General features: G+C 39.3%; 2 protein-coding genes and 1 pseudogene across 8 annotated transcripts; 1 reads left to right on the top strand and 2 right to left on the bottom strand.

The window, feature by feature from the left end:
* The first annotated feature begins 6,429 nt into the window (after positions 1-6,429).
* On the top strand, positions 6,430-80,664 carry LOC127679377 (solute carrier organic anion transporter family member 1A5). 7 transcript variants are annotated; one of them, XM_052175201.1, is made up of 17 exons: positions 6,430-6,562; positions 38,088-38,138; positions 44,131-44,233; positions 49,455-49,596; positions 50,969-51,101; positions 55,240-55,346; positions 56,877-57,023; positions 61,241-61,339; positions 62,420-62,641; positions 64,102-64,266; positions 65,593-65,788; positions 68,961-69,126; positions 69,834-69,926; positions 70,941-71,113; positions 76,372-76,436; positions 77,587-77,704; positions 78,996-80,663. In XM_052175201.1, exons 3-17 carry the CDS (start codon positions 44,174-44,176, stop codon positions 79,213-79,215), a joined length of 2,106 nt encoding a protein of 701 aa, XP_052031161.1. In that variant the 5' UTR covers positions 6,430-6,562; positions 38,088-38,138; positions 44,131-44,173; the 3' UTR covers positions 79,216-80,663. The 7 variants fall into 7 exon arrangements, with proteins under 7 accessions (XP_052031161.1, XP_052031162.1, XP_052031160.1 ...); XM_052175202.1 differs by lacking the exon at positions 38,088-38,138 and adding an exon at positions 29,162-29,251; XM_052175200.1 differs by lacking the exon at positions 38,088-38,138.
* On the bottom strand, positions 8,317-8,869 carry LOC127679380 (60S ribosomal protein L18-like; annotated as a pseudogene).
* Positions 20,765-26,732, bottom strand: Iapp (islet amyloid polypeptide). The gene is made up of 3 exons (XM_052175210.1): positions 26,647-26,732; positions 26,237-26,331; positions 20,765-21,410 (listed from the first exon to the last, which is right to left on the bottom strand). The coding sequence occupies exons 2-3, from the start codon at positions 26,314-26,316 to the stop codon at positions 21,212-21,214; spliced, it is 279 nt and encodes a 92-aa protein (XP_052031170.1). The 5' UTR covers positions 26,317-26,331; positions 26,647-26,732; the 3' UTR covers positions 20,765-21,211.
* Positions 80,665-127,619: the final 46,955 nt, after the last annotated feature.

Genomic DNA, 127,619 nt, shown 5'->3' with positions numbered 1-127,619 from the left:
TTTGGTCTCAGATGTCACCAGCTTCACACATCCGCTGCTGCAGGTGACAATTCTCATTATTTCAGTTCTTCTATTATTTCCAGAAAAACAGACTCCCCAGTGCCAGCTCAGCCTCAAGCTTCCTGGGTAAAACTAGCCTCTGCTTCCAGAGTGAGAGGCTGAGTGATCTCTCACTCACCTCACCCAGAGGGTGGCTTTTCTGAGTGCTTCTGTGCATGGGCCAGCCTGGGAACCTATGTGCACTAACTGCATATTTTAATCCTCTCACTAGCTCAGAAAATGGCTTCTGTCATGATAACATCTTTGCAGAGGAAGAAACTGAGTAGTAGAGACAGACTCTGATGATCCCAAGATCCTGCCTGTGGTAAGCACGCGGTGACAGAGAGGTGGGGAAATCAGGGATTCAGTGCGGCCTCAGCTACACAGTGGCCTCAAGGCCAGAACTTGTCTCAAAAATAAAAATAGGGGCTGGATAAATGGCTCAGTAGTCGAGAAAGCTTGCTGCACAGTTTTGAGGATCGGACTCCTCAGCTCCCACTAGCAAGCCACTGTCCCACAGACTCCTGTAATTCTAGCGCTGACACAGGCAGAGACAGAACACTGGGGTGGCAGGTTTCCAGCTTGGCCTAGAGATGTAAACTTGAGGTTCAGAGAAAGGCACTGCTTCAAAGGGATGGTGGAGAGTGGCAGAGGACACCGGCGCCCTCTTCTGGCCATTGTGCACATGTGTAAGCACGCATCCCACCTCACCAGTGTATGCATTCACACACACACACACACACACACACACACACACACACACACACACACGCACACGCACACGCACACACACACACAGACACACACACACACAGACACACACGCACACACGCATGGACGCGCGCACACACACAGACACACACACACACACATACACACACACGTGCCACGCATATGCACACCCAACACACAAATCTTAAAAAAGATTAAAAATACAGACTCCTAATTAGCTTGCTCAAAATGGCCCGTAGTTGCTGTTGGAGCTGTTGGAGCTGTTGGAGCTGCTCTAAGGCTATCTAAGTAACCGACTATAAAATGAGACCGGAGCTTAGATTATCCTTCCCATCTGTCTCACTCTCTTCCTCCAAACCTGCTTTTACACTGGAGGGAAAGGAACGGATCCACGGGAAGGAACTCTGATTTGACTACTGTCCATCAATCTTCCTAGAAGAGTAAGACGAGGGCTCCTTACCTGACTAAAGGAAGCCTGGGGAAGCTTGGGACTGAATGTCAGGGCCAAGTGATTAGTAAGTCAGAGAGGAGCATAATAACTTGCTCTACCCAGCAAGTGCAGGCTAAGCTAGAGTAAGGAAATTCAAGACCAGACAGACCTGGGAGACCAGTCAAGCAGTCCAGAGGCAAGGACAACTGGCAGTCAGCATGAAACACACACATCTTTCTGGGAGGACCGAGGCATTGTGGGTGTGGCAAGGTAGTGGTTGGGTTGCTCCAGGGCTAGCAGAAAGAGCCTGTACCCCAAGGCCGGTGTATCTCAACGGTATAAAGAGACAGTGAGAATAATTATGGCAGGCAGGGTTAAAGAGACAGTGGCAGGCAGGGCTAGGGACACCAGCAATGTACCCCTGGAAGATTACCAAGCTAGGCAAAGAGTCCAAGTTCTGGGGAAAGCATTTTATTTGTTAATACAACAATAGAAATTCTGCAATAAATATCATAATAATAAATAATAAACATCTCCAAATTAATAAATATTATACAAAACCAAGACAATCCATCATATTATTTTCATTTCATCCTAGATTCCCTAGGGTGTGACTGGGTCATGGCTCGGCACGGCTCTAGACCAATCCTCCTAGAAAAATCACTGATCTGCTCATCTGAGCACTCCAGTTCTCTCACAGCAATCTGGTGTTTACAAGCGGCAGCAGCATCCTGGGAAACGAGTGTCTGCCTGTATCCACCGACCCCCTTCCGTTTATTCCTGTCAAGTTTTCCGCAGCCACTCCAGCTACACTGAAGCATGAGCATTTGTTTAATTTATATCCTTTTCATCGTATTAGAAATATGTTTTTTTATTTATGCCAATGTATGCCATGAGTGTAGGCTTCCAAGGAAGAGGACATCAGCTCCCCAGAGCTGTGAAGAGCTGTAGTCCCAGGAGGCTGTGAGCTGCCCATGTGGACGCTGAGAACCAAACTTCGTTCCTCTGAAAGAGCAACAAATACACTTAACTACTAAGTGAATGAAAATGAGGACACGATCGTTTCTAGGTGTGGCCGGGGAGAAGGTTTGATTGTATATATAAGGGAGAGAATAGTCAGAAGCATCTAGAAGGGTCCAGACTGAACGGGGCCATGAGGGTGGGCGGGTGGGCAAGAGGAAAAGGAAGTGTGTGTGTGTTGGTGGGGGGAACTAAGAGAAACTAAAAGAGGAGCTGTGGATCAAAGGCCAATAGAGTGCATGGCCAAAATGGTGGAATTTTATATGAATCAGAGAAGCTGGGGTGGGGTGGGGGGGCGGCGGAGAGGAAAGCAGAGCCCAGCCCTGGGTTGGAGGAATTTAAGATAGGGGGCGGGGTAAGAAGAGCTGGGAGGAGCCACAGATACTCAGCGCGACTGTCCTGGGTTTCTCTGACTTGCCTGGCACTAAGCGTCAGCATCTCTCTGGTCTTTGCATTACTTCTTTTTATGTGCTCGTTGCACTTTTGGCTGTGCATAGCCCTGTCCATGTGAGTGTGGGTGTGTGTTCTTACGGAGGTCAGAGGTCAGTTTTAAGTGTCACACAGGCACCATCCACCTGGGGGTTTTGAGACAGGGTCACTTACTGGCCTGTAGATCATCAAGTAGGCGAGGATGACTAGACCGGAAGTACCTGGGATCTGCCTGACTCCACCTCTCAAGTGTTCAGCCTTTAAACGTGGGTTCTGGAGATTAAAGCCAGATCTCAGGCTGTGGGCATTGAGGATGGGAGAAAGGGGAGCGAGGTAACTCTATTTTAAGCTAGACAGTAAGTGTTCTCTCTGTCTCTCTGTCTCTCTATCTCTGTCCCTCTCCTGCTCTTCCTTTCCTCCTTCTTTCCTTCCTTAATTCTTGAATGTGTGAGTATATGTGTGTGTGTGTGATTGTGTGTGTGTGTGTGTGTGTGTGTATGTATGTGAATGTTTGTGCATGTGCATTTTTTTCTACAGCAGTAAATTTCTATTTCTCTAGTTAGTGAGTCTGTCTTTACTGGCTACACCACAAAGAGCAGAGAAGATTGGGAGACCCACTCTCACCCCAAATGGCCGATAATTCCAGAGACAGAAACTTTATCTATAGTAGAAAAGGGGTACATGGACGACACTTTTAGAGCAATGGACAAGAGAGAGAAGGTTACACACAAGTAGTACATCCTAACCCTCTCCCCCACAAACCCCAAACACCTCAAAGCTCACATCCCCCAGGGCACACACACTCTGAGGCCTCCCTTTATGGGAAGTTTGCAAGGCTTGCCTATAATCACAGTGACTGTCTGTTAATTCTTTACCTGATGGAAACACAGAAGGCGCCCAACAGGGGTGTCACACCTGCCTAGGCTTCTTTGATGGATCAATCTCCCCAGGCCCATCTAAATTCATGAGCTGGGCAATTATAAATGTACACCAGGCTTGTTAAAGGCTTAAACAATGAGAAGAGAAAAAAATATCTGAGGGCCAGTAACAGGAAGCAATGCTTGAGGGAGCTTTCTGTGGTCTTTTGACAAGATGTTTCAATTGGAGCCAAGGCCACTGAGGAGTTAACTGCTTGAAACCAAATAAAAGGGGAGGGAGGGGCCTCAGGCTCCAAGTGGCTAATCTCAGAATCTGTTTTCAAGATTATAACCTGTTTTATGCAACTCTCAGAACCAAAGAAACTTTAACAGAAGATTAGAAGTTATGTAAACAAAGATCTCTTTATTCACCCCACTGCTCTCCCAAGGGAGGCTCCTGCCTAAGCTCCGCAGTGTGTCTCTCCTGCCAGTCTCTCTGTACATCACTTATGACAGCGCCAATGAGTTTATAGACCAGAAGCACCTGTCAGTGGAATTGGCGAGGAATGCTCAGGTAAAAGTTGCTCGTTTCCTCTGGTGGTTGTGGCTGCAATCCAGCAACTTTGGCTTGGGAGAACAAGAGGCAGATTTAATTATAAATTATAAATTTAAGATTCTTTTGAGTTTTCTAATACTGGCCTTTTAAATTCTTGATAGCAACAGCAACCAGATTTAATACCGGATTTGGTCTGCAATGGTGAAAGCGATTGTTTATTCCTACATAAAGTTTGGTGTGCCTGGAGTTTTTAAGTGTGTAGCTACAAGTGGTTGGGTGGATTAGAAAACAGTCTAACTGGGTCTCAGGGGTGCTGCTTACTTTTTGCTTGGTCAATGGCCTGGAAGGCCTCGCTTTCTTTGTTTAGTTACTCTGTATCAGCCTTTCAAATTCCCATAAGCCTTGTGTTCTCCAGAGGTTCTTTTTCTTTTTTAAGATTTATTTATTTTATGTATGTGAATACACTGTAGCTGTCTTCAGACACACCAGAAGAGGGCATCAGATCCCATTACAGATGGTTGTGAGCCACCATGTGGCTGGTTGCTGGGAATTGAACTCAGGACCTCTGGAAGAGCAGTCAGTGTTCTTAACTGCTGAGCCTTCTCTCCAACCCTTTCCATAGGTTCTTATCTTCCCCGTCCCCTTCAAGTCCCAATGGAGAACCATCATCATGCATACTGTCCACACACTGCTGAGAGTCACACACACACACACACACACACACACACACACACACATTCTTCATGGGCATTCAACAGTAACGCACAGTCAGTTGTTGTTTATCTTCATATTTTTTTCTGTATTCACAAAGAACATACAAAAATGTATGTCATTGCATGTAACCATTGACATGGTCCCCCCTTTCATTAATGACTTTAAGAGACCATCTGATATTCAGGATTTGTTACTGTCTTCATTTAATGCTGCATTATGGAAAGCTTTCTGTGTCAGCATAGATATATAAATCAAGCTTGCTCTGTAGGTGACAGCAGGTAAGTCCAGCAACGTGAAATCACACAGGCCTGGTGTCCTGCTGTTCACAGACTCGCCCCTCCACACCCTGACACTGGGTATTGGGCAAGTCTTCATTTCCTTCATTTACTGCCTAAAGCCAGGGTGTATATTGTTTGGGGTGTATTTTCTCAGTGCCTAATGGCCCCGGAAAAACCCACTTTGGTTATTTCTCTTTTATAGGAGTTATATTTTCCCTCACATTAGAATCACAAACTGCTTTTCCTCCATGTTTCAGACATTTCCCTGTGCTATCACTGTGCTCTACGTGTGGTATTTTTAATCCTGGGTGTTACTGGATAATTATGAAGTTGATCCACACTTTCCCACTGTGCATTTTGTCTGTCTGCTTTTTGCTGCTGCTGTGCCCCTCTCCTTCTTTAAAAATATCTTTTAAAAGACGGTTTCCCTCAGGTTAATATTTCCTTAATGTTTTTGCAACTTTAAAATTTCTTTTTTTAAAAAAAACCTCCAGACTCTTGCCTTTTGAATTTTTGAGCCTGACATTGGCCAGGGTCATCTCTCTTCTGTTTTTGCCAGAGGGGCTCTAGACATATCAAAACCATCTATTTAGTAGCTTCAGTTTTCTTGTCAAGCTATTCTTTACATTATACCACTATTGTCCTGGATGTCCTTGGATTCAGCTCTGTGGCAGCAGCCTGCCCATTGCTGCTCAAAGCATACTGTTTTAACTGGATCAGTGTCAAGATTATGAATCTCACGTGGCCCTGCCTATAATCTCTTTAGAATATTGTTTTTATATTCATAGGCAAATCTGACATGTTTATTCTTTGGCTTAACTTTTAAAGTTATTTCAGCTTTTTTTTTTAAATTGTATCTGTGCATCCCTTTATTTACCTGTGTGGGTCTGTGTGAGTGAGTATGTGAAGCACATGTTCCACGTGTATGTACGCCAAGAGACTTAGTTCTCTTTTCCCTGTGTGGGTTCCCAGAAATGGCACTTAGGTTGCCTGTAAGTGCATTTACCCGCTGAGCTATCTCGTCAGACCTAAACTGTGTGCTTTACAAGTATTTACAATTTTGCTTTTTACTAAAATGCACTTGTGTGTGCACATGTGTGCACACACACACAGATACACACACACACACACACACACACACACACACATACACACACACACTTCCTGTTTGTTACTTAATCCTTTTGCTGTTGTGGGACTGCCTTGCTTCTCTCATGCAGGTTCCAGAGCTCAGTTCGGTTTCTGCTGTTGTTTTATCTTCTTCCATTCCCTTTGCAAGAGCAGCCAGTGCTCTTAACCAACAAGCCTTATCTCTTTACTTTGTTCCTTTTTATCCTTTGGGGCTCAACAGAAAACAGTAATGCTAGTCATGCTCTGCTCCCCGCCCTCATTCCCCACCCCATCCAAAGATCCTGAAGGGGAGAAAGCAGGAGGTAGGGGTTGTTGTTGTTGGTGGTGATGATGATGGAGACCTCAGACAAAGAGTGAGGACCAGACTTCTCAGGAGGTGGGCTTCATTTAACAGCTCATTTAATTGGGGGTGGGGGGGGGCAAAGGCTATTTAAACCTTTGTGGGGGCAGGTAGAGGCTTTCAGAGTGAGTCTATGTCCTTGGCCAGGGCTAAGGTCCTGGGTATGCCTTATTTGCATGAAGAGGAATTCCAGGCTGGGCATGGCTTATAAGAAGAGGGAAAGTTTAACCTGGCTACTGCTATATGATCTTCTTTGGTAGGAAGAAAGGTGTGCGCACAGGATTACATGCTCTCAGATATGCAGGCCCAAGGCAGGGAGGGAGTGATCCTCCTAATGCTCTTGGCGAGATTTCCAGGATTGGACACGACTCCACCAGACCCCTACTTCAGACAAGCTCCTCTAGTTTCCACAGTTCCCCAGCCCTGCACAGTAAGGCTGGTATGAGATTAGACTTAGAATGGGGACTAGAAATGGCCCTATAACATTTGTTGGAGAGAGAAGGCTAGAACTACTTTTTGGTATCACTACAGGAATCGCATTTGTTCACGGTAGCTCTACTTGCTATCCATTTCTGTAAATGTTGCTTAAGACAAGTGTGGACGTGACCCCTGTAGCAGTCTGTGTGGGAAAACATGTATTTGATGTGAATGCCCATACATCAGAAAAGAATGATGGTAGACAGCAGAGGTTGGGCAGGGCACAGAAATTTGGAGTCAAGAAATGTCTTCGTTCTCCCACATTCTTCCTGTACATTCTTCCTGTACTTTTACCATTTTATAAATGATTTTAACTGTAGATATATTGTAAATGATTTAAGGACAGGCATGGCAATGTGTTCCTGCAAACCCAGCACTTGGGAGGCTGAGGTAAGAGCACTACTATGAGTTTAAAGTCAGTGTAGGCTACAGGCGTGAGATCATGTCTTGATAAATGTCTTTTATACAAATATGCTTTCTTCCTCCACTTTTAAAGATAGTATAGAGTGACTTTAAAGTTTGCATATTTCTATGTATAAAATTTAAAAAGTGACAATAGCTTGGAAACTGGACACACATATATATGATTTATTTTATTATACATAATATATATGAAGAATGTGTGTATATCTGTGTGTTGTGTGATCATTGTACATTCCTTGATCTGGAAGGTTTCTCTATGTGATTGAAAACTTCTATAAAACTCTTAAACAACATTGGGGTAATGCTATGAAAAGCTCAGAGGAAGTCTTTGATCTCTGTGTGGGTGTCTTATTTGAATGTTGTAGTGACATAGCATTTCTGTTTGTGTGATTCTGGTATCTAGTCTATAAATCTTGGTGCTAAAGGAAGTCAGTTGGTGTGGCTATGTAATATTTGAGTTCAGTGCGCACTGTAGCATCAGAAATATACACTTTCATGAATATAGCTTTGACTCTGTTATAATAACCTTTTATTCTAAGGCCATTTTTTATTTCCATATGACCATAACATATATGTATATAAAGAAGGGCTCAGACATTAGACCATTTTCTAGTCAGAACACTGACTGTTCACTGAGGTCACTAATACCTCTCTGAGTCTGTGAAGGCAGCTCAGGTGGCAGTGTACTTCTCTGGCAAACAGGAGGACCTGAGTTTGTTCCTTAGAGTCCATGTAAAAAGAGCCAAGTATGTTGGCATGACTTTGTCATATCAGTGGTGGGACACTGGGCTGTGTGGATCCTTGACTACTTGTGAGTTCAGATCAATGAGATACCCTGTCTCTTAGGTATTTGTTCTTTTTTTTTCATCCAAAGCTTTGTTTTTGTAGCTTTAGCTGGCCCGTTGGCTGTTGGCATGTTCACCCTCTTGGCCCTTGGAACAGACATAGGGTGTAGTGTGGCTGTGTGGGGTTCCTGGGGCCTTGCCAAAATGTCCGTATACCTCTTGGCCCTTCCTAGAACCAGACAGGACACAAGAGCATAGTGCCTTGGCCCTTGGGAGACTCCAGGGCCAGCTGGTCAAAGGTGAGGATCTTATCCCCAGCCTTGAGGCCTGGCTGCTCACCACAGTGCATACAGCTTCAGTTTGGGCCTTTCCAGAATCTGTACAACATCTATGACTGTCCCCACAACAATAGAGGTTTTATTCTCTTGCCCAGGAAGCTTCATCTTTCAGATTATTTGGGACAGGGACAAAGGTGGCCAGTTACTTCGTCTTATAAATAACCTTTTTATCACAACCTGATTGAAGGTGGAGTTGGTCAATCTGGTCAGAAACCCGTATACTTGACTAGTGGCCCCAAGTACTCCTCTCAGATGTCCTGGCTCTTGGGCTCCTTGCACCAAACTTTTTGGTTTGTGTTGTGGTGAATGTCAACACCCATGAGGGCACTTCCTGTTTGGCCAGACAGACCTGTTTGTTTGTTTTTAATGATGGGTGATTACTAATACATTCCTAGAAGCCACTAGAAAGAAAAAGTGTATGGGTGGTTATAAAAAGAGAAAAAAGCTCTAAAGCTTTTCTGAGGCTAGCCTGCATCCATATAAGGAAAGTACAGGGTAACAAGAATGATGAGGACAAATTTTTAAATAAATCAACTTTATATCACGTTACCTTCATGTCTTGCAGATAGAAAAATGATTTACTTCAGGTTACTGGTCACAGTGAGCAAGCTCTTTGTTGGAGGTAACAGTGTATTAACCATCTTGGATGATCCGGCCCCTGTAGCTAAAAATACCCAAAGGGTAACCTGTACTAGAGATCAGGGCCATCTCAGACTTTAAGGAAGCACCACACACTGCGTCTCAAAACAACCACCCTGAGCAGTTGTTGGACTGCAGGGTGTGCTTATAGTGGTGAGGTACATATATTCCAGAATCCTAGGCCTGCAGCATTTGACAGATGTACCTACTAGAATCTCCCAAACACCTTGACCCATGAGTTTTCTTCCTTTCTTACTGTCTGCTCAAGAGGCTTTGGATTAAGGTGGGATCAAATGTGAAATCTGTTGATTGATTTATTTCAACATTCCTTGCATTGGACCATGCCATATTATTCTAGGATGCAAAAGTTTGTTATTATTCCTTTCAAGTGTTGTTAAATACTGAAGGCCTCTGCTGTGTTCTCTCCTGTCTTCTCATTATTTATGTGTACATGTGCACATCTCTATTTCATGTACAGAGGAGGCAATTGAAACTAAAATTGTTAGGAATATACACAAAGGTTTGAAGATACATTTGCGAAGCTCAGAAAGCCCTGCCTAGTTCCCAAAGCCTGCTCTCTGGTAGAATTTTTGGGGTTGATTATAATACTATATACTATATACTATCAGATCATCTGCAAACAGTGATATCTTGTCTTTCTCCTTCCCAATTTGTATTCCTTTGATCTCTTTTTGTTGTCTAATTGTTCTGGCTAGAACACTGAGTATTATATTGAATCAGTAGGGAGAGAGTGGGCAGCCTTGTCTAGTCCCTGATTTTAATGGGATTGCTTTGAATTTCTCCCCATTTAGTTTGTTTTTGACTATCGGTTTGCTTTATATTGCTTTTATTAGATTTAGGTATGCACCTTGAATTCCTGATCTCTCCAATATTTTTAATATGAATGGGTGTTGCATTTTGTCAAAGGCTTTTTCCGCATCTAATGAGATGATCATGTGTTCTTTTTTTCTTTGAGTTTGTTTATATATTGGGTTACATTAATGGATTTCCATATATTGAACCATCCCTGGGATGAAGCCTACACTATCATGCTGGATGACTATTTTGATGTGTTCTTGGATTTGGTTTGCGAGAATTTTATTGAGTATTTTTGCATCAATATTCATAAGGGAAAATGGTCTGTAGTTCTCTTTGTTGGGTCTTTTTGTGGTTTAGGTATCAGTGTAATGACTTCATAGAAAGAATTGGGTAGTGTTCCTTCTGTTTCTATTTTATGGAATAGTTTGAGGAGTATTGGTATTAGATTTTCTTTGAAGGTCTGATAGAATTCTGCACTAAAACCATCTGGTCCTGTGCTTTATTTTGGTTGGGAGACTTTTAATGACTGAATCTATTTTCTTGGAGGTTATGGGGCTGCTTAGATGGTTTATCTGATCCTGCTTTAATCTCTGTGCCCTCTGGTTAGTCTGGCTAAAGGTTTGTCATCTATCTTATTGATTTTCTCAAAGAACCAGCTTCTAGTTTTGTTGATTCTTTGTATAGTTCTTTTTGTTTCTACTTGGTTGATTTCAGTTCTGAGTTTGATTATTTCCTGCCATCTATTCCTCTTGGGTGTATTTGCTTCTTTTTGTTCTAGAGCTTTCAGATGAGCTGTGGGATCTCTCCAATTTCTTTATGGAGGCACTCAGAGATGTGAGTTTTCCTCATAGTACTGTTTTCATTGTGTCCCAGAAGTTTGAATATGTTGTATGTTCATTTTAATTGAATTCTAAAATGTCTTTAATTTCTTTCTTTATGTCTTCTCTGAACAAGTTATTATTGAGTAGATAGTTGTTCATCTTCCACGTGTATGTGTGCTTTCTGTTATTTCTGTTGCTATTGAAGACCAGCCTTAGTCCGTGGTGGTCTAATAGAATACTTGGGATTAACTCAATGTTCTTGTATCTGTTGAGGTTTGTTTTGTGTCCAAATACATGGTTAATTTTTGAGAAGGTACTATGAGGTTATGAGAAGAAGTTATATTCTTTTGTTTTAGGGTGAAATAGTTTTAATGTGTCTCTGTTTAATTTCTGTTTCCATGATTTGTCCATTGGTGAGAGTGAGGTGTTAAAATCTCCTACTATTATTGTGTGAGGTTCAATGTGTGTTTTGAGCTTTTGTAGCAGTTTCTTTTACAAATATGGGTGTCCTTACATTTGGGGCAGAGAGGTTCAGAATTAAGAGTTCATCCTGGTGGATTTTTCTTTTGATAAGTATGTAGTGACTTTCCCCATCTTTTTTGCTAACTTTTGGTTGAAAGTCTATTTTGCTGGATATTAGGATGACTACTCCTGCTTGTTTCTTGGGACCATTTGCCTGGAATTTTTTTTTACTATCCTTTTACTTTGAGGGAATGTCTGTCTTTGACTCTGAGGTGAGTTTCTTGTATGCAGTAAAATGATGGATCCTGTTTAAGTGTCCAGTCTTTTAGCCTATGTTTTTTTAATGGAGGATTGAGTCCATTGATGTTGAGAGATACTAGGGAAAATTATTGTTGCTTCATGTTATTTGTTGTTGTTGTTGTTAGAGTTGGAATTATGCTTGTGTGTTTCTCTTCTTTTGGGTTTCTTGTGAAAAGATTAATTTCTTGATTTTTCTTGGATGGAGTTTCCCTCATTGTGTTGGACTTTTCCTTCTATTATCCTCTGTAGGGCTGGATTAGTAGAAAGATACTGTTTAAATTTGGTTTTGTCTTGGAATACTTTGTTTTCTCCATCTATGTAATTGTGAGATTTCCTGGGTATAGTAGCCTGAGCTGGCATTTTTGTTATCTTATGGTCTGTATGACATCTGCCCAGGATCTTCTGGCTTTTATAGTCTCTGGTGAGAAGTCTGGTATAATTTTGATAGGTCTGTCTTTATATGTTACTTGATATTTTTCATTTACTGCTTTCAATATTCTTTCTTTGTTCTGTGCATTTGATGTTTTAATTATTATATAAGGAGAGGAATTTCTTTTCTGGTCCCATCTGTTTGGTGTTTTGTAGGCTTCTTGTATGTTTATGGGCACTTTCTTTAGGTTAGGAAAGTTTTCTTCAATAATTTTGTTGAAGATGTTTGCTAGCCCTTTGAGTTGGGAACTTCATTCTTTTCTATACCTATTATTCTCAGGTTGGGTCTTTTCATTGTGTCCTGGATTTCTTGAATGTTTTGAGATAGGAGCTTTTGGATTTTTGTATTTTCCTCGACTGTTGTGTCTGTCTTGTATTTTATCTTCTGCTGCTGAGATTCTCTCTTCTATCTCTTATAGTCTATTGGTGATGTTTGCATCTGTGACTCCTGTTGTCTCTCCTAGGTTTTCCATCTCCAGGGATATCTTCCTTTGAGATTTCTTTAATGATTCTACTTCCATTTTTAGATTTTGGATGGTTTTGTTCAATGCCTTCACCTGTTTGATTGCATTCTCCTGTATTTCTTTAAGGGACTTATGTTTCCTCTTTAAGGGCTTCTACTTGTTTACCTGTGTTCCTGTGTATTTCTTTAAGGGAGTTATTTATGTCCTTCACAAAGTCCTCTATCATCTTCATGAAATGAGAGTTTAGGTCTATGTGTTTTTTAAAGGTATTTTTGGGCATCCAGGGCTTGCTGTGGTGAGAACTTGGTTCTGATGTTGCCAAATCAAATTGCTTTCTGTTGCTTATGTTCTTATGCTTGCCTCTCGACATCTGGTTATTTCTGGTGTTATCTGACTTCCTTGTCTCTGACTGCAGCCTATCTTTCCTGTGATCTTGTGATTCTGGGGAGTTGAGCTGCAACTGGGGTGTGGGCTCTGTGGAATCAGGTGCTAAACCTGAGCTCTACTCCTAGCTTGCACAGGTGGGTACCGGAAGGTACCCCAGTCTCTGGCTGGGTGGGAAATCTGCTTCCCCGTGTTGCAGGGGTCCTGGTATGTTGGGTGTCGGGTCAGGGCTGGATGAAGCTCGATTGCCTGAACACCTGATGGTTGAGCTGTAACTGGGTGTATTCTGTGTTCCGGGATCATGTCCAGCACCAGGTCTCTGCTCTGGGCCAGCACCTACTATTATTATTTTGAAAGTCTTATTAATATTTGAATCTTTAGCATCTTTTTTTAAAGGGAAGTAAAAACACTTTATGTAAAAAAGTGTAAAAAAGTAAAAACACTTTATAAAATTAAAGATTTACATGGGAAATATTTCAGATAAACACATTAAAATTGATAATTTTCATGGAAAATTAAAGAGTAAAGTGGTAGACATGTAAAACATTGCTAAATTAATTGAAATATGGTATAAAAACATTTTATGATAAAATTGAAGATTTATGTGGAAAATATTTCTGATAAAATTGTAGAAAAATGTAGAAAAACATGTTAGAATTGAAGATTATCATGGAAAATTTTGTATAGATATAATAATTGTAGGTATAAAAGTATTTATAAGTTGCTTGAAAGTGGAATTATAAACATTTTCTAATAAACTTGAAGATTTACATGGAAAATATTTCTGATAAAATTGAAGAAATATATAGAAAATCTTGTTAAAATTAAAGGTTACCATGGAAATTATATAGATAAAATGATAGGCATAAAGATAATTCTAAGTTGATTGAAGGTGGAATTATAAACACTTTCAGATAACCTTGAAGATTTACATGAAAAATATTTTTGGTAAAATTCAAGAAATAGATAGATGTTAAAATTGACTATTTCATTGAAAATTTTACATGTAAAATGGTAGATATAAAAACTTTTTAAAAATTAATTGAAGGTGGAATTAGAAACATTTGTGATAAAATCAAAGATTTACATTGAAAACATTTTTGATAAAATAGAGGACGTATAAAGAAAGACATTAAAATTGAAGATTATCATAAAAATTATGCAGATAAAGTGGTAGACATAAAAAACATTACAAAATTAATTAAAAGGGGAATTACAAACATTTTTTGATAAAATTGAAGATTTATGTGAGAAATATTTTGTTAGTCTATGTCTTTTTATTGGGGAATTGAGTCCATTGTTGTTAAGAGATATTAGGGAATAGTGATTGTTGCTTCCTGTTATTTTTGTTGTTATTTTTATGTTTGTGTGGGTATCTTCTTTTGGGATTGTTGGAAGAAGATTACTTTCTTGCTTTTTCTAAGGTGTAGTTTCCATCCTTGTGTTGGCATTTTCAATCAGTTATCCTTTATAGGGCTGGATTTGTGGACAGATATTGTGTAAATTTGTTTTTATCTTGGAATTATCTTGGTTTATCCATCTATGATAAATGAGAGTTTTTCTGGGTATAGTATCTTGGGCTGGCATTTGTATTCTCTTAGGGTCTGTATGAGGTCTGCCCAGGATCTTCTAGCTTTCATCGTCTCCGGTGAGAAGTCTGGTATAATTCTGATATGTCTGCCTTTATAAGTTACTCACCCTTTTTACCTAACTGCTTTTAATATTCTTTCTTTGTTTAGTGAATTTGGTGTTTTGATTATTATGTGTCAGGAGGACTTTCTGTTCTGGTCCAGTCTGTTTGGAGTTCTGAAGGCTTCTTGTATGGTCATGGGCACCTCTTTCTCTAGGTTAGGGAAGTTTTCTTCTACAATTTTGTTGAAGATATTTACTGGCCCTTTAGGATGTAAATTCTCACTCTTGTCTATACTTATAATCCTTTGGTTTGGTCTTCTTATTGTGTCCTAAAGTTCCTGGGTGTTTTGTGTTACCAGCTTTATGCATTTTGCATTTTCTTTGACTGTTGAGTCAATGTTTTCTATGGTATCTTGAGCACCTGAGGTTCTTTCTTCTATCTCTTGTATTCTGTTGTTGATTCTTGCATCTATGACTCTGAATTCTTTTCAAGGTTTTCTATCTCCAGAGATGTCTTACTTTGTGATTTCTTTATTGTTTCTACTTCCACTTTTAGATCCTGGATGGTTTTGTTCAGTTTCTTCACTTGATTGTTTGTGTTTTCCTGTAATTCTTTAAGGGATTTTTGTGTTTCTTCTTTAAGGGCTTCTGCCTGTTGACCCATGATCTCCTGTATTTCTTTAAGGGATTTTTGTGTTTCCTCTTTAAGGGTATTTACCTGTTGACTGATGTTCTCCTGTATTTCTTTAAGGGAGTTATTTAAGTCTTTCTTGAAGCCCTCTATCAGCATCATGAGGTATGATTTTAAATCCAACTCTTGCTTTTCCAGTGTGTTGGGGCATCCGGGACTTGCTGTGGTGGAAGAACTGGGTTCTGATGTTGCCATGTAGCCTTGGCTTCTGTTGGTAGGGTTCTTGTGCTTGCCTTTCGCCATCTGGTGCTAGTTGGTATTGTCTTTGACTGGAGTTTGTTTCTCCTGTGGGCCTGTAAGCCTGTGTCCTTACTCCTCTGAACTCAGAAGTAAAAGTACTGCTGGGAGATATCTCTCTCCTGGCAGGCTATGCACAGAAGGCTGTGGAGTTTCCGGGCTCCCTGGTGCAAATGGTGGAGGGAAGACTTCTATCCCAGCTGCTTCACTGATCTTATGCCCTTTGTGCTCCTAGCAGGTCCCCTCCAGAGAGAAGGTGGAGATCTCACCTCTGTGCTCAGAAATGAAAGAGCTGCTGGGTGATCATTCTCTCCTGGCGGGCTATGCACAGAGGGCTGTGGAGTCTCCCGGCTCCCTGGTGCAAATTGAATCTTTAGCATCTTAATACAAAATCTGATTTTCACTTTAACAGTCAGGAACCTGAATATACTTAGGTAGAATCTTGTTTGTAAATGATAAACTCAATATCAAATAAAACTGTAGGTCCAGACTGTTTCTTTAGGAATTATTTCGAAAGGAACAGGGGACTCTAGGCACAGCTGAAGACTCCAACCCTGCCTGAGGCAGCCTCCAAGAAATGAATTTGCTTTGATTGTCTTTTCCTCTCCAGTCCTAACAGTTCTTCTGCACCCAACCCCCAAGGTTAGCATTTTAGATCTTCAAATTCAAATTGGAAGAGAAAATTTGAATCTGAGTCATCCCTCTTTATGTGACAGAAAATGGTTGTGAATGTGTGCAGAGTCCAGTCCTGTTCACAGGCACTGGGAAGTGGCCAGGACTCCTTGATGCCTGTCTCCGGTACTTCCTTCTTGGTCTTTCAGCTCCCCTGTACCCTTCCTCCATCATTTATCCTCTACATTATTCATTCCCTTAGGGCTTTGCTCTTAGCTAATTGCTAACCAACCAACTTCAATTACTACTTGGTAAGAATTTCCCATGTAAGAGATTTTTTTTTTTAGTTAGGGACTCCTGAATTTTAAATCCCTTCTATGTACAGAAATTAAGGTGAGGACCCCTTCAAGCAAATCCCTTAGTTTCATTTTGTGTTGAGAGAGCTCTTTCTGGAGAACTTAGGCTGGATTTGAACAATGTCCCTGCCTCAGCCTCCCAAGCACTGTGGTAACAGGTGTGAATCATCATGTCCAGCACAGAATGAATTTCAAAAACTGCCCAGTTATGGGTGTTATCATATGTTTCCTGCCCTATGTAGAATCCAGCTCTGTCTGTCTGTCTGTCTGTCTGTCTACCTACCTACCAATCCATCCATCTATCTATCTATCTATCTATCTATCTATCTATCTATCTATCTATCTATCTATCTATCTATCTATCTAATCTACCTACCTACCTATGTATCTATCTACATTATCTATCTACAGAAATGTATATATAGTATATATGTATAGATATTCATATCTATGTACAGATATGTATAGATATGCATATAAATACATATCTATCTATCTGTCTGTTTATCTATCTATCTATCATCTATTTATCATCTACGTACTTGCCTACCTACCTATCGCTTTATAGAAATACTTGTACACAAACACATACACTAGACTTAGTTTCCCTTTTTATAATTTATGCTTATGGAGTTAACTTAAGATAAGTTTAATTTGTTAACAGTTTGTTATGTATGTGGTGTGATAGTCTCAATTGTCAACTTAATGAGATTTAGAATGACCTGTGCAATAAACTTCTGTATGCTGTGGGAGATTATATTAATTATGTTAATTGAAGTGGGAAGACCCACCCAAATTCCTTGGATGGTGTACTGGTTAGGTTTTTATATCAACTTGACACAAACTGAAGTCATCTGAAAAGATGAAACCGTCATTGAGAAAATGCCTTCATAAGATGCAGCTATAGGACTTTTTTAAATTTAATAATGGATGGGGGAGGACCCAGCCCATTGTGTGTGGTGCTATTCCTGGGCAGGGCAGGTGGTCCTAGGTTCTATAAGAAAGCAGGCTGAGCAAACCATGATAAACAAGTCAATATACAGCGGCCTCCATGGACTCTGCATCAGCTCCTGTCCACAGGTTCTTGCCCTGATTTCCTTCAGTGATGTGGAAGAGTAACTGAAACAAACAACTTCTTCTTCAAGTTAATTTTGGTCATGGTTTCACCACAGCAATAGAAACCTGACTAAGATGGGACCTTAGACTACAGAGACAGGAGAAAGGGAGCTGAACGTTAGTGTCATCACTCTCTGCATCCTCCTGAGGACGCCTCTGCCCAGCTGCTTTTCTTCAGCAGCTTGATGTCCTCACCATGATGGACTGACTGTACTCTGGAAGGGTAAACCAAAATAAGGACATTCTCCCTCAAGTATCTTATGTCAGTGTTTTCTCCCTCAAGTGTCTTATGTCAGGGTACTTTACCACAGTAAGAAGTAACCAAGGCATGGGGTAAAATTTCCACCAACTGAAGTTCTATCCATTGAGGACTTTGGATTGTCCTTCTTTTAATCTGCTTCTAAGAGGATTTTCATGGCAGTCCTTAGGGATCCTAGCCTTTGTTCTAGAGAACAGCAGGACATTCTCACAGGGAAGACGTGGACTTGCAGAGACTGAGAATCTTATATGACTGTGTCAAAGTTTTGTAATTCTAGATGTGGTTGTGCAGTACAGGTATTTTTTTTGTGTGTGTGTTCCTTGGCTCTTGGAGCAGGAAGAGATCTGGTAACATATCCTATCAGCATGTGGGTGGATGATTGTTGAGCTATTTCTCTTTGTTTACCTCTGAGGCTTTCTCTAACTTTTTTTTTATGTCCAATTAGACTGCTGACCTTTATTATATTTCTCTTTCCCACTTTTCAAGTTCTGCCTTTTAACAACAGAAGCATGCTCTGTAATATCAAGTCACATTACTCCTGGCTTAGCTACAGTCATCATGGCTAAATTAGTCATGGCTAATTAGACACAAAAGGCATGTCAGGTACTTTATGTTAGTCCTTATCTTTAATAAAACTATGCAAGAAAGGCATCACTATCTTTATTTGATTAATAGAATGTAAAAAGCTACATTCTTTTAAAACATCATTGTAGTATAAAAACTTATTGTTATCCCAAAGTCTGTTGCATTGGCTCATTCACAGATGACGGAGATCTCATCTGTATGCACCGGACACCTGTTTTGTTAAAATGAACAACTTAAATAGTGTGAGGGGGATAGAGAGCACCCATACAACTCTGACCTCAGGAAGTTTACAGGAGAGACAGGCAGACAACAACTGAGTATAGTGACCAAAACATAAGTTATCAACTGTGAGCTTCTCCAAGGTGGTTTTGAGGCCATTATCACCATGATAGTATCAAATACAAAAGTAAGTTACATACACAGTTGTGAGTGACTGAGGGAAGTTTGAGCAAACTGGTGTCAGAAGAGTAATGTGGATATCTCAGAATTCAGAGGAAGATGAGTGGACCAGGAGAGGCTCCACACACAGAGTATGTACCATGTACAGAGAACCGAGTGTATCCCAGAGGTGTAAAAAAGCTGTTGTGAGTGACCAGAATACATAGCCAGGGGTGGAGGTATGCTGTGTGAGGTATGAAATGGACAGATGTCAGATGCCCAATGCCCATGCGTAGCTGTGATGAACGTGTGACCTAAGGAAAGTCCTTGAAGAACTGACCACACTGGGCTTACTCACTCATCAAAGTTCCCAAACACAGAAACAACAGTCTCAGCGGGAAGATGAATACAAGTGCCACAGACATGGCTCAGTGTGTAAAGCCCTGGGCACACAAACATGAAGGCCTGAGTGTGAATCCTCAAGTAGTCACAGAACTCCAATAGTGAGATGGGCGGCGGCGGAGGAGGTGAATCCCTGGAAGCCGGGCATCCCCAGCTAGGGGAACAGCAAAGAAGAGAAGCAGCCTCACACAGGCAGATGGTGGAGTGATGCCCGGTGTAGTACTGTGACACCCAGACATATACCTCAGCACATATGCGCGTGCTTACACACACACACACACACACACACACACACACACACACACACATCCACCAAACACATCATACATGTGCTCACACGCACACTGAATAATAATATTACAGCATTCAAATCATTGAAAGTTTGGAAGAAAATAAATATACACTATGAACAATCTTTCAATGTTAAACGTATTTAAGTTAGATTTACTGTTTTTTCAAACATTTTTCCTCATTTGAGTTCTTAAAAGAACCTCTTTTGTAGTATTTGGGGCAAAGACCATTTATTCTCAATGCCAAGTTTGTTGTTTGTCAACTTAGGAGTCAATTCAAAAAGAGACTTTTCAGGCACTTCTCCATATAGGAGAAGCTATGATGCACACTAGAAGGGGGAGACAAGTGTTTCTGCTTGTATGTAAAATAGATGAGTTGCCTGGGTCATAGGGTCTGGGTGGTAGGCTCTGGACCTACTGTTTTGAGTTACATGATCTTGCATGAGTCAGCCCATTGACAGTGTTCTGGAAGAGAACCAGCGTCAAAGGGTTAATAGGAGTAAAAATGACACAGACAATGAAAGTATAAATGTACCTGGATATTATTCTCATTGCTTTCTTTAAAAAAATAATACATTTTAGTATTTTTGATATGTAAATGTGTAGGAGTGCAGGTGCCCATAGAGGCCATTAGGGCCTGTCCTAAACTCTTGGAGTTGAGTTGCAGGTGGTTGTGAATTACCCTATATCGTGCTGGGAACTAAACTTGAGTCCTCTGCATGAGTAGAAACTGAGAACTGCTGAGCCATCTCTCCAGCCCTGGTTCTCTCTTTCTTTCTATCCTCTTCTTATTTATTTATTTATTTATTTATTTATTGAAATGTTCATAATTTAGCTTATAGACCTATGCATTTGTGATGTGCAGGCAGGCAGGCAGATTTCTGACTTGGAGACCAGCCCGGTCTACATAATGAGTTCAAAGACTATCGGGGTTCCATAGTGAGACCCCAGCTTGAAAGATGGTGTGTTAGTATTACAGACATATGTGTGCATTAATGTTACTTCCAAAGGTTCCCATGTAGAGTCATGGAAAAGCATGTAGATTATAACACTGATTTACACAGTCACACCGTTCTTCCATTCTTCCGTGACTGACCCAAGAGAATAAGTTGACATACAGGTTTGGTTCCCACAAATCTGTGGCCTCTTAGTTGACAGCACTCAGAATAGAACACAGGATCCTTTTGAAATATGCTGGATACAAATATGTTTGAGTTTTGCTGAAAGCTTCGTCAGCAGAGTAAACAGGTCATTAAATCTCTCTGCAGAAAAATAACCAATAAACCCCTTGTGGACACAAACAAGTTCTATCCTTTACTACCATTAAGAACAACAAAAATAGAATTAAAATATTTTAATTAAATAAGAAGATTTTGCTGATTCATTTTGAAATACCATCTGAGCAGGCATGTAGAATGCTTCTTTTTCCAATGTCTAGAATCAGAAATTTAATATTAGCTGTTAATGACTTGTCAAGTTTTATGATCCCATGGTCTTCTTTATTGTTGAACTTGAGTCATAGAGTTACAACAGAAATTCTAAGTGTTTCTAAAATATAAACATAGAGCACAAACAAGTTGTGATTAGAGACATTGTGTTCACTCTGACCTTGATCAACACTCAGTTTAAAGCAATTCTTAGCAGGAGAATTTACACTCGCAGTCAGCAAGCACAGGCACATGGTGCATTCCCAGTGTGGGGAATGGCAAGGGCATTGCTACATTATTCAGAAAATCACCAGAGCAATTACACATAAAATAATAAGAGATATAGAAGCATGTTAACTTTAAAGGAGTAAGAAATCCAAGGACTCCCTGTTTGGATCCTCTGCCGCATTCCTCTTGCCATACGTATTTGATCCCACGTTGGTTGGTGGGAGGACTGGACCAAGGTTGTTGCTGGAACGAACCAGAAAGTTTGCCAGGCGTTGTGTAGCACACGTGGCTGTGTTGCACTTCCGTTTGTCCATCTGAGGGTTGGCACTACTGAACAGAAAAGAAAGAAGAGCTAGGTTGAAAGGCAGCCATGTCACCCTTGTACATAGTCAAAGACGGGGAGAATTTTTATCGCAGTCACTCAGTGCTTTGGTTTGCAAACATCCGTGTTACAGGCACTTCTGACAGCTAGAACATGCAGAAGGATCAACTTTTGACCACAAAATCACACAACACTCTTCGCTGGGATCAGCCTTGCAGTTCACAGTACAAGGAGTAGCTCTTTGGATACTTGGCATTCATTCATTTTTTTTTAAGGTTTATTAGTTATTATATTAAGCATACTGTAGCTGTCTTCAGACACCCCGGAAGAGAGCATCAGATCCCATTACAGATGGTTTTGAGCCACCATGTGGTTGCTGGGAATTGAACTCAGAACCTTCAGAAGAGCAGTCAGTGCTCTTACCACTGAGCCATCTCTCCAGCCCCCTTGACATTCATTCTTATGATAATAAACTCTTTGTCTTATCGCCTTCTAAGTCGTGTCGGTGGACTTATTTTTTGTAATTTAAAAGTGATTGGAATGTATGATTTATATCTAGCTTGGATCTGTGGAGATTCAAAAGGTGCTCTCCTTTCCTCTTTTTGACAAAAAAAAAGTAAACAGTGTTTTTGGTACGTTTCTTGAGCTTACTCAACTCAAATATTGGTGCAAAGATGCCATAGGGAGCTCTGCAGTGTGCAACACTGAAGACATTGTGCAAAGTGAGACAGCTCAGGTCCACATCCAGAGTGGACACAGGAGGCATCTCACACAGTCACATTTGTGAATAAACAGGAAGTGGGGTTCTCCATGGATTGCGCATGGGCAGACAGCTGGTTACTAACCAATAGGCAGCAAGGTGAAGATATTCTTAAGATGGCTGGTCAGCAATTGGCCAGCAGAAAAAAAGATTTGCATGCTTAAACATTTGTTGTGAGAGCAGATCTCACATTGAGTGTTCTTACTATAACAAACAGTACAGAAACATTACAAAAGGCAGGCAATGCTAGGTTGTCTAAAAGGTTGTCTAAAAGTTACTATAGAGTCTATGGTATAGAGTCACCAGAAGAATGAATTGATCACTGTTCCAGCACTCTGCTCCGTGGGAGTCCATGGCATGAATATGTAGACTTCTGCTTTCCAAACACTTCACTGTAGGGCTAGGCTACCTGTGACAAGAGTCTTTCTATGTCAAGTGTTTTGAAGGTCATCACAATTTTCAGCCCCTAAACGACTGAATAAGAATAGTAGTATAACTCAGAAATTATAGCCACGATTTAAAGCTCATTTGAATTTTAGCTTATTTATTTATGCATGTACTTATGTTTGAGTCTAGCTACGTAGCCCAGGCTGGCCTTGACCTTTCCATGTAACTCAGGATAGCTTCCAACTTGTGGTTATCCCACTTCTAAGTGCTGGACTTACAGATATGTACCATTCCACCCAGATTTGGACCTCTGTTTGAGGCATTTGTTTATTTCCACTCTACATTCTTGGAATAGATCATGTCTCTGTTGGTCAGCTTTCTGTTAGTATAAGAATACCTGAAATACATCAAATTAAAGACAGGAAAGTCATTTGGGCTCAGAATTCTGGAAGGTTCAGCAGAGGATCATTTGGCCCTTATTGTGGAGAGTATGGATGCACATCACAGTAGGCAGTTGTGAGATGAAGCAAGCTGGTAATTACAAAGTAACCAGTAAGCAAACAAAATAGAGGAAATGGAAGAACCTGTGTTCCCCAAACCTCCCTGGAAGGCACAAGACCAGTGACTCAAAACCCACACTCTGCTCTCTCTGTCTCCAAGTTTCTACTGCCTTCCAAAAGTACCATGGGCTAAGGACCAAACTTTTAAGACTTGGAGCTTTGAAAGATATTTCAGAAATACAAACTTTGTCAGTGTATTTTCAAAATGGATTTGTAAGTAGATATAAAACAGTAACATTCATTTGGAATGTAAACAAAGAATATAGAAAATAAAAATATTAAAAAAAACAAAAAACAAAAACAAAAAAACAGTAACATTCTCTACTGTGTTGATTAGGAAGTATTTTCACTTCCAAATCTGTAAAGATTTAAATACTGTTGAGGTTTGGATACATGTACAGTGGAAAGTAATAGTTAAGAGTTTAACTATTACTTGCCCAGGACCAAGTAGTTATCACACCACTGGAGAGGAAGCGCAATAGGTATCTCCTGTGAGGACTTTATGGAGGAAGTTTTGACTCTATGTAGAGGTGTCCTAAGTCTATATGTTTTATATGGAAGATTTAAATTATTTTTCCTTCTCACTCTGATTACAGAAAGCTCTTCAGCAGCATCAAGTGTCTTGGTTCTTTGTTTAGCATAAATACAGAATAAAGAGGTAGACAGTAGCCAGAAGACGACCACTGTGGGATGCAAAGGTTTGTTTTTATTTGTTCACTCTTGAAGCAAGTTTCCACTTCTAAACCTTAGGCCAACATCGCCTTCCTGCTTCCCCTCCGTAGTTCAGGGATTCAAAGTGTGTGCCACCACACGCGGGAGGATCTACCTTTTCAGTCTCTTAGCCATCTCAATAATATTGTCTAGTGTTTGAAACCATAGTATACAGGAACACTATATTAAAGGAAATTACCCAATGCTTTAAAGAGTTCTGGCAATATTTCCAAACACCAGATACTAAATTTTAAAAAAAATGAAATTTTCTAAAATGCAGCTTGGATTAGAAGTTGCCCTGTGAACTGGAAAACTGATAGATAGATAGATAGATAGATAGATAGATAGATAGATAGATAAATGGATAGATAGATATGTAGATAGATAGTAGACATCATGAACTATTATTACTGCAGTGTAATCTGTTTGAAGATACTCTTGGCAGTGATGGGGGCATAGTATAGAATTCTTTACAGGCAAGTTGTGGGATTGGACTTTGACAACTGACTAGAGGGAAATAACAGCATCTTAAGTGATTCTAAATGAAACATTGAGTTAATGAAAGGACCACTACTCCTTATGAAAGACTCATCAAGAACTCCCAAGCTTCTTTCAGAGATGCAAAATGGCTCTCCCTTGGGGGAGCTTCCCCCTAAAGATGATGAGAGCATGCCCAAGACTATTCAAAGTAACCATGAGGATGCTGCTGAGAAAGGGGGAACTGGCCAGTGCAAGAAGTGATAACTCCACTTTACGCAATTTTTCTTAGTGACTTACTTACATTAGCACTCATATGTAGAGGTGCGCAGACATTTCTGGGAGTTCCCAGTGACCCAAGTATATAAGTGTGTGTGTGTGTGTGTGTGTGTGTGTGTGTGTGTGTGTGTATGTGTGTGTGTATCCCCCATCACTAAAAAAAAACCACTGATGTAAAGACTTTCATTGAGACATATTAAGGATATCTTGTTAGTATGTACAAGATAAATGATTATAAGAAAATACAAAAAAATCTAACAGACAGTAATTCTGTGAATTATTCTATTTTGGAGTATAAGAGCATCCGCAGACACACTTGCTAGAGGTGCCGAGCAAATCTCTGTATGTGCTAGAAGAGGGATAGAAATTACTAGCAGACACATTAGTTATACTGTTGAATGTCCCTTCAATTGTTCTGCCTCTCAGTAATTTCATATTGCTTTTACAGTTATTTTTAATCATAAAAGAGCCAATTGAAAATTACAGTCAGTTCTGAGAATACCCAGTGAAACCATGTTAGTCTTGAGAAGACAAAAACCATTTTCTGATAATTCCTGGTATTAGTCATAAAAATACTGTGGAGATGTCTGCACATTGACACAGACATTCACCCAAGAACAAATAAACTAGAGGAAATAAAGAGATGATGATGATAATTCTAATGAGAGACTTTAATTACATTATTTTTCAAAAGTAAATTTAATTCTTTGAGTATCAGTGAGTGGCTAGTTTGGTCTTTTAAGAATATATGGAGCAAAATTGATTTAGGCTCAAATTCTCATTACATTATTTAAATGAGATTCACAGAGTTGGTCTCAGGAATCTTTTAAATAGATGGAAAATTACAGGTTTAAGTGGCTTCCATCTGAAGGCTGTAATTACTATTATTCTGCCAGTTGTCTTAAACTACCTTAGATTTCTTCAAACTACCATTTAGTTTTCTTTGTTTACCTTTGATATTTTAAACACACCTTCCTCAGAAATTATGTACGTACAGTCTACAGATTAAAAACATTTCAGGTATCACTAATTTACATTCACAGAGGCTCAGAAGTCATCTTCCGATGTGGAATAACTTCTTATAACTCTGTAACGTCACAATATGGAATGACTTCCGCATGACTTTAAAGCTAATCCTGAAATTTAACTTCTTAAAATCACCCATTTGCTTCCTGTTTTTACAATGTCAGTTTTTGGAAGAAGATGTAGAAATTTGCATACTTGCAGACCACCCTCTTGCCCCCCCCCCCCCAGAAGAGGGAAAAGAACCTGTAAATATCTAATTTCAACTGATACAAAAACAGGTTTTTTTTGTTGGAATTCCTTCAGTTTCTTTCAGGACTATATTCAATCAGTGTGAACGTCTGTGCCTCAGTTGCCCCGTTATCACACACTGGCTTTGCCCCTGTATGTTCTAAAGCATTTTCAGGCAAACTTCTCTAACCATGCCTGTCTACTAAATGTTCTGTGCGTCAGTCCTTCGTCCGCTGACCTTGTCCTTAAACAACACAGGGTTAGGAACCCACTCAGCTTTTAGGGCTTCTCACTGCCAGGATCTGCTTAGGAATCAAACGGCACAGAGGGTATTTGTTACATAGTAGTGCGGAGTTGTGATTCCCCCACACTTCTCAAAAGAAGTAGGAATTTTCAGGTGACCGACCTTCCGACAGGCGTAGCTCTCAAGTGGCTTAGTGCCAGGGAGAGGAAGAGGAGGACAGCTGGCAGCCTGGAGATGCACATCACTTCTCAAGATCCCTGAAAGGAAAAAAAAAAACCACTGAAATCAAGTTACCTCCTTCTTTTCCGATTGATGGAAGTGTAAACTGGAACCGTGAAAGAAGATTTAAAATGTATTTTACTAAGATCTCTCTCTCTCTCTCTCTCTCTCTCTCACTGATGCTTATCACCTTTGAAATAGTTGCAAATGTTCAATTTTCTTTCTAACAACATGAGAATTTCTAATGTAATACACTATTCTTTTATGCTTTCCCCTGAAATGCGTCTTGCAGGTAACACAAAGATTGTTTTCTTTTACTCAGAATATCTTCCCCAGCACAGAGTATCTTTTACCTTTCAGTGGTCAGAGGCAGCGATATCAGAAAATGCAGCGACAGCCCGAAGCTTCAGGAACTATAGCCCACGCCTGCATGCACGGCTTGGTAATTAGCAAGCTGGCTCTTATATATCCCTCAGCTAGCTTGGCTCTGTCACCAGAGAGACTCTGTCATTAGTGTCCATCCTGTAGACGGAAAGTGTTTTATTGGCAGCTGGAGCAGGTGGGCAATCAACACATTAACACTTTGGTAAATATTAGCAGACCACACACTGAGTGCCTTTGTGCTCAGGGTGCATCAGGAGCCATAGGCGTTTGGAGTTTCTATTTTTGTGAAATACAAGTGAATTTTTGAACAATTAATTCTGACAGTAAGGAAGCAACTTCTTAAAAAGGATAGTAATAAGGAGTAATGATAAAGTGTGCTTCTATGGAAAAAGAATGGTAGGAAAATGGGGAAGTTATAGCCAAGGGCAAATGATCCACTTTCTCAATATCATGGACATTTAGAAATATTTTATAACAGCTCAGTAAGAACTACTTTTAAAAAGGACATAAAAGGGAAAAACTAACTGGACTCAGATTTTAAAAAAGACTACAGGGAATTCAGAGGGATTGTATGAAGCATGCAGCATTCTGGGAGCAGCTGGAGGGAAGAATGGAGCTGAATTTGTTCAAAGCACATTTGTGTGCATGTATGAAAATCTCAAGGGGAAAAGAAACAATGTATAATTTAAAAGGAAAACAAGTCATTCATAATGAAGTGCAGAACACCAAATCTTTATGTCTAAAGATTTATTTATCAGACATTAGATAGACACATATACATAGGCACAAATGATTTGCTTATTATTGATTGAGTGTGTGTGTGTGTGTGCGTGCATGTTTAAGTGTGTTTTTGAGTGCCTACATGTAGAGACCTGAAGACAAGCTCAGAATCATCCCTAGAAGGGCTGAGTTGTCCCGCTTGAGACATACGCTATCATTGACCTGGAACTCTGCCTTTAGATTAGAGTGGTTACAGTGGAACCCCAGAAACCCCTTGTTTTAGCTTGTCCATTTCTAGGGCTAGATGCGCATACAATCATGAGGCACAGTTCTACATGGGTCCCAAAGGCAGGTCGTCAGGTAAGGCAAGCACTTCACTGACTGAGTGGTCTCCTCTGCCCCTGATCCCTTATTCAAATGGAGTTTGTCCTACAACAGCTTTCCAAGAGAAAGGACACAGGACAATTCATGCTCCTCTGTCTCTGATTGTATCTTTGTTCCATTTAAAACATTCTATACTGTTCTGACATGCAGCCCCATGCTGCCCAGACTGGTACTGAACTCCATATGTAGTTGAGGACAGCCTTGAACTCCTAATCTTGCCTCATCTTCAAAGTGCTTGTATTGTAGATGCCACTCCTGGTTTTCAGTCTAAGTTCACTCTCCTAAAAGTGTATCCTTATGTGTGATAGGTAGCATATACTTTATATTTTTACTTTTGAAGGCATTATATGTCAGCTATAACCACTTAACTATCCATACCAGCATAACCACGGGTATGTCTAAAAAGAGAAGTGGTGTCCTTATAGAGAAAAGTAGTTCCTAATTATACTGTGTGAATTTTATAAAACTGGAGGAAACCTTCTGATCTATATGTTTGGCCTGTGGAATTTCATCTGATGTGTTTTGGGCTATTTTTTTTTATCAGAATTGGAAAGCCCACATTTTAAATATATAAACTTGTGCCTTCCCGGTCTGGGATTGAACCCCGGCTCCCTGCACACTAGGCTCACTCTACTACTGAGTGATAAACCCAGCCCTCAGCATCTCTTTTGTTCCAGACATTGAACTGAATAAGGGTTGGGGAGGTGACTCAGAGGTGAGGTGGATTAAGTTCCTGCTGGATGAACCTTCAGGTGTAGCTGGTGTAGAGGCTGCAGCAGGCAGCAATGGAGAGAGAGAGAGAGAGAGAGAGAGAGAGAGAGAGAGAGAGAGAGAGACAATGAAATCATCCTAAAGGCGGTTCAGCCTAGGATAGCATGCAGACAGCGATGCTCAAGTGACCCTTCCAGCTGGAGTCAGCCAACCTGGGAAGCCAGTGCAGCCCAGCAGCCCAAGGGAAAGCTCTCTACTGGCTAGAGTTTGGGGAACTGTGGAGAGTATTCTCCTCCATGAACATTCCAGAAATAAACAGTATCTTTAGATTTATATGAATATGGAGTAGGGAGATTGTCCTGTATACAGGGACTAAATCTTAAGAGTCTTACATGGAGCAAGTCTGTGATTAACTTGTTCATTTTATTTCTCTTAAATTGTTTTCTGTGGTATATGCATTTGAGTAAGAAGTTATAATATTTCATGAAATATCCCAAAAAGTTCTTTAGACTTAATATACTTACCTCTTTGGCATTTCTTTTAAAAAAGAATAAACACCAAAAAAACCTCTAGTAAGATGTATCTGCTTGGAAGAAACAAAAACCTAAAAACTACTGGTGGTAGCAAAGCATTAGTAAGAATTTACCAATGAGGAGATTTTGCTTGCAGGTAAAGATTGCCATGGAAGGCTTTGGACAATGGCTCAAGTGGAGGGGAGCTTTGTCTCAGGCCCCTGAGATCCATAGGGGATCTATGGAGGTGGGTGAGTAAAGCCGTGTATACTTCTTTCAGTTTGACTGATATTCCTCAAAGTCAGTGCATATAATATTTTAGTCTATCAGTCATTTGGTGAGTGAAACTTACTTAAACTTTGAAAATACATGGATTCATTTATGGAGGTACCAATTCTATGTGTTGAGCAATAATCTTATCAAAATCAAAGGATTATTACTCCTCTGCAAAGGAATACATTTGATCCATCTCTTCTCTTCTCTTCTCTTCTCTTCTCTTCTCTTCTCTTCTCTTCTCTTCTCTCCTCTCCTCTCCTCTCCTCTCCTCTCCTCTCCTCTCCTCTCCTCTCCCCTCCCCTCCCCTCCCCTCCCCTCCCCTCCCCTCCCCTCCCCTCCCCTCCCCTCCCCTCCCCTCCCCTCCCCTCCCCTTCCCTTCCCTTCCCTTCTTTCTTTCTTTCTTTGATTTTGTATAGGGAAGAAGAGTCAGGAAAACTTGAGCCACCCAAAATTAGTGTTTTGGAGTTGTTTTACTTAAAATTACATCAGGTAGATAGACACTGTCATCCAGAAGAAAGGAAAGCAGTTTGCTAGTGAGTCGAACCAGTTTTTAAAAAAGGAATCTGAATAAAGTTCATTTATTTGCTATGATGTCTGACACTTTCAGCTACTGTGTAGATGAAATTGAAAGCAGGTGAATTTCCATGAATTCATAATTAGAGCTTGGTTAGTAATGAATGTAAACCATCATTTACTTGTATTAACCCATACTTATGAGTCATAACTAAGTCTTTTGCAAAAACTTGGGAAAATGAAGCCTTTGGCTAAAGCCAATTAGCATGAAAATAAATGGTTATTTATTTGGACACTCTGCCAGAGACACAGCCCATGTGATGACAACCCAAAGATTGGATGAATTCAGAATTGAGGGAGGGCAGGTGGGAGTGGGTTGGGTGGAGGAACATCCTCATAGAAGCAGAGGGAGGGAGGATGGGTTAAGGGTTTTCTGGGAGTGGGGGAACCAGGAAAGGGAATAACATATGAAATGTAAATAAAGAATATATTCAATAAAAAAGAAAAAAAGAAAGGTTGTGGTTTATATTGCAACACATGTCTATGTTTGTGACACAACAGTAGCACAGGGCAGCTTGAGAGAATGCTTCAATGATTAAGAGCACTTAATCTCCCAGAGGATCCCAGGTCAGTACACAGCACCCATATGAAGAAGTCCACAGTTTCCTGTGACCCCAGCTCCAGCTGATCTGACATGTCTGGCATCTGTGGGCACTTGTACTAACATGCACGTACCCTCATGCAAATACACACATATACACTAATTAAAAACAATAAAGTCTTAAAAATAATGTCCTTTAAGGAGCTGCTTTACAATTTCTTGATGAACTGGAAATGACACTTTGACTCTTCAGTGTCCTGACATTAATTCTATGTAGTCTCATAGTTACAGAATGTCGATAGCTCCCTATAAACTCTTGCCAGAGTCAGCTGTCTTTAATGTTTCAGAGGAATTTTGTTGTTGTTATTTCAGTTTGCATATATCCTCTTCATGCCATCTGTGCTTGATCCATTGGCCTTCCTTTCTGGTATTTGCTCATCTTTGTTGACCCATTTCTTCACATATAACAGTGTTATCCTCAAAGGGTTGCAGAAGGGAAGTATTTGTCAACTCTAACAAATGCCCCTCACAAGAGTCTACAAGGCTACTTCCTTGTGGGCTTCCATAAACCATTGACTCATGAAACATAGCTTAGAATCGATGAAACCGGAGAACTGCCTCATGGTGCTTGGATTATAGTCAATGTTTGTTTACCTGTGCTCATGTAGAAATTCAAGTGTGGCTGTTCAGAGGTGAGCCTCTGCATCTGACTGTGGGCAGCTTCCTCCTCTTGACTGTAGTGCAGAACAGAATAAAACAGGAGGAAGTGAGCTGAGGGCCAATCTTATTCTCTTCCTGTTCCTAACTAAGGTGTAATGTAAGTGCACAAGCTTGTCAAATGCTAGCTATAAAAATGTTTCCCAAATTTCCAGAAAGTCTGTTTGGAAAACTTTGTTTTACCCCACACCCTGTGAAAGCACGGTTGAGTCACCAGCCTCACTGAGGAGGTTTTCCACTTCAGCGAGTTCTCTCTGACACTTTAATTAAGAATCCCACTATGTTTGGATTTCCACTGGCCTTGTCATTTTAAACAATTATGACCTGTGGGCTGAGGACAGGACTCAGTAGATAAAGTGCTTGCCAAGCACCCATGCAGACTGGAGTGTGAATTTTCAGAACTGTGTAAAAGTAGGGTAGGTGTGGTGGCAGATAAAACCTGAGGCAGAGGATTCTCTTAGCAAACTGGCTGGCTAGACTAGTGGTGGGGTTCACGAGTGGGAATCTGCCTTGATTAACAAGGTAGCGAATAATCAAGGAAGATTTTCAACATGAATACACACACAGGCCACACAGGCACACACTCCCATGTATCTGAAAATTAAGAGGAGAATTATTAGTACAAGGGGCAAGGAGTGGAATATAAATAGCATATCATGTATTTGGTATTGATCAGTGTTAAATGTAAAACTTTAATGATAAGTGTTTTGGTTATATCAAAATAAGAATTTATGAACCAACACTGATGCCCCAAGAAACAGCTTAAATAGATGTCTTTATTAAAACTCTGAATTGACAAAGCCATCTGTGGCAGAATAACCTATGTGAATCGTCAGAGAGGAGAGCAAGAAGTTAGTGAACATATGCACCCGCTTAAAACAATGGGAACTTTAGTTTTCAATGTTTATGTTGAGGTGCTGTAGCAGGTCTCTGTGAGCCTGACTACAGTAGCATTGTGTTTCCATAGTTACTAAAGGAGGATGTGACTGGGCCAATGCTGTTAATCTCTTTCGACCTATGAACTCATCAGAAAGTTTGCTAGTCCAAAAGAGTTGCACTTAGGCTTCTGTTTAACTTTTTACTTTCAACTTTGTGCCTCTGATGTCATACAAGGTAAGAGCATATGGCTTCTTGTTTTGGGGTAGCTTCTGGACTTCAAATATGTGGCAGTTATGCATTGGGATGAGACTATTGCTTGAGATGGTTGAATGTCTTGTAATCAAACACGAGGAAAGGCTTAAAATCACCAAAGCAATCAACAGTACTCACAATCACATCATGTGCTCATGATATGAAATACATAAAAGAGATGAACTCGGATTAGAATCTACCAAATACCTATTCATTATGTTAACAGTAGAGAAAATCATCACTAGGGTCACCTGAGTAGAAATGCCCCAAAGTTACAAATGTATTAAAGAATCTTAAAACTGTGATAGTTGCAAACTGGAGGGTGTCAGAGGCGTTTGTTCCCTCTGAGATCCACGGTGGAGCTCTGCAGGCTGGCTACCCTGTGGAAATGGTCTTCTAGCAACAGAGATATTATTTTCCAGAGGAAAGGCAGCTCCGATGATGTGTTTTCAATACAGTACACGAACCCTTTCTGTAGGAAACTCTAAGATGGGAGGCTGGGGCATTAGCTTAGTGGGTAGATTGCACCCATGGCATGTATACATGCACTCAGTCACATACACACACACACACACACACACACACACACACACACACACACCACACATGCACACACATATGCACACAGGTACAGAACTTCAAAAATGAAGAAAAGACAGTGTAAATGCCACATGAACATGCTGAGTTCAGAGGATGTAGTCACAGCCAAGTACTTGGTCTTCACACAGAGTGAAACAATACATGGGAGCTACATTTGACCCCAGTATTTGGAAATCACATTCCTGGTGCCATGCTGTAAATATAACAGGGCAAGAAGCTTCCTGAATGCTAATCAGCTTCATTAAAGATGCAGATAAAACAGGTGCATCTAATAATAAGGTTCATGACTTTATATTATGATAATGAAAATTTATTATCCAATGGAATTGTGGAGGTCCAGCAAAGAGAATTCAGCTGTCCTTATAGAACCTGAGGGAATTATCTTCTGTACCTTCTGTGTCTGCAAGTGTGCTTATCTTTGACATACTCCATACCCTACAATGGTGATTATGCCAGAGATACCCCAGAACTTCAATGATATTAAAAAGAATATCCTTCAGTCCTTCCGAGCACAATTGAACACAAATCCTTCTTGCCTTGTGGTTCGTTTGACAAAATCGTCAAGATAACCAACAGTAAGAGTCTAGTTGGCTTTTATTCTTAGTCGCTCTCTTAGACATATTTTTAAAAGTAATCTGAGGTATGAAATTCAACTCCCAACACTAACTGGAGTCAGTCTCGTCATGCCGGATTACTGTCACCCTAATTCTCTGTAGAATCTCACCTTCATGAACCTCTTGCTTTCCCCTGAAATAAGAAGTAAATAGGTGCTTCTGTTTTCTGCGCTGAGTGGGAGGCAGCGGTATGCACTGGTGTGTCCAATGAGAGGCAGTCCCTGATCAAGGGCTGCTCGTTTTTATTCCAATGTTGATCCTGAAATACTGTGACGTTTGTAAGATGTCAAAATCGAGAAGCATAAGTTTCTTAACAATTGAATGGAGTATATTTGTACAGTTGTTAATATGACTACAGGTAACACAAACGAACATTTATTAATCACCTGCTGTATTCAGGACCTTGCCATGACTGCTGTGGAAATCCTAAGTGCTGTGTGTGGTTAGTTCTCAGAGCAGGAAGAAATCACCACAGGACTGTGAATAATTCGTTTGGCAGACATTTTAAGAACACGTGTTCTTAAAATGGAGCCAAGAAAATAAGGATGTGCTGGAATGAAAAGGTTTGTACTTAGTAAGATGATTCAGTTGGTAAAGATGCTACTTGCCACTCAGCTGGAGGACCTTAATCCTGTTTCTAAACCTCACATAATGGAAAGAGATTAGACTTGTAAATTTATCCTGTGAACCCCACAAGTGTGCCACAGCACACCCATGACTGTACTCATGCACAGAAACCATATATATGCCCACACCAACAATAATCAAATGTCTCATAATTAAAGAAATTGTGGTTACAGAATTGAGAGGCAGCCAGGCAACTAAGTCTCTCCTGATCCAGTGGCCTGACTTCTTGCATTGGAGTGCTAAGGTCACCTACTATGTTGACTGTTAACTGTGATATGTCCCACCACACCCTGGATACATAACTGTGGAATGTTCCTAATATCAAAGTCTGAACTCCCTCCTTTCTCCCCTCTCATTACTTTATAATATATGGCACTTATTAGAGCTACTAAGGCAGCAGCCTCTGGGGGCTTTTATTTTTTTTTTTCTTTTTTTCGAAACAGGTCTTTTCTGTATAGCCCTGGCTGTCCTGGAACTCAGAAATCTGCCTGCCTCTGCCTCCCATGTGCTGGGATTAAAGCCATGAACCTCTGCTGCCTGGCTTTTTTTTTTAAATTTTATTTTTTTTACCTTTGCTCTTTCTTCCTTATATAATTTGACCCCCAAAGTTTGCTGTTACTGATACCTTTTGACTAATGTCTAAAATGAATGTTTTAAAATAGATGACCCCACCTAATGTGTTTTGTTTAGGATAATGTAGAGATAATGATATCTGGAAATAATTACTACAAACAAATATCTTCTTTCTTAAATATGATATTACTTAATGAGTGATAAGTACTTTTGTAGTCAGTTAACATTGTGTGTGAAATGACTTGTTAAATTCAAAGATAGGAAGTTGTAGCTTGGCATTCATTATATATGCTAAGTTGTTAAAATCAGAAGAAGTTGATGTCATAATGTTTCAAATTTCACACCTAAAGATGTTTATTAAACAATCCATAAACTTTTATATTGTTCATTTTCTTTAAAATTGAGGAGGTAAGAGAATAGTTTTTTATATTTTTATTTGCAGATATTTCTCCATGTCTGAAATGTGCATGTATATACAATTTCCTTTGTAATTTCTTTCCAAATACTGATTTCTGAACCATTGAGGTAATAAATTAAAATATTTAATCAAAAAATGAAATTTTACTTTTTTCAATTTTCATTATTTTCTTTATTTACATTCCTGTTCTTGCTCTCCCTCTTGGTCTCTCCACTGCAGTTTCTCATCCCATTCCTCCTCCCCCTTGCTTCTAAGAGGGTGCTCCCCCTACCTGATCTCCCTCTTCCCTGGGGCCTCAAGTCTCTTGAGAACTAAGAGCATCCTCTCCCACTAAGACCTGACCAGGTAGACCTCTGCTGTATTTGTGCCAGGGGCATTGGACTGGCCTGTGTATGCTCCTGGTTGGTGGTCTAAGAACTCCCTGGGGAGTGGGTAAATTGAGACTGTTTGTCTTCCTAGGGGGTCGCTCTCCCCTTCATCTTTTTCAATCCTTCCCCTAATTCAACCACTGGGGTCTCAGACTTCAGTTCAATGGTTGGGTGTAAATATCTGCTTTTGTATCAGTCAACTGCTGGTATGGCCTCTCAGGGGACAGCTGTGCCAGGCTCCCATCTGTAAGCCCACCAAAGTATCATTTATAGTGTCAGGCCTTGGTGTCCTTCCATGATATGGATCCCAAGTTGGACTGCTCATTAGACCTCCTTTCCTTCAGTCTCTTCTCTGTTTTTGTCCCTGTAGTTCTTTTAGACGGGAATAGTTCTGGGTCAGAAATTTTGACTGTGAGTTAGTAACCCAATCCCTCAGCTTGAGGCCCTGTCTATCTCCTGGAGGGGGGCTCTTCAAGTTCTCTCTCCCCAATGCTGGGCATTTGGGCTAAGGTCACCCCCATTGAGTCCTTACACTCTCTCACCTCCCAGGTCTCTGGTACTTTCTAGAGAGTCCCCCATGCTGCTTATTTCCATTCATTCTCTTGGCCCTCTGGGTTTCATTTTTGTCCCCTCTTCCCTGATCCTGTTCCCCTTTTTCCCTCCCCGTCCCTTCTCCCACCCAGGTCCCTCCCTTCCTCTGCCTTGTGAGCATCAGGAGAAAGTAATTTATCAAACTATTTTTCTAAACCTCCAGATGTTCTGTCTAACACCAGTGTTCCTCCTGTATCTCCTCTTTATCCAATAGTCCATGAGACATGCAAACACAGGGCACATGGCCACAAATGAACACGGAAAGTTGTCTAATGACCCAAAGCATGATGCTGATGAATGACAAGTTATATATACACACCTCTGATGAAACCTGTCTCTGATTATCCCCAGAGCCCTATGCTGTTCCCTTTGTGAAATTTGTTATTTTTCATCAGCCACATAGAAACCTGAACCATACTACTCTAATATCGAATGTACACAGCCAGCAGGGCATCTGTCCAGTGCCTCAGGGAACAAGAGTAGATGGCCCTGGGTAGAGACTTACTATGGTCTTGGACTGACTTGTTAAACTCAAATCTATGTAAAGCAAAAGAACAGAGCAAATGAGACTTGACACATGCCCTGAATGAAATCAAAGACAAAAATTAGCAAAAAGAGTTAACACATACATTAGTCTTGCTCAGAAGTACATAGTATTCCTGCTAATAATAAAGAGTAGAGTCAATTCTAGTAACACTAATTTTCCAACTGTCTTTAGTTTTTCTTTTTTTTCCTTTGAAGCAAACTCATCTTCTGTATCTTAGCATGGAGTCCACTGTGAAGACTAGGCTTACTCTGAACTTACAATTATCCTCCTGCCTCTTCCCCTATAGTGCTAAAGCTGGGATTATAGGCTTGTGTACCCTTCATCCTTTATTTAAAAGGATTTATCCTATTTATTTGTCTGTGAACATGTGTGTCAGTGCCCTTGGAAGCCAGAAGCAGAACTTCAGGATCTCTTGCTGGAGTTGAAGGGTTCGAGTGCTACCTGATGTCTGTGCTAGAGTCCCATGCACAGTCCTCTGACCAAGGAGAGGGGCTTTAAGCAGTAATTCTCTAGCTTATCCACCATTCTTAACCAGAAAAAAATTACCAATGATATTTAGAGAATGCAACATAGAAATTTCCAAAGGAGAATTAAAATTAAGTTGACTCTAAACCCATTTAGAAGATTCTGGCTTAGGACTTAGACATAGACACACATACCTGAGAAGAGTCAGATTGCTGCCATTGGTAAGAGTCTCCAGGTCTAAATATTGGCTTTGCCATTGTGGCCTATGTGACATCTGGCGGCTGTTGAACCCCTTCATCCTTTAAATCCTGTATTTTTAAAGCTGAATGACAGTATTCATGTCACAGGACTTTAGGAGAATTTAATGCACCAGTATGACAAAAGTTTCCAGAATAATGCATGAAATTTGTGAAGCACATGCCAGGTTGATACTTATATGTTATCTATGATCTCCCAGGCTGTCCAACATTATCAAAACAATGTGTTTTTAAATGAGATCAGAGCTGTCTTTCCAACGTAGCAACAGTTCTTCAGGAACAAAGACTCTTTTACACATTTCTTGTGCGTTAGTCACTCAACTGGAGTTTCAGAATGTGGCAGCTAGTCTCTTTTGGCAAGTAGATGTCTTGGCAGTGAGCCTCCAAACACGTGGCCTTTTCCTTGTGTGCAGACTGTGCTCTGTGAAGATCTGATGACTGTGGCCCTTTTACAGTGATATTGAAGGGATGGGTTCATGAATCCCATTCAATAAAAAAACCAGTTGGTATGATGGCAAACCCTTGTGTTTAGTGTCATTCAGAGACATGAGTGTAGGAACTGAGAGCTGCAGAAATATACAAGGACGTGTCTTCTGATCTGAGTCAGAACAACACTGAGGACTTAAGTCTATTATGTAGGAGTACATAGCTACCATTGGCTCAATGTTGGCTGTGTACCCACTTTATAAGGTGCCTTATACATATTTAATGCTGCAGTGGGGATTATGGTTGTCTTGGTTGGTGTTCATCTGGTCTCACATCCATTCTCACCCATGTTCTCTCAGCTCTTTATTTCAGAGACAGACATCTGAAGACTAAGGTTCCATGTTCATCAGGTAACTCTCTAAAGTTGTGTTACTGGGAAATATTTGTATGACACCAGGATTGTGGAGAACGGGAGAAATACCAGAGTCTTCCTAGCCTCCAGTGGTGGCTTTATGCCCTTTAGGTCTTAAGCCTCTACATCTCAGTGCTTTCCCTTTCTGAGATAGCCTGCTCTCCAATTTGACCTCCTAACTCTTATTTTGCCTTTGTGACTATTTTCTCACATTAAATTCATCTGGTATCTAGCATGAACTCTATTTTATTTCCAGTATTTTGAAAAAGAAAGATGCTGTCCGTCGATAGAGAATCCGAGTGGCCTTCCATACACTTGTAGATAGCTTGCAACAGATCTTCAAACTTGGGCTTATTTCAAAGCATGAGTGGTTAAACTATTATACTGCTCTCAAGTGACACTATTTATTACAGGCATAAGAATAATTTTCATTAATAATTTTCCCCTGAAACTGACTGCATCATGGCAATACCTACCCATTACCACTTAATGATCTGTCTCTCCAAATAGCTTTTTTGTGACCTCTTGAGAGAAAGCACAAGGCAGCCATGAGGGTATAAAGACTGGCTTGGCCTGATTTTGTCTTTAGCAAGAAATTGCAGGATTTCAGCAGGACTATGCATTAGAGAGCTTAAAGCTGCCTGGTAAGGTTTTGGTCAAAGCATGTGTCTCACCTGTAGAAAATCTCCTGCAACTTTGCCTTACTCTCTCTCTGTATTTGGTGTAGGAAGTCAGATTAATATCATTCACTGCTGGCTCTGTTAAAGGAAGAACTGGCGTATTAGTCTGGGTTCTCTAGAGTCACAGAATGTATGGGCAGTCTCTATATAGTTAGGGAATTTATCTATGACTTACAGTCTGTAGTCCAACTCCCCAACAATGGTCAGCAGCAGCTGTGGATGGAAGTCCAAGGATCTAGCAGTTGCTCAGTCCCATGAAGCAAGCAGGCAAGGAAGAGTAAGTAAGTCTTCCTACTTCCAATGTCCTTATATAGATCTCCAGCAGAGGGTGTAGCCCAGATTAAAGGCTGTAGGTCTCCAGCAGGGGGTGTGGCCCAGATTAAAGGCTGTAGGTCTCCAGCAGAGGGTGTGACCCAGATTAAAGGTGTGTGCGCCACCGACTTTAATCCCAGATGATCTTGAATTTGGAGATCTTCTGTCTTAATCTTCTGGAATTCATAGTCACTATGCTTAAAGATCTCCATGCCAAGATCCAGGTCAGAAACTTATATCTCTGAGTCTCCAGATTAGGATCATAGGTGAGCCTTCCAATTCTTGATTGTAGTTCATTCCAGATATAGTCAAGTTGACAACCACGAATAGCCACTACAACTGGTTTTCAAATTTCTTGTTCTGCTTCTTAATCTAGACTTAGAAAGCATCCACGGTCACAAACTGGCTAGATAGCAGATGGTTTGTCTGTGTGCTAGTCTTGTTTTGCATGGTAAAAGCACAAGAATGAGTAATGCCCTTGTGTCTGGTTAAGTTTTCCTAGACAGGCACATTTCATGTACCTTGAATGTAGGAAATAAAAGTGTTCCTGTATATGTCAGGCTTAACAGGTGGATTTCAGTGCTGTCTCCTTTGATTTCTTATTGGAAGGAGCTGACAAATGTGAAATAATTTGTTAAGAATCAAACAAGTCATTGTAAGTTCTCCATGTCCTTCCTGGGTTTGCTATTGGTTGAAAGTGTTTCATCTGGAAGGCACCCAATAGGCTGTCTCTCATAGAGGTTATTTGAGGATTTTGGAAACAGGTGCCTTTCATAAGACGTTTGCTGCTGTGAATTTCACCAGCGAGAGCACCGTTTTCTAAGACTTCTTCGTGTATATACTTCTCACTTGGCCAAGGTAAAGCAAAGCCTTTGTTTCCTTAATCCAGTAGTAGAAACTAGATGGAATGAGCAGCATGAATTTTCTGATGAGACAAACTGTGTGGATACTGAGTGTGAGTGAGCATGTTTATTCACTTTGTATAGAGTTATATTCCCCCGTGTTTGAGATGTTATAAAGGATCACCAAAGCAAAGGGTGTCCCTCCCTCGTGTTTCTGCTCAGTGAGTATAGTGTCAATATTGCAAGGAAGTTCCCATTCTAGAGATCTGCTTCATAGTAAATTCACCCACCTACTTAGCAATTCTATGCTGTATTCTTAAAAAGTTTGAGAGCAGACATTCCATTATACATCTTTAGAACCAACAATAAAAATGGTTCACAGTTGTGGCCACTTTTGCCGGAGACTGTATGTGGTATGTTCCCACTGCCCAGGTTGATGCTAAAGAGGGTGAGGCATCACATTTTTTTCTCTGCTTAATTAAAAGTACAATATGCTGTTTTCATGAGCACTGAAGATTGATATTGAATTATCTGTATGCTCTGTGATCCTGGGAGCATGAGTCATTGTTTAAACAATGCCTTGCCAGCCAATGACACTGTTTTTATGTGGCTGACACTTATTCTCATAAGTTTTTTATTTAGGTTCAAAGTGTTCAGTAGCAGAATGCTTTATGATTCAGTGTTGGGTTACATGAGTTTTTCTGAATCTGTGAACAGATGTTCCTCTGCCTTTGTTTCTCTATAGGCATGTTTAAAATGCATCTGAAAAGTAATAATATTTTTCACAGAGAATGTTGGCACATTAGAAGAAAGCAGAGGTTTATTTATTAACATTGAATCTTTTTCAAGTGCCCGGCTTCATATGGTTTATGTACGGTTAAGGTACTTGTTTATAAATTTCTGAAACAGTAAAAAATGTTTTCAAAGGCATCTTCAGGGTGGTAATAAAAACTACCCAGATGATTACTTAGTGCTCACAGAAAGAATATCCAGTGATCTTCTAGGAACTAGACCCAGTTTTTCTTGGCTGAAAAAAATTAAAAAAATAGATATTAAAATTGTTATATTTTAAGCCACTTAAAGAAAGCAAGGACAGCTTTGACATGGAAGAGGAGTAAGTTCTTTCTCACTGATGGGCAGGGTGACCAAGCTGAGCTTAGGCATGGACAAGGAGGAACAGAAGAAAGAAAGGCTGATGAGAGAGTGTACCATGGATGAGAAAAAGAGGCAGGAGAGGAGAGTTTAGAGTTTGATGTTTAGTCTATATTTGGTATAGATTTAAATCATGAGATTCCTCTTTACAAATATCCTCTTTCTACTGTTCTCTCCAAAATCAATACCCAGCCCTCTCAGAAAGTTAAATGGACTTGAAGTTTTATGTGGGAGCCTTGAGTCTGGGGGTTTCATTTGTATGTCTGTTCAGAACTGCCAAGATAGTCCTTATAATTTTAATCCATATACTGTGAAATTTCTCCCCCATGTCCACAATAAATAAGTTGTACCTTAGTGTATGTATCACTGTACATCTCTCTCTCTCTCTCTCTCTCTCTCTCTCTCTCTCTCTCTGCCTCTCTCTCTCTCTGTGTATGTGTGTGTATATATATGCATATATATATATATATATATATTTCACAGTACATGCAAATATATGTATATAATCTTTCCCAAGAGAGGCATAGGTTCCTAGGGATCTGGGATGACCTCAGTTTTCTATAGAACAACAAAGTTGTCTTGTTCTCTGCTGAACTTGGTGCTTCATGCAGTGATTGGCACATAGTAGGTGTTCAAAAAGTGTTGTAACTGCAAGGCAATAAAGAGTACTAGAGTCATACGGAATTGCTCAGTGGTGACTGGGATTTGAAACTCTGGTAAACGTTTTATATTTTTTTAAAACCTTAGAGCCATTCTGTATTAATTGTAGAATAGATGTTCTTCAGGGCATTTTCATATATTAGTGCTGTGGACACTGCCTAGAAATCATATGGATATGCTGAAATAAATTTTGTAGCATAAATATGAAATTAAAATGCTTTGATGGTGATGAAAATATCCTACTTTCAAGACATAAGACAAGCTTGATGAGGCTGGAACAGTTGAATAGAGCTCAATCATTTAATTTCTGCATTGCATATAAATACTTGCACCAACATATTGCCTATGCAGGGATAGACATGTTCACCCATACATAGCAGGTAGGTCCTAAAGAACCACATCTAGTTCTCTGTTTAAGGGTCTGATCTCTTCCTAAATTCTACAGTTTTAAACACAGAATTGTTGGAGTCATCCACAGGTGGTAGACACATTTGCTGTTTTTACTTAGTTGTTTTCACAATTAAAATTTGGTGTCTCCCCAGGTTTCTTTGAATCAACAGTGTCTCAGTGTGTTTCTCTTTTTAGACACCAGGGAAATCTTGGAACGCAAGGAATTCAGGAAAGAAGCCTGGTCACACAGACTTTGTTAGCTCAGTGAGGCAGGGATTTTGATTAAACACAATGGATATCTTTGCATTCATTTTTATTGCTTTTATACCACATTTAATCACATTACTGGCTCAATTTGGAATGAGTTTGTCTTTGGGTTTCCATGAATCAGAAGCTGAGCATATTTTCTGTGAACTTTTGCTTATGATGCCACAAAGTTTCAGTGTGTGCACTGGACTTCATCCTTTTGTGACTTGGTGGAGCCAGTGACAAATGGAAAGTGTGAGGGGATGATATTCTATTGTTAGGCTGCATTTTACTGCACAGTGGTGGGACAGGTATTCTCATCATTCCCAGTCCTTAACAGGAGCGCTTCCTATGGGATTGGAGGAAATAAACTGCTTTAACTGTAGAGAAATTTGTGAGAGGGTCACATGGCCAGGTCTGAGTCTAAACACTATGACCAGGTGGCAGTCACTATGAAAGCCACAGTTCTAGTGCTACACGTATAAAGAAAGCATCAATATCTTTGCATTATTAAAGGCAGAAGCCTTCCTGTGAGTTAAAAAAAAATTACTTTTTTTATGGTTTCATTTGCTTTGGCTAAAGCTTTATTATAACCACGTTGTCATTAGCTTATGGTCAGAGCTTAACAACTTCAAGTTCCAAGGCTATTTTTAATATAACCAAGGAATGAACGTAGTTATTTGCATTGGCTTTTTCAGTAGAAATCCAACAAACCCATTCTTCTCCCATGCATGTGTTTACAATGATGGTCAGAATAAAACAGAGCTTCCTAAATAATTTTTTAATATTGAAGATACTGGTTAAATTGATTCTATTCAAGAGATTTTGTGTGTGTGTATGTGTGTGTGTTTATGTTATAAATGTATTTTTGGGTTTGTGTGTATGGATTTGTGTGTGTACATAAGTGTGTGTGTAGTACACATGTACACATATGCATATTATGGAGACCTGTAAGCAATGCTGAATGTCTTCCTCTAGAATGATTCTGTAAGTGTGCCTGGTTAGTACACTGCTTTCTGGGTCCTCCTAATGTTTGCCATTGCAAATGTTGCCTATAATCAGGCAGATGCAGAGAAGCCCAGCTTTTGCTTGCTTGACTGTTAAGAATTCAAACTGAGGTCCTCAATCTTAGGGATCAACCTTTTTATCCTCTGAACCTTCTGTGCTGGACAGTTTTATGCCAAATTCATACAGGGTGGAGTCATTTGGGAAGAGGTTACGTCAATTGAGAGCAATGTCCCAATGACACTGACCAATGATCTAGTCTGTGGTACTTTTTCTGGATTGATGATTGATGTGGGAAGGCTCAGATCATTGTGGGTAGGGTAATCTCAGGGTAGGCAGTTTTGGGTTGCATAAGAAAGCAGGCCTAGCACTCCCTGAGGATCCAAGTAGGAAGTTGTGTTTCTCCATGGTCTCTGCATTGGCTTCTGCATCCAGGTTGCTGCCTTGAGTTACTGCCCTGACTTCCCTCAATGATTAACTGTAATATAGAATTGTAAAGTAAACTAAACCTTCTCTCCTTTAATTTGCTTTTAGTCCTGGTATTTTATCATAGGAATAGAAACCCTGATTAAGATACCCTAACCTTAAGAGAGCATTTTCTCTTTTTTGTTGTTTTATTTTTTACATTTTTCTTTTATTTAATGACTGACATATTAGTATTCAGTAAATAATTTAATTGATAACTCTCTGCTTTCTTGGAAAGATTGTTTAAAGAATAGATATCTGGAGACAATCAGAAGAACAACATGGGAGAAACAGAGAAAAGCGTTACAACCCCTGGGGTCAGATGCTTTTCCAAGATCAAGGTATGGAATTTCTCTATGTATGCATGATTATACTTGTGGAAGTCTTTTTAAATAGTCATTGAAAGTGCTTATAGTATTACTCAGTTTGTATGAAGTTTTCCAACATAAAAGCCAGTTTACTCAATGTGTTGTTAGTTCCCCGCTTTAAAGAAGTTGGTTTTACCGAACAACCCTATTAAAAAATGGGGTACAGAGTTAAACAAAGAATTCTCACCTGAAGAACTTTGGATGGTGGAGAAGCATCTTAAAAAATGCTCCACTTCATTAGTCATTAGGGAAATGCAAATCAAAACAACCCTAAGATTTCATCTTACACCAGTCAGAATGGCTAAGATTAAAAATTCAGGAGACAGCAGGTGTTGGAGAGGGTGCGGAGAAAGAGGAACACTCCTCCACTGCTGGTGGGGTTGCAAATTGGTACAACCACTCTGGAAATCAGTCTGGCGGTTCCTCCGAAAACTGGGCACCTCACTTCCAGAAGATCCTGCTATACCACTCCTGGGCATATACCCAGAGGATTCCCCACCATGTAATAAGGATACATGCTCTACTATGTTCATAGCAGCCCTATTTATAATTGCCAGATGCTGGAAAGAACCCAGGTATCCCTCAACAGAAGAGTGGATACAAAAAATGTGGTATATCTACACAATGGAGTACTATTCAGCCATTAGAAACAATGAATTCATGAAATTCTTAGGCAAATGGATGGAGCTAGAGAACATCATACTAAGTGAGGTAACCCAGACTCAAAAGGTGAATCATGGTATGCACTCACTAATAAGTGGTTATTAACCTAGAAAACTGGAATACCCAAAACATAATCCACACATCAAATGAGATACAAGAAGAAAGCAGGAGTGGTCCCTGGTTCTGGAAAGACTCAGTGAAACAGTATTTGGCAAAACCAGAACGGGGAACTGGGAAGGGGTGGGAGGGAGGACAGGGGAAGAGAAGGGGGCTTACGGGACTTTCGGGGAGTGGGGGGGGGCTAGAAAAGGGGAAATCATTTGAAATGTAAATAAATTATATCAAATAAAAAAAAAGACAAAAAAAAAAAAAGAAAAGAATTTGATAAATAAAAAATGCTGGGAAGAAAAAAAAAAAAGAAGTTGGTTTTATGTTTATAGATGATTTACTATGATTATTCAACCAAGAAAATTATCAAAATGATTTACATCAGGGGTTCTCACCTGTGGGTTGATACCTTTTAGGGGTGTCAAATGACCTTTTCAAAGGGGTCATGCAGATGTTTACATTACAATTATGACAGTAGCAAGATTAGTTATAAAGTAGCAACAAAAATAATTTTATAATTGGGGGTCAATGCAACATTGAGGAACCATATTTAAGGGTCACAAGAATCAGGAAGGTTGAGGACCATCAATTTAGAGTGATTTAAAGGTGGGTTTAAAATGTTTTAAATGTGTATTATTTTCTGGTGGAACTTAGCCTGAGATCAGAGATCAATCTTCAAGGGGTCCTGACATAAGGGGTAAGAGGTCACAGATAGGAAATGGTTTCCTGATAGAAGTACTCTGTTGATTAATAAAGATGGCTTTATGATCTGTCAGACAAATATTTTCTTCAGGCATTGGCAACATAATGATCATTGCTTTTAAGAAAACAGACCATTTTGTTGACTGCTTTGGTGTTTTTCAGTATTTTGGAGACAACTCTTGTTCTCATGAGCTACAAGGGCATCTTTACATCACTAAAACGTGAATTTAGGTAAAGTTTACATCAATTACATTAACCCAGAAAATTTGAGCACTGGCCCAGTTTCTGTAGAGTCCCTCAGACATTCTTTGCTAAGTTGCAGCCTCCTACCAAAAACTAGTTTTATCTTTCTTCACATCCATATATGGATGTAAAAGAGGCTTCAGACTCAGCTCCTGCAAAGTACTTTTACCTGCAACGATGTACAAATTATTAGAAGCCAGCTCCCCTTAGGTTATCCTTCAGTGCTCACATGCTTCTGAGGAGCCCAGATCCCCTGGCTGCTAACCTGCCCCAGATGCTTATTATGTGTGTCATTTTGTGCAGTCTATGCAACCCATTTATTCTTCAGTGTTTTCATCAGAAAAAGTATTGGCAGTCCTATGTCTTAAAATAGAAACATTCTAAAATCTCTCATCTTTCATTTCTCTCTGTCTATCTCATAGTCTCTCTCTCTCTCTCTCTCTCTCTCTCTCTCTCTCTCTCTCTCTCTCTCTCTCTCTGTGTGTGTGTGTGTTTTCATATGTGTGTGTGTTGGGGGAGATTGTGCTTGCTACTGTGTGTGCTCACACTTCTGGGATATCCAATATTACTGGTATGAGAGATTAACTTCAGGTGCTTACACATGACAGACCACTCCTCTGTCTCTAGGTTGATGTACCAGTTGTGTGTCTGCTATCTTTGGGAACCAGAAGAAGGTGTTGGATCCCCTGGAACTAGAGATGATTTTGAACCATGACATGGATGCTGGGAACTAAACCCAGGTCCTCAAAAAGAGCAGCCAGTACTTTTAACTACTGAACTGTAACTCCAGCTTCAAAGTTAGGATAATGATTTGTATAGCAACTATTATGTACTAGTATTTATAGCATTTGTAGAGAAACATCATAATGCATCATTACAAACACTACTTCTCAATTTTGCCTTTGGCTATTGTCTTAGTTAGGGTTTTCATTGCTGCAAAGAGACCCCTTGATCACTGCAACTTTTATAAAGAAAAATGTTTAATAGAGAATGGCTTACAGTTCAGAGGTTTAGTTTATTAATGTCATGGCAGGAAGCAGTGGCCTGTAGGCTGACATGATGGTAGAGATGGAGCCCAGCCTTCTACATGCAGATCAATAGGTATCAGGAAGACTAGGGCACTGGGTCTGGCTGGTGCCTCTGAAACCTCAAAACCCTTCCCTAGTGACATACTCAACCAAAAAGGCCACAACACCTAATAGTTCCATTCCTTGGTGGCCAAACATTCAAATCTATAGGCTAATGGGGAGGCATTTCTATCCAAACTACTACAGTTCCTTTATTTGGGAGTTTAACAACTGTGGGTATTTATGTGAATGTTATAGGAAAATGTTAAATTACAAGTTTTCAAGAAAAACTTATATGTAATTGTTTACAAATAGATTTCTGTCTTCTGAATTTAGAACTATCTAGAATGTTAAGGTGGTCAAAAGGTCTACAGTAGCATACTGAAGCTTTTGCCTATTAAGCTTAGACATAAAATCATTAAGAAAAGTCTCCTAGGACAGGAGAAATCATGGCTTTCATGGTCTTCAGCCATGCACACACTGGTGACCTCACCATGTACCAATGCTTAGTTCTAAACCAATGGCTACACAGATGACCCTGGTTAAGCTACCTGGATCAAAACAAAACAACACACACACACACACACACACACACACACACACATGCACAAAACCCAACCAAAAAAAAAAAAAACAACCAAAAAAAAAAAAAACCAACAAAAGACAAAAAACCAAATTCATGATCCTGCAAAAGGATTATCATTGGTGTGGGTGTTGATGGGGGAAGACAGGAGAGGACGAGAAGAAAATAATAACCCAAACATACCATGTACGTATGAAATCACCAATCAGAAAATGTAATCAATAAAAACCATTAAAGAAAAGAAGGAATAATTTCTTAAGGAGCCTAGGGAGAGAGATGCCTCAATCAGTAAAGTACTTGCTTTGGAAGTAGGAGGTCCTGAGTTAAGTCCCCAAAACCTACATTAAAAACTAGGCATGAGCAATATATGACTATAATTTCATCATAAACAGATGGAGTCAGGTAGGCACGTGGAGCTCAACAATGAGCCAGCCTTGCCTTCTGGGTGAATTCCAGGCAGTTGGGAGTCCCTGTTTAAAATAATGCATATGACTCTTGCATTACATCTGCAGTTGTCTTCTGGTCTCTCCATGCACATATGCACACATGAACCCATCTCAAACATACACAAACATACACATAAAGAAAGGTTGAAGAAAAGGAGAAAAAAGAAAACTCCCCTAGGAAGCATGAAAACATTGCTCTTTGAAGGAGTTTGCTTTAGACTCCAGAGAGATAATGTAAAAATTCAGTAGGATTAGCTTCAGGAATACGGATGTCATGTAGCAGGAGACCAAGATGAGTATAGCCACTGGTTTCTTTTAAAGTACTTCGGCACAGAACCAAGTACTTTAAAGGGAGAATAGTGGGCTCACTACTTATTTAGCTTTTTCCCTCAAAAACATAAACAGAATAAATGATCTTCCCAATTCTGATATTTTTAAATGTAGTAGAACTTTCTTTTAAATATAGAATCTAAAATATGAAACTCATGTGAATATTATCCATATCATTTGAAAGATTTATAGAAAACATCTCTGCAAATGGCATTTGGAGTTAGAAGTCAAACATCTATTCTATACTGAACTTGGCATCCACATTTTCCAAATCTTTTATTTGCATGTTTCTGCTCAGGTTTACCTAGATTAATTGTTATTTGTGATAATAAATTTATGAGCAATAAGTACTAGTCTAACATAGTATATTTGAGTACATAGCTACCCTTTATCCTATACCCAAGGGATCCCCAAAATGTTCTTCCCTGTGTTTCTATGCTATTAACACTGCTTGGACTGCTTAGATAAAGTGTCACAGAGAATATTACACCAGGAAGAAAAAAAGAGATTACTTTTCTGTGGCTGTTGCCTCCAGCAGTGAGAATGTAACTTTTTGTACTCAAGAATGCAAAACAAGAGGACAAAGTGTTGAACTGGCCAAGGACATCCAAAGACCTGTCATTCTTGCATAAAGGACAAAGCAGGCTTTACACAAGGCACAATGCCTTGGTATATTTCTGTGTTCTCTTCCTTCCTTTCCTTAATGGGACAACATTTGTCCTACAGGTAACAGTACGGTACTGAAGACCCATCAATACTTGTGTCTTACATGTCACAACTCCATGTCTTTCTGTATTAATAAGGTATACTGATAATTGAGCAAAGCCATACCTATCAACAACACAACTGTTAACTGACTATTCTAACTACATGTCAAGAATGATGATTGCATGATGGAAGAGAGATTACACTTTAAAGTTTTTTGTATGTTCAAGGGATGTTTATGTTGGATACAGCAGTCCATCACATGATGGACGGTGTTTTGTCAGTAGATGACAGACACATAATCAGAAAACAATGTTCTCATTTTTCTGAAACATTTTTCTTCTTAGATGTTTCTGTTGGCATTAACATGGGCATATGTATCCAAATCACTATCAGGAATCTATATGAATACCATGCTCACACAAATAGAGAGACAATTTGATATCCCCACATCTATAGTTGGATTTATCAATGGGAGCTTTGAGATTGGTGAGTTATTTATACATTAAATTTACTTATTTTATATGTTGATACTTTTTCCTCATTTCCTGAATTATGGTGTTTAATCTGACAGAATTATATGCTTCCAGATGCATATGGAGAAACCTGATTTAGAGTGAAGAAGCCACTTATTTAAATATCCTCATGATGATTAATTATTGCTACATACCCTGACCAGGGTTCCATTTTTCTGACAAGTAGCAGAAGATTAGGATCAACAATATCTAATTCTATCATCTGATAACTCAAAGAGAACCTAAGGGTTTTTCCTTAGAAATTTAGAAGATTGCTTTGGGAAACTTGGAGAACTTGTGTTCCAAAGGAGAGAGCAAATATTTTTCATCCCCTACCATTTCTGTGAGATTGTTGGCTTTCCACTCATAGTCCCTAGAGAAAATCAGGATTCTTTCCTGTGTTTGAGTTGTGTCAGACACAATCCCAAAGAAGGGTGAATGAACTTCACAATGCCTGATTTCGGGGAACAAACAAGGATATGAGAGTACAAAGTGTAAAAGAGAGAAAGATTACTTCTATAAACCAAGTAGCACAGAACCCTTGGTTTTCCTTGGCTCTAGTTTAATTATAGTTTTTACTTTATTCAAACTGAAATTGCCTTTAAAGTACTTAAAGTAAAATAGCAAAGAAAGTTCTCACTAAGTTATCCAGGATTACCTTGACCTCACTTTGTAGCCCAAACTGATTTCGCTCTTACAGTCTTCCTTTCCTGGCCTTTTAGTAGCTGGGGATGGCAGGTCTGTATGGCCAGGTCCCACTTTTTCTTTCGACTCCCAAACAAACTTATCAGAGGCATCTTTGTCAACATGGGGCTTCTCAGAAGGCTTTGTAAACCAAACTTTCTCCTAAACCACAAAGATGAATTTTGGCTTTGACCCTTTGATTATTGCAATGTAGACCTAAGGCCCAGTTGGAGCCTTAGGACTCTGAACAATATTATCTGGTCTAAGGGAAGAAGTGACAATATTAGCAGGCATCCAGCTTGGCCCCACTGAACAATGAAGGTGGTTTTAAATAGCAAGCTAAAAAAAACATGAACCCATTTGAATCTGCATAGAGCAGGCATGAGAGAAGTGGTCAGAGGTGACATGCAGACCTATACTAGCTTTTGTGTACAATCCCAAGGGATGGATGGTCAGGACTAGAGCTTTAGTATTTTCCAGAGAGGAAGAGATTCTCCCTCAGGACCACAATTGATTTATATATTAAAACAATACTCAAACTATCCCTGTATTCTTAATGTGGATGTTAAACAATGAACCCTAGAGTCTAAATGCTGGAGAGGCTGTTGACTAAGAGCTGCTTATACTTTACTAAAACAAGCATTCTTGTTCCCCCCTCTCAGGAAACCTTTTGTTGATTATACTCGTGAGTTATTTTGGAACAAAACTGCACAGGCCTATCATGATTGGTGTCGGATGTGTGGTTATGGGCCTGGGGTGTTTCTTAATGTCATTACCTCATTTCCTCATGGGCCGGTGAGTATTCTAGTCCTTGATAATACTTTAGATTCAACTTTAACCTATAAGAAACGAGGCTCAGGAATTCCTTTCTGGGATGATCATTGCTCCCCCAAAGTACAGAAGGCTAATTCAGAAATTAGGAGAAGTGGTCTCTTGTCTGCCCATATGATGTGTGTCTCTTGTGACCTTAGGTACATTTAAGGTCCCAAGCAGTCCATTTGTGAAGAAGAGACTTGAGCCACCTCTTTCATGATGTTGAGACACACAATTGGATTCTCTGAATCTGCTAAGCCTCGTGCTGAGTCCTTCCTTAGGACTATTTGATACTATGGTTACTAGGGTTCTACCCTTTGACATAATTGTAGCTCACCAGGAGATAGATCAATGTCAAGGTTGATTTTTATTCTCGTCCTTGCAGAAGTAACTTACACAGAAAATTGTAAAAGTGAAAGTGTGTTGAGTTACTTCTCATTGTCCTCCCTAGTTTCTAGGGACAGTTTTCAGTTCTATCTTCTGTTTGTCTTCATGTCTTCTTAGTTTTTAATACTTAAATGTTTAGTGATATATAGAACTTACTATTTATATTTGCATGACAATAAAATGTTACCTACATAAAATTATGCTGTTCTTTGTCATAGAATTCAGCTTTTATGTAGATTTAATATTTAGCATGTGAGGTTTTTTTTTTTTTTCATTTGACTGGCTTTGTGTCTCTCCCTATACCACACATCGCTCATTGCCTGGCCGTGTGATTCCCCAGTACAGGTCATGGGCTTCACTCATGGGGATGCCTCTCGCTGTTGTCTACCATACTCTCCTGCCTCTGAACTGTGAACCGTTAGATCAGCTCACTGCCACTTCCTTGAAGTTCTCTGTCATTCTCTTCCTTATGAATTTGTTTTTCTTCCTTTCTCTTCCCCTTCCTCCTGCCCCCTCCTCTTTTTGCTATTTCCTTTCCTTTCTTTTGTTTATAAAATTTTTAAAATCTATTTTATATGTATGAATGTTTTACCCATGTGTATTTATGTGCTCTATTTGTGTGTCTTGTATACATAGAGATCAGAAAAAGTATGGAAGATTTCCTGGACTGTAGTTATAGATGGTTGTTAGCTACCATGTGGTTTCTGGAAAATGAGCACGGGTCCTCTTCAAGAGCAACAAGCGCTCTTAACCACCTACCCATCACTCTAGCTGCCCCTCCCCCAGCCCCATTTGCTTTTCTGTTTAAGACAGGGACTTGCTTGGTAGAACATGCTTGTCTGGAATTTAACATGTAGCTCAGATTGGCCTCGCAGTGATCTTCCCATTTCAGCCTTCTAAGTGTTGATTTTACAAGGACAAGCCATAACAATGATCTTGCTTTGTCTTTATCTTGTTCTTAAATATTCACTGGAGGAGCCTCCTACCATGTGCTTTTCTGTTTAAACGCCCACACTTTGCTCCTTAGAGAAAACAATTTCCCTATGCACTTTGAAGTCATTGTCTCAAAGTTTGTGGAGGTTGAAATTAGAATGAATAAAGCCTGTGACCAGTATCTCACACTCGTGACAGGTTTCATTTTTAGTTCAATAGTCTCAACTTGTTAACTATTGGTAAAAGTCCTTTGCTTGTACTATTTTCTCCTTCTCACTATATTCTTCCCTCCCACCTCTCCCCTTTCTGCAGCTACTTTTTGGGCAAGGGCACCCTATGTTCTGGTCCTATTTTGCCATCTGCATTTTCAAACTTCATGTCTTCTCATCCCCTTGCTGCTTCCTGGGAGATTTAGCTTTGTCATCCAGCCTCTTGAATGGGCTTGTCACTCATATTATCATATTTATGAATTTTTGTTCTCAAGAACACCTCTCCACCTTGAATATCTCTTCTGAGGGAACATCTTATTTTCTCAAGAATTCAGTGTCTTTTCCTGTGTGACTCTGTCTCTATTTTCTCTGACTCCTTCAAGGGTAGCTTTCATTTGTCTTTGATGTTACTGTAATAGAGTTTCCTTTATGATTGTCTTGGTTATTTACTCCTCTCTAAGAGAGAATAACAACAGAGTGCTGACTGGGAATTCTGCATACACATATAGTCTTGATTAATGGGAGTCATTTTTGTTTTCAGTAGGATAAATCAATATGGTCATATATAAATATAAGGTCAGACAACAACTCTCAGGAGTGGATTCTGTCTGCCTACTTTGTGGTACCTTAGGTTGTCAGACTTGTGTACAAGCATCTTTAACCACAGAGGCATCTGGTATCTCACAAGACTAGTTTTTATTATTTATTTTAGAAATACAGTCTCATGTAGCTCAGGCTGGCCTCAAACTCACTCTGTCGCAAAGGATATTCATTCCCTTCTGCTCCTCTTGTCTCCTGAGTGCTGGGATTGCAGACATTCCCTACCAGGTTTAGTTTTACTGGGTTCTCAGAGTGCTCAGGGTCAAGCCCAGTATTGGTGCTTGCCAGACACCAATAATCAACTGAGCTACATCTCCATATGTGAATCTCATTACATTTGCAGAAATAGACTTTTCTTCTTTTCAGTTTGAAATCTTTTTACTGCCCCCCCTTTTTTTGTTATTTGGAGGAATAAATGGACTTTGAATGAACAATTCAATTTTAAGTGGATAGTGGACCAAATCAAAAATGTTTTATCATTTTCAATGTTTTTAAAGGGAATTTTAAAAGTTTATTTAACTTCTTGCTTTATTCAAATCAATATCAAGAAATATTTGACTCTTCTGTTTTTCCACCTTCTTCTAAAGGTGATAATTCTTTGAATCTGTCCTAGTCTCTTGCCATCCTGAGTAGAGAGACAGAGGTTCTTGTCCATAGTTCACTGGCCAACTCTGTGTGCATCTCCAGCTAATTGTTCTAAGGGAAAGTTATTTTGAATTTTGCACTGTATTGTGAAGCATGGAAATTAAAATGTTGGCAAATATAGCTCTACCCATGCAAAATTCAGCATCTTGTATTTTCTGCTGTCTTTCATCTACAAAAGACTTACAAATAAATCCAGCATCCTCTCCAATGGAGAGAGACTCAGATAGACACATTTTCCTTTACATTTGCATTCTGACATTTTCTTTCTAGGACAATGATCCTTGGTGATTTGCTCAAGATTAATGACCATAATTTATTAGCACTTTTAGTCTCATGACTGTGTTGTCAGGTGATGGATTCTGTCACCTCTCATTATGATGTGTGTATTTTTCTTCTGTTGAAGCCATTGAAAAACATGGAAGAATGATTATTTGAATTTACAGAAAGGAAGGATAGGGACACAGCTCAGAGAACACAGAGCAGATATCTTGTTTTGTGTTGTGTCTCTCTAAAGATTTTGTCTTCTTAATTCTACTTTATTGTGTCTCTTTTTTCTTGCTTTTGTTTTGTAACACCAATTATTTCTAGGAAATAGTTATATGGAAATCACAGAAAGCTGCTGTTAGAGAATCTGAAAGTTTACTTTCATGAGAAGTGAGAGCCAAATGTAAGTGCAGGTACATTTTTGGTGATTATCAATCTCTTTTGACAATACTGATTGCTTAGTTTTTTTGTTTTTGTTTTGTTTTGTTTTTTGTTTTAGTTTTTTGAGGGTGTTGGGGAGCAGTGTCTCATGAAGCTCAGGCTGCCCTCAAACTTGCTGTGTAGCTGAGGTTGGCTTTGAAATTTGAATCTTTCCTCTCTACCTTTCAAGTGCTTTAGTAATAGGCATAGACCACAACACTCAGTTTATGCAGTTCTGGAGCATAAACTAGAGCTACATGTCCAGCCTAATGATAAAGATTTCCCCCCCCCCTCTCTCTCACATATCATTTCCTCCATCATCTTATCTGTGTGTCTGTATGCATATGCTTATGTTTATGTGTTTGCATGTATGTGTACATGTTTGTATATATCAGAGGACAACTTTTTGCAGTCATTTCTCTTTCAACTTCCATGAGGATTTCAGGGACTGAACTCAGATCATAAGGCTTGTGCAGCAAGTGCTTACCTGCTGCACCATCTCTGCTGTCACACCGTAGGATTCATGATGATTACACTGACTGCTGTGGAAATGTCTTTACTGACTTTGGACACCCTGTTTTCAGGGAAGCAGGAGTCAGTAATCTGTAGATGCTCTCCTTGCAGTCAACTCCTCACACTGAATGTTTCCTGTGTCCACACAGATACGAATATGAAACAACGATTTCACCTACAAGCAACTTGTCCTCAAACAGCTTCTTGTGTATGGAAAACAGATCTCACACCTTAAAGCCAACGCAAGACCCAGCAGGTTGACTCCTGCTTCTCATTGCTCTCTGCTCAGAGACTTGGCCACAGAATGCTCTTTTATGAAGGGCCTTAATAGAAAACTGGGTTTAGTAGACATTTAAGGCAAATGAACAAAAATTTATTTCCTTCTCCAGAGAAGGGAGATATCTATCTAGATTATTTTCCCTCCTTAGTTTGAATATACTTACTAAGACTCCGTTCTTTCTTGGGCAACATTGTAGAATTAGTATCCCAAGAAAAAATAACTTAGAAGGATACATTTAGACATATGATGTGATCTACATGATTGATAAACTTGATTGTTGCTGTAATAAAACACTAAGAGCAACTCAAGGAGGAAAGGTTTTATCTAGCATTCTCACCTCCTGATTAGACAGTAACCTCCATGCTAGCTTTTGCAGCTCTTGATCTGATTTTGAAAAGGTGCCCCCTTATAGTTCCTTCATTGTAGCTCATGAATTAAGATTCCCCCAAGTGAAGAGCCCCAGAAAAGGTCTTGCTTCTTTTAGTATCTGATACTCTCTGGTTCACCTCCTCCCTGTGATCTCTAGGTAGAAACCATCTTGTTTATCAAAGATAAGAATCTGAATACCTAGAGATAGAAACTGAGTTTACTGAACTAGGAAAGGATAAGAGTTAAACATCCTGGCCCAGTTGTACTTAAGACATATTTGGGCAGTGCTGACCAGTCCACAAGAGAGGGTATGTTATCTTTCACTTCCCTGAAAACATGATGTCACAACTTCATTGAGCTGTGCAATTCATTTAGCTTTGAACAAACTTGAGAGAAGCATGCAAACCTTCAAAGATTTCTTCTTTTGCTTTTCAATTCTCTTGGGCCTAGTTTTTGTTACCCCATTGATCACCTGCTACTCCAACCATTGGGAGTATTTTGGTTGATTTTAAATGATGGATTCTATATAAAAGTATATGTTTACTAAGCAGTTAAAATCTTTAGTTTCTACAAAGTAATTGAGGCTGCAGGGAATTCAAACTTCTATCAAACCTACTCTGCATTGTTTAAATACAATGTGAATTACTACACACACTCACACACACACACACACACACACACACACACACACACACACTTGCTTATTTTTTCTTCCTCAGAGTTGTGGAGGAATGAGGTGGTGCACATATTAACTAACTGGGCTCCCTGGTTGGTAGAAAACTGAATCCCTGGAGGTGAGGGAAAGTGTTTTTACTGTTGGCTTATTTCTATGGTGTAAATACGTCCAACAAATGTGTTGCCGCTAATGCTGAATTGGGAAAAGGTTTCTATCTTTAGAGTCCTGGCTTTCACCTGAGGGAGAATTGGCTCCACCACAGCACTTACACTTCATTGGTTAGAATTCTGTCAAATTACACAGTAACAGTGACTCATTGAGTCACAACCAGCATAGTAATATAAGTCACTGAATGGTCATGGACTTGTTACCAGAGAATAATTTGCAGAAAAGTTTAAACTGTCAATAACAGTTTAAATACTGTCAAAATACACATGCATTTTTCTCTTGTTTTAATGTAGAATGTGTGAAAGAAATGAAATCACTAATGTGGATATATGTACTGGTTGGAAACATTATACGTGGAATTGGTGAAACCCCCATCATGCCTTTGGGTATTTCCTACATAGAAGATTTTGCCAAATCTGAAAACTCTCCTTTATACATTGGTAAGTTTGAAAAATCAGACTTGGGATCAATTATTGATTTGGATGCTTTGTGGTTTCCGGAGGGTGGGCAGAGTTCTATGGCTTTGTAGATCATGAGATTGTTCAGTGAGGATTGATCAGTAGCTCCAGACATGGCCTTCACCCATCTGCTTCTCATTGTTGGAGAGCTTCAGATCTGCTTAACCTACAGTCCTCTGATGCCACCACACTATCTCTAAACTATTAACAGATTCTCCAATATTTCCTTGAAAATGTTCTTGATTCAATAGTTTTTTTCTATTTTTGCCGCTTTTAGGTTTTCATCTATAAGTTATTGCAATTTCATCATTGGCCATTTTGTGTATGTAGTATTAACATATAGTTTTTACGGTCTCTCTCTCTCTCTCTCTCTCTCTCTCTCTCTCTCTCTCTCTCTCTGTGTGTGTGTGTGTGTGTGTGTGTGTGTATTGCACATTAATGCTAGTGTGGTAGTTAGACCAGCTTTTATTTTAGGAGTTGTCCTGGGGATTGAACTGCTGTTTTGGGTTCAGGTTTGGGTGACAAGTGCCTTTTCCTGCTGAGACATCTGACTGTTCCTGCTGTGTTTTTTCTTATCATGTTCTCATAAACATTCTGGCAGAGTAAGCCTTACCAAACACTATTTAAATCATCTTGTCTATTATGTTTACCTTACAAATAGTACTGTTTTTTCTTTATAATTCCTTACCTTATGCATCTCCCATATTGGCAATAGCCAACTTAATGACTATCTTCTTATACTGCCTCCTATATCATATTAGCTTATTATAAATAATTGCATATGTTCTTGAGTAAATCCATTAACTTTGGATGTTTAGTGGTTTCCAAGATGGGGGCAGAGTGCCACAGTTCTGTAGGTAATGAGATTGTTCAATTTATATAAGTTGATTATAAGATTGTTCAACTTATAAGTTGATTATAGCTCTGTGTACAGCCCACCAGGAGAGAGTGATCTCCCAGTAGCACTTTCAATTCTGGATGTGGTGGTGAGATCCCCAAATTTTCTCTAATAACTGTCTGGAGGGAAATGGTTAGGAGCACACAGAGCATACAGTGGAGCAGCTGGGACAGGAGCCATATGGTTACCATCTGCCCCTGGGAGCTGAGTGGCTCCACAACTATCTGCACATAGTTCCCACCAGAAGAGAGTTGGTTTCCCAGGAGTGCTGACACAGGCTTACACAGGAGGGATACAGTCAGAGAAAGCAAGAGTAACTAACACCAGAGATAACCAGATGGAGAAAGGCAAGTGCAAGAACCCTACCAACAGAAACCAAGGCTACTTGGCAACATCAGAACCCAGTTCTCCCACCACAGCAAGTCTTAGATACCCCAACACACCAGAAAAGCAAGGGATGGTTTAAAATTGCATCTAATGATGCTGATAGAGGACTTTAAGAAGAACATAAATAACTTCCTTAAAGAAATATGGGAGAACACAGGTAAACAGGTAGGCCCCCTAAAAGAATTACAGGGAAACACAACTAAACAGGTGAAGAAACTGAACAAAACCATCCAGGATCTAAAAATGGAAGTTGAAACAATAAAGAAATAAGAAAGGGAGACAACACTAGGGATAGAAAACATAGGAAATAAAGCAGGAGTCATAGATGAAAGAATCAACAACAGAATGCAAGAGATAGAAGAGAGAATCTCAGTTGCAGAAGATACCATAGAAATCATTGACACAACAGTAAAGAAAATGCAAAAAGCAAAAAACCTGACCTAAAACATCCAGGAAATCCAGGGCACAATGAAAAGATCAAACCAAAGGATTATAAGTATAGAAGAGAGTGAAGATTTCCAACTTAAATCTTGCCAGTAATATCTTCAACAAAATAATAGAAGAAAACTTCCCTAACCTAAAGAAAGAGATGCCTATGGACATATAAGAAGCCTACAGAACTCAAAATAGGCTGGACCAGAATAGAGATTCCATCTCTTGCTTTTCAGGTGTATTGGGGTATCCAGGACTTGCTGTGGTGGGAGAACTGGGTTCTGATGTTGCAAAGTAGCCTTGGTTTCTATTGGTAGGGTTCTTGCACTTGCCTTTCGCCATCTGGTTTTCTCTGGGGTTAGTTGGTCTTATAGTCTCTGGCTGGAGCTTGTCCCGCCTGTGGGCCTGTAAGCCTGTGTCAGTATTCCTGGGAGACCAACTTGCTTTTGGTAGGGTCTGTGTACAGAAGGTTGTGGAGCCATCTGGCTCCTTGGTGCAAATGGCATCTGGAAGACTCCTGTCCGAACTGTTCCATTGATCATATGCCCTGTGTGATCCTAGCTGTTCCCCTACAGAGAGAAGGTGGAGAACCCACCTGTGTGCTCAGAAATGAAAGTGCTGCTGGGAGATCACTCTTTCTTGGTGGGCCATGCACAGAAGGCTGTGGAGCTGCCTGGTTCCCTGGTGCAAATGGTGGCTGGAAGATTTCTAGAGAGCTCTTAATTTGGCAATATTTTTTGTAGTCTTAATCTAGTCATTCTGTTCAGATCTCTTTACAAACATTTAAGGAAAAAATAGAATCACATCCCTGCAGTAACTTTTAAAAATATAAATTTCTTTATCAAACTGTATTGATAAACTATAAACATATATGTATAAAATATAAGTATATAAATATAACTATATTAAGATGAATAAGATACATAATTCATATATCTTGTGTTTTGTACATAAATAGCTCAGTTTCATAACTGAAGAGCTGCATAATTACATAAACATTACATAGGTATGCATAATTTAATCAAATAACTAAAAATTGGAAATTTAGAATGTAGTTTTATATATGGTTCTGTAGCTGAAGTGACATAGAAGTCAAATGTAACAACTGAGAGCGATCTCTGTGGACAAGGAAGATATTGCCCATATGGCTCCATATTGTTCATATTGGCTGCAATCAACAGGGCTCCTGCAGGGAGCTAGAAGCTGTGAGTGAGTTGAGTCTCCCCAATACCTCCAGGCTTGGGGTGTTCCACACCAAGCTGCTGTTCAGAGAAAGAATGAGAAATGCTCCTGCCAAGCTGGACACCTTTCCCAAGAAGGAAGTTCCAAGAGTGGTGCTTTGGTGAAGATACACTGCCAGAAATTCATTACAAAACACACTGCCTTAGAAACTGTTCTAATTTCATTTCTGTTTCTGTGAGAAAATCTAACTTTTAAGAGAAAGGAATTCATTTAGAGAAAGGGGTTCATCTGGCTTATAGTTACACCACAACGACTAAGGCACAGTAGCAGGAGCTGAAGCAGCTGGTCACACTCACAAGAGCAGAGAGTGGATGTATACGTGCTATGTTTTTGCTTACATGATTCTGCTCAGCTGTTTCTTCACTATTACATAGATCAGAACTCCCTGCCTAGGAAATTGTATTGCACACAGTAGGATCGGTCTTCTCACATCACTTAACTTAATTAAGATAATCTCCTACTGACATGTCCAAAGGTAACCCCTGTGTAGTGTAGACATTACTTCATTAAGACCCTCCTCCCAGGTCATTGTAGGTTGTGTCAAGTTGACAATGAAAGCTAGCCATCACAGAGACCCTCTGGAACATGGCTATGGAAGCATCAGAAGACCTTGTTCACATCATGGCTTTGCTGGGACTGCCTGTGATAGTACAGCCTTTGCCTTTAATACAGCGTAAAAGAGAATTTAGAAGGTGACTTTAAGTAATGGCTTCTGTGTTAGTCTACTTTCTTTCCTTTAATTAATGCCCTAGATGAGGTTTTATAAAGAATAAATTTTCATTTGGCTCACAGATTTGAAGTGTATGGTCTATGTTGCTGAACTATGTGGCCTGAAGGCCTGTCATAAGGCAGCTCATTATGGTGGAAGGATTGGTGGAGAAAACCATACATGGTACCACTCTATATGATCTAAAGACCAACCATGTTGCCCTGCACAGAAAGGGTTCCATCAGACTCTAGTGGTACCCCCCTGGGAAACATGTCTGCAACAGAGGAGGGTCTGGGGAACATTCCATATTGAAACACTGTGATCTTCTTTTTTGATACTTATAAAAGACAATGTAGGTATATGTAACTCACATATGTACATTTACATTTAATTCCTTTATATGTTAAATATAAAAAATATATGAGGTAGTAAGGTATGTTGCTCATTGAAGATTATAAATAATTCAATTTCAAGGCTTTTTTTGTGCAAGCAAGATGCGTGCTTATGTAACTTGTCTTTGTTTACTTCTAGGGATTTTAGAAACAGGAAAGATGATTGGCCCAATAAGTGGACTTCTGTTGGGATCCTTCTGTGCACGTATTTATGTAGACATAGGGTCTGTGAATACAGGTAACACAATGCATTTTATTTATACAGCCTGGTCCCTAGAGTCTGGGAGAATGCTCAGGAATGCTATTGCACTTCCTCCTTTGATACTCAGTTAGGTAATTTATTACCACTTACAGATGGCAGACCTAAGGTGGCCAGGGGTAAGGACAAATGGTCTCATTCTGATTTAAAATGCACTATTGTCCCACCATATTTCAACCATAATTTGGTTTAAAATTTACTTCCATTTTTTTTCCAATGAGGTGATCACTATGGTTAATAAAACAGAACTTTCAGTTATGTGATAAGTCCCAATTTATAAAGATTTCACATGACAAAATGGAACATTTACTACTGCAAAATATATTACCACATACTACTAGACAAAATTAATTTTTATTGAACACACAAAGTATACAAATTATTGGATAACATGGACTTTATGCTATTGTCTTTATATATATGTGTGTATGGCTTGGTGCATGTATGTGTGTGTATTTGTCTGTGTTTACTTATATTTGTATGCACTATGATTGTGGGTGTGTGCTGAAGTCAGAAGAGTGTATTAGATCTCCCAAAAACAGAGTTAAAGGAAGTTGTGAATTTTTATGTGGGTGCTTGGAATAGAATTCAGGATGTCTGCAGGAATAACAGTAACTCTTAGCCACTGAAATGTTCTTCCAGTCCCCTTCCTCAACCACTGTGGTGTTTTGAGACACCAGGTTAAAGCTATCTCCTTAAATATGTCTCAAATCTTGTTTCTGTCATTTGAAATGTAGTTTTAGCTCTTATGCCATGTAGCACTCCAGACCCTTTTCCTTATTACTTAATTTTAACTTCACCCAATTGATTAATGTCACACAATTTTTCTAAAGGTCTCAATTATACCTCGGTGGGATGCCAGAGGCCCATAATCTCAACATTTAATAAGCAGAGGCAGAGGATCACAAGCTCAAGTTCTAAGAACAAAAATAAGAAATTGTGAATATTTGACAAATGATATCCAAAGTTTATGCTCAGATGGAATCATGATGTATAATAATTTTCTATAGTTTACATAGGAATGATATAAACTAATGCTATATCTGTATTTCTTTACAGATGACCTGACCATAACTCCCACTGATACACGCTGGGTCGGTGCTTGGTGGATTGGCTTTTTGGTCTGTGCAGGAGTGAATATCCTGACCAGCATTCCCTTTTTCTTCTTTCCAAAGATACTCCCAAAGGAAGGATTACAGGATAATGGGGGTGGAACTGAAAATTCCATAGAGGAGAATCACAGAGAAAAGGCCAAGGAAGAAAACCAAGGAATCACTAAAGGCAAACATGGAAACTTTAAACTCTGTTTGGTTCAGATGAGTCTGTGGTCAGTGGGCACCTGTCACTTGTGCTGAGATAAGACAGCTTGTCAGTAATCATCACTACTGACATGTGTTAAATGTCCTCCGCAGTCACCACTTAGAAACAACTGACATGATAGGGAACCTGACCTACATGACTTACCTTAGATTAGACTCTATTAAAATTCGAGTTGGTCTGAACACTCAATGAGCAACTATACTTCCATATCTTTTGAGTTTATTTTACAGGAAATATTGCTCCAAGTTAAAAACATGAGTAACTTGAAATTCCAGATAAAGATAAAGATAAAGATAAAGATAAAAATCTGCCTGATAAGAAAATGTTATTTTGTGAACATTTGTGAACAAATGTTGTGAACATCCTTGAAGTCAAGGTTCTAAGAGAAAACATGATAGGTGACATAATCCTCTGTAGGATTATGAGCTGAAATTGTTTTCTCTGTGTGTGAGATTCTATAGTGTGCCAGATCATCCTAGTTTTCAAAACTAGGAAAGAGCTTAGCAAAGAATAAGGCATAGAGAAAATAACTCATTTAGGAGGACTGGGATGTCAACAAACATGGGTGAGTTCAAAAATTCCTGGGAATACTGACTGCAACCATCTCACTCATAAAGATGTATTTTACCATTAGAGCCCATTTCTTTTCATTAAACTGTTCAGCCTCTACTTCTAAATGGTTTCTTCTTGATAGTTTTCTCTCATTAAAATGTTAGACAATTTATGAAGGATAGTATAAGATCAGCAAGTCAAGACAGGAGATATGAAGACATACAGAGGGAAGACACTATTAACTGTGAATTTCAGACAGGCTATAAACTTGACTCTGACTTCTTAAACAGGGAACAGTTTTGGATAAGTCACTTAGAAGATATTTAGCATACACCAACTGAGTCAGCAGCATTCCTTACAGTGAGACCCTCATGTTGGGATGCTTATGAGTATTACTAGGTGATGTTAATGCATGGGCTGTTGTGAAGTGTGGGTAAGATGCTGTGTTTGTTTGGCAGCATCATGATTCCTACAGCCCTCCTAGGGAAGATCCATTCTTTCATCACAGAGTGATAGCATCAGTATATATACTCAACCTTCATTAAAGTGAGTCTCTTACAGATTTCAGAGAACAGACTATTCACCCTCTGGTGTTTGAAGGATATGAGTAGAGAGAAAGGAGAGGAAAAGAAATGAAGGATTGTGGCTACAGACTTGAACCTATCTCCTTATAGTGTTGCTTGATAGCACAATTGTGTTATGGTTCATGTACAGCCTGTTGTGTCACTAACTTCAAGGAGACTGAAACAATGATCTAGAACTTTAGCTCCAAAAGGGTAAAGATCTATCAAATTCATTTGTCTCACAGCACAGAAAATTTTGGAATACTGGACATAAAATGCAAGTCCAAATTAGCTCTTTTGTTTTAGATTTCTTGCCATTCATGAAGAGCCTCTCCTGCAATCCGATTTACATGCTTCTGATCCTGACGAGCGTGCTACAGATAAATGCATTTATCAGTATGTTTACCTTCTTGCCCAAATACCTGGAACAACAATATGGAAAATCCACTGCAGAGGTAGTCCTTCTCATAGGTATGTGCATTTGTCATTTCCTTCATAGCACTTCCCCCTCCCATCATAGCATGGTAAACACTATACCCAAGGGCATGATTAACAGTAAGATGGCAGGACTAGGTGACAACAACAAGATTGAAATCTGTTAGGATGTTCTTGTAAATTTCTTCTTTCCAGTCTCCAGGGAAATGAAGAAAGGATAGGGAAAGGAAGTGACAGAAATACCCTCTCTGCTCTCTCTCCAGACAGAAGGGGAAACCATCACAGTTATTGGAATCTTGGAGGAAGGTCATATCAGTCAATTTTCAGACAGGCAACATGTTAATTCATAGAGGAATACAGAGTTAACTCACTGGGATTCTATATCTTATTCCCACAATCTAGGTTGTCACCTAGATTGGGCTTCAGTTCTTGCTATCCACATTATTTCTAATTCAGTTGCTCAAACCTCTGTTTTTCTGAAGAGTCTTTGCAACCACTTTATTTTTCTTGTTAGTACACTAAACCCAGGGATCCTACTTTACTCTTGAAAACTGAGGATTACAGGCTGGCACCGTCCGTATTACCTAGAATTCTCTGAAAGTCCAAATCCCAGTCCTCACCTTTAGATGTATACAATTAAATGCAGTGGTGTGGAGCTGCAAAGGATGTTAAGTTCTTCCAAGCTGGGTGCTGGTGTTGTCCAAATATACCCTGTTCAGGGTCTTCTCTCCTCTCTCTGCTTTCTTCTGCTCTGCTCTGCTCTCCTCTTCTCTCTTTCCCTCTCTCTTTCTGTTTTTCTTTCCTTCCTTCCTCTTCCCTCCTCTCCCTCCTTCTCTCCCTTCTTCTCTCCCTCCTTCTCTCCCTCCTTCTCTCCCTCCTTCTCTCCCTCCTTCCCTCCCTCCACCTCTCTCTTTCTTTCTTTTTAAAATTTTTGTATAGAGAAAGCAAGTCAGGGAGGGAGGATGCTGGAGAGCATCAACAATGGTTCATACTTGAGGAGCATGGACTCAGCAGCAACCATCAAAAATCACCCAGAGTTGAGTCAAATTCCCAGTATACAAAGTGAAAAGAAATATATGAAACATCTAACATTATAAACATGTGTGTATATATGTGCTTGTGTGTGTGTTACTCATAAAGTGTTTATAACCTGCTGAAAATGATTATAACTGCTGTTTTTAAAGTGATATAAGGGAGTATTTGAAAAATCTCTTTGTATTTAATATGTAAGCAAGTAAGGTTTATGATCATTTGTATATTAAATCATATTTGTAAATAATTTCTTAAGTAATATATAAGATAAATTGATAACAAGTTTATTTTTCTGCTATTTTATAAATATTCTTTTACTTGCATTTACAGGTACTTATAACTTACCTCCAATATGCATTGGATATTTACTCATTGGCTTTATTATGAAGAAGTTCAAGATTACTGTCAAGAAGGCTGCATACATGGCGTTCTGCCTATCCCTGTTTGAGTACCTTCTGTCTTTCTTTCACTTTATGATAAACTGTGATAATTTCCCAGTTGCTGGCTTAACTGCCTCTTATGAAGGGTATGTTTTTTTCCTAATGAACATCATAATATTTTCACAATTTCTAGTCCATTTTCTCTAGGGGTTATATATGATTGGATCATTTCATTATAACTTAATGGTAGTGATCCATGGTTATCTTGTATTTTCTGTCTACCCATCAATCCTATAGCAGCCCACACAAATTGTAAGTGTATAAAAAGGGTCTGGGGACTACCAGTAAGTTTATGATCCACATACATACAGGTGGAGCCATGGTGATATCTTAATCTGTTTTAAATTACAATAGAGAAAAGTCAATCTGAAGCTTTTGTCCTAAATTATTCATGTATTTTGTATTACCATAATGAGACAGCTTTACAAGTAGTAAAGTGCATGCTGAACAGGCAGGAAATCCCAAGTTCAGGTCTCTAGAACCCATGAAAGCTTGACGTGGTAGGGTATCTGCCTGGGGCCTGACCTGGTCTTTTGGGGAATGGTACTGAGTTGGACACAACATTAGATGGAGGCCAAAGACTGAAAAACCCTGGCCTTATAATCTTATTAGTTGTGCTTAAGTAAGTGCTGGCCTCTTACTCTATAACGCTCTTACTATCTGTGCTGATCAGCGCTGGTTCCCTTCCTCTCTGGCTCGAGGACCCAAGTGGCCTCCATTCATTTTGTTTACAGGTAATATTCACATTTTAGACAATTAGGCTCAGAGGATTGATTTTTGCCATGTCCATATAAATAAGAAATGGGCTGTGCAGATAATCAGTACTCAAAATTATAAATCAGTACTCTATAAAATCTTAAGATTTTGCTAAATTCAACATCCCATTTTACTTAAAGTTTAGACAGTATAATATTAACTCTAGCCAAAGTAGAAATTTGTGACTGATATACATGTCCACATTTTCTGGTGGCTCCTGTATTATGTCTCACTTGATGTTACAATACTGTTTGTGATAAACGTTCTAATTTCTATTTAGGAGTGCTAAATATACATCTCTATTCAGTCAGGAGTTTCTTGCTGTGAGAGGTGTATGTATTTTGAATGGTATTTAATTTTCAAGTGCATGCTATCTACTGTTTAATACTTGACAAATCTTGGCAAGTTTAGTCTTTCTGTTCCTACCTGTAACATACAGAAGAAGATCTCTTGAAAACTACCACTGCCCCATTTACCAAATCATGCTAGCCTATGCTATATCAAAAGTATGCTATGCTTTATGGAGATTTAGTGATATACATGTAAATGTTTTAAGTTATTTTATTAAAATTGAATAGTTATATGAAGTTATAATCTCTTTTTAAAATTTTTTTGTAAGATTTATTTATTTTATTTTATATGAGTACACTGTAGCTGTCTTCAGACACACCAGAAGATGGCATTGGATCCTCATTACAGATGGTTGTGAGCCACCACATGGTTGCTGAGAATTGAACTCAGGACCTCTGGAAGAACAGTCAATGCTCTTAACCACTGAGTCATCTCTCCAGCCCTATAATCTTTATATATATATATATATAAAGAAAGTGTCAGTGCCAGAACTATGTAAGAAAACAATCAAATAAAAGTAAAGAATTTTTTTTAAAAAAAAGAAATTTGAAGCTCATTAGTTCTTCCTGAACCAGAGAGAAAAGAAAAGAATTAACATCCCTTATACAGGCAAATATGCACACACACACACACACACACACACACAGACACACACTTTGGACAAGTCTATTCTTTCTCAATCAACTGTAAAAGTTTTTATGTATGCTTACATACATACACATAAATCTACACACATACTTATACCCAAACAGACCTGTAAATACATACATTTGGGCATGGGGCTGATGCCCAAATACCTCCCACATGCATTTGGATAGATGGATGGATGGATGGACAGGGGAGAATCCCTCCCCCAAGCCAGAACTTTGTTTCTTTGCTCTGACCTTTTTATAGACAAAAGTTCTTAGAAAATTATCTCATAGATAAAATATACAAAAGGGGAGTTACAGGAGGATTTTGATATTAAGTTCAAAACATTGTTTCATTTTGTAAGCTCATTAAGTTCAAAGCAATTTTTATATGCTTTTGCTTTATTATAGTGTACACCTGTGGCTTCATCCTTGGATCTGAACAAGAATGCATGTTATTCTTTGGTTATAAAATTTGTCCTAAGCCTATTTCTCTTTTTAGTGTAATTCTGAAAGCTCATTGTATTCTTTATTATGCACCCCTTACTATTCTATGAGAAGGGGGCACATTTTATTCTTGATTCTATCTTTATTATATCTTTCTGGCAAAATAACTAAAACAATTCTTTAAAACCTTTTTCACAAAAGTTATTTGAATCAAATCAGGTATTCTATAAAATCATCAATTTATCTAAATAGTTTTAATTCATGAAAGTTCATCTTTATGTTGACCTGCAGGAAATTTGCTCAGTAGAGTGGGGCTAATGTCCAGGAATCCTTAGGCTTTGCAATAGTGACAGGAAAGACACAGCAGACATAAAAAGCAATCCTGTGATGAAGTCTCTTGGGACCTTGACTCTCAGAACCCACCCATCTTAGACCATGCAAAAAACAGTGGGTCGTCCACAGGAAAGTCGCCACCATCTAGCTTTAGCTTCTCCTAAGTGGCTCCTCACAGGTATATGGAATCTCTGTGTTCCCCTTGTGATCTGAGCAGCATAGACAAAAACTCTGATAGTTCATGGGCCTGCTCCTTGGGCTTTGAAACATTGAACAATGGGGACGTTGTCTCAAGCAAGGTGGAAGTTTATCTTCTGACACCCAAATGCACGTGAATGTACACATGTGCCTACACACTCACACACACACACAACACACATACTCACACATCTAAATATAGAGACAAGAGACCCAGAGAGAGAGATGTATTAAAAGAAATATTTCTTTCAAAGCCCTTAAGAACTATCAGATTTCAATAATTTCAAACACAAAGTTATAATAAATTGTGTGTGTATATATATATATATATATATCATCTGATTTGAATGATGTGACCACTGGCAAAGACATCTTGTCTGCCAAGGACATTGTATAGAAAGCACATGTCTATATTTCGATATTTCTGTTTTTGCTCTGGAGGAAAGTTTAAATCTCTCTCTCTCTCTCTCTCTCTCTCTCTCTCTCTCTAAAGTGATTGAGTAGATTTTTACATATCTGTAACAATTATTTTAAATAATTTCAGAATTCAGCACCCTTTACATGTGGAGAACAAGGTCCTTGCTGACTGCAACACAAGGTGTGGCTGCTTAACGCACACATGGGATCCAGTGTGTGGGGACAATGGCCTGTCATATATGTCAGCCTGCCTTGCAGGCTGTGAGAAGTCTGTTGGAACAGGAACCCACATGGTAAACATCCTTTCAGTGTTTGGGCTGATATTTGAGAGCTGCATTAACATGTGCTATGATTTAAGCCATAGCTGCTAAAAAGCAAAAAAGTAGTGATGCATAACACAGATTAATATTTTTTGTGAACAACTCAATTTATTCTGTATATACATACTTGATGTTATAACTCCTAGATATTATGTAAATCCTTGATAGAGACTGGGCATTATTTTGTTATTTCAGAGCCGTTGAGATCATTGTTGATGTTATCTGAATTAAAATGCTCTGGGTGGGTTAGAGAGATACTCCTGGAGTGAAGAACATTTGGTGCTCTTTCAAAGGACATGTTTGATTCTCAGCTCCTACATGAGGGAGCTCACAACTCAAGCTCCAGGCCACCTGTCACTCTCTTCTGCCTTCTTCAGACATTCACATGAACCTGTTTGTATACACACAGATACAGAAGCATACACATAAATCAACATTAAAGTTAAAACTATAAATTACTCTTGGTAAAATCTGCCTTTTGTTTTGATAGTGTTTCATGATACTTAGGCTTCAAACTTGATGTTTAGTTGAGATGAAGAGATAATTTATCTTTTCATATCATTACTTCTTTCATTTATGTATTTGTTTGTTTTATTATGTATGCATTTATTTAGTTTGTGCATATGTATGTAGGTATGTATGTATTGTGTGTGTATATATGTGTGTGTGTGTGCATGCAGGTAACTATGCATATGAAGACCAGAAGGCCACCTCAGCTGTTGACTCTCAGGTCCATGCAGTTCGTGCTTCTGAGACAGGATGTCATTGAACTGGTATTTGCTGGTCCTGTTAGGCTGCTTGGGAAGTAAACCCAGGGAGTTACCCATTCCCACTTTCAGATCCAGTGTTGCAAACACATCCTCTATTCATGCACCTTTCAAATGTGTGTTGGGATGAGAACTCATGCTTGTGTAGATCTCCCCAAACCTCATCATGACAGATTAGTATAATAAAGACTCAAGCATTTTTCCTCTCCTTAAACATGTTATAATGTGGAAAGATGGCTAGTAGTCAAAATGAAATGCAAAATTTCACTCTTAATCAGACTTGAGGACATAAATATTGACTTTACTTCTTAGAAATACTCCTCTGTTGGATATATGACTTTTTTATGAGTAAGTACCTAAGTATTCCATCAATTGTCTGAGATACATGTTGTTTTAGTATTTACTACTAGGTAAAAGAAAACAAAGCCATATTTATTTACTTTTTCTAAAACTATATGCAGGCTAGAACGTTAGCTCAGTGGGTAAATACATTTGCCACTAAGCCTTACCAGCATAATTTTGTCATGGTATACCCACATTGTAGAAAGAGAGAATTAACTCCCATAAGCTTTTTCTGACTTCATGCATGCAATGACATGCACATATGCACATATATGCACACATACACATAGAAGAAAAACCAAACCAAAAAGCAAATAAATGTGAAAAAATAAAATATAGTATGCATTCAGGATAATTGAATCTTTGCAAGTTTACTCCATGTATTTAGAAAAAATACCAATTTTTAAAATCTACCTTTTATATTTTTTTGTAAAATTCTGAGATACCAAAAGGAGATGTAAACAAAGAGAACATATAGTCTGAGTTTTACTTATTTAGTATTTTCATTTACTGGCATTTGTGATCAAACTTGGGTTCTCATTCAGACTAGGTGAGTGCTCTTCCTCTGAGTCATGTCATTGGCCCAACACTCTCCATTTTGATCCAACTGGCTATACAGTCAACACTGTAGGTTCATACTAATACATTTCTTCTTTAATAGGACACTTTTTTTGACAGGTGTTTCAAAATTGCAGCTGCATTCGGTCATCAGGAAACTCATCTTCAGTCCTGGGGCTGTGTAAAAAAGGCCCTGAGTGTGCTAACAAGCTACAGTACTTTTTAATCATGTCAGTAATTGGCAGTTTCATCTACTCGATCACAGCCATACCTGGGTACATGGTTCTTCTGAGGTAATAAGTAACTCTTTAATTTAGCCTTCTCTCTGTGCTTCTTTGTAGTGTGTTCATATACTAGTATACGATGTGATGTGATGTGATGTGTGTGTGTGTGTGTGTGCGTGCGCGCATACACTGCTGTATGTGCACTTGTATAAAAGTGACTTTCATTCACTGGATATAATTGTCTTTCTGAAGACTTAACTGCTGAATATGCTCACACTTTCTAGTTGTTTGTAACCTCTGGCTGACTGGGTTCAGTTTAGCTGTCCTGACTCAAAACTCTCCCAGCTGACTGATTCAAACTGGCTTCTTTTAGCTTCTCACTGAATTGCTATACTTGTTTTCAAACTAACTCTGACAATTTGTTCAACTTCTAGCTCTTTCTTATTCTCTGCCTCCTTCTGTCTTCACTGGTGTCTAGCCTTTTCTCTCTGCGACCCATGAAAAATTGTCCTGGTGGCCTCACATCAGTTGGTTTATGGTGCCTGTTTGGTGTTTGAGAGATTAAAGGATGCTGTGGGTCCTCCTACAGGACTGCCCTTTTCTTCAGCTTCTTTCAGCCTTCCCTAATTCAACAACAGGGGTCAGCTGCTTCTGTCCATTGATTGGGTGCAAATATCTGCATCTGAGTCTATCAGCTGCTTGTTGGGTCTTCTGTAGTATGGTCATGCTCGGTCCCTTTTTGTAAACACTCCGTAACTTCAGTAATAGTGTCAGCACTTGGGACCTCCCCTTGAGCTGGATCCCACTTTGGGTCTGTCTCTGTATCTTCTTTTCCTCAGGCTCCTCTCTATTCCCACCCCTGTAATTTTTTCAGAGAGGCACAGTTATGGGTCAGAGTTGTGACTGTGAAATGCCCCCCCCCTCACTTGATGGCCTGTCTTCCTGCTGGAGGTGGGCTATATAAGTTCCCTCTCCCTACTGTTGGTCATTTCATCTAAGGTTCCCCCACCCTTTGAATCCTGAGAGTCTTTCACCTCCCAGGTCACACCTACAGTAGAGGACTGCTGAATCTGTATTCATTCAGAGATGATTCACCTAACCATCAAGAGACTGGAGGCCCCAGGGAGTTAGAGGTTGGGCGTGGGGAGGCGGGGACATCCACATGGAGACAGAGGTTTGTGGAGAAGGTATAGGATGTAGAACACTCAGAGGGTGGACGGGTGGTGGAGAAGAATAACATATAGAGTGTAAAAAATAAATTAATTAATTAATTTAAAAAAGAAAAGGAAAATTGTCATGGTAAAACTGTGTCCTTTTTTCTTTGTGCTGCTGTCTTAAGTCATCTCTCTTTCCTGTGCTGTTTTTGTGAGACTTGGGTGGTTTCTTTCTTTCACTCATTCTGTCACATCTTTCTCTGATTTTTTGCTTTGTCTGCTTCTCAATTAGATGTCACTTTCAAACATGGCTGCTTCCTTCTACAAACCAACATTACCATAAAGGTGTGTACTAAGTGTGTGTTGGAATTCCAGCCAGAGGGATTAAGAGTATGTCATTCTAGCTGGATCACACAGACCTAGAAGGTTTTTGCATATGACTTCATTGCCAGAGCAGCCATATTGCTAGGCTAAAATTCTAGTGTGTGTGTGTGTGTGTGTGTGGTGTTTGTAGTCACACACACACACACACTTTTCATATTGTTTTGTAGGCAGTGTTTCTCTTGTTATTTCTGCTTATGCCCTGTGTTGCTTGTGTACTCCAGCATACCTGGCCCTCAAGTTCCCAACCAATTCTGTTTCTCCTCCTATTTCTTTGTGAGAATGTTGAGATTATAGATGCATAACATTGAATTAGCCTTTTTTATTTTAACTTTTGAACATATATTCCTGTATTCTGTGGATTAAACTCAGGTTATCAAGCCTCTGTGGTAAGTACCTTTACCCACTACGCAACCTACTGATGACATTTATTTATTAAACTTCTTTTCTTTTTAAAAAATTACTACTACTACTACTCTTATTCTTTTTCTTTTATTCTTTTACTCTCCAGATATTATTCCCCTCCTGGTCCACTCTGACTATTCCACATCCCATACTTCCTTCCTACTTCCCTGTCTCCATGAGGATGTTCTCCCTGTCCCACCCTATGCCACTAGACCTCTAAACTCTCTGGGGCCTCCAGTCTCTTGAGGGTTAGGTACATCTTCTCTGACTGAACCCAGACCCAGCAGTCCTCTGTTGTATGTGTGTTGGGGGCCTCATATTATTGGTGTATACTGCCTGGTTAGTGATCCAGTGTCTGAGAGATTTCGGGGGTCCAGGTTAATTGAGACTGCTGGTCCTCTTACAGGGTCACCCTCCTCCTCAGCCTCCTGCTTTTCCCTAACTCAACCACTTCTGTCCACTTGGTTAGTGCCAATATCTGCATCTGGCTCTTTCAGGTGCTTGTTGGGTTATTTGGAGGGCAGTCATGATAGGGCCCTTTTTGTGAGTACTCCATAGCCTCAGTAATATCATCAGGCCTTGAGGCCTCCCCTTGAGCTGGAGCCCACTTTAGGCCTGCCACCAGACCTTCTTTTCCTCAGGTTCTTTTCCATTTCTATCCCTGCAGGTTTTTCAGACAGGAACAATTATGGGTCAAAGTTTTGAATGTGGGATAGCAACCCCATCCCTTACTATCCCTTACTTGATGCCCTGTCTTTCTGCTGGAGGTGGACTGTACAAGTTCCCTCTTTCCACTGTAGCGCATTTCATCTAGGGTTCCAGAAAGGCCCTTGGAGTCATGGTTCCTAGAACCCCAATGTTCTAACATACCGTTGTCAATACACTTATACTACACACTATAATTTCCAATTTACTGGTATTGTCCTTCTTGCCCTTTCCCATTTTCCCCCCTTTTAAGCCTACGAATGTACATCTTATTTTGACAGGTGGAGAGTAGTTGCCACTCAGCTAACTGACTGGCAGAGCATACAACTCTTTGTGTAAAATGGCCAGGCTCCTTTGACATCCTGAGCTTATTCTGTCTTTAACAACAACAACAGAATAAATCCAATAACAGATACTCTCTAATGAGGAGGAGGTAATTGGATGCAATGATAGATGCTCAATTCTAACATAAACTGAGGAAGTTGAAGAGCTAAGTTTCAAAATTTATGTTCTGAACGGGTGTTCTTTCCAGTCTAGTGAACTTCACATCCACCAACAATGGGAAAACAGTTCAACCTGCCTTTTCTTGTCTCATTGGAATTTAGAGACATGTTGAGTTAACCACGATGTGTAACTCATTTATACATAAAAAGGTTTATCCTTATACACTGGATCAAGTTTATCACTTCTCCCTTTCTCTGTGCTTTTCTGATTCCTTGCCCATATTCCCTCCATACCCCATTTACCCATTTTCCAAATCTCTTCTTTCTTTCTCCATCCATTGCTTCCCTCTTCTCTTCCCCTCACACCTCTCTTCCCCTCTCCTCTCTTCCCTCCCCTTCCCTCTTTTCTCTTCTCTTTCCCTCTCCTTTCTTCCCCTCCCTTTCCCTCTTCCTTCCCTTGTCTTTCCCCCCTCACCTTTGTTCTTCCTTCCCTCTGCTTTAGCTCATCACACACACTCACTGGACTAGGCTACGTATATGTCCTTACATACTTATTTTCCATTGTCAGATTTAATGTTCATGTATTTACATGAATGGGGATTTTGTATATACCTTGCTTTTTGTTCATATATTCAAAAACAGGTAATGGCAAAGACTATTTCCAGTTCTTAGGATTTATTCATGCAAGCAAGGGACATTCAGCTGTGCCTTCTATTACCCCATCCTCTGCCAGGCAGATTCAGTTGATGAGGCTAAATTGTGTCTCTTTTCTCCTCACTACTCCAGATACCTCAGTCCCAAGGCTGCATGATCAGTTGATAAAGATGACTTTCCTCATAGAGGAGGAAGGTCATAGGTAAAGGGCAGATGAGCAGCTGAAAGTTCCTGTTAGAACCTCCAAACATGATATGAAGAGATGATCTCATGTTTACTGCATGCCTGTTCCTACCTCCATTCCTCACTCAGCTTCTCAATTATCTTACCTTCTGATGTTGACTCTTCCCCTGAGGGTAAAACAAACAAACAAACAAGCAACCATGGCTCATTACTGTTTTAGTGTAAGATTATTTGAAACACATTGTGTATACATGAGTGTGTGTGTGTGTGTTTGCATACCATGAATGTTGAAACAAGAGGACATCTCACAGGTAATGGTTCGTTTTCCATCATGTTTTTCTCATACTTCTCTGTTCATTATTGCTGAATTTCAAGATTGCAACACAAATGATGGATGATACAGTATTACTGTTGGCGTGATAACATTAATTTTCTAGTCTGTTGTGTTTTCTATAACTGTTTCATGGAATTACTTCCAAAAATGAAATTCCAACAATTGCACATATTATGATTTTCTTATGCAAACATGTATTTGGTGGGGAAAGATCACATTGTAAAAGAGCTTTCATCTTGGCAGTGGTGGCACATGCCTTTAATCCCAGCATTTGGGAGGCAGAGGCAGGCAGATTTCTGAGTTTGAGGCCAGCCTGGTCTACAGAATGAGTCCCAGGACAGCCAGGGCTATAAAGAGAAACCCTGTCTTGAAAAACCAAAAACCAAAAACCACAAAAAAAGAGCTTTCATATTCCTCTTTTTTTAAGAAGATTTTTTCAGTTATTGTCTTTATAGTTTTATAGGACTCCACTTTGTATGTACTTCCCCAAACCACCTCAAGTTTACTCTTGCAGGTGGCACAGAAAAGACAAATGTCTAAATTTTTAACTCCATTTAACAAAGTCATTTTTTAAAATGTCATAGCCTACATGGTGAATGCTTTTCATTTATTTATATTACTACCTTTACCATATCTTGAATTTTTATATAATGTGTGTTTGTTCTTTGAACAACATGGCAACATGCCTAGCAAACAGCTTAAAAGAAAAAGTATTTATTTGATTTGTGGTTTCAAAGGTTTGGATCCATTATGGTGGATATGGCATAGTGGTTGCTGTGGAAACCAGGAAACTTTCATCTAGGTTAGCTGACAATTTCTAATTGTTAAAGGACTCAGCCCTTCTTTAGATTTGTGGAGGTCAGAGGACACCTTTCAGAAGTTCTTACTCTCCTTCCGTGTGAGAGTAACAGAGGTAGAGCTGTATTATCATCACTTCAGAATAAAAAGCTTAAGCCTTAGAATCATGAACTACCACTGTCATTGGGAAGATGCTAGGTCAGATATAGATTTGCATGGAATTTTATGCATATATATGTGTATGTATGTATGTATGCATGTATTTTTCAGGTGTATCAAATCTGAAGAGAAGTCACTTGGAATTGGATTACATGCATTTTGCACAAGAGTATTCGGTATGAAGAATTTCCCTAACATATTAAACCAATATTAAGTGCTTAGTAAACCAATTAGTTTCATATGAATAAGAAGATAGTAACTATTTTGCTAATCCAAAACATAACTCTCACCTTGAAAGGGATGAGGGTTTATTCTAGAATTAAACATGAGTGACTATTACTTGGGCACAAAGATTTAGGTTATCAAAATATCATGTTTTAACATGTGGACAGTTTTGTGATGTTTGTAGCTAGAAAGCAAAGGAATCCACGAACAAGGTATTTCTTAAATATATCTGTGGGCACAGGTAGGTTACTTACAGCAAAGCAGGGAGTTTTGTGCTGTATGCTCAGATGATGGCTTTCTTAGTATTTTGGTAGGTAGAGGCTACAGACCTCTTAAGTCAAGATATCTCCAAAGGCTTCATGCAATAGTTACTTGAATAAGGTCAGGCACAGGGATTGGGACAATGTATATCTGCTAAAAGAGGTAGAGATAATTTGTCTCTGGATCTGCAGTATCTCAAGTTTCCACACTGAGGATGTTCTGTGACCTTGTATCATCATTAACATAGATATATTCTCCCCACTGAATTATGCCGAACTTCAGTTTATAAGCCTTTGTGTTCAGAACTGGCTACTTGTAATTAGTCTGCGAATGAATTATAAACTGAGAACTTCAGTTTATAAGCCTTTGTGTTCAGAACTGGCTACTTGTAATTAGTCTGAGAATGAAGTAACTGCAGTTATTCAAATAAATAAACAAATGAAAATTGTTTTTCCTTATCTTTAAGGAACTTACTTGAACTTAATTGCACAGTTAATTTTTTAGAAGATTAAAAATAAAACGTGAAGGGAATGGTTATGTTTGTTGGATGTACAGAAAATTAATGGAAGACATTTCAGAAGATAAATGATGTTCATGATTATGAACTCAATGAATGATTTCTTAGCACCTTATACATAGTTTTCATTTTTTGTTATCTAAAAGGTTTATATTAACATAATTCCTAAAGGTAAGTTTAGAGTCTATATATATTCCAATATATATTCATTCTAATATATGTATCTATATGTATGTGTCTGTGTCTCTGTGTGTGTATGTGTATGTATATATGTATATGTACTTCCAAATAAAATAACACATCTTCCGTTCTTTTCATTGCAGCTGGCATTCCGGCACCTATTTATTTTGGAGCTTTAGTAGACAGAACCTGTTTACATTGGGGAACTCTGAAATGTGGTGAGCCAGGGGCATGTAGGATGTACGATATAAATAACTTCAGGTAAAGATAACTTTTTGAGACTTATATAGTACATAAAATGTCCTAATTTCTATCTAATATTCTTTTGAGTAATAAGATTTCATTTGGCTTCATTTTTAGAACTGCACTTGGATGGTATAATTCCCTACTAACATATTTTAATATCTTCCAGTTATTTTTAAAGTGCTTAATACATTTAAACTTTAGTGGGTTTCTTAACCTTACCCTTCAAAATACTTTAGAAAAGGAACAGGTGTTCTGCACAGAGGCCCTGGAGCAGGAGGCCAGAGCTGCATGTGAGCCAAGCTATCATGGTGGAACACTGGAGATAAACAAGACAGCAAGATACAGAGACCTGGAACAAGGGCACTGTATGTGGGAGCAAAATCTCTCATTTCCAACAACCCCATATTTATAGACAGAGAGGAGGAATTCTGCCCTTCTGCAGTATTTAGGATGATAGAATCTCAGGACATTCAGGCAGCATGGATTCTAGCATTCTAGGTCTAGGAATGCTCAGAGACCTCTCATGCTTACATCCTGAAGAGATGAGAAACCCGTGGGCTATTTTCAAAAGGAACATGCTATCTACATTTTACTAATGATCTCATCTCTGGGAACCTATGGCTGCCCCACTGTATTTTGGTGTCTAGCAGCCTCATGAATACAACATGACTCATTGCAGGGGTGGTACAAACCCACTGAGAGTGTCAGTAAGGCAAAGGAGGCTGTCAATACATAGAAATAACTGGAGATGTTACCCTCAAGCACCAGGAGACCAGAGAGCTGGCCCTCTGAGATTCAGGTGCATCAAGTTGTGTGGAGTTTCATACTGCTGCTTAGGGTAAAATTACCTACATGGTGACAATGGCAGAGGCATGGTTGACCAGTGTGAATTAATCACAGGGGAGTAAAGAGGGTGGACGGTGAGGACTTCGGTCTCATTGCATGTTTCATTAGTAAGTACTGGTACTTACACTCATAGTGGAAATTAATCATCATCTAAATCTTTCTGAAAACATTCTCTTAGACACACCTAGAGATGTATTTCTATAATGACCATAAATCCATTCAGGATTGCAATGGAAACTAGCAATCATCAAATTAAGAAAAATACATTTAAACTTTTATGGTGGATTTTTTTGACATATTAACAAACATAATTAATAACGGTAAAGTAGATTATATAATGTAAATGGGAAAAATAATCACCTAATATTTTTCTTTGAAGAATAAAGGGTTCATAACAATATACAAAATTAGCTTTCACTGAACACATTAAGATTTAATACATATTAGTTCTTTTCAATAGGCGCATTTACCTAGTGTTGCCTGCAGCACTGAGAGGATCAAGCTATCTCCCTGCCTTCTTCATTATAATACTTATGAGGAAATTCCAGTTCCCTGGGGAAATCAACTCTTCAGAACCTGAACCTGCAGAGATGAAGCTTACAATGAATAAAAGCGAGTGCACAGATGTGCACAGAAGTCCTAAGGTCGAGAATGACGGAGAACTGAACACTAAGCTGTAATGAGTTTTCTACTGCAAGGCCATGGACAGAATGCACATTTCACTAATTTTGAATCATGAGAGATACTATAGCAACTTTTTTCCTAAAATAGATCAAGCCTGGATGCAGTGTAAGAGGACGCATCCAAAGGCCATTGCCTCATCCTCAGGAGGCCTCCAATGCTCAGTGCTCACTTTATTTATCTGTCCCAGAGTGCATTGCTACTTTCAAAATAATTTTAGAGAAAAACCTTTGAAGAGGGGCTAGCTAAATGGCTCAGTGGGAAATCATGTTTTTTTTTACCAAGCCTGACAAGGTGGCTTTGATTCTTGGGACCAACATGGTAAAAGGGCAAAACCAACTTTTGCAAGTTGTCCAATTCGCTCTACTCCTACACTGTGATGTATATATCCCACCCCAAACAAACAAACAAGCAAACAAACAAACAAATAAAAAAATTTAGAAAGTATTAAAGACTGATGTTTGCTACAAAACTTGTATTAATAAAATTCAAGGTAAGCATTAAAAACAAAATCAAGATCTTGTGGTTTGAATGAGAATTGTCTCTCCTAGACTCAGGCAATAAGATGTTTGGTTTCCTGTTGATGATACTGCTTGGGGTGAATTGGGGGATATATCTTTTTTTGGAGGAAGTGTATCACTGGGGTGGTTTTGAGAATTAAAAGCCTCACTCTTCTATCATGGCGTTCTCTGTTATGTGCTTTAGTTGAGGAAGTGAAAGCTCAGCTTCCTGCTCTAGTCACCATACCTGCTGCCTGCTGTCATGCCTGCTTGCTGTGAGGGACTCAATATCACTGGAATGATACGCCAAAATAGACATTTCTATAGGTGGCTTTGTGGTGTTTCTTTCACAGCAGTAGAATAGTAACTGATACAGCGATGTTATTTTGTGGCTGATAAGAATGTCAAGATTTTAAGGAACAACAAGGCTTTATGTCTAGTCTGCCAAGTGGGTACATGATGATGACTGAGGCCTATGCAGAACTTGCACCATTGTTTATCTGGGTATCATGGGGGAGCTGGCTTTGGGAATGTGAAATCAGTAGAGCTGATCCTGGCCCTAACCAGCTGCAGTACTCAAGAGAGCTGGGCCTGCACATTGTGGATAAGCTGACACTGAGGATATGAGCTTGGAAGATCTAGCCCTGTCACTTGACTCCCCTGTGGTGGTATGGATAATGGAGAAATAGCCTGCTCCCCACACCCCTCTCCTCACCACTTGGGACAGGTTGGAGACCTGCCTCTGGGGTACTGAGAGCAGGAGAGGTGTCATTGCCCCTTACCAGCTGCAGCACTTGGGAGCAAAGGTCCCACATTTCTCCTGGGCAGCACAATAGATTTGGTCTCATGGTGAGGATGGGGCTTGGACAAGAGGAAGTTGGCCACTGTCTCATTAAAAACTCTAATTTTTTATTGGATTATTTACTATGATACATAGGTGTTTGATTATTGATCTAAAAAGTAAGTTTTTAAAATAAAAGAATAGTAAAATTACATTAAAACCTGTTTTGTGAAATTATCTCTTTTAGTGTAAAGCCTATCTGTGTCTGAGTCTGCCTTTTCTGTAGTATGAAGTCTATTAGCTCTACAAAAACCAAGACCTAGTTCTTACTTCTAAAAATGACTGACCAGGTGGCTATAGCCATCAGGATAGAGGGAGGGTGCTTGCTGTTATGAAAGTAATAAAGGCACAGTTTGCCACCACCATCATTGGGGATCTGAGAAGGATAAATTTAACTAGGAAGAATAATATGATTGGCCTCTGCATCAATTAAAATGGCACATGCTTAATTGGATGGTTACCTTGCATCCACCATGGTGATCTTAGGGGCAGAGTTTGTAAATCTTTGACACTCACATAGGAGAGCATTAAGTCTGCTGTGGCCACACAGGGCAGAATTAGCCATAGACTTACCTGTGGAAGAGGAATTGAGAGACTGACTTACCTTAGTGGGGCAAAGAGGGACAGTCAATTCTCCAGTGTCCTCCTTGTCCACAGTTTGGCCAAAGTCTTGGTGGAGGCTGAGGTATGTGGCAGTACTATGCCAAGATGACAGCTTTCCTCACTCTAGGTAGAGTGATTTGTGTCCCTTTCAGATTCTTTGAAGGAAACTTACAGCTGCCTCTAGGATCTGGCAGTTTTGTCTAGCATGGGAAGCTTTTATTACTAATCATTTTAGAACCCATATTCATCTCTTAGGAGATTAAGAACCAAATTATAATCTATCAACTCTATTATATTTTAAATAAACTTCATTTGTTTTTAGTTACTTGCTTAAGGCTTAACCTTAAAACTCTACACAGGAAGATATATAAAGCTTGTCCCTGAAAACCAGTTACACTTATAGTAAAAATGATTACAAGAATAGTTTTGAGCATGCTGAAAAATTTGGTCACATATAAGGTGACTGAGGGATAACTTACATGTCTAATTACCCTTAAAAATTTACATCAAGCTAATAGTATTTTATAGTATTTACAATTTTATCTCTGTTTGAACTTTAGCCTTAATAATTTAATTGAAGACTTAACTGAAAATCTTCTAGCAGTAAAATACAACTTTAAACCATAAATGCAATTCATAGATGAATTGGGTATCTAAAAGACTGTAAATATAGCCCTTAGATATACTGGGAACCTCATTTCAGTATATTATAGCTTCTTGTAGTAGTCAATTTTCCAAATAGCTAAAGCTTACCAAAGTTAGCAAAGAGAAAGTTACTAGACATATCCAAGTAGATCTTAGAAAATTATAAACCTTAATTTTCAAAAATTTTATTTACAAACTAGTCATTTTTATCTAAAATTTTTAGTTTTAAGACAAATATAATTACATGAAATCAATCCTAATTTAAAAGATTTTGGAGACTTGTTGGTTCTTATATCTAAAAGAGATAATTGGGTTACATATGAGCATACATTAACAAATAAAGAAAGACCTATATCCATAGATTTTTGAACTGTTAACATTTTCATTGTAAGTTTTAAGGTCACATTGTTTTTTGCTTGGAATTTTCCAGATTCCCCCATCCTGAAATATTCTTACAGATCCTAAGTGAAAGAAAGTGTACATTTCTGCAAGAGTTTTGGACATATGTGACCTGGAATGGCAAAACTTATTTTTGTAAACAAGTCCTAGGAAAGGGAGAAGAAATCAAATAGCTTATATCTGCTGATTACATTTAGCCTCCCTAATTTTTAGATTTAAGTATTTAAGTAGCATCTTAATTTATATTAAGATTTAAGTAACACAAGAAACAATAGTAGCAAATTAATTTACCATTTGTTGTAAGATTTTTTTCTAAGATAATGCTAGACAATATCTGGAGCCTTTACCAGAATCTATAACAGCTTTCCTATCATTGCACAGGTAGGCCCCATCCTTTTTCTTAATTTTTAGTTCATATACCCAATTTTTCCCCAGAATACTTTGAAGTTTCATAAATTAGAGCTGGGTTGTGCTCTTTTACAGCATGCTTGGAAGAGTGACTGGATTCTTAGGTAAAAGTCCAATGTTCTTGCCTATTTCCCCTTTGAAGAAATATTAATTTTTAACAAATCCAGCTCTGAGTATTATAAACAGGCATTATTGCCAGAGACCAGCTTCATCAGGATTCATATCCTGAATAGGAGGTGTAGAATCAATGAGACAAGGAGGTTGACATAGTCTAAGGGTAAACCAGGATAGCTTGGGTGTTTATTGAAAAAAGGCTAAACTCCTTGTATTCTATACTTACATAGTAGCTTAATCACTAGCAATCATGAAAGCAGACTTAACAATTCCAAGAGATGTACAATTGTTTCACAGATTACCTTTAACCCATTTTATCCCTATTTTCAACATCCAGAATGAAAGAGGCAATCAACTTTATTACAGTATTTGTTCTTTGAAGCAAAAGCAATAAGTTCAGCAAACATTGAAGTCCTTCTTGTTTTCTAAGGTTCATCAGCCACACCAGGTGCCCTGTTTCATTGCACCCTTCATGCTCTCAGCCTTTGTGGTCAGGAAGTGCCAGACATTGAGCCCTGAGAAACAAACCTGTAAGAGCAATTTTCCTTCCTCAAAGGAAATTGCAGTGTTTGCTTGATGTAGCATGAAAAGAACTGATCCGTTTTATAATTGAATTCCTATATGTTCCTTAGTCTTACAATATAGGCCTGCTTTCACATGCTCCCCAAAGAGAAGGTCCTGATGTTTTATTCTTTTTGAATATGCCATTCTTTTGAATATCCCAACTCCTTCGATGTATGTTCTTACATATGGCAGAGGAGGAATCAAGCCAATCTGACTTTTCTTCTTCTTGTTCTTCTTGTTCTTGTTCTTCTTGTTCTTGTTCTTCTTATTCTTGTTTTTGTTCTTCTTGTTCTTCTTGTTCTTCTTGTTCTTCTTGTTCTTGTTCTTCTTGTTCTTCTTCTTCTTCTTGTTCTTATTCTTCTTGTTCTTGTTCTTCTTGTTCTTGTTCTTCTTGTTGTTCTTCTTGTTCTTCTTCTTGTTCTTCTTCTTCTTCTTGTTCTTCTTCTTCTTGTTGTTCTTGTTGTTATTGTTCTTGTTCTTGTTCTTGTTCTTCTTGTTCTTCTTGTTCTTCTTCTTCTTGTTCTTGTTCTTGTTCTTCTTCTTGTTCTTCTTGTTCTTCTTCTTGTTCTTCTTGTTCTTGTTCTTGTTCTTCTTGTTCTTCTTGTTCTTGTTCTTCTTGTTCTTGTTCTTCTTGTTCTTGTTCTTCTTCTTCTTGTTCTTCTTCTTCTTCTTGTTCTTCTTCTTCTTCTTGTTCTTCTTCTTCTTCTTCTTCTTCTTCTTCTTCTTCTTCTTCTTCTTCTTCTTCTTCTTCTTCTTCTTCTTCTTCTTCTTCTTCTTCTTCTTCTTCTTGTTCTTGTTTTGCTTGTTCTTGTTCTTCTTGTTCTTGTTCTTCTTGTTCTTGTTCTTCTTGTTCTTGTTCTTCTTGTTCTTGTTCTTGTTCTTCTTGTTCTTCTTGTTCTTGTTCTTCTTGTTCTTGTTCTTCTTGTTCTTCTTGTTCTTCTTGTTCTTCTTCTTCTTCTTCTTCTTCTTCTTCTTCTTCTTCTTCTTCTTCTTCTTCTTCTTCTTCTTCTTCTTCTTCTTCTTCTTCTTCTTCTTCTTCTTCTCTTCTTCTTTCTTCTTCTTTCTTCTTCCCTCTCCCTGCTCCTCCCTCTCCTCCTCCTCTTTTTCTTCTAACTTTTTTTTACAGTCCAGTTGTTATTCCTTTCCTGATCCACCCTCTGACAGTTCCTCATCCCATTCCTCCTCCCCCATCTTCAAGAGGGTATCCCCATCACTCTCACCCTACCAGACCTCCCCACTCCCTGGAGCCTTAAGGTTTTTAAGGGTTAAGTGTTTCTTCCCTCACTGAGGCCAGACCAGGCAGTCCTCTGCTATATCTGTGTCAGGGGCCTCATATATGCTGCCTGGTTGGTGGCTCAGTGTCTGAGAGCTCTCAGGGGTCCAGGTTAGTTGAGACTCCTGGTCTACTTATGGGGTTACCCTCCTCCTTGGCTTCTTTCAGCCTTTCCCTAATTCAACAACACGGGACCCAAGTTTCTGTTCATTGGTTGGGTATAAGTATCTCCATTTGGCTCTTTCAGCTGCTTGTTGTGCTTCTTGGAGAGCTGTCATGCTAGGCTCCTCTCTATAACCATAGCATCAGTAATAGTGTCAGGCCTCCCTTTGAGCTGGATCCCAATTTGGTCTGGTTACTCCTTTCCCTCAGTGTCTTCTGTTTTTTCCCTGCAGTTCTTTTAGACAGGGACAATTCTGGGTCGGAGTTTTTGACTGTGGGGTGGTAACCCCATCACTTGGTGGTAACCTGAAAACTTAATTATCTTAGTTGGAGTTTTATTGCTATGAAGGAACATGGACAAGGCAAGTCTCATGAAAGAAAATATTTAATTGGGGCTAGCTTATAGTTTCAGAGGTTTATTCTATTATCATCATGGTGAGAAGTATGGAGGCATGCAGGCAGACATGGTGCTGGAGGGACCGAGAGCTCTATATCTTGATCCCAAGGCAGCCAGGAGAAGGCTGAAATTCCACAATGAGTGGAGCTTTAGCACAGAGAAGTCAAAACCCAACCACACAGTGACATACTTCCTTCAACAAGACCACATCTACTCCAATAAAGCCACACCTCCTAATAGCGGCACTCCCCATGAGCCAAACATTTGAAGACATTAGTCTATGTGGGCCATAACTATTTAAACCATTATATCCCACCCACTTCCTGGCCTCCATAGCTTTGTGGATATAAAATAATGTAAACTGCATTTAGTCCAACTTGAAAAGCCTCTGTAGTCTATGATAATCTCAGCAATATTTAAAGTTCAAAGTTCAAACTCTCTTCTGAAATTCATGCAATCTCTTAATGCTCTATAAAGTTAAAATAAAAAAAATCAGATCAAGTACTTCAAATATTACAGGATATATATTTCCATTCCAAACTCTGCACCTCCATGTCTGATGTCCATTCAGCTTCTTTCACCTTTGTTGGTTGATTGCAACACAATTCTTTCTCTTCGGCTATTTCTACTCCATTTTAGCAATTTTCCTCAGTAGGTAACCCATGGTTCCCGAATCTCTAAACTTTGGAATCTCTAAGGCAAGTTCAGCTTCACAGCTGTCTGGAATCTGCCCATGATCTTCTGAGGTCCTACAAAGGTCTTAGGTCACTTCCCCAGCTCTGCCCTGGTAGCACTCTAGGCTCTAGTTGACTCCACTGTTGATGCTGTTCTTGATGGCCATTCCATAGTACTGACATCTGCAATATGCTGGAGTATTCTGCTGCAATTGGACTTCACTTTAAGCAATAGCCTCTTATAGACTCTTTTCATAGTTCCAAACCTCGACTCCTTTGCATGGCCCCTTCAGTTCTGGACCATCAACTGCAACTGAGGTTGAACCTTCACAAACAGCCTTACCTGAATTATCATAGTGCCAAGCCTCAGCTGTTCTCCATGACCCCTTCATGCCTTCAAAATCACTACGCCCTAGGTGATTCTTGCGCATTACTAAGTCTGGCTGCCAGCATGATATCTATCTCTGAAATACATCTTCTTTGTGCTCTCAGAAAACACTTGTATTTCACCTCAGTGATGCCTGTGTCCTCTTAATCATCATTAATTTCTTCTTTTTTTTCTTTTGGATTTGGTTTTTTCAAGACAGGGTTTCTCTGTATACCCCTGCCTGTCCTGGAATTCACTCTGTAGACCAGGCTGGCCTTGAACTCAGAAATCCACCTGCCTCTTCCTCCCAGAGTGTTGGGCTTACAGGTGTGCACCACCACTGCCCGGCTCATCATTAATTTCTTAGTTCCAGATAACCAGCATTAATTGTCCCAGTAACTGTCCCTACCAAATCCGTCCAGTGGAATAAGGGAGATGACACAGGAGACTCTTCTCGACGCAGTTTATTCAGGAACCTTACTTCAGGAAGCCCCCGATCCTAGCCCATTGCCCCAGTTATATATCCCAGCCTGCACCAATCAGCGACCGCCACATAGAGGCTCGTGATTGGATCGAGACGATGGCCTTGGAATGGCCTGATATGACGTCAAAGGGTGCATGCGCACTTCTCCGGTGCATATGTGACTCTCAAAGGGGAATGTGGGGGAGCATTGCTGAGTCATGTGACTTGGCAGCTAGCCCAGGTGCCATTTTAGACTGGCCGTCATGCCTGCTCCCCACATTTCTTCCTTCTTTATTTTACAAAAATGGCAGAGAGAATGCCTGACTTAGGTTGTCCCGTGCAACACTGTTCCTTACCATCATCAAGACACAAACAGCATTGGTTTGCTCTCTGTCTTAGATTGGTAACACATCCACGAGATCGTACCCATCATTGACTACTTCTCTAGCATGCCGAGCCACACTTGAGGGGATTGACCTACCTCGATAGCCGAGAAGGCTTGCACAATTAGCGCTTGTTATCTTGACTGTCTCGTCCTCATTTTACACAGACACCTCAACATGAGGAAGCTAATCAGAGTCAGGCATATGGCTAGGGACCCAATGCCTGCCCACTCCTTCAGATGGGACATGGCTTTAGTCCTGAAAGGCAGCTATATCTCCATCGAAAGGTAAGGCAGGAAGCATCAGTGGGAGCAGTCCCACCAACAGTATCTATGGCTTCATCTTCCTTGTGCTGTGAAATAGGTCGCGTGGTGATTACCTGCATCAATCTTTCAGGGATCCACAGTGTTTTGTCTTGATCCTGTGGAAAGACACTAACAGACCCTCTTGCCAAGATTAACACAGGGTCAGGGCCATGCCATTTGCCTGTCAAAATATCCTTCCACATCACTTGTCCCTTTTCAGTGGTATCAGGATAAGCATGACACTCAGCAGCGGAGAGCCCTTGTATATCCAATTGAAAAAAATTCAAAGTCAGAGGAGCAAGAGAGACACATTCTTTAGGGGTTTTGCCTTGGCCAATTCCCCCTTTTTGTTTAAGAAGACATTCTTTGAACGTGAGATGGGCATGTTCGATGATACCCTGACCCTGAGGATTATAGGGTAAGCCATGTACTAAGGAAATTCCCATAACTTGGCAGAAGGCAACAAAGGATGAAGAAATATATGCTGGACCGTTATTGGTTTTTAGAGAGCTGGGCATACCCCATGCACTCCAAGCCTCCAGGCAGTGAGCAATAACATGTTTAGTAGTCTCTCCACTATGGAGGGAGGCAAAAATTACACCAGAGGCAGTATCTATAGAAACATGCACAAATCTTAATCTTCTGAATTCTGGTATATGAGCCACATCCATCTGCCAAACATGCAAAGGGCGCAAGCCTCATGGATTAACACCCAAAGAGGCTTGAGGAAGTAAAGGGGCACAGGAGGTACAACTTTTTACTATATCCCTGGCTTCTGCCCTACTGATCTTAAATTTAGCCTTTAACGTCTTTGAATTTACATGAAAATTGGAATGAAACCTTTGAGCACAATCAAAAGGGGTAGAATTAAAAAACGCAAAAATAGAGCGAGAGGCTCTATCTGCCAAATCATTACCTTCAGCCAGTGGTCCTGGCAATCCAGTATGTGCTCTAATATGTTGTACAAAAAAAAACAAAAAACAAAAAACAAAAAACAAAAAACAAAAAACAAAAAACAAAAAACAAAAAATGGATGATCTCTTTGCCACATCATAGCTTGTAATTGAATAAATCCCCAATAGTACTTTTCAAATTGTTTGTCCAGTAATCTCCAAATGTTTTAAAATATTGACAACATATAAAGAATCAGAAATCAAATTGAAGGAACCAAGAAACCATTCAAAGACACACATTACTATTTGCAGCTCAATTACCTATGGCGATGCAGGTGGGAATGAAATAACTACTGGCGGCAAGCCAGAAAGAACATAAGCTCCCGCTCCTGTCTTTGAGCCATCACTATATATTACAGGGCTATCTTTCAAAGGCACGTGGAAGTCCTCTTTGGAAATATTATGGGATGTTCTTTAACCAATTGTAGCAATGGATCCTTGGGATAATGATTATCAATAGTGCCACCAAATATACAGTGCACTATAGCCCAATAATCAACTGTGGCTGTAAGTACTTCGAATTTTTGAGAGGAATAGGGGATAATTAGACTCGGAGGCTCTGATCCAAAATACTGCAAACATCGTTGAATTCCCATTAACGCTAACTAAGCAACAGTGGTAGGATAATGAGACAATGTTTTAGCTGGAGAAATTCTAGGATGTACCCACAACAAGGGAGCATGTTGCCATAGCACTGCTGTAGGTTGTACTTCAGCTGGTAAGATACATAACAAAATAGGAGAATTCACTTCTCACCTGGCAAGAGCAGCCTGCTCAATATGTGATTCCACAAGACTCAAAGCCTTTTTAGCATTCTTTGTTAAAGAACGATGAGAAGTCAAATCTGGGTCTCCTGGCAAAATATCATACAGGGGTTGTAATTCTTTATTTGTTAATTTTAGATAGGGATGAACCCATTGTATATCTCCTAATAATTTCTGGAAATCATTTAAGGTATGCAAATGATCTGTTCTTAAACTAATCTTTTGAGGTTGCACCTTATCAGGATATACTTTGGCTCCCAAATAATTAACTACCTGATTCTTTTGAACCTTTTCAGGTGCTATATATAAGTTTCTCTTTTTAAGATCCTGTATCATCACTTGATAAGCTTCCTTCACTATCTCTTCAGTAGGCCCAGATAACAGAATATCATCCATATAGTGCAAACATGTAAGCTTAGGAAAGTGCTGCCTCACAATCTACATTATTCCAAAGGAAAGCATTGTCAAGCGTATCATAGCAATATCCCAGTCCCTGGTACCAGCTTCTTCCTTAGTTAGGGTTTTATTGCTGTGAAGAGACAACATGACCAAGAAAACTCTTACAAAGGAAAGCAGCTAATTGGGGCTGGATTCATCATGATGGGAAGAATAGTAGCATGCAGGCAGATATGGTGCTGGATGAGCTGAGAGTTCTACATCTTGATCTGAAGGCTGCTAAGAAAAGACTCTAATTCCATGCTGGGTGGAGCTTGAGCATAAAGACCTCAAAGTCTACGTCGACAGTGACACACTTCTTCCAAAATGGCCACACCTACTCCAACAAGGCCATAACCTTTAATAGTTTTACTCCTTTTGAGCCAAGCATTCAAACAAGGAGCCTAAGGGGCAAACACTATTCAATTCACCACAAAAATCTTAATTAAATTTTTTCTTATAAAGTTACCAAGTTGCAGAATAATATACATATTGATAGCCTTGAGGCCATTAAACAGGCAACTATAAAAATCAGACATCCACAGGAACTCAGAAAATGTTGTCATTAGGATTTTTGAAAATAGATTTAAAAAAATCTTATTGAACCATGTTCAATAAGCATACAAATCTCAAAATGCAAAGTTTTTATTTTAGTTGTTTTAAAGCACATTGTATATTTTCTTTGAATCTTTTATTTTATTTTCCTGTCCATTCTAGAAAAGTGGTTCTCAAATCCCTAATGCTTTGTCCCCTTAATATATTTCCTCATGTTGTTGTGACCACCCAACTATAAAATTATTTTCACTTCCATTTCATAGTTGTAATTTAATACTATTATGAATCTCAATGTAAATATCTGAAATACAGGATATCTGAGACCTGTGTTGAAGGATCATTCAACCACTACAGGGGTTGCAACCCACTGGTTTGAGAACCATTGTCCTAAGGACAACTGTGTTTCTGATCTAGGATAGAGATTTTGAAGGAAAAATTTAAATAAGTTTTTTTTGAGTCAGGAGAGGAGGGTCATAATCCAATTCTAGAGACAGCTTTTTAATATAGTAGAAAAGTAGAAAACAATGCATCAATATTTTTCACACCCAGAAGATACTAGAATCTGTACAAAACTAAATTCAGTGATTAGAGGGGCAGACCAGAACAAGTAGAGAACAACGATTTAGAGATAAATTCTGGGAATGGATAAGCGAAGCAGAAGATGGAGGAATGGAGGTTATGGTGCTTTTTAGGTTGTGCACTTCGGTTGCCTGCATCACAATTCCAGGTGTGGGCTTGGGTGGCTCTGGCAGCATCCAGAGCTCCATGGTCAGTGACAGAAGTGTGCTGTGAGATATGGCAAGCAAGGAAAAAAAATACATTCTTCATAATCACAGTGTGGGAAAAGATTGCAAATAGGAGGTATTAAAGAAGTGTCTCATGTATCTATGGGACCTGAGCCAATGAGAGGACCAGAGACAAAACAAGCTTCAGTTAGGAGCCAGCATGGAGGCAGCCAAGAGGATTCAGTCTTTTAGAACCCCTAAATATGTAGCATGTAGCTGAAGAGCAATTTGCCTGTCTGGGCTCAGTCTAACTCCTATATCTGCATCAAAACTTGAAAACACAAATTCAACAGACAACAGAGAACAATGGTAAAAGAGTACAAAGACACTACCAGAGAGGACTAGATGAACGCAGACATGTGATGGCCACTTCCACTCGTACACTAAAATCAGGACAGTAGGGTGTCTTTTGCCCTTGAGTTTGGGTCAGTGAATGTGTCTGCTCATTATGGTGTCAAAGCCAAAAACACACCAAAATATTGCAACACAAAATTTATTTAATGGCTGGACCAAACTTGCAGTCTCTTCTGAAACAGGAGAGAATATTAGCTCTGACTAAAAGCAGGGGAGCCTTTTATAGACAGACTCAAGCCTGAGGTTCACAGCAAGTGATTACAAAAGGAGAATTTATTTTTGCAGTTACTAATTTTGATATATGTTGTGGGGTTTTTGTTGGCCAGTTCCCAGAACATAATGTGAAACAATGGAAACAATTTATGATGTATAAATCATAAGATTATAGAGAAAGAGCAAGTTATAAATGAAGTTGACCTTGGGTTTGGGACACAATTAGAAAAGAACACCATAGAGAACTATATAGAAATAAACCAAATTCTAACATTATGTTTGACTACAAAAAAGCAATAAAAATGGAACCAATTGTCCATTAACATTTCCCACTTCTGTTATGGAGATCTCTAAATCATTGGTGAGCATCATCTTTTAGGGGAATTGGTCTCAATTGTTCATAATGATGACAAAACAAATTGGACTATTTGTTTAATGGTATTGAGCCACTGATTTACAAATTTTATAATTGTATTCAGAAGACATAGCCCACATGTGAGAGACACCAAGGAAGGTAATAATGGACCTATCAAGGCACTAAGAGTGGTATTTAACCATGGGACCAGAAAAGTCAGGACTCATACCAATTTGATCAGTTTGAATATGACTGTTATTGTTCCTTAATTCTTTGTTTAGTTGGACACAAAGTTTCTTTGACTATTCCGGAGTAATTGGTATAAAAACAAAATTGTCCTGAGCCATACAAAGTCTGTGTTGTGTGAAGATGAAGTCAAGTCAAGTTCTACAGAATCCCTTTGGTTTTGTAGAAGTCGGGTAGCTAATGGATATTCCCAGCTTGGATAGATCCTAATCAATCTGATGACTCAGGAGCTTGATGCTTTGATCACCAGAGGCAAGTACAGCAGTTTCAAGTCCTAACTATAGTGCTATTCTCAACCCTATTACCAGGAGTACCAACACTTTGGCTGCCACGGTTGAGTGAGTTTGGTGCCAAAGTCATGTTCTTAGCTTTCTTCTCCTAAATAGTAATACACTTGAAGAATCAGATGAACTGTTGATAAATCTGGTTTATTTTCCTGGAATACCAATTGGCATTATAGATAGCCATTTTGTGTCCTATGCCAGAAAGTTTCCTTTGATTTAGCATTTCAGCCTATTGGGGGACAAAAGCTGATCTGTTCTCTATGACTACTTTCAGCTGGAACTAGGGTGGTGTTGTCAGTAAACTAGGAAGGCTGAAAGACTAGTCAAAAGCTGGATAATAGGGCATTGGGTCATCAGAAGCATCTGTTTAGTTGACCCAGCTGAAGAGACAGGGAGCAGTCTCATATGCTGAACTTCAGGGAGCCTGCCCAACCTGGAATGGATTGAGTGGGACACAAAGTTGGATATAGAGGTACCTTTAAAGACTTATGGTCTCAGATGTAGCTTTAGAAACTGATGGTCTCTGGACTACTAGCACTCTGACTATACTTAATGCTTAATGATAACTTCTAAAAATTCCTAAAAACTTTCTTGCTCATTTTGCTGGCTAAACTTCCTTGGTGTGGGCAACTATAACCTGTAGTCTAATAGCAGGGGATTAAGTAAAGGATTGACTACTGGGGCTTTTTTTCCTCTCTTGCCCAGAAGCCTCCCCTCTCAATTGTCAGCCTGGAGGGAAGTTTGGAGCAATAAACTTTTATTGAGCCAGGAGAATAGAGTCACATTCACAGAAGAAATAATTTCTTTTAGTTTCAGTGTGTCTGGTTTTATATGGAGGTCCTTGATCCTTTTGGAGTTGAGCTTAGTACAAGGAGATAAGAATGGATCGATTTGCATTCTTCTGCATGCTGACCTCCAGTTGAACCAGCACCATTTGTTGAAAAGACTATCTTTTTTCCACTGGATAGTTTTAGCTCCTTTGGCGAAGATCAAGTGACCATAGGTGTGGGGGTTCATTTCTGGGTCTTCAATTCTATTCCACTGATCTACCTGCCTGTCACTGTACCAATACCATGCAGTTTTTAACACTATTTCTCTGTAGTATTGCTTGAAGTCTGGGATACTGATTCCCCTAGAAGTTCTTTTACCGTGAAGAATAATTTTAGCTATCCTAGGTTTTTAGTTATTCCAGATGAATTTGAGAATTGCTCTTTCTAAGTTTATGAAGACTTGAGTTGGGATTTTGATGGAGATTGCATTGAATCTATATATTGCTTTTGGCAAGATGGCCATTTTTATTATATTAATCCTGCCAATCCAAGAGCATGGCAGATTTTTCCATTTTCTGAGTTCTTCTTCGATTTCCTTCTTCAGAGAACCGAAGTTCTTGTCATACAGATCTTTCACTTGTTTGGTTAGAGTCACACCAAGATACTTTATATTGTTTGTGGCTATTGTGAAGGGTGTAATTTCCCTAATCTCTTTCTCAGCCTGCTTATCCTTTGAGTATATGAAGGTTACTGATTTTCTTGAGTTGATTTTATAACCAGCCACTTTGCTGAAGTTATCAGCTATAGGAGTTCAGGGGAAAATATACTGAACAGAACACCAATAGCTTATGTTCTAAGATCAAGAATTGACAAATGGGACCTCATAAAATTACAAAGTTTCTGTAGGGCAAAGGACACTGTCAAAAGGACAAAACCACAACCAACAAATTTGGAAAAGATCTTCACCAACCCTACATCCGACAGAAGGCTAATATTCAATATATACAAAGAACTCAAGAAGTTAGATTCCAAAGAGCCAAATAACCCTATTAAGAAATGGGATACAGAAGTAAACAAAGAATTTTCTGTATCCATCCCTCCATTGAGGGATATCTGGGTTCTTTCCAGCTTCTGTCTATTACAAATAAGGCTGCTATGAATATAGTAGAGCATGTGTCCTTATTGCATGCTTGGGAATCCTCTGGGTATATGTGCAGGAGAGGCATAGCAGGGTCCTCCAGAAGTGTCATGTCCAGTTTTCTGATTTCCATAGTGGTTGTACCATTTTACCATCCCACCAGCAGTGAAGGAGTGTTCCTCTTTCTCCACATCCTCGCCAACACCTGCTGTCTCCTGAGTTTTTAATCTTAGCCATTTTGACTGGTGTGAGGTGAAATCTCAGGGTTGTTTTGATTTGCATTTCCCTAATGGTTAATGATGTTGAGCATTTCTTAAGGTGCTTCTCAGCCATCTGAATTTCTTCAGGTGAAAATTTTTTGTTTAGGTCTGTACCTCATTTTTTAATAGGGTTATTTGGTTCCCTGGGGTCTAACTTCTTGAGTTTTTTGTATATAGTGGATATTAGCCCTCTATCAGATGTAGGATTGGGGAAGACTTTTTCCCAATTTGTTGGTTGCAGTTTTGTCCTTTTGACGGTGTCCTTTGCCTTACAGAAACTTTGTAATTTTATGAGATCCCATTTGTCAATTCTTGATCTTAGAGCATAAGCTATTGGTGTTCTGTTCAGGAACTTTCCCCCTGTACATATGTCCTCAAGGGTTTTCCCCAGTTTCTTTTCTATTAGTTTCAGTGTGACTGGTTTTATGTGGAGGTCCTTGATCCACTTGGAGTTGAGCTTAGTACAAGGAGATAAGAATGGATCAATTCGCATTCTCCTGCATGTGACCTTCAGTTGAACCAGCACCATTTGTTGAAAAGGCTGTCTTTTTGCCACTGGATGTTTTATACAGAAAATGTGGTATATATACACAATGGAGTACTATTCAGCAATTAAAAACAAGGAATTCATGAATTTTTTAGGCAAATGGATGGAACTGGAAAATATCATCCTAAGCGAGGTAACGCAATCACAAAAGAATACACAAAGAATGCAATCATTGATAAGTGGATATTAGCTCTGAAGCTCTGAATACTGAAGATACAATTAGCATATCAAATGATTCCCGTGAAGAAGGAAGAAGAGGGCCCTAATCCTGATAAGGCTTGATCCAGCATTGTAGGGGAGTACCAGGACAGAGAAAAGGGAGGGGGAAAGATAGGAGAATGGATGGAGAGAAGAGGACCTATGGGACATATGGGGAGGGGGGAACTGGGAAAGGAGAAAGCTTTTGGATTATAAACAAAGAATATAGAATATATATATATATATATATATATATATATATATATATATATATATATATATAAGAATTTTCACCTGAAGAATTTTGAATGGATGAGATATACCTTAAGAAATGTTCAATATCATTAGTCATTAGGGAAATGCAAATCAAAACAACCCTGAGATTTCACCTCACACCAGTCAGAATGGCTAAGATTAAAAACTCAGGAGACAGCAGGTGTTGGTGAGGATGTGGAGAAAGAGAAACACTCCTCCACTGCTGGTGGGATTGCAAGATGGTACAACCACTCTGGAAATCAGTCTAGTGGTTCCTCAGAAAACTGGGCATGACACTTCTGGAGGACCCTGTTATACCACTCCTGGGCATATACCCAGAGGATTCCCTGGCATGCAATAAGGACACATGCTCCACTATGTTCATAGCAGTCTTAATTATAATAGGCAGAAGCTGGAAAGAACCCAGATGTCCCTCAATGGAGGAATGGATACAGAAAGTGTGGTATATTTACACAATGGAATACTACTCAGCAATTAAAATCAATGAATTTATGAAATTCTTAGGCAAATGATTGAAACTGGAAAATATCATCCTAAGTGAGGTAACCCATTCACAAAAGAACACACATGGAATGCAGTCACTGATAAGTGGATATTAGCCCAGAAGCTCTGAATACCTAAGACACAATGCACATATCAAATGATTCCGTAGAAGAAGGAAGAAGAGGGCCCTGGTCCTGGAAATGCTTGATGCAGCAATGTAGGGGATTACCAGGACAGAGAAGTGAGAGGGCGTTGATTGGGGAATGGACAGAGGGAAGAGGGCTTATGGGACTTATGGGGAGGGTGGAACTGGGAAAGGGGAATTCATTTGGAATGTAAACAAAGAATATAGAAAAAATTAAAAAAATGTTACATAAGCAAATAAACTCACATACATTCATATACAAATTCATGTATGCATACCCATACACCTTCATGCAAACCACTTGGGCATAGCTACATACTTATTTATAATTACATACTACAAACACACACACACACACACACACACACACACACACACACACAGATACATTTTGTTTGAAAGTCAATTTTATTCAATATTAGAGTGGCTACTCCAACTTGTTTCTCAGGACCCTTTGCTTGGAATTTATTTCCAGCCTTTTATTCTGAGGTGGTGTCTGTCTTCATCACTGAAATGTATTTCCTGTGTGTAGCAAAATGCTGTATCCTGTTTATGTATCCAGTTTGTTAGTCTATATCTTTCTATTGGGGAACTGAATCCATCGATGTTAAGAGATATTAAGGACCAACGATTGTTGCTTCCTGGTTTTTTTTTTTTGTTTTTTGTTTTTTTTTTTTGTTGTTGTTGTTGTTAGAGATGGAATTATTGTTTCTCTTCTTTGGGTTTATTTTATTTTATTTATTTTTACATTTATTTATTTATTATATGTGAGTACACTGTAACTGTCTTCAGACACCAGAAGAGAGCATCAGATCTCTTTTCTCTTTTAGGATGGTTGCGAGCCACCATGTGGGTGCTAGGATTTGAACTCATGACCTTTTGCAAGAACAGTCGGTGCTCTTACCCGCTGAGCCATCTCTCCAGCCCCTTCTTTGGGTTTATTATGAGAAGATTAATTTCTTGCTTTTTTGGGGTGTAGTTTCTCTCCTTGTGTTGGGGTTTACCTTCTATTATCTTTTGTAGGGATTGGTTTGTGGGAAGATATTGTTTAAATTTGGTTTTGTCATGGAATATCTCAGTTTCTTTATTTATGGTAATTGAGTGTTTTGCTGGGTATAGTAGCCTGGGCTGACAATTGTGTTCTCACAGGATCTGTATGACATCTGCCCAAGGTCTTCTGGCTTTTAGAGTATCTGTTGAGAAGTCTGGTATAATTCTGATAGGCCTGCCTTTAATTGTTACTAGACTTTTTCCTTGCCACTTTTAACATTCTCTTATTTGTTCTTTGCATTTGATGTTTTGATTATTATGTGAAGGGAGGAATTTCCTTTCTGGTCCAATATTTGGTGTTCTGTAGGTTTCCTGTACATTTATGAGCATTTCTTTCTTTAGGTTAGGGAAGTTTTCTTCTATAATTTTGTTAAAGATGTTTGCTGGAACTTTGATTTGGGAATCTTCACTCTCTTCTATACATATCATTCTTACATTTTGTCTTTTCATTGTGCTCTGAGTTTCCTGGATGTTTAGGGTAAGGAGCTTTTTGCCTTTTGCTGCATTTTCTTTGACTCTTGTGTCAATTTTTTCTATGGTATCTTCTAGACCTGTGATTCTCTCTTCTTTCTCTTGTATTTTGTTGGTGATGCTTGCATCTATGACTTCTGATCTCTTTTCTAGGTTTTCCTTCTCCAGTATTGTCTCACTTTGTGATTTCTTTATTGTTTTTATTTCTATTTTTAGAGCCTACCCATCCTGTGAGTCTGAGCCTGGGTGTGTCAGAAGTCCTGGGGGATCAAGCTGTCTCTGGGAATGATTGGGTTGGGGAGAGCTGGAGCACAGGATCCACACCCAGGCACAGACACAAACCAGAAGGATTGTGTTCAGAAAACTGTTCTAACAGCATCAAATGACCTGATATTTGTTTAGTGTAAATGTATTATAAAGAAGCAGTCAGTAGCCAGAGGAAGACTATTTTGAGACACAAAGGTTTGTTTTAGTTTTTTCTTTCTCATTTTAGAAGCAAATTCCCACTTTTAAATTTTAGGCCATCATCATCTTTCTGCCATCTCTTTCTGATGCAAGGATTACAAGTTTGTGTCACCACACTCAGGGGGATCTCCACATTTGGTCTGCATTAATCTCGATATTATTGCCTATTCTTCGAAACCATAATATACACAAACACCATATTCAAAGAATTGACTCAATGCCTTAAAGAGTTTTGGCAATGTTTTCAATCACCAGGTATTACATATTAAGTAATGATGGCATTTCCTAAAATATAGGTAGGATTAGAAGTTGTTCTGTGGACCTGAAACCTGATAGATAGATAGACAGATAGATAGATAGATAGATAGATAGATAGATAGATGATAGATAGATGGGTAGATAGATAGGTGATAGCCAGGTAGATAGATAGACAGATGATAGATGAATAGATAGATGATAGATGGATGGATGGATAGATAGATAGATAGATAAATATAAGATAGAGAACAGGAACAGAGGGGCATCTGTCTTTGAAGATGTTCTTGATGGTAATGGGAACAGAATATAGAATTCTTTATAGGCAAATTGTGGGGTTGGACTTTGACAACTGACTACAAGGAAATAACAGCACCTTAAGTTATTCTAAATAAAACATTGTCCTATGGAGTTAATGAAATGACAGCCACTCCTCATGAAAGACTCATCAAGAGCTCTAACCTTGTTTCCTAGATACAAAATTGCTCCCCAAGGGAAGCTTCCACCTAAAGGTGATGAAAGCATTCACAAGATGATTCAAAGTAATCATTAGGATGCTGGTAAACTCCCTAGTGCATGAAATGATATTCCCACTTTAGGCATTTTTTCTTAATGACTTGCCTACATTAACATTCATATGTAGAGGTGTGCAGACACTTCTAGGAGCTCCTAGTGACCTAACGTAATATGATTATGTATATGTGTACATCCCCTATCACCAAAAAGGTCACTGATATAAAGAAACAAATTGAAATACATTTTAAGTATGTCTTGTTAGCATATACAATACATGTTTATGGAGAACATGAAAATAACATGACAGACAATAATGTTGTGAATTATTCTATTTTAAGATAAAGGTCACTGTGTAAGATGTGAGCACCCACAGACTCACTTTGCACAGATGCTGAGCAACTATCTCTATATTCTAGAAGAGTAATGCAAGGTATTAGCAGACACATTAGTTATGGTTTTGAATTTTCTATTATCATTCAATTGTTCTGATAATTAGAAACTTTATATTGGTTTTTCAATTATTTTTAGTCATGAAAAAAGTCAATTTAAAATTATAATCAGTTCTGAGAACAACTTGTAAAAATTAGGCATGTACTGAAATAATAAAAACTCTTTTCTGATAATTCCTGATATTAGTCAGAGCCAGTGCTGTAGACATGTCTGCACATTGACACAGACACTCATCCAAGAACAAATATACCAGAGAAAGTTGAATAAGACAAAATTATAATGACACTTACTTTACAATAATTATAACGAGACTTAAATTACTTTCTGTTTAAAAGGTAAATTTAATTCCTTGTGCTGTTGTTATAGACTAAGTTTGGTCTCCTAAGAATATATGGAACAAAGTTGATTTAGGAACAAATTATTATTACACTATTTAAATTATATTCATATATTTGGTTTCAGGAGTAACTTTTTTTATGTAAAAGCAAGAGGAATTTTATTTAATCCGGTATTCTGGGGTTGCCCTTCACATGGGGAGAGGACAATTGACCCACACAGCCTGTTCAGTGGGCCTTTATACAGTCCTCAGGGCAGCTGCCATTAGGCACAATGTGATTGGCCGAGCAGTGTAACTGATTGGTCTCTAGGGAATGAGGTAGGAGGCCAACAGTCTGTCCTGTGGAATGTCCACCCCACCCCTCCCCCACCCCGCCCCTACCCCATGGTCTGAGGAATATAATTGGCCTCTCCCTTCCAGAGGGGCAAGTGTGTCATGACCTTGCCAAAGTTCCTGAGCTGACTTCCCTTCATCCCCCCTTTTCTTTGTGCGTGCTTCAGTCCTGAAGCATTTGCTGGTACTCTGATGGCTCATACTCCTGGTCTTTTGTATCTCATTTTTTTTTTTTTTTGTATCTCTGCTTTAATATCACTATCTGTACTGTACCTATGTGTTTCTTAGCAATAGCAACCAAACAGTTCAAAATGTAGAGGCCAAAGTCAACAATAGTAAGAGAACAACTAGGGATCCTAACAGGGTGGTTATGCGGGTGGTTAACCAAGGAGAGGAGTTAAACCAAGATTTGAACCAGCCCTGATTCTCTTTATTCTGCTTGTCTAGCCTTTTCCCCACCTTGGCCACTGACTCTTTAACAACCCCAGAATGGTCCATATAACAGCAACGCCACTCAGCTAAGGCAGCACACAGCGCTCCTATTCTGCAGTACTACTTCTGATAATGAACGAAGTCAGTGATTCTTGAAGGTGACTGATGGACGTTTCTATTTTCTCTATGTCTAAATCAATGGCTGCTCTCAGACTGTCATAATTTTCCTTTTGTAAGACCAGAGCGGAGGTCCTGGTGGCTGCCCTGGCCAGGAATAACTTAAAACATGGACAATTATAGTTTTAAGTGACACTTTGTAGAGATTACTATTCTGCCAGCTGTCTTAAATATCTTAGATTTCTTCAACCTACCATTTAGTTTTATTTGTTTACTTTCAATATTTCCAACAAGCCTTCATCACAAATAATGGTGATGTGTATGTATAGTACACATGTTGAAAATATTTCAAGTATTACTAATTTACATTCATAGATGCTCAGAAGCCATCTTATGTTGAATAACTTTGTAATACTTTGAAGATCCATGGTATGAAATAACCTTCAAATAGCAAATGACTTTTAAACTAATTCTGAAATTTAACTTTTTATAACCTTTAATTTACCTTCTATTTTATAGCTTTAATTCCAGAAGGAGATGTAGACATTTGGGTACCTCCAGACTCCTCTGAAGAGTGAAAAAAAAATCTGTAAATGTGCAACAAAATCACAATTGATATAAAATCAAATGTTCTTTTAAGTTTCATTCAGCATGAATCCTTGCCTCTTAGTTTTTCTGCCATGGTACTCTGGTTTGTATTGTAAGTTCTAGTATATTTCCAGGCAAAAGTCAATAACCATGCCTGTTAATTAGACGCTCTACCAGGAAATTCTACAGCACTAACCTTGTGCTTCAAGAATACTGAACAGAGAAACCATTTAGCTTTAGTTACTGCTCATGGCCAGGATTTGCTGAGAAACTGAACAACACGGGGGCTGTTAGTTACATAACAACGCTGAAATCTAATTTCCCCACACTTTTCAAAAGAAGGAGGTATTTACAGTTTATAAACCATCAGAAAGGTGTAGCTTTCAAGTGGATAAACGCCACAGAGAGGATGAGAACAGCTGGCAGCTATGTCACTTCTCAAGTTTCCTGAAGTGGAAGACCACTGAAGTCAAGCTGCCACCACCAGTTCTTACTGATGTGATTTTAAACTAGAACCTTCAAAGAAAATTTAAAACATATTTTACAAGGATCTCTGCTATTTTTTTTTACTGATGCCTGTCAAGTTTGAAATATTCAAACTGATAAGTTAAAAAATATCCAATTTCCTTTTTAAAACAACCTGAGAATTCCTATTATAACCCATTATTCTTTTACTCTTTTCCTGAATATTGTTTTGTTTTTACTAAGTAATATCTTCCTAAGCACAGAATGTCCTCTACCTTTTGTAAGTCAGCATCAAAAACATCGGAAAATGTGTTGGCAGTCAGAAGAACCGCAGCCCAAGCCTGCATGTACGGCTTGGTAACTACCAAGTTTGATCTTGTATACCTCTCCCTTTACTTAGCTGTTACCAGAGAGACTCTGTCATTAATGTTCATCCTGCAGATGGAAAGTGCTTTATCAGCAGTTGGAGCAGGCAGGCTATCATGACATTAACACCTGGGTAAATATTAGCAGACCACATACTGAGTGCCTTTGTGAGGTTTATGGTGCATTAGGGGCTTTATGAGTTTAGTCTCCATTTTTTGTGGAAAAAAAAAGTGTGTAAAAGGGAAAAGTAATTGGACCCAGTAGGTTTTATAAACAAGTATAGAAAATTAGGATGGAGTAGATGAAGTGGGGGAAGTCAGAGAGGAGTTGGAGGTGAGGGAGTAGAGGATGGATTTAATGGAAGCACATTGCAAACATGTATAAAATGCTCAATGAACAAAGAAACTGTTTGAAAACAGACAAATACTGCTATTTATAATGAAGTGAAGAACACCAAATATGTAAAATTAATAAACTTACGTATGAAGACCTATTTATCAGGAATCAGAGACACCTCGTTGTACATAAGCACTCAAGATTTGCTATTAATTAATTAATATTTATTGTGTGTGTGTGTGTGTTTATTTGTGAGTGCCCATGTGCACACATTTAAGTGCTATAGTGCACATGCGGAAGTCAGAGGACAAAGTTCTCTCCCACAGTGTGAGTCCAAGCAATGGAACTCAGGTCCTCATGATGCACAGCAAGCACACAGGCCACTGAGCCATCTTTCCCAGTATTATCTGAGGACCATTTAACACCTTCTCTTCTCCCTTGCATTCCCTCTGTACTGTAGTTTGATGTAGCCTGTCGAACAGACTCAAGTTTCATCATTTTGATAAGAACACTTCTCATGAGATGCTGTGTGTGTGTGTGTTTATTTGTGAGTGCCCATGTGCACACATTTAAGGGCTATAGTGCACATGCGGCACTATATCTTGTCACATCAGATAACATAATTTCTGCTCAAAGGTTCAGTCAACCACAAGGGGAGTTACCTCCTCTGCTAAGAACTTGCTACCACACTTAATAGTCACCAATTTTCACACACTTTGGTGATGCTTGCCTGAAAATATGCTACTGAGAATGGAAAAGAGAGATGACTTAGTTACATCAATTGCTTATTGTTTATTAGCTGACATTTTCTAATAAAGCAGGCTATCTGTCCTCATGTTGTGCATCACTTGCAGTCAGGATCAAAGAATAAGCCAGACACATGCTTTTATCTACTTTGGTGGACATAGGCATATTTTAAAATCTATTTTATTTGCACCTTATATCTCTACCTCCCTTCCAATTTGTAGTCCACTCTAATCCTTCCCAATCCTTCAACACTAGTTAGGAGAGAAAGGAGGTTAGAGGGGAAAGCGGGCATAGACATCTACAGGTTATTTCCTGTTGAATAGGAATGTAGTTCCTTGGGGCAAATCCAGTCTTCATTGTCAGGCTATCCAGCAGCGTAGCAAACTACTGTAGTACAGTCTTCATTGTCAGGATATCCAGCAGTGTAGCAAACTACTGTAGTACAGTCTTCATTGTCAGGCTATCCAGCAGTGTAGCAAACTACAGGAGCGTAGTAGCAGGATGAACCAGCAGCAGGGGCAGCAACAGGGGAGCAACAATTGCCTTCTTCTTCTGACAAATCCCTCTTTTCAATGCTCTGGCATTTATTCCCTCTCCAGAGTCCTCAGAATTAAACTATCTGCAGCTGTCAAAAATCATTCCCCTGCCAGTGCACATAGCAAACCATAATCACCTGCTGTGAAGCAGTCTCTTATCCCACACCTTGGATTAAAACAATAACATTTTCACATAACATTAAAGAAACCAAACCTCATACTATAGCTGGGAAGTTTGTGAATGCAATAATGAATTGATTCTCTGACTTCCTCCTAATGTGATCAAACTGTGTTCTGCTAAGAACTCTACTCAGACTGGGATTGGTTTTGCTTTCCCTCTCATGCACATGTGCATTTTCATATGTAAGGTTTTACAGACCTCATGTTTTATTTTCAACTTATGCCATATTGAAACCACAGAAATTCTGTCCAGTTGCCTTGTCTCATTGACATAATGATAGTAAATGGGCAACCTTGCTTTTTTTTTTTTTTGAGTGATGCATGTGTACTAAGTGGTAGATTATCTTTCCTTTGTTAAACTTTTATTTCTTTTCTTGTGGTGTGGTGTGATGGTGGTGTTGACTGTAGTGGTGGTGTTGTGTGTGTACAGGTTTAAGTATGTTTTTGAATACATACTTGTAGAGGCCCGAGGACAATCTCAGAAGTCATACTTAGAAGGATAATTTCTCTTCATTGATACAGAATCTATCATTGACCCGAAACTCAGCAGTTAAGCTACAATGGCGGGCAAGAGGGACCGAGGGACCTCTCTGTTTCAGTTTCTCTAGTTCTCTGGTTAGACACACATACTATCACTCCCCATGGTTTACAGAGATCTTAAAAGCAGGTCCTTGTATGACTCAAGCTCTTTACTGAGTGTCTCCTCAGCCCCTGACACCTCACTCAAATGGAGTTTTCCTACAACAGCTTTCTAAGAGAAAGGGCACAGGAAAATTCATGGTCTTCTGTTTCTAATCATATCCTTATTCCATGTCAAGCATTCTCCATTGTTTTGGTATGCAGCCCAATATTGCCCAGTCTGGTATTGGACTACATATGTAGTTGAGGATGGCCTTGAACTTCTAATCTTGCCTCATTTCCAAAGCGCTTGTATTGTAGATGCCAATCCTGACTTTTAGTCTAAGTTGACTCTCCTAAAAGTGGATCGTTATGCATGATAGGTAGAATAAAATTTTTACTTAGACTTTGGTAGGAATTATATGTCAGCTATAACCACTTAGCCAGCTATACCAGCTTAACCACTGCTATGTCTAGAAAGAAAATGATTTGCCTATAGAGAGAAGCATTCTAAACTATACCATGTGAATTTTAAAACTTTTGAAATGCTCAGTATAAGGTCTTTGGACGTTTTCATAATTATTCTTGGGCTGTGAAATTTCATCTGATGTGTTCTGGTCTATATTTTTCATCAAAGGGTTGGGAAACCCACATTTTAAATATATAAATTTAGCCTTTTCATTCTGGGATTGAACCCAGGCTCCCTGAACAGTAGGCTCTCTCCACCACTCAGTGATAGCCCAGCCCCCAGGATCTCTTTTGTTCCAGACACTGAACTGCATAAGGGTTGGGGAGGTGACTTAGAGGTGAGGTGGATTAAGTTCCTGCTGGATGAACCTTCAAGTGTAGCTGGTGTAGAGGCTGCAGCAGACAGCAATGGAGAGAGAGAGAGAGAGAATGAAATCATCCTAAAGGCGGTTCAGCCTAGGAGAGCATGCAGACAGCGATGCTCAAGTGACACTTCCAGCTGGAGTCAGCCAACCTGGGGAGCCAGTGCAGCCCAGCAGCCCAAGAGAAAGCTCTCTACTGGCTAGAGTTTGGGTAACTGTGGGGATACTCTCCCCACTAAGCATTCCAGAAATAAACAGTATTGTTAGGTTTATATAAATATGGAGTAGGGAGATTGGTCTGTATATGTGAGTGAAAACTCAATGAATTGAATGCATTGGAGTGAGTCTGTGATTAACTTGCTCATTTTATTTCTCTGATTTAAATTGTTTTCTGTTGTATTCATTTGCATAAGAAATTATAATATTTAATGAAAGGTCTCAAAAGACTGTTTAGACTAGTGCTTATCTTTTTGACTTTGAATGTGTTAAAATTCTAAACAGATGTAAACATGTCCTCTTAATAAAAGAAGAAAAACAACAAAAGGATCCCTTATCAAAATGTTCATCTGCTTTCAAGAAACACAAAAATAAATTTGGTGGTGGTAACACATTAGTATTTACTAAATAGGCAATCTTGCTTGCAGGAAGAGTAGAACTTGTCATGGAAGGTTGTGAGCAGTGGTTTTGGTGGAGGTCCACTGGGGGGCGGTCTATTGGGTTGTGGCTAAAGCTGTAGTATGCTTCTGTCAGTTAATTGATATATGAACATTCCTCAACAGCTGTGCATGTAATATTTTAGTCAATCAATCATTTGGTGAGTGAGATTTGTCTAACCTTTGAAAATATATGAAAATATACATAGAAGTACCAGTTCTCAGTGTTCAGAAGTAATTTTATCAGAGGCAAGGGGTATTGGTATTACTCCTTGGACAAAAAATAAGTTTGATCTATCTCATTTCTTTTTTTTCTCCTCCTACTTGGTTTTCCCTTTTCCTTTCCTCTTCTTTTAGCTTGTTTTTTGACAGTGTATTACTAAGTATACAGGATGCCCTCAACTCAACTATATAGCTTTTGCTGGTATCATGGATATCTTTAATTTTGGGCTTGACACACTGTCAAGACACACAGCTGTGAGAAGAGTCTCAATAAGAAATTGTTTACATTGGGTTGGCCTGTGGGTATGTCTGTGAAGACTGTTTTCTCTTAATTGACGTTGGGAGACCCAGTTAATAGTGGTATCACAATTCCTAGGCAGTGTTTCCTGAATAGAATTAGTGGACAGGATACCTGCTTAGCCAGTCATATCAGCTGTGTTGACCCTGGTGATTGATGGCATGACAGATCTCGTAGCCAGAGCACCCTCTCATCCTAAAGTACATTTTTTTTTTTGAGACAGGGTTTCTCTATGTAGCCCTGGCTGTCTTGGAACTCACTCTGTAGACAAGGCTGGCCTCGAACTCAGAAATCCACCTGCCTCTGCCTCCCAGAGTGCTGGGATTACAGGCATGCACCACCACTGCCCAGCTCCAAAGTACATTTTTTATAGAAAGTCCTCAGTGCCTCCTTTCAGAAAAGCACAAGAAACAAGTAACCCAAAATTGGTGTTTTAGACTTGGTATACTTAACATAGTTTCAGGTAGGTAGACACTGTCATCCAGAGGAGAGGAGAGAAGTAATTATATGCAGTGGATTCAGTGGGATTTCAAACAACAGGCATCTGAGTAAATTACAGCTGCTTGATACATTTTCCAACTAAGACCTTTTCATCTACTGTGTAGATGAAATTGAAAACAGACAAATTTCCACTAACTCGTAATTATGGTTAGTAGTAAATGTAGAACCCCATCTAATTATACTACTACTGATCATAATTAAAGGTCTTTGCAAAACTTGGAGGGAAATGAGTCCTTTGTCCATAGACAATTATCACCTTGGTTATTTCTTTTATTTTATGAATCAAGATTAGGATGAACTAAAAAAATATTGAGGTTTGTATTTTAAAATGTATCTACATGGCATGACAGCATCTTTCAGTATGACCAGAAAGAATGCTCCAGGGGTTAACAGTACTTACTGTTCTCCCAGAGAATCCCAGTTCAATTCTCAACACCTATGTGAGGAGGCTCACAATTTCCTGTAACTCTGGCTCCAGCGAATTTGACACATCTGACTCCTGTGGGAACCTATACTCACAGGGGCATATCCAAATGCACACACACACATACACACACACACACACACACACACACTTAAAAATAATAAAAATACTTCATCATGGTGGATGATGTCTTTGATGTGTTCTTGCATTTGATCTGCAAGTATTCTACTGAATATATTTTGCATCAATGTTCATATGGGAAATTGGTCTGAAATTAGTTCTCTGGTAACTCTGTGTGGTATATCAGGGTGACTGTGGCTTCATAGAATGAGTTTGACAGTGTTCCTTTTGTTTCTATTTTGTGGAATAGCTTGAGGAGTATTGGGATTAGCTCTTCTTTCAAAGTCTGGTAGAATTCTGTGCTAAAACCATCTGACCCTGAGCTTGCTTTGGGCTGGAGACTTTTAATCACAACTTTTATTTCCTTAGGAGTTATAGGATTATTTAGATTGTTTATGTGATTTGGGCTTAACTTGGATAAATGAATCTATCAAGAAAATGATCCATTTCATTGAGATTTTCCAGTGTTGTGGAAATTCTTCCAAAGAACTCCCATAGCTGATGAAAACCTTCATCAAAGTGGCTGCATATAAAATTAACTCAAAGAAATCAATACTCTTCCTTTATACAAATGATAAATGGACCGAGAAAGCAGTTAAGGAGACAACACCTATCACAATAGCCACTGATAATATAAAATATCTTGGTATAACTCTAACAAAGCAAGTCAAAGAAATGTATGACAAGAACTTCAAGTCTCTGAAGAAAAAAATGAGGATATCAAAAGATGGAAAGACCTCCCATGTTTCTGGGTTGGTAGGATTAGCATAGTAAAAATGGCCATCTTATCAAAAGCAATCTATGGATTCAACACTATTCCCATCAAAATTCCAATACAATTATTTGCAGATCTTGAAAGAACAATTCTAAACTTCATAAGTGTCTTTGCCAGGGTTTATAATCCTGCACAAAACATCATGACAAAGAAGCAAGTTGGGGAGGAAAGGGTTTATTCAGCTTACACTTCCACATTGCTGTTCATCACCAAAGGAAGTTGGGACAGGAACTCACACAGGGTAGGAACTTGGAAGCAGGAATGGATGTAGGAGCCATGCAGAAATGCTGCTTACTGGCTTGCTTGCTTCTTTGGCCTTGCTCAGTGCACTTTCTTATAGAACCTAGGATCACCAGCCCAGGGCTAGCACCACTTACAATGGGCTGGACTCTCCCCACTTGTTCACTAATTAAGAAAATGCCTGCTGGGCAGTGGTGGCTCATACATTTAATCCCAGAACTTTGGAGGCAGAGGCAGGCAGATTTCTGGGTTCAAGGCCAGCTTGGCCTACAAAGTGAATTCCAGGACAGCCAGGGCTACCCAGAGAAAGCCTGTCTTGAAAAACAAAAACAAAAAAAGAAAGAAAATGCCTTACAGCTGGATCTCATGGAGGCATTCTCTCAGCTGAGGCTCCTTTTTCTGTGGTAACTGTAGCTTGTGCCAACTTGACACACAAAACCAGCCAATACAATATGGAAACCAAAACCAAACCAAACCAAAACAAGATAGCTAAAACAATCCTATAAAATAAAAGAACTTGTGGAAGTATCACTATCCCTTGAGTTTAAGTTGTAGTATAGAGCAGTAGCAATAAAACTGTATTGAATTGATACAGAAACAGACAAGTTAATCAGTGGAAACAAATCAAAGACCCAGAAATAAACCCACACCCTATGGACACTTTATTTTTTACAATGAAGCCAAAGCCAAACAGTGGAAAAAAGAAAGCATCTTCAACAAATGGTGCTGGTCTAACTGGATATCCACATATAGAAGAATGAAAATAGATCCATATTTATTTTCCTGCACAAAATTCAAGTCCAAGTGGAGAAAATACCTCAACATCAAACCAGATAAATTCAGTCTAATAGAAAAGTGGAAAATAGCCTTGAACTCATTGATACAGAAGACAACTTCCTGAACCTATAACTCAGATACTAAATCAACAATTAATAAATGGGACCTCATGAAACTGACAAGCTTTTGTAAGACAAAGGACTCTGTCAATAGGTCAAAATTATGGTCTATAGATTAGGAAAAGACCTTCACCAATCCTATATCCAACAGAAGGGTAATATTCAAAATATATAAAGAGCAGAAGATGTTAGACACTAACAAACCAAATAATCCAATTCAAAAATGGGGTATAAATCTAAACACAGAATTCTCAACAGAGGAATCTCTAATGGCCAAGGAACACATAAAGAAACTAGACTGCTCTTTCACCCATAGCCTCTCATGGGCTCTTCATATTTCCGTGCCTCAACTCCTTTGCATGGCCCCTTCAGTCCTGGGTTATCAGCAACAACTGAGGCTGCACCTTCACCAATGGCCTTTCTTGGTCTCTCACAGTGCTAAGTTTTAGCTGATCTCCATGTCCTCTTTATGCCTTCAAATCCAGTACCACCTGGGTGATTCTTACATAATACCAAGTTTGGCTGTCAACATGATGTCTATCTCTGTGTGACTGTTGATGTATTTTCTTGGTCCATGGAATAGTGCTATTAAGAAGTGTGGCCTTGTATTGAGCATGTGTGTCATGGCAGGTGTGGGCTTTAATACCCTTGTCCTAGCTGCCTGGAATCCAGTATTCTCCTAGCTGCCTTCAGAACAAGACATAAAACTCTCAGGTCCCCGCAGCCCTATGTCTACCTGGATGCTGCCATGCTCCCACCTTGATGAAAATGAACTGAGCCTCTGAACCTGTAAGCCAGCTCCAATTAAACCTTGTCCTTTATAAGAGTTGTCTTTGTATGGTGTCTGTTCATAGCAGTAAAATCCTAACTAAGGCACTCTGCACACAGCTTCTTTGTGCTTTCAGAAAACACTTTTCAGAAGACTTTTCCTCAGTGATGCTAGACTCTTCTTAACTTCCAACTTCTTTTCTTTTCTTTTCTTTTCTTTTCTTTTCTTTTCTTTTCTTTTCTTTTCCTTTCCTTTCCTTTCCTTTCCTTTCCTTTCCTTTCCTTTCCTTTCCTTTCCTTTCCTTTCCTTTCCTTTCCTTTTCTTTTCTTTTCTTTCTTTCTTTCTTTCTTTCTTTCTTTTTTTTTGAGACAGAGTTTCTCTGTGTAGCCCTGGCTGTCCTGGAACTCACTCTGTAGACTAGACTGCCTTGAACTCAGAAATCTGCCTGCCTTTGTCTCCCAAGTTCTAGTATTAAAGGCATGTGCCACCATTGCCCGGCTCACCACTAACTTCTTAACTTCAGATGACTAATATCAATTGTGCCAGGAATCTCTTTTACTCATGACTCTAAAGCCAGAGCCACTCATGAGAAATTGCTAAGTTCTGCTGCTTGTTGGAACAAGGCTCCCTTGTTCTAGTACATCATCACCAGCATTCTGAATTTCAACTCCTTCATGCCCAAGCTTGGCTGTTCTGGACTTGCTTTGTCAACTGACCTTGAATTCAGAGATCTGCTTGCTTCTATCTATTGTTTTTAAAGGCACGAGCAACCAATCCTGGCCTTCAGTTTTTTATGGCCAATATGTCTCAATATCAAGATTAAAAGCCTGGGTCTTCCAGCCTCAAGATCTGGATCATAGGTGTGCCCTCCATTTCTGGATTGTAGTTCACTTCAAAAGTACAAATTAAACTGATAACCAGAAGATAATAGCACCCAACATGAGATAACTCTCCCCTGTTCAACTGAAAACATATGCACAATAAGCTTAGCTGGGTGGGATCTTGTCCCTAGGTCACCACGCCTTTAAGTCCATTTAATATCCGAGAGCACAGGACTCAGCTTCATCGCATTTCCTGGCATTCCTTTAATACTTGAACTATGTATTTTGTGTTTTTTTCTTTCTAAGCTTGTTTCATTTGATTAAAATGTTCTTCATAAGAGTGAACCACAGGACAAAGTCTAAACTTGGTTAATTTAAGAATTTGAGACTTCCTTTGTCAATGCAAATTAATCTGAATCTCTTTACCTTAGCCTTAGATAGACTCTTCAGAGAAGGAGAGAACCGAGAAAAGGAATGTCTTGAAGTACTTCTGAGAGTTGTTCTTTGACTTCAAAGTCAACTTGAAGTGGTTGTCAAGGGATAATAGTTTTGCCACATTTACTTGTATTGTTATGAGAAAATACCCTGACAAAACCAATTTTGTCAAGGTTATTCACCTGATGTAATTGTCATCTCAGAGGCTTACTGTCTCTGTCTGCTAACATAGATCTTGTCCTGGAAGTGTCTAGCCTCTGGATGATCTAATCTAGGCCTAGAATGTTTCAACCTCTAAGATTTACTACTGAATAAGCTCATCTTTCGTGTTTTTTTTTTTTTTTTTTTTTTTTTTTTTTTTTTACTAGCTGGTTAGTACAACTCAGCTGTTCCAACTCAAGATTTCTCCAAGTTGACCGATTCAAACAGGTTTCTCTCAGCTTCTCTGAATTGTTCTGCTTAGCTTTAAACTAACTCTAGAAATATGTTCTAATCTTCTGGCTCCTTCCCATTCTCTGGTTCATTTGGTCTTCACATATGTTTAGCCTGTTCTCTCTTCCACCTGTCTCAGTAAAACTCTCAGTATAAACTGCCTCCTGGATCCCACTGTACTGGTTTTGTGTGTCAAAGTGACACAGGCTGGAGTTATCATCGAGAAGGGAGTTTCAGTCGGGGAAGTGCCTCCATGAGATCCAGCTGTGGGGCATTTTCTCAGTTGGTGATTAAGGGTGGAGGGCCTGTTGTGGGCTGGTAGGCTTGGGTTTTATAAGAGAGCAAGATGAGCACATCAGGGGAAGCAAGCCAGTAAGTAACATCCCTCCATGGCCTCTGCATTAGCTCCTGCCTCCTAACCTGCTTGAGTTCCTGCCCTAACTTCCTTTAGTGATGAATAACAATGTGGAAAGGTAAACTAAATAAACCATTTCCTCCCCAACTTGCTTCTTGGTCATGATGTTTGTGCAGGAATAGAAACTCTGACTAAGACACCCACATTCTCTGTGCTGCTTCCTTAAGTGTGGGAGACCAAACTGTGGAAAACCAGACTTTCAACAGCTCTCACCTTGAGATTCCACTGACCTTTAGGTTTACAGCTGAACCACCCTGTCCTTCACACAAGGCCAATCATAAGAATCAACTGATCGTTATCTTGGCCCAAACTACTATACCCAGCAAAACTCCCAATCACCATAGATGGAGAAACTAAGATATTCCGTGACAAAACCAAGTTTAACCAATATCTTTCCACAAACCCAGCCCTACAAAGGATAATAGGAGGAAAACACCAATACAAGGAGGGAAACTTCACCCTGGAAAAAGCAAGATAGTAACCTTCTTTCATCAAACCCAAAAGAAGATAACCAATCAAATTTAAAAAATAGCATCAAAAATGACAGGAAGTAATAATCACTATTCCTTAATATCTCTTAACATCAATGGGTTCAATACCCCAATAAAAAGACATAGACTAACTGACTGGATACGTAAACAGGACCCTACATTTTGCTGCATACAGGAAACGTACCTCAGACAAATACTACCTTAGAGTAAAAGGCTGGAAGACAATTTTACAAGCAAATGGTCTCAGGAAACAAGCTGGAGTAGTTATTCTAATATCAGATAAAATTGACTTTCAACCCAAAGTCATCAAAAGAGACTCTGAGGGACACTTCTTACTGGTCAAAGGAAAAATACAACAAGAAGAACTCTCAATCCTGCACATCCATGCTCCAAATGCAAGGGCACCCTCATTCATAAAAGATACTTTACTAAAGCTCAAAGCACACATTGCACCTAACACAATAATTGTGGATGACTTCAACAATGCACTTTCCTCAATGGACCCGATCGGGAAAACAGAAACTGAACAGGGACACAGTGAAACTAATTGAAGCTTTGGACCAATTAGATTTAATATATATATATATATATATATATATATATATATATATATATATATATATAAACATTTTATCCTAAAGCAAAAGAATATACCTTTTTCTCAGCACCTCATGGTGCCTTCTCCAAAATCAATCATATAATTGGTCACAAGACAGACCTCAACAAATATAAGAAGATCAAAATAATCCCATGCCTCCTATCAGATCACTATGGAGTAAAAGTGCTCTTCGATAGCAAAAAACACAACAGAAAACCCACATACACATGGAAACTGAGCAATATTCTACTCAATGATACCTTGGTCAAGGGAGAAATAAAGAAAGAAATTAAAGACTTTTTAGAATTTGATGAAAATGAAGACACAACATACCCAAATCTATGGGACACAATGAAAGTAGTGCTAAGAGGAAAACTCATAGCCCTGAGAGCCTCCAAAAAGAAAATGGAGAGAGCATACACTAACAGCTTGATGACATACCTGAAAGCCCTGGAACAAAAAGAAGCTATTTCACCCAGGAGGAGTAGAAGGCAGGAAATCATCAAACTCGGGGTCAAAATCAATCAGGTAGAACAAAAGAGAACCATACAAAGAATCAATAAAACCAGGAGCTGGTTCTTTGAGAAAATCAACAAGATAGATAAACCCTTAGCCAGACTAACCAAAGGGCACAGAGACAGTATACAGATTAACAAACTTAGAAATGAAAAGGGAGATATAACAACAGAAACTGAGGAAATTAAAAAAATCATTAGATCCTACTACAAAAGCCTGTACTCAACACAACTGGAGAATCTGGAGGAAATGGACAGTTTCCTAGATAGATATCAGACACCAAAACTAAATCAGGATCAAATAGATCATCTAAACAGTCCCATAACACCTGAAGAAATAAAAAGGGTCATAGAAAGTCTCCCAACCAAAAAAAGCACGGGACCAGATGGCTTCAGTGCAGAATTCTATCAGACCTTCAAAGAAGACTTAATACCAATACTCTTCAAACTATTCCACAAAATAGAAACAGAAGGAACTCTACCCAACTCGTTCTATGAAGCCACAATTACGCTGATACCAAAACCATACAAAGATCCAGCAACGAAAGAGAACTTCAGGCCAATTTCCCTTATGAATATTGATGCAAAAATACTTAATAAAATTCTTGCCAACCGAATCCAAGAACACATCAAAACAATCATCCACCATGATCAAGTAGTCTTCATCCCAGGGATGCAGGGATGGTTCAATATAAGGAAATCCATCAATGAAATACACTATATAAACAAACTCAAAGAAAAAATCATATGATCATCTCATTAGATGCATAAAAAGCATTTGACAAGATTCAGCATCCTTTCATGCTAAAAGTCTTGGAAAGAACAGGAATTCAAGGCCCATACCTAAACATCGTTAAAGCAATATACAGCAAACCGGTAGCCAACATCAAACTAAATGGAGAGAAATTTGAAGCAATCCCACTAAAATCAGGGACTAGACAAGGCTGTCCTCTCTCTCCATATCTTTTCAATATAGTACTTGAAGTTCTAGCTAGAGCAATTAGACAACATAAGGAGGTCAAAGAGATACAAATTGGAAAGGAAGAAGTCAAATTATCACTATTTGCAGATGACATGATAGTCTACTTAAGTGACCTGAAAACCTCCACCAGAGAACTCCTACAGCTGATAAACAACTTCAGCAAAGTGGCTGGTTATAAAATCAACTCAAGCAAATCAGTTGCCTTCCTATACTCAAAGGATAAGCAGGCTAAGAAAGAAGTTAGGGAAATGACACCCTTCACCATAGCCACAAACAATATAAAGTATCTTGGTGTGACTCTAACCAAACAAGTAAAAGATCTATACGACAAGAACTTCAGGTCTCTGAAGAAGAAAATCGAAGAAGACCTCAGAAAATGGAAAAATCTGCCATGCTTGTGAATCGGCAGGATTAATATAGTTAAAATGGCCATCTTGCCAAAAGCAATCTACAGATTCAATGCAATCCCCATCAAAATCCCAACTCAGTTCTTCACAGAGTTAGAAAAAGCAATTCTCAAATACATCTGGAATAACAAAAAACCCAGGATAGCTAAAACTATTCTCAACAACAAAAGAAATTCTGGGGTAATCAGTATCCCTGACTTCAAGCAATACTACAGAGCAATCATGTTAAAAACTGCATGGTATTGGCACAGTGACAGGCAAGTGGACAAATGGAATAGAATTGAAGACCCAGAAATGAATCCACACACCTATGGTCACTTGATCTTCAACAAAGGAGCTGAAAACATCCAGTGGAAAAAAGATAGCCTTTTCAACAAATGGTGATGGTTCAATTGGAGGTCAGCATGCAGAAGAATATGAATTGATCCATTCTTATCTCCTTGTACTAAACTCCACTCCAAGTGGATCAAGGACCTCCACGTAAAATCAGACACACTGAAACTAATAGAAAAGAAACTGGGCAAAACCCTTGAGGACATGGGCACAGGGGAAGTTCCTGAACAGAACACCAATAGCATATGCTCTAAGATCAAGAATTGACAAATGGGACCTCATAAAAGTACAAAGTTTCTGTAAGGCAAAGGACACTGTTAAAAGGACAAAACTGCAACCAACAAATTGGGAAAGGATATTCACCAACCCTATATCTGATAGAGGGCTAATATCTAATATATACAAAGAGCTCAAGAAGTTAGACCCCAGGGAACCAAATAACCCTATTAAAAATGGGGTACAGATCTAAACAAAGAATTTTCACCTGAAGAAATCTGGATGGCCGAGAGGCACCTTAAGAAATGCTCAACATCATTAGTCATTAGGGAAATGCCAATCAAAACAACCCTGAGATTTCACCTTACACCAGTCAGAATGGCTAAGGTCAAAAACTCAGGAGACAATAGGTGTTGGCGAGGATGTGGAGAAAGAGGAATACTCCTCCACTGCTGTTGGGGCTGTAAGATGGTACAACCACTTTGGAAATCAGTCTGGCGGTGTCTCAGAAGACTGGACATGGCACTTCCAGTGGACCCTGCTATACCTCTCCTGAGCATATACCCAAACGATTCCCCAGCATGCAATAAAGACACATGCTCCATTATGTTCATAGCAGCCCTATTTGTAGTAGCCAGAAGCTGGAAAGAACCCAGATGTCCCTCAAAGGAGGAATGGATACAGAAAATGTGGTATATTTACAAAATGGAATACTACTCAGCAATTAGAAACAATGAATTCACAAAATTTTTAGGCAAATGGTTTGATATGGAAAATATCATCCTAAGTGAGGTAACCCAATCACAAAAGAATATACATGGAATTCAATCTCTGATAAGTGGATATTAATTAGCCCAGAAGCTCTGAATAGCCAAGGCACAAATCGCATAACAAATGACTCCCATGAAGAAGTATGGAGAAGGTCCTGATCCTGGAAATGATTGATCTAGCTTTGGAGGGGAGTATCAGGGCAGAGAAAAAGGAGAGAGGTGATTGGAGAATGGGTGGAGAGAAAAAGGTTTATGTAACATATGGGGAGGGGGGATCTGGGAAAGGGGAAATCATTTGGAATGTAAACAAAGAATATAGAAAATAAAAAATATATATAAAATGGCTTCCATATGCTCATATTTGAATACTTGGTTTACAGTTAGAAATGTTTTGGTAAAATTGAGGGTGTGACCTTATTGAAAGAGGTGTGTTATCATGGGAGGTCTTTGAGGTTTCCAATACCCATATCATTTCATGTTCTCTCTCTTTGCTCTCTATTGGTCTCTATCTCTCTGTCTCTCTCTATCTCTGTCTGTCTCTCTGTCTCAGTTCTACAACTCTTGTACCTGCTTCTATGTTCACAGTCATAATGGTTATGGTCTTAGACTCTTAACCTCTGGAACCATGAGCCCTAAATGTAATACTTTATTTTTTAGATTACCTTGGTCATTGTGTCTCTTCACAGCAATAGAAAAGTAACTAGGGAAGGGGATAGCAATTTTAATAGGAAATTTAGAAAGAGTTCAACAAAGTTAGTGCAGAAAATCTAGATCAATCAATTGGACAAATTGTTTTGAAATATTTCTATCTTTCAGTAGGATTAATATCTGCACATTGACTGACTATGGAATCTTTATCAGTCATGTTGGCAGTGGCTTCTTTCTCCTCTTTTGTCCATTTAGTCATGTGATTCTTTTTTTCACCTGTTTTGAATACATGCAGTGATGCTAAAATTTTCCTTTCCTTCTGTGATGTCTTTAGAATTTTGGATATAAAGCCAAGGGTATGGAATAATAATGGATTATAGTCCAGACACCATGAAGCTGAGACAACAGGCAACAACTCAATGAGTTTCTTTAAGAGTTATTCAGATGTTCCGTTGAACGAATAATTAGAACAGGCCAGTCAAAATTATCCTGAAAAACAATGCTGCTAATGACTGCTGGCCTCCAGAGATGAAGAGAGCAAACTATATTTCATCAAACCTAAAATTATATTATTGACTGAATCATTAAATACCCTTCCTTCCACTTAACCTGACTCCAGGCTCAGTGACTTTCATTGATCATGTATCCAGGATAATCCTAAACAAATCTATTTCAGATCAGATTTTGATGAGACAGCTAGGCTTTTCAGAACAAGACCCATGGTTCCTTGTGATGATTTTTATCTTTAAAATACTTGGTTCTCTTTCTTATTTCACCTTTATCTCACTGATACTCTCTGCAGTAAAGATGACTACTGCTTGTTGGACTCTCAGTACACTGTAGCTGTCTTTAGACATACCAGAAGAGGGCATCGGATCTCATTATGGATGGCTGTGAGCCACCATGTGGTTGCTGGGATTTGAACTCAGGACCTTCAGAGGAGCAATCAGTGCTCCAAAAGACCATTTCTTCTCACAGACTGAATATTCCAGTGGGCAGTTCTGTTCCCTTTTCCATTAGCATAGTTCTGAGAATCTCATCAAATATATGGTTCCTCTTCTGAGATGTCTCACTCCACTGACTCCTGACCTGTCTCAGAAATCCTCAAAAGCATGATAATCTCTGTAGATACCAGAGGAAGAAATCTGTCTTACCATGTAAATGGCTGATTTTCCATATCATCAGGACACTAATGACTTCAAAGGAGACTCTCAGAAACATGCTAATAGAAAGGGGAGCAGAACTCTCTACTGTAAGATTCAGGGCTGTAAGATGAAAGGGTCTGTTGATAGTCCTACAACCAGGGGTCATCAATCCCAAAATATTTTTTAGTAGTTTGTCAATGTAGAAGTAGGAATGGGTGAACCATTTGGTGAAATCTTATAATGTTTATTGTCAGGAACAAGTTTAAGTTATATAATTTATAGCTTAACATCATGCAGACTAGGTTGAAATGGGGAATTGTCAACACTAAGTATTTAACCTTAAAGATGAAAACCAAAGCAGGGCATGAGTATTCACCATCATCTGAAAATGGCTGTTGGTACCACCTGTGGAATTCAGCATAGTACTAAAGGGACACTTACCATTTTTTTCCAAGAAATCAGAAGCTCCATTATGTCACCTCCAGTTGCTGCATAAGCAGACCTATTAACATCTGAGAAAGGAAGTGCTGAGAAGAAGGAGCAAAGTGAAAATATGAGTTTATAAGGAACCCAGAAAAGATGAACTCTCACCATGAGAAATAGATTACCTACCTTATATCAATTGTATTTTTTTTGAAGGGTGAAGAGGAATGAAATATTAATGCTAGATATCAGCTGACATGCCTGTGAATGATCAATGTCAATTAGTTGATAATTATTAAAAGATGAGATTTCTTTTTTTTTTGTCAGTTAATTTTTTTTATTCGATATAATTTATTTACATTTCAAATGATTTCCCCTTTTCTAGCCCCCCCACTCCCCGAAAGTCCCGCAAACCCCCTTCTCTTCCCCTGTCCTCCCACCCACCCCTTCCCACCTCCCCGTTCTGGTTTTGCTGAATACTGTTTCACTGAGTCTTTCCAGAACCAGGGGCCACTCCTCCTTTCTTCTTGTACCTCATTTGATGTGTGGATTATGTTTTGGGTATTCCAGTTTTTTAGGTTAGTATCCACTTATTAGTGAGTGCATACCATGATTCACCTTTTGAGTCTGGGTTATCTCACTTAGTATGATATTCTCTAGCTCCATCCATTTGCCTAAGAATTTCATAAATTCATTGTTTCTAATGGCTGAATAGTACTCCATTGTGTAGATATACCACATTTTTTGCATCCACTCTTCTGTTGAGGGATACCTGGGTTCTTTCCAGCATCTGGCAATTACAAATAGGGCTGCTATGAACATAGTAGAACATGTATCCTTATTACATGGTGGGGAGTCTTCTGGGTATATGCCCAGGAGTGGTATAGCAGGATCTTCTGGAAGTAAGGTACCCAGTTTTCAGAGGAACCGCCAGACTGATTTCCAGAGTGGTTGTACCAATTTGCAACCCCACCAGCAGTGGAGGAGTGTTCCTCTTTCTCCACACCCTCTCCAACACCTGCTGTCTCCTGAATTTTTAATCTTAGCCATTCTGACTGGTGTAAGATGAAATCTTAGGGTTGTTTTGATTTGCATTTCCCTAATGACTAATGAAGTTGAGCATTTTTTAAGATGTTTCTCTGCCATCCGAAGTTCTTCAGGTGAGAATTCTTTGTTTAACTCTGTACCCCATTTTTTAATAGGGTTGTTTGGTTTTCTGGAGTCTAACTTCTTGAGTTCTTTATATATATTGGATATTAGCCCTCTACCTGATTGGTGAAGGGATTGGTGAAGATCTTTTCCCAATTTGTTGGTTGCCGATTTGTCCTCTTGATGGTGTCCTTTGCCTTACAGAAACTTTGTAATTTTATGAGGTCCCATTTGTCAATTCTTGCTCTTAGAGCATACGCTATTGGTGTTCTGTTCAGAAACTTTCTCCCTGTACCGATGTCCTCAAGGGTCTTCCCCAATTTCTTTTCTATTAGCTTCAGAGTATCTCGCTTTATGTGGAGGTCCTTGATCCATTTGGATTTGAGCTTAGTACAAGGAGACAAGGATGGATCAATTCGCATTCTTCTGCATGCTGACCTCCAGTTGAACCAGCACCATTTGTTGAAAAGGCTATCTTTTTTCCATTGGATGTTTTCAGCCTCTTTGTCGAGGATCAAGTGGCCATAGGTGTGTGGGTTCATTTCTGGATCTTCAATCCTGTTCCATTGATCCTCCTGCCTGTCACTGTACCAATACCATGCAGTTTTTAACACTATTGCTCTGTAGTATTGCTTGAGGTCAGGGATACTGATTCCCCCAGATTTTCTTTTGTTGCTGAGAATAGTTTTAGCTATCCTGGGTTTTTTGTTGTTCCAGATGAATTTGATAATTGCTCTTTCTAACTCTGTGAAGAATTGAGTTGGGATTTTGATGGGTATTGCATTGAATCTGTATAGTGCTTTAGGCAAAATGGCCATTTTAACTATATTGATTCTACCGATCCAGGAGCATGGGAGGTTTTCCCATTTTTTGAGGTCTTCTTCCATTTCCTTCTTCAGAGTCTTGAAGTTCTTGTCATACAGATCTTTCACATGTTTGGTAAGAGTCACCCCAAGATACTTTATACTGTTTGTGGCTATTGTGAAGGGGGTCATTTCCCTAATTTCTTTCTCAGCCTGCTTATCCTTTGAGTATAGGAAGGCCACTGATTTGCTTGAGTTGATTTTATAACCTGCCACTTTGCTGAAGTTGTTTATCAGCTGTAGGAGCTCTCTAGTGGAGTTCTTTGGGTCACTTAGGTAGACGATCATGTCGTCTGCAAATAATGATAGTTTGACTTCTTCCTTTCCAATTTGTATCCCTTTGATCTCCTTATGTTGTCGAATTGCCCGAGCTAGTACCTCAAGTACAATATTGAAAAGATAAGGAGAAAGGGGGCAGCCTTGTCTGGTCCCTGATTTCAGTGGGATTGCTTCAAGTTTCTCTCCATTTAGTTTGATGCTGGCTACCGGTTTGCTGTATATTGCTTTTACTATGTTTAGGTATGGGCCTTGAATTCCTGTTCTCTCCAAGACTTTAAGCATGAAGGGATGCTGAATTTTGTCAAATGCTTTTTCAGCATCCAATGAAATGACCATGTGGTTTTGTTCTTTGAGTTTGTTTATGTAGTGGATTGTATTGATGGATTTCCGTATATTGAACCAACCCTGCATTCCCGGGATAAAGCCTACTTGATCATGGTGGATGATCGTTTTGATGTGTCCTTGGATTCGGTTGGCAAGAATTTTATTGAGTATTTTTGCATCGATGTTCATAAGGGAAATTGGTCTGAAGTTCTCTTTCTTTGTTGGATCTTTGTGTGGCTTTGGTATCAGCGTAATTGTGGCTTCGTAGAAGGAATTGGGTAGTGTTCCTTCTGTTTCTATTTTGTGGAATAGTTTGAAGAGTATTGGTGTTAACTCTTCTTTGAAGGTCTGGTAGAATTCTGCACTGAAGCCATCTGGTCCTGTGCTTTTTTTGGTTGGAAGACTTTCTATGACTCCTTCTATTTCTTTAGGCATTATGGGACTGTTTAGATGGTCTAGTTGGTCCTGATTTAATTTTGGTATTTGGTATCTGTCAAGGAAATTGTCCATTTCCTCCAGATTCTCCAGTTGTGTTGAGTATAGGCTCTTGTAGTAGGATCTGATGATTTTTTGGATTTCCTCAGTTTCCGTTGTTATATCTCCCTTTTCATTTCTAAGTTTGTTAATTTGGATACTTTCTCTGTGCCCTTTGGTCATTCTGGCTAAGGGTTTATCTATCTTGTTGAGTTTCTCAAAGAACCAGCTCCTGGTATTGTTGATTTTTTGTATGGTTCTCTTTGTTTCTACTTGATTGATTTCGGCCCTGAGTTTGATGATTTCCTGCCTTCTACTCCTCCTGGGCGAAATAGCTTCTTTTTGTTCTAAGGCTTTCAGGTGTGTCATTAAGCTGGTAATGTATGCTCTCTCCATTTTCTTTTTGGAGGCACTCAGGGCTATGAGTTTTCCTCTTAGCACTGCTTTCAATGTGTCCCATAGATTTGGGTATGTTGTGTTTTCATTTTCATTGTGTTCTAAAAAGTCTTTAATTTCTTTCTTTATTTCTTCCTTGACCAAGGTATCATTGAGTAGAGTATTGTTCAGTTTCCACGTGTATGTGGGCTTTCTGTTGTTTCTGTTGCTATTGAAGACCACTTTTACTCCATAGTGATCAGATAGGAGGCATGGGATTAGTTCGATCTTCTTATATTTGTTGAGGTCTGTCTTGTGACCAATTATATGGTCGATTTTGGAGAAGGTACCATGAGGTGCTGAGAAAAAGGTATATTCTTTTGTTTTAGGATAGAATGTTCTATATATATCTGTTAAATCTAATTGGTCCAAAGCTTCAATTAGTTTCATTGTGTCCCTGTTTAGTTTCTGTTTTCCTGATCGGTCCATTGAGGAAAGTGCAGTGTTGAAGTCACCCACAATTATTGTGTTAGGTGCAATGTGTGCTTTTAGTTTTAATAAAGTTTCTTTTACGAAAGAGGGTGCCCTTGCATTTGGTGCATAGATGTTCAGGATTGACAGTTCTTCTTTTTGTATTTTTCCTTTGACCAGCAAGAAGTGTCCCTCAGGGTCTATTTTGATGACTTTGGGTTGAAAGTCAATTTTATCTGATATTAAAATGGCTACTCCAGCTTTTTTCCTGAGACCATTTGCTTGTAAAATTGTCTTCCAGCCTTTTACTCTAAGGTAGTGTTTGTCTTTGACCCTGAGGTGTGTTTCCTGTAAGCAGCAAAATGTAGGGTCCTGTTTACGTATCCATTCAGTTAGTCTGTGTCTTTTTATTGGGGCATTAAGTCCATTGATGTTAAGAGATATTAAGGAATATTGATTGTTACTTCCTATCATTTTTGACGTTATTTTTTAAATTTTAATGCTTAACTTCTTTTGGGTTTGATGAAAGGTTACTATCTTGCTTTTTCCAGGGTGAAGTTTCCCTCCTTGTATTGGTGTTGTCCTCCTATTATCCTTTTTAGGGCCGGGTTTGTGGATAGATATTGGGTAAACTTGGTTTTGTCATGAAATATCTTAGTTTCTCCATCTATGGTGATTGAGAGTTTTGCTGGATATAGTAGTTTTGGTTGGCATTTGTGTTCTCTTAGAGTCTGCATGAGATCTGCCCAGGACCTTCTAGCCTTCATAGTCTCAGGTGAAAAGTCTGCTGTGATTCTGATAGGTCTTCCTTTATATGTTACTTGGCCTTTTTCTCTTACTGCCTTTAGTATTCTTTCTTTGTTTAGAACATTTGGTGTTTTGATTATTATGTGACGGGAAGTATTTCTGCTCTGGTCCAGTCTGTTTGGAGTTCTGTAGGCTTCTTGTATATTCATGGGCATCTCTCTCTTTAGGTTAGGGAAGTTTTCTTCCATAATTTTATTGAAGATGTTTGCTGGCCCTTTAAGTTGTAAATCTTCACTCTCATCTATGCCTATAATCCTTAGGTTTGGTCTTCTCATTGTGTCCTGGATTTCCTGGATATTTTGGGTTACAAGCTTTTTGCATTTTGCATTTTCTTTAACTGTTGAGTCCATGGTTTCTATGGAATCTTCAGCATTTGAGATTCTTTCTTCTATCTCTTGTATTCTGTTGTTGATATTTGCATCTCTGTCCCCTGATTTCTTCCCAAGGCTTTCTATCTCCAAAGTTGTCTCCCTTTGAGTTTTCTTAGTTGTTTCTACTTCTGATTTTAGATCCTGGATGGTTTTGCTTAGCTCCTTCACTTGCATGTTTGTGTTTTCCTGTAATTCTTTAAGAGATTTTTGTGTTTCCTCTTTCATGAGCTCAGCCTGTTGACCAAAGTTCTCCTGTATTTCTTTAAGAGATTTTTGTGTTTCGTCTTTCATGACCTCAGCCTGTTGAGCAAAGTTCTCCTGTATTTCTTTAAGTGTTTTTTGCATTTCCTCCTTGTTGGCTTTTGTATTCTCCTGGATTTCTTTCAATGATTTTTGTGTTTCCCTTGCAAGGGCTTCTACCTTTTGATCCATTTTCTCCTGAATTTCTTTATGTATGACCTTCATGTGTTCCTGTACCAGCATCATGACCAGTGATTTTAAATCCAAATCTTGTTTTACTGGTGTGCTGGGGTATCCAGGACATGTTGGTAGAGGAGAATTGGGTTCAGATGTTGCCATATTGCCTTGATTTCTGTTAGTGACGTTCCTGCGTTTGCCTTTTGCCATCTAGTTCTCACTGGTGTTAGTTTATCTTCTCAGTGCTGGACTCACCAGTGCAAGCTGCTCCTTCCCAGTTGGCCTCTGGTGCACAGCTTACCTCCTGCACTGCTTGTAGACAGTGTGCTGCTGCCCAGGCTGTTCCGATCCCAAAGCAGGCACCCGAAGGCTCTCGCTGGGGCCCGCTGGATTCACTGGACTACACTGACTTCTCCCAGCTGGCCGCCCGGAAGCCCAGCTAGCCACTTGCAGGACTTGGAGATGTAATGCTGCCGCCCAGACTGATCTGGATCCGGAAGCGGAGAGAGTAGAGCTAAGGGCTTCTGCCTGAGGCCTTGCCCCAGATTGTGTCTGTGGAGCAGATGGAGCCCGTGTGCACTCCCAGGGAGTGCAGACGGTGTATGCTACTGTGACCTCCCCTGTGTTCCGCTCACTCCGCTGGGCAGCCGATCTGCCAACCGGGCTGTCGCACACAAGGTTAGCCTGGCCGCCCAGTCCCTGAGTCCAGGCAAAAGCCTGGGATCCAAGGTCCGAGCAAAGTTCCCCTAGGGCTATGACTGTTAATTGGGTCTGACAGGTGACTAGGATGGCGGGCGTGCGCGCCCGCGCTCCCTGAAAGCGCCGGGAGAGTCTGCTTTGCTAACAATCACCTGGGCGGGTTGACTCACAGATGGCCCACCAAGCTGCCCAGTTCTTGGGGTCAGTCCTGTGCCTTTTGGGGCCTGGACCCCCGCTTTGTTAGCCTTAGGCTATGCCTGTTACAAGTCTGCCCGCCTGAGCTCTCTGTCTTCCTGCAGGCAAAATGGCGGCGGCGTGCTCGCAGGCCTGTGCAACAAAACCTCCTGCCTGGGTTGGCACCCCGATGGCCCCCCGACCCGCCCAGGGCCTGGGTGCAGGCCAACGCCCGTCGGGCTCAGACCACCGCGGTGTTGGCCTCGGATTATGTTTGTGTACCTCAGTCCGATCCGTGGAGTACGGAACCAAGATGGATGTGCCTCTCCTGACTGGTGGGAGGCCGAGTTCTGAAGTGGCCTCCGTGCAGGAAAGGCACTGCACAACTGCAGCTGCTTGCTGCCCGGCTGGTCAGCGAAGGTCAGTGGTCGTGGGCGCAGGGCCTAACTGGTCCCTGTGACGCCTTGGTTCCACTGCTGATGGCCCTTCAGCTGGAGCAGCCACTGCTGCTGCTGCCGCTGCCGCCGCCCGATGAGGAGATTTCTAAAGACATAAAATCTTCAAAAATCTTCCATCATGACTTGGTGGAAACCCTGGATAAGCCTGAGCTAGTGAGAACACTGGTGCAAAAATACAGAGAAAAACCTAGGGTCAGATGAATTCACTGGAGTACTTTGCCTAGCACTCAGAAAGACCTAACTCTAGTCCTTCACAAAATCAATCTATGTACATATGAGGAGACACTCACTCAACATGGCCAGCACTTCCATGCCATTGACACTAGGACAAGAGTCGACAATACTGTTAAGCACAGTAGCTGTCCTCTAATTTTTTGTGAAGTTTATTTTTATACAAAATTAGAGCAAACACCAAATTGCTACACTACTAAGTAACTATCTGGAAATAAAATTATAAAAACAGTCTCACTTGCTGTGCAACAAGAGTAAGTAATATATAAAATTTATCGCACCCATTACTGAATAAAAGGAGATGCAAAAAGATCTGCATATACATTTGTAGCCATCTAATTCCAAAGAATCGGTGCAATACAAATAATTATTTCTAAATATAGTAGAACATTTTACAACTATCACCCCCCCCCCAAAAAAAAACTTACCTGGCTCTGCATGAGTTTTGAAAACAAGAATGAACTTTGAAATGAAAGAGGATAGATGGTTTGTATTGAAAACACTTGGAAGTTATGCCTTCTCTTGACCTACAGTGTTGTCAACTTTATTCTGGACAAAATCCTTTGAAGTTATTAGAGTCCTGATGAGACTGGAAATCTGGTGTGTTTACACATCAACCATGTATATGCTAAGACTGATTTTTTCCAGAGATACCTACAGAGGGAAACATGTTTTTGGTGGTCTCTGAGCCAGCCAGGCAGGAGTCAGTGAAGTAGGGCATTTTAGAGGATCCACGTCTTGGATGAGACTCTCGGAAATACTCTAATGGATGGGAGGACAGAACAGTCTATGGGAAGACTCAGGCCTGTAAGATGAAAGGGTAATTTGAGAGTCCCACAAGCAGTAGTCGTCTCTACCGAAGATGACTTTTATCAGTGAGATTAAAGTGGGAAATAAGAAAGGGAATCAAATTCTAAGGATAAAATCAGTACAAAGAACCACCTGTCATGTTCTGAGGAGCCTGGCTGCTTCACCAAAGCCTGGTCTGAAATAGAATTGTTTAGAAGGATTATTCTAGAAAGATGGTGAAAGAAAGAGGTCAAGGTTGGACTCAGGGTAGGTGGAAGGAAGAATGTGTGATGATTCAGTCAATAATAAAATTAAGGTTTAAATATTTATGAAGAGGAAGACTATGAAAAACAGAAGGTTTTTACAGTGAGGTGGTAAGTCCAGTATTTGCCATATTAAAATTTAGGTGTTTATTTAGATATGTAAAAATACAAAAGGTAAGGAAATAGTTTAAAAAGTAAGTTAGCTGACAGCTAAATTAGATTGCAGCTGAGAAGGACAAGGGAGAGGAGAATGGAGGTATTCCAGATTCAGATTATCCTTTTTAAAGTTTCTTGTCTATGAAGAGAAATAGGAAAACAAAACCAGCAACAAAGTGATTTGCAGAGAATGGAGAGTGCTTTGTGATAAAGAGTGAGTGGAGGTGGAGGGGTGGGAGGAACCAGCTAGTGATCTGGTGGAACTAGATCTTGAAGATGCAGGAAGAAGAAACCTAATCTCTAGGATGGTTCCACAAATATAAGCTAAAGGCAAATGCCGTTTTTATTGATTTCAGGGGAAAGATTAGAGAGATGATGAATACAGTTGGAGAAATGCACTGTGTAACATTACATTTTAAAACCTGCTGTATTAAAAAAAAAAATCTGTAACTTAATTCCATGGACTCTGATACCCTCTTGTGGCCTTGTTTGGCACTACATGATGTGATGTACAGACAAAAATGCAGACTAAATATTCAAACAGAAAAAATGAAAATAAATAGATCTAAAATAAAAGAACTTAGTATTACTGCAATTTCATAGTTATACCTAGAAAAATTGAG

The sequence above is a fragment of the Apodemus sylvaticus genome, chromosome 2, assembly GCF_947179515.1.
Source record: "Apodemus sylvaticus chromosome 2, mApoSyl1.1, whole genome shotgun sequence".
NCBI classification, from domain to species: Eukaryota; Metazoa; Chordata; class Mammalia; order Rodentia; family Muridae; genus Apodemus; species Apodemus sylvaticus.
The sequence above is the reverse complement of the archived record's forward strand: the minus strand, read 5'-3'. Positions and strand labels throughout refer to the sequence as shown.

Excerpts from the sequence above, each read along its gene's own strand:
- Iapp (XM_052175210.1), bottom strand. The coding sequence starts at position 26,316 with ATGTGCATCTCCAGGCTGCCAGCTGTCCTCCTCTTCCTCTCCCTGGCA. Across the intron at positions 21,411-26,236 it reads AGAGCTACGCCTGTCGGAAG|TAGTGCCAACCCTCAGATGG; the intron begins GTCGGTCACCTG and ends TTTTCTGTTCAG.
- LOC127679377 (XM_052175200.1), top strand. The coding sequence starts at position 44,174 with ATGGGAGAAACAGAGAAAAGCGTTACAACCCCTGGGGTCAGATGCTTT. Across the intron at positions 62,642-64,101 it reads AAACCAAGGAATCACTAAAG|ATTTCTTGCCATTCATGAAG; the intron begins GCAAACATGGAA and ends CTTTTGTTTTAG. Across the intron at positions 77,705-78,995 it reads TACGATATAAATAACTTCAG|GCGCATTTACCTAGTGTTGC; the intron begins GTAAAGATAACT and ends TCTTTTCAATAG.